Source organism: Blennius ocellaris (genome assembly GCF_963422515.1).
Source record: "Blennius ocellaris genome assembly, chromosome: 17".
NCBI lineage: Eukaryota > Metazoa > Chordata > Actinopteri > Blenniiformes > Blenniidae > Blennius > Blennius ocellaris.
In genome coordinates, this window is record NC_137666.1 from 20,465,693 (window position 1) to 20,592,518 (window position 126,826).

The 126,826-nt window shown below is 44.3% G+C and overlaps 1 protein-coding gene across 5 annotated transcripts; it reads right to left on the bottom strand.

Annotated features, from left to right (window-relative positions):
- Window positions 1-34,989: 34,989 nt before the first annotated feature.
- fgfr3 (fibroblast growth factor receptor 3) lies at window positions 34,990-112,669 on the bottom strand. Of its 5 annotated transcripts, none has more exons than XM_080512525.1 (18): window positions 112,257-112,669; window positions 106,353-106,574; window positions 87,107-87,370; window positions 81,587-81,640; window positions 70,029-70,198; window positions 55,930-56,053; window positions 55,538-55,728; window positions 48,362-48,506; window positions 47,508-47,680; window positions 44,112-44,260; window positions 43,800-43,921; window positions 43,575-43,685; window positions 43,279-43,469; window positions 41,964-42,086; window positions 41,078-41,148; window positions 37,507-37,644; window positions 37,281-37,386; window positions 34,990-36,988 (listed from the first exon to the last, which is right to left on the bottom strand). In XM_080512525.1, the coding sequence occupies exons 2-18, from the start codon at window positions 106,501-106,503 to the stop codon at window positions 36,824-36,826; spliced, it is 2,448 nt and encodes an 815-aa protein (XP_080368651.1). In that variant the 5' UTR covers window positions 106,504-106,574; window positions 112,257-112,669; the 3' UTR covers window positions 34,990-36,823. The 5 variants fall into 5 exon arrangements, with proteins under 5 accessions (XP_080368651.1, XP_080368650.1, XP_080368649.1 ...); XM_080512524.1 differs by having other exon boundaries at window positions 47,508-47,683; XM_080512523.1 differs by having other exon boundaries at window positions 81,575-81,640.
- Window positions 112,670-126,826: the final 14,157 nt, after the last annotated feature.

Consider the following 126,826-nt stretch of genomic DNA (forward strand, 5'->3'; position numbering starts at 1 on the left):
TATAAGCACATATATACAATGTTACATTCGCAGAAATCAATGAAGCCAAGTTGCCTTACTGCTAGCAAGTTAGCATTAGCAGAAAACCCCGACATTCACCCGGCAAACCTTTCAAGTGAAAAAGCCGATTTTTTTTCATTTTGTTGCTCCAGAAAATATTTGCGTCCACAGAAAGCTACCATTCCACCTCCCAGGAGTCTCCCACCTGACCCCCCCCCCCCGCTATGTGCGCTGCTCCCCCATGAGGGATCTTCACTAACTCTGGGCCTGTTTCACCCCATGACCCCGGCAAACACCACAAAGAGCGACTTGGAATCCTAACATGACGTCATGGTTAAACCAGTGGTTAGAATAGTCCTTCCCATCTCCTGCGCTCTGATATGAGTTTCTTTCTGATTGGAGGAGCTTGGCCTTGGAGAGCTCAAAGAACAAAGTCCTGACGAGCTACAGAGGCTCCTGTCAGCTCAAAGTGAAGCCAGCAGGTTTTTTTCCTTTAGGCTGATGAGGATCAGCTGAGCTGATCACTGATGAGGCAGTGCAGCTGGTTTCCTGCTAGTACGTCCACTTTACATGGTTTTGCATCATATCCAACTCGCAGCTTTATTTATCGAGAAACAGCAAAGCCAGACTCCTTAAATTATTTATAAGGAGGATTTATATCAAAATGGCTCGTGCACAGACGTGAAGTAGTTCCTTTACTAGCGATCTTTCTAGTGGGTGGGGTGAGAGGACGGGGAGGACATGACAAGCACAATGCATTGTGGGTAGTAAACAACCAGTCGCGGAAAGACAAATTTGGAAAATATCTTGCCGGTAGACGTTTATTAGTGAGGAAGACGTCAAGAGGAAGAAGTAGTGAAAAAGGCGCTTATTGATATCTGAAGACGATGGGTACGTCTGAAATGTCCCTCCTTTCTCCTTATCTATCCACTTCTCTGTAAATCTGGAAGTGTTTTGTGTGGCGGCCATGATAAGGACTGTCTGGATTATCAACAAGCAAAGAACAGCTTGCTTCCTTTAGAGCCTCCTTTAGCCTAGGAAACACTGATGCTTCCTTTAGAGCCTCCTTTAGCATAGGAAACACTGATGCTTCCTTTAGAGCCTCCTTTAGCCTAGGAAACACTGATGCTTCCTTTAGAGCCTCCTTTAGCATAGGAAACACTGATGCTTCCTTTAGAGCCTCCTTTAGCATAGGAAACACTGATGCTTCCTTTAGAGCCTCCTTTAGCATAGGAAACACTGATGCTTCCTTTAGAGCCTCCTTTAGCCTAGGAAACACTGATGCTTCCTTTAGAGCAGGGGTGTCAAACGTACGGCCCGCGGGCCGGATTCGGCCCGCAAGCGGGTTTGATCCGGCCCGCGAGATGTTTATGTGAAGTATAAAAATGAGCTGCAATTTTTCAATAAACTGCTGTTCTAATTGCGTCCACTGGGTGGCGCACTAGCAATTGTGTTAAGGAAACACCCCCGGTTTATTCCGGGGCAGAGCAAGCAAGCAAGGTAAAGCAAGCGCAGCCAATCAGGATGAGCTACTTTGTGTTTGGCCCGCCCTAATTATTACGGCTTCTACTTTTTAGCATTATATGCTTCGTCACCCTCCTTGTCCCAATATGTCACTGTCAAAAAAGAGAAAAGTGGACGCAGAGTGCAGAGCGTTCCAAGAAAAATGGTCATCCTCCTATTTTTTCACAGAAGTGAATGGGAAAGCAGAATGTTTGGTGTGTTCACATGTTGCAGTGCTGAAAGAACACAACCTTCGTCGCCACTACGTGAGTCTTCATGCCGACAAATATGACAACTTCCAAGGACAGCGGAGAAAAGAGATGGTGGATGAACTGTTGTCAGATCTGAAGAAACAGCAGTGTGTTTTTACTCACAGCCGAGACGTCAGTGACGCTGCGGTGGAAGCTAGCTACATCATTGCTAACGAAATCGCAGTTGCTTCAAAACCATTTAGTGAGGGTGAATTCATTAAAACGTGCATGGTGAAGGCAGCGGAGATCGTGTGCCCTGAAAAGCGACAGACTTTTGCAAATATCAGCCTGACAAGAAACACCATTGCAGACAGGATTTCCGATCTTTCCGTGGATTTGGACAGCCAGTTAAAGAACAAAGTAAACGCCTTTATTGCCTTTTCAGTTGCAATCGATGAAAGCACGAACATTACAGATGTTGCGCAACTGGCCATTTTCATCCGCGGAGTAGATGATACATTGATCGTCACCGAAGAGTCTGTGGAGATGGTGCCAATGTCACAACGACAGCCGCTCATATCTTCGGCACCCTGGACAGGGTCGGAGTGGACTCTTGCCAGGTTACCCCAACTTGACAGCCCACTCAAAGTGCTGCATGAGACACCTTCATATAGTGCTGTGATCTATGACACAGTTCTGTGAATCACTGTGTTTGTGTTCTTTGTCGTCAGAATTTTCAAAAAACTTGAAGGGATTTATGATCAATAGTATTGTTGTTTGCACTATTTTGGATACACTGTCCTCAGGCTCCAGCTTTGTCTTTATATGTATTTCTGTTGATGTGCTATTGTTTTTAATTTAATTTATTTTGTTTTATTTGTATATTTAACCTATTCTTGATTTGTGACTGGTTCTTTCACTTGTTGGATGCAACAGGATTTTATTATTTTTATCTACATTGCTGCCTGAGAAATGACACCCTGATGTAGTTCTGTGGTCTGTGATACTGTTCTGGTTCTATGAAATACCGAGGCATTGTGTGATCTTTGTCCTCAGAATTTTGTTAACAGTGTTTTATGATTTATAGTGATGATGTGTTTGTACTATTTTGGACAGTATTAAAACAAAGAAAGCCATATGAACATGTTGTTTTTAAGTTATATACCATGAATTTACTGGTCCGGCCCGCTTGGGAATAGATTTTCCTCCATGTGGCCCCTGAGCTCAAATGAGTTTGACACCCCTGCTTTAGAGCCTCCTTTAGCCTAGGAAACACTGATGCTTCCTTTAGAGCCTCCTTTAGCCTAGGAAACACTGATGCTTCCTTTAGAGCCTCCTTTAGCATAGGAAGCACTGATGCTTCCTTTAGAGCCTCCTTTAGCCTAGGAAACACTGATGCTTCCTTTAGAGCCTCCTTTATCCTAGGAAACACTGATGCTTCCTTTAGAGCCTCCTTTAGCCTAGGAAACACTGATGCTTCCTTTAGAGCCTCCTTTAGCATAGGAAGCACTGATGCTTCCTTTAGAGCCTCCTTTAGCATAGGAAACACTGATGCTTCCTTTAGAGCCTCCTTTAGCATAGGAAACACTGATGCTTCCTTTTGAGCCTCCTTTAACATAGGAAACACTGATGCTTCCTTTAGAGCCTCCTTTAGCATAGGAAACACTGATGCTTCCTTTAGAGCCTCCTTTAACATAGGAAACACTGATGCATCCTTTACTAAAGGAGACCAGCTCATGCTGCCCCACAATTCAGTGTGGCAACAACATTTAAAGGGACCTGCTCATATGAGCGTTTATGGAAAATCATGATGTCAGAAAAAGGAGCAGATCATGTAAGTTACCAAAGAAATAATCTGCATTGAGCAACGTTAAATCATCTAGCCTAGGAACCACTGATGCATCCTTTACTAAAGGAGACCAGCTCATGCTGCCTCACAATTCCTTGCGGCGACAACATTTAAAGGGACCTGCTCATCAGAGCTTCACTGAAACTCACGATGTCAGTAAAAGGAGCAGATCATGTAAGTTACCAAAGAAATAATCTGCATTGAACAACTTTAAATCATCTAAAACCCAAATGTGTTTTTTATTGTCCCTTTTCAGAAACTTGTTGTTCTTTTCCCGCCACAGCAGACGCCACTAACTGGCGCCGCCGTCGCATTATTATGACATCACAAAGGGAAAGTGCGGTCCGACTGACACACTAACATGATCGCCTTTCACTATCTCCTAACACCTTTCCTTAACCCTGTGACGTCATCAAGGGGTTAAGGTAAAGTCCATAGATAAGGAGAAAGGAGGAGAACTCTGACGTACCCCATATTTTGTGATTGTTTGTGCTAACATGGGATATATATATATATATATATAAGGTTGCTAAACTTTGTAAAATATGTCTGACCTGCTGTTTACACTATTTCTGAGACAGTCCAGAGGATGCAAATCATATATAATCTCCCATCAGCTGCTGAGAAAAGAGCTCCTTCCACCAGTCCACTATAACTATATATCCTTCCTAAAAGCTTAAATAAGAATGTTATACAATCTTTTGCCAGCCAAAAGTCTCCTATTATTAATGTTTATAGTGTATTGTCCTCTGCCGCATGTGTGTGGTTTCATTACTAAAAAGAATTATAGCACCCACTCGTGGCCCAACATGCTCACTACATCGTTTCCAACATTTCTGCTCTTTCCGTGGAAATGGACATTGTAGTCCAATCGTTTTCAGAACATCAAACGTGAAAATTTTGTGAAGTGAAAATGCAGTGGTTAGAATAGTCCTTCCCATCTCCTGCGCTCTGATATGAGTTTCTTTCTGATTGGAGGAGCTTGGCCTTGGAGAGCTCAAAGAACAAAGTCCTGACGAGCTACAGAGGCTCCTGTCAGCTCAAAGTGAAGCCAGCAGGTTTTTTCCTTTAGGCTGACGACACCAAAAACAAGAAAACAATAGAAAACGGAAATATAAAGCAAACAATACACGGACACCTATGATGAATAACAAATAGCAAAACAACGAGCGAACAAATGAACAAACAAAAAAAAAACAGGGAACCAAACCAAAAGATAAATGTAAAATAAATCATACAGATAAAAATGAAACATTGATAAACAGGACATACTGTATAATGCCGTTCTGTTGGCTGGAGGAGAAATTCAAACTCTTTAGCTGCACTCCTTGACGAAAGCCCGTCTTGAAATGTGTAAACGAGGCCCGATGTCATATCACCTAATCAGAATAATCAGAATGATCAGCCTTGTGTTCAAACGTTTCCAACAGTCCATCGACTGAAAACGTTGGGTGGTCCAATGATAAATGAGTCTGGAGAAAGTCTGAGTTTGGAAATGGATTTTCCTCCCCTGGGCGTGTTTGTGAGTCACGGATCCATTTTATGGAGAAGCTGCAGTTTGTGTCACTGTAACTTCATCCCTCGTCCCTCCTGCCGCCCGGCGACGTCTCCGACCGCCAGCGCTCTGTGATCCCGCCACATGTTCTCAAGCATGTTTGTGGAAAAAGAACGAAAGAATAACAATCCACGAACGTGAAATGCATTCGTTTTTTTTTCTTTCCCCCCAGACGTAAATTTCAAAACAAACACAAATTGCAAAGAGAAACAGGCTTTGTAAGGGGAAAACAAACGACGCTGCAGTGCAGGATTTCTCGTTCTGCTTTCACCCAGCGACGACAAACAAACGACTCGCTGGTCCAACGAGTTCCAGTTCCAGATGCAGACTTAATGACGGCGACCCGGCGGAGGGAAGCGGGGTCGACAAGGTGCTGCGTGTTTGTTGATACAGGAGGAGAGAACGTCCAGGAACCGTCCAGATGTGATAATTGTTCACAGTTGAAAGGATCGGAGGAGGAAAGAGGAGACGAACAAGTGAAGGGAGAAGAAAGAGAATAAGGTGATGAGACCCGGGAAGAGGAAGAGGAACCCCTGGGTTCTCAGCGGGGGTCATGACAGTAAATTACACCCAGAAACCGGAGTGTGTGTGTGTGTGTGTGTATTCTCATTGCTTCCTTTGCTTCTGTCTGCTTTCATCTCCTGCTGCTGTCTCTCCCCTCCCCCTCCTTTCCACCCAGTCCGTCATCTCAGACCTTCTTTCTTCTCGTCCTCTGATCAGTGAAGTTAAAGTGTTAAAAACTTCGGTCAGTCTGTTTGACTCTGCCTAACACACTTTGGGCACAAAGAAGCAGCATCTTTAAATGTTTAGAGGAATAAATCTGCAGATTTCTATTAGCTTTATAAAGGTCTGTTGTGGACAGTTTAGTTCAAATCAAACAGGAGGATTAACCGCAATGTAGCTTGTGGCTACATGTTTAGCATTGAGATGAAACCAAAGACTTTTTTCAGGTCCATCACTGACGGGGCTTTTCCACCAGAAAGAACCAGGCTCTAGTTCTGGTCCAGGAACCAGATTTAGCACCAGTTCTTTGTCTTTCCACTGCCAAAGCTCTGGCCTATCAGGGGCTAAACAGGTGCTAAGCTGGCCCTACTTCTTAGCGGGGTCTGACGTGTCATCAGCTGGGGGCGGAGTCATCGCTGGAGTTCACATTTTCCTACAAGGTGGAAGAGACGCTGAACCGGCTCTCTGAAATCTACAGTGAACACAAAGCTCTGGAGTGGTTATAGAGAAAATAATTAAAATAACGCGTGGGAATGATAAAATAAGTCGTTCCTTCAAGTTGATAATAGGAGGCAATGAGATAATTGAATCCACCATCGCGGAGCCGTGGCTCTGGAGACGCTGCACAGCTCCTCCGCTGGCCTGTCGGTTGTGTCGGATATATAAACTAGAAGCAGTTTTCCATGGTTGTTTTTTTCACGCTTTTCATGGAAACATGATTGTAACTAATTTCACTTTCTTGTCTTGTATGGAGTGATGACCGCAGGCTGAGGTCTGCATGGGGCAGCAGGGGGCGCTCTGCTATGAGACGCCCCATTATTATTTTCTAGCCCACAGAACTTCTTTATAATGAAGCCAGACTTTTTGGTTCATCAGCAACTAAAAACCAAACTACATACTACTGTAAATGAAAGCTGGATTTTTTAACCATAAAAGAGCCTTTTAAGGGCTTCATGTGAAAGAAAGCTTTAATCGGCATGTGTTTATGTAGGTTCCCATGGAAATGGCTGTAGAGCTGCATTCTATCATTCTACACATCCATTCCTCTCGATGTTGAAGCATTTGATTCAGACACGTCCAGAAATAAAGGGAAAAGAGCAGAAATTCACAATGTAATGTTGAAAACTAAATCCAAAGCTCATTCACCTTATTATTATTATTATTATTATTACTATTACTATTTTTCTCCCCCTCTCTCTGGCCACTCCTGGGCTCTGGACCAGAACAATACAGATGTGAAAAAACCCCTATAGCGTTATGAGGAGACTCAATGTTTTCTGGCTCTTTGGTCTTTGTCTGAGGTTCCGGCCAGACGAGACGGAGCGACCGGGACCAAACCTCTGGTACAGTCCATCTCCTGGTTCCTGTATGAGTGCGATATTGGTGATCTTTGTTCATTTAATAACTGGCCCTGAACCTGGTTCTTTCTGGTGGAAAAGCCCTATTTGTGAATATCTTTGGTGAATTTGTAATTAATATTTTTTTTTTCATATTTCGCAAACAGCCGTATAAGCCTGACCAAACCACACTGCAAAAGCTATCAATGTATAGGTATATCGCTTCATTTGAATTTGAATTTTTTTTTTTTTTTTTACAAATACAAGACAATAAAACAAGGATGTCAGTACTGATAATAATATGAGACATTTTTTATTGTAGCAACAATAACATTATCATCATTTTCTTACTCTTACTACAACTACTACCACTGCTACTACTACTACTACTAATAATAACAACAATAATACTATATTCACTGTCCTTAATCTATCTATCTATCTATCTATCTATCTATCTATCTATCTATCTATCTATCTATCTATCTATCTATCTATCTATCTATCTATCTATCTATCTATCTATCTATCTATCTATCTATCTATCTATCCATCCATCCATCCATCCATCCATCCATCCATCCATCCATCCATCCATCCATCCATCCATCTATCTGTCTGGCTGTACTTCTTCCTCTTCTCCATGGAGCAGCAGGAAGTGTCCAGTCAATGGATTCTATTGATGGAGCTTCTCTCCGGCCGTCGTCCTGGAGAGCGACAGCAGCCGCCAGAGCTGGCCGTCCTCCCAGCAGGCTGCTTTGACCCGGCCTGGAGCGGTGCACATCCAGAGGTGGAGTGTGTGTGTGTGTGTGTGTGTGTGTGTGTGTGTGTGTGTGTGTGTGTGTCTTTTCTGGCTCAGCTCAGGAAACCCTCAGGCTTGGATGAAAACACCAGCAGTCGAGAGGAAATATTCTCTATCTATTGTTTTTATCATCAACTACAAAATCACAATAAGAACATCCAATTTTTGTTTTTGGTGACGCACAACAAACAAACTAAAAAAACAGCATTAGCATTTTGCAATAATTACTGGATTTTACTCGGATTCATTTTGTTGGAGTTGAAGAGTTACACAACTGCTGTCTCTCTTTGTCCTCTATTGATTCTGCTCACTGAACACTACTGTTCACAACACTTTTTTTACTATACTTTTTACTATAACTTAGTACAATGATTCCTTGAATATAGGATTTACTCATGATACAAAGGTGTTTATTAATACTGTCTTTAAAAAGTCACAAAAATGTAAAAATATCTCAGATTTCCTGCTGTTTCAACGAGCGTCTTTTAAAAGAACTTTATACAGAATTTCCTCTGAAGAGCGAGAAAAAGAACTTGACATCACTGAATTAAATAAAGACGGGATTATCTGTTCCTTACTGGTTCTTCCCTCAGTGACCCTGAACAGAACATAAAGACTTTTATATACACGGATCCACTATATAATTATTCTAAAATGAGTTGCAGGCTCTGTCTCCAACATTGAAAAGCCAGAAATATGAGATTTATGTGACTTTATTTTGCTGTGTGTGTTTGTGTGAGTCCTGCAGTGACGGCACGTAGAAAATATGCTCGGGGCCACATTTGTGGCTCCGCTGCTGCACGACGAAGGACATTTCTCTGATCTGCTTCTGCAACGGCGGAGAAAAACACGCCGCCGCAGCATGAGCACATGTGATACTATAATTACAAAACGTACATGCTACAGTATGTAATTATACCATAAACCACAGGCGGTGGTTTCTTTCAACAAAAGACAGCGCTAAGAAGAAAAGAAAAAAGAGGAAAAGTTAGAACGTGTCGTGAAGGTTGAAGCTACGAGAGGAAAAATCGACATCACTGGTCGGTTGTACTTTCTCTGGTTTCACATTGTGTTTGTTCACAGAGGTCAGAAACAGGCTGCAGAGACTGACTTTAAGATTTATGTCACAATTCATGACGTTGTGTGTTTTTCCAGAATTCTGATTGGCTATCGTGGCTTCATGCTTCTCATTACACTGCCCCCTACAGGTTTGGCTGCTCTGAACCAGGTGGATATGCAAGTCAGTGTCAGTAAAGATTTTATTGGAAACATAGATAGGAAATATCACTTTTGGTAAAAAACCCTGGTACGTGTATATGTGGCTTGAAAGGAACCATAAAAATGAAAAAAATAAGAGATGAACAAAAGTAACTCAATGAACAATAACGAAAACGAACCTGAACAGACCCCAAAAACAGGAAAACAATAGAAAACTGAAAAATAAAGCAAACAATACACGTAAACCTATGATGAATAATAAACAGCAAAACAACGAGCGAACAAATGAATGAACTGACTAACTATCTAACTCCATTTCACTGAGTTAGCATAGCTAGCATGATAGCTGTTAGCAAATGAATAATGCTATCTGACCTACTTAGCATATATATGAGCTAATGGCTATCATGCTAGCAATGCTAACCCAGTCCTACAAACAAATGTGGCGTTGGCGAAGGTGTGCGCTCTACCGAGTGCAGCTCTCGTTAAGAATTTGTATTAAATAAACTTATTTGCACCCTGGTGCAGCAGACTGAACATGTCAGAGATCAACTGAATAACCTAATTCGGTTACAATTGCACATTCGATTTACACGTCATGTGTACATGTGTTATTACACAAGCATGCTATATTACACTATATGTTGCATTATTGAAGTCGGACATACAAGATGCTCAGTAAATGTTATTTCTGGGATTATGTGGAGATTCACAGCTCTGTTTGTGAAAAAGAAACAACAGAAACACAAAGTAAACAACTTTATATCCCAGGCCAGGAACCACACTGTAAACATACGCATGACGGCGAACTCATGGCGACATATGAAGTGTATAATTAGTCGGGCTGTGTTGAGTGTTGTCTTCACTCTAAAGAAAAGTCTGAGCCAATATGTCTGCATGAATAAGAGTGTTTACATGAAATGAAAGAGGAGCCAATAAACCGCAGCTGCTCCTTTCTGTCTCAGTTGTTTTGGGATGATGTTGGCAGAACAACAGTCACAGCAAATATATCAAACGCTCCCCAAATACAGACACACAAAACACCATATCCACTCTATAGATGAGCCGCGATGACAGCCACATTTGAAGTAAAACTAAACTGAAAAACCTGCTTTGAAAGGACAGGAGCAGCCGAGAAAAACCATTATGTTCTATGTAATCAGTAAAACGGGGAGTTTAGCTCCGAGGAGGAGGAAGTCTTTGAAGACATGAAACAGAACATCGTCACTTATTGTTGTTCACACCTGCAGCCTCTGAGCGCCACTTTGTGTGTGCGCGTGCGCGTGTGTGTGCGTGTGTGTGTGTGTGTGTGTGTGTGTGTGTGTGTGTGAGAGAGGAGGTACTGGGGGACTATTTTCCCTCTGTTCCATGTGCAAACAAACAAAGTGAATGAAAGGCAGAGGAAGCGGTGACAAAGTGCCACATCATCACAACGACATTTCAACTTGTTTCAATATACGGAAAGTCTGCGTGCAGGAAACGTCTCTGTGCCGTCTCAAGACGTGAAAAGAATAATGTCCATCGTAATCTTTTGTCAGTGTGACTCACTGGATCAACCCGGAACAGTTTCTCTCACGTTTTACGACACCTGCTGGAGTGTATTTACCTCCCACGCCACCCTACGTGTCAGGAAATGCTTTTACACAACGTACCACATCACATTATGCGCTTAACACACAGGACGCCGCATCGTTGCTATATAGCGTGAGAGCGGTGGGACTTCGGCATCATTTTGATCGAACAGCGCTGACGGTGCTTTCCAGCACTGTACCTCCGTATCGATCGCAGAGAACAATGGGCCTTTGTAGTGCAGAGAGGAGGGTCAGGATGGAACGGGGAGACGGCGCGGCGGCGTGCAGCTCGGAGCTGCCGGACTCGGCCGTCACGGCACGCCGGGGAGCGTTTAATCTCCGGCGCAGCTCATCCATCACACGCTGACAGCGTGGGAGACAGCGGCCGTGTCGACGTGCATGCGGAATCGCCGGCCAAGTCACCCCGTTACTCCTCCGTGATCCGTTATCAGCTCCTGGGTCGAACACAGAACTCATTCATAATAAGTAGAGCTACACTCGGTAGAACACAACCGTTCACCAACGCCACATTTGTTTGCGGAGCCGAGTTAGCATCGCGAGCATGATAGCCGTTAGGTCATATCATTGCTAACTCTGCCAGCAAGTCGCTGACACTGCGTTAAACACGGAGCAGGGAGTGTCTCCATGGCAACAGATGCTGATATTCTTTAATCTCCTCCATGGGGTGCCTCCCTCATCCGCTTTGTATGAGGCGTTTTTTTGCATATTTTGGGGGGGATTTATTTGAAAACGAATAGATACTTGTATACAAACTCGATACAAACTAATAGATAAATACATGCAGCAGAAAACATAACCTTCTTGGCCTATCCTTCATTGGTGAAGGTAACAAAAAGAATTAAGAATAAGTTTAATTTACAGCCCATTGATCTCAATGAAAAAATAGACATTTACCTTTTGAGAAATGTTTTCTGTGAAGTACTTTGTTTACTGTCATATTTGCTGTTGATGTTCTTACCTCAAAGCATATTTACATGTTTTTCCCCTGTGTAACAACCAAACTTATGATAGTTGAGAATTATGTGCTAGTTTTAGTTTTCATTTGATTTTAACTTTGTATGAAGTTGTTTTAGTGGAGGTCAGGTTCGAGAAGCGAGTTTGGAGGTTTACAGGTTTGAATCTTGCCTTTTACTTTTTTTTTAATTGAAAGAAAGACATTTTTAAAAGACATTACAGTCATTCCAATTTGCCTTTATAGAAAAAATAGAAAAGCCCAACATATCCACATGAGCAAGCAGGTGTGTTTGCGACTGTGGAAAGGAAAAACTCCCCCCAACAGGGAGAAACTTTTGCAGAAACCAGACTCAGAGGTGGCGGCATTCTGCGGACCAGTTGGGGTGAAAGGATAGAGGAGAGGAGAGGAGAGGAGAGGAAAGATCTCGTCAATGAGGAGTGGAAGTGTGTGTGTGTGTGTTTGTGTGTGTGTGTGTGTGTGTGTGTGTGTGTGTGTGTGTGTGTGTGTGTGTGTGTGTGTGTGTGTGTGTGTGTGTGGTTTGTCCTCTGGATGTGAATGGAACTGTTGTGGGGGGGCCCGCAGCACCACCCCGGGGGCCGAGGCCACCAGGGCCGGACGTCGCCACTCCGGCACCCAGCGACCCACCGGATCCAGGGAGGCCCCGACAAAACCCCCCGGAGAGCCACGCCCCAACCCGGAAGGCACCAGACGGAGCGCGCAGAGAGGACCCCCCCCCAGGCCAGAGGGGCCCACAAGAGAAGGATAAAGGGCGCAGAGCCCCGGGCCCCGACCCGAGCCGCCAAGCCGGGACCGGCCAGTGCAGTGCTCCCAGGCCACGTGGGCAGGGAGCTCCCCCGGCCCCGATAGCGGAGCCCGCTGCACCCCTGGGGGCCATCCCCCCACCACCCCCCCAACCCCGGCGGGACAGAGAAGGCCCCAGCCGCCGAGCCCCAGATCAGCCCCCCCCCAGACCAGGAAGAGCGAAGGCCCAGCCAGGCCCGGCCGGAGGACAGCCACCCTCCAACCCCCAGGAGCCCCAATGCCCTGGGGGTTAAAATTGAGGGGTAGCGGGGGCCCAGGCGTTCTCCCGCTGCCCAGCGGCAGAACCCCGAAAGCCAGCTTATCCCCTCAAGACCCTGCGTGACTAAGTGTAGTTAAAATTGTGGGCGGTGCAAAGTCGGGGGAGGGGCAGACCACAGTTAAGTGGCCTGGACCCCCCACCCTAGGCCCCGCCCACTGGCCCCTATTGTTGAATGAGGTAAGGTGAGGTAAGGTAGGGGGGGCTGAGAGGGAGAAGGTCCCCCCGTCGCTAGGACTTGGCCCAGCTGGACCCCCCGCACCGTCCCACCCCGAAGTGGCCGGCCTGGAACACAGGGACCAACACCCACTCCGACAAGGCACCACAAGAGGACCCGGACAGGAAGCCCCCACCCCCACCCCACCAGACGGCCGAAGAGCAGAGTCTAAGACCCGCATGGCCCAGCACGAGCCCGTGCCTTTTACTGCTGTAGGTCCAGGAGCACAGCTTCACAGTCACCATAATAACAATCCAACTTGGTACTTTTATTTTGACAGTCACCTTAAAAATAACTTGGTGGTTTGCCCACTCGAATGTCCGTGTTCTGATATTGTTGATGTTTCGAGCTCATTGTTCAACAATGAGCACCAACTAGTGGCCCAACATGAAAAAAGTTTTCAGCGTTTCTGTGTAAACTGACATTGCGTTCAAAACGTTTGTGTAAACGTGAAACGTTTTTGAAATGAAAACGCAAAAACGATGCATTTCCACTTTTTTTACACAACGTTGTCGTGTAAATGAAAATATGCCAACGGTACACACAGCTAATGCTAAAGTTAAAGTAATTATACCGAAATACAACTTCAACATGTGTGTGTATGTGACGGCCTGAGGACCTGGGAGAGAGCAGCTTTGTACCCGTCTAACTGTAGGTTTGCATGTTCTCCCTATGTGTGTTTGTGAATGTGTGTGTGTGTGTGTGTGTGTGTGTGTGTGTGTGTGTGTGTGTGTGTGTGTGTGTGTGTGTGTGTGTGTGTGTGTGTGTGTGTGTGTGTGTGTGTGTGTGTGTGTGTGTGTGTGTGTTAGCTTTCTCCAGGTATTCAGATTCTCTCCTTCGGTCCAGAAACATGTGATTAATGTGACTCGTCGTCTCCAGAGTGAATGTGGTTGTTGAAGATGAAGATGAAGATGAAGATGAAGATGAAGATGAAGATGAAGATGAAGATGGATGGATGGGCTTCATTTCCAGACACAGAGGCAGTCTGGTTTTGATCAATGCATATAAATGGCACCACTCTGAATAACCTTGCTATAGTTTAATTGTGGGTCACAGGCAGATCTGGACGTCAATAAACGGGCGGCGGTGGGCGAGCGGTGTCTCTGCCCACCGCCGCTGCAGGAAGCCTCATTTATTCCCTCTGTCGGCTATTAGAATCTGTCACTGATGGAGCTGGCAGCTTTCATATATTTTATGGAGCAGCAGACTCGGAGCAGACAGGAATATTCTATTAAGCTTTTTATTTTATTTTATTTTTTATGACCAGAGGGAAACTCAATCTCTCAGTATCAAAGGATCATGGAAAGTTCTGCCAGCTTAACCCCAATAATACTTTAAGTAAGACCAATGGCTGTGAGGATCTGTACCTTTATATTTGCCTGCTGTGCAGGACTGCTTTGTGCCAAAACGTCACGCTGAAAACAAACTCTTCTCTCTCGCTGTGTTTGTGGCTTCTGCTAGTTCGGGTTTTCTCTCTTTCATATCTCCGTGCTGTTTGCCCAAGATTGGAAGTGGAGTTGTCCAGATTAGCGGAATAATTCTAATCATACCTATTTGTGCCCGTTCAGCTGGAGTTAGTGGAGGAAGATGCTCTCGCTTCCACAAAAACTCAGGAAACACTCGTTGAATTAACTTTTTTTTTTTTTGCATTTCAAGGTATTTTTACAGAGAAAAGCCAACAATTCCACATAAACTCTGCAGAACTCCGACTCAGAGAAGGAGACTTTCAGATGCTCCAGTTCAGTTTCAGGGCTCAAAAGAGAGAAAAGAGAGATTTACGAATGCTAATGCTGTTAACATCTACTTGCAATCAGGAGGAAAAAGTCCATTTATTAACAATGATGCGCTCCTTCTCAGGTAAACAGGAGTTTAGTGAAATAGTCAGAGCTGCTCTCCAGTGTAGAAACACATGTAAATGATTCAAATGTTAACGCTCACATTGAGCAGGATGGAGAGCGACAGCGGCTCTGCAGATCCAAAACAGTTTAAAAGCTGAAGATGTAGTTTGTTTTGTTGTTTTTAATCTATTTTGCTGCTACAGTAAAAACAACCTTATAAAATAAAATGTACAAAGCCAATACGATACAAAATTGTGTTGTGCAAAGAAAATCAAATCGAAATGGACACGATGCACAAAGTGTTGGATACAAACCACAAAATCAATGACAAAAACATTTATTATCTTGTGAAAAAAAAACCCAACGACATTTATTCTTAAGAAAATTACAGTTTTTTTTTTTTAAATTTAAAAACATGTCAGCCTCTGATAATATACCCCTCGTTGTGACCTGACATTGTATAAAACTTTTCCATTTTTGGTAGCTTTTTCAACAGTCGAAAAGAAAAATTGGTCCAATCTTCTTTTTTCTATTTAAATTCACTAACCTGTTGTGCAACATGAAAGAGAATCCCTGCGTGCAACACCACTCACTTCTCTTTGCTTCCGCCTGAAAAAAATCAGCCTGTTTTTGTGATGCAAATAAGTCACGTCTGTGACGTGAGCGTTGTTTTCCCTCCATTCATTCTCCCACTCATTAGCTGTGGATAAAAGCATCTCTTGAATCTCTTGAATGTGCACATTCAAATGCAGGCCTGATCAATAAAAGCTTCGGCAACACGGAACTGCACACAAGAGCAAAGTTTCTGAAAGTCTCCATCTGAAGGAGATAAAAAGAGATGACTTGCAAAGTTGCACGAGGCTGAACGACTTGGCTGAACTGTTGAAAAATACATGAGCTGTGCTTTTATTTTGCAGCATAAATAAGTGCATTTCATCATCTTTGCTAGATTTTGGCTGACGGCTGCATTGTGGTAGCGATGATTTCATTCGTCTGCACGCTGATCTGCAGGCGGGAGGGTGTCTGCCTCTGATTTGGTTGAATAATCAGTCAGGTTTAATTGACTGTGATGGACAAAACTCCCTCATGGAAGCTCATTTACACTCCAAGAAAGAAGAAAAATCAAGCGTGAAAGTGAAGCAAAGTTAAAATGAAAAAGACTGAAAGGAAGTTGGAATATGACTCAGGAAGTAGAAACTTTTGGGGAGAATTTTTTTGGAGAAAAAAGATGAGAGAACTACGTTTTCAGCTGATGTGTTAGTGTTTTTTGGGGTTTTTTTTCTGGATGATATCCTGGATTTGTTTTAAGTAACAAACGATCCCATTTTATGTGAATGTGCACAGAAAACTGAGTTTCCAGGTTGATAAGCAGCTGTGCAGTCGCTCTTATCCAGACTGCACATGTCTTATCACAGAGGAGATGCCCAGAGTGTACGTCACGGTTCAGGTCTGAAAAATACATCCAGACAAAGCATCAGTGTTCCTCTCCTGCTGAACTCAGAGGTAAAGCCAGATGAGATCACAGTTTCTGTTGATACAACCGATTTAGTCACGAAGCAAAATCCTCCAATGTGAAACTTTGATGTCTGTTTTTCCCATTTTCGCCCGTCAGTGTCAGAAATGTTTCCCACATGACGATCAACAACCTCGGGGTGCGGCCATTTAACATGATGATATCGTCCTGCGTCAGGCGGCAGATGTATCTGCCAGCGTCGTTTGAAGCAGCTCCGAGCTTCCTCTTCGCACCTTCCGCCCGCCAGTCTCCACCCCGGCCTGCGGACACGGATCCGACAGCTCCGTCTGGGTGGGAGCAGCGAAGTTTCACAGCTCTGTTTTAGATTCCACATCGGTAGCACCACAGAGCCCCGTGTCATCAGTCATGTTCATTTCTTTCTGACAAACAGGGAGGAGGAGGAGGAGGAGGAGGAAGGTGTTGGAGTGTGTGTGTCGCTGCAAACCAGCCTGGAAGGTCAAATCAAAATGTGGAAATCGCAGGTGAGAGAAAGAGACGTATGATTGGTGCCGTGTGTTGTTAACTTTGTCATTGATGCTGCTTTCTAGGTCAGACCTGTATTGCTGGGGGGAGGGGGGTCTGTGTGGTCATACCTGCAATGAGCTGGAGGTCGTCACAGCATGAGTGAGGCCCCATTAATCACAGTGACTGTCAAAATAAGGGGTGCGGTCCGTGATGTCATCAAATAACCACAACAATCAGGGACTACAAGCTCTGGTGATCTGCAGACGATCATCTGTGGAAAAAAGATGATGATGATAGCAGAAGCTACTGACGCTAGCAGCAGGAGGAGCAGGACCATAGACCTATAGAACTAGAGTTATATACAGATTTATGAGCAGGAATCTACTTCTAAAGTTCTATGTGCTCTGTCTTCTTCTGTGTTTTTGGTGTGTTTGGTGAGTCACAGCGCCCCTAAAGGCCTGACATGTGTACTACATGTCCTGAAGCCTCGTGTTGAGCCGAGTTCATAGTGACGTGTTCATAGTGACGTGTGCAGTGGCGTTTCTCAATGTAAACACTTGGTGGGGCAAGATTTTATTTCAGGTCTAGTGACATCACTGAATTCCAAAGTAAAGAGGGTGTGCCACCTTTTAGACACATTATAACAACCACACAGGTGCTGATCCCGTAAAAATGTTGAGGCTTGGAGATAGCCCATCAAAACAAAAAATCCGATAAAAACAAAACAAAACAAAACAGTCAATGATAGAATCAAAGCCAGATCATTCTTTTTCAAAGACAGCAGCTCAACCACTCAATCACCAGTTAGGCTACAGTTTGGCTCTTCACCGCGTCACACAGTTTATCACTACTCACCTTAAGTTTCTCCGCTGAAGTAACAGTTCGAAACCGGAAATAATCGATAATTTTGATTCTTAACAGTTTGTTAGCTTTAGCTGCTAACAAGCTGGTATTTGTGATGACTCGCTCAGGTTCTGTGAAGCAGTGCCTCAATTAGCACCAGCCAATCAGCTCTGAGCTTCTAATGATGTTGTTAGTGGGCGGGGCTTCAGGCTTCAAGCCCCACCAGGCATCAAAATCACATGAACTGAATGAACGGAGCCACAGCCTGAGTATAAACACTGACACAGCCTGAAGCAGCAAGAGGAGACCAATAACTAAGGAGTACAGTCCTCACACAGTAATTATGTGCTATATAAGAGGAAGTTTTATTCACAAACAACAAAATATTATAGATAATCTTAAAGAACGTATAGCAGACTTTGCATGCAGTTCTTTCTAATGACCCGTCCCTAATGATCAGTTGCCCCCAGATGTGTGGACAGAATTTTTTGGGAGAACACCAGGGAGAAAAAAGATAATTGTGGCTCATGTGGATGTGACCTAAATCTACCAAATCCCAGGAGAATATGGACTGGGAGTCATGACACCACGGAGGAAATGTCGTTCTGATGGTCCAACTATGATCACATGGCCAGGAGCAGCGATTCCACCATGGAGACTGAGTGTTTTCAGAAAGTCTTATTTTTTACTCGTTTACATGTAAACAGACACCCACAGTGCAACAAGAGTTTTGCGTTTCACTTGAAATCAGCGTTGTGTCAACGGGCCTGAAAAGAGAGAGCAGTCTGTGTCGTTCACCTTCAGACCTGGAGAGGAAAACACTTTTTCTGCACGTGGAAACGTTTTCACTTAATGACTCCTAATTTCACGGTGAATAAACTAAACATTGAGCTGCCTTTGAATCGCGCTTCGTCTGGTTCCACTACGAGAACAAATCGCATTCTTTTCCACTCAAAGTGCAGCTCAATGTTCTTTTCTTATCACCCAGATGACCTGCGAGCGCACTCCGGTCCGACTCATTTAAGGCTTTTAAGTTTTGCAACATGTTCCAGGTCTGGGTGAACTGAACCAGTGGACCATCGGACCGAAGCTGGGATACAAGGAATAAAAGGAACACGCAGGTCACATGTGATATTCCTTCTACTTCCTGTTTGTTGGACTTTCTTGGCCGTCTGCTGGCTTCACTTCTTCAAACCTCCGTGAGCATCTGTAGATCTGAACTCGGGTCCAGCCGGCGCGGCTCTTCACTCCTCTTGGCTTTGGGAGGTGAAACTCTGTGTTCAGGTCAACAGTGTTTATCGGAGGTGCAGATTCATTAGCCGCAGCTTCATGGAGCTTCACGTGGAGATCTGCTGGCATGGAGAGCTCCCACTCTGTGCAGCTAAAGTGTTTTTACTCCTCAGTCAGTGGCAGAGCTATGAGCGCATAAGATCAACCAGTTTAACGTCTCTCTCTCTGTCTTCTGTCCTCTGGAGTGACTTTTACTTTTGATTAATGGAATTAGCTTCCAATAACAGACTAATCCTCACATTGGGGGGCTGGAATAACGCCCCACTGGTTTTCTGCTCTTGAATCTTTTGCATCATGGCCCTCAGATACACCGAATACTAGTTAGCATTAGCGTAGCTCCAGGCAGGCTTATGTCGGTGAAACAAAAAAAATGGTTTCAAATAATGAATGTTAAAAGGATTAAAGTTACTCTTCCAGAAACAAATCTTTAAAACATACTTCCTATCAAAGGTATCACTTCTGCACAGACAGTAAACCAACACATGAAAACAAGACAATCTCCACAAAAATGTCAACATTTGACCGATTCAGCCTGAAAAGAACAATCCAGACTTTCTCAAAGAGAGAGTCTTCAAGCCACGACGACCGTCTGAAATGTTGTGAAAACTGACCGTTAATCATTTTTCCAATGTGAATTGAGGTCTGGCGAGATCGAGGGGACAAACGGGATCTTGCCTCGGGAATCTTCTGGAGTTTCTGTTGCCACAAATACGTCAACAAACCAAATTTAAACACTAGAAATACGTTTGTATGTGTGTAACGAGGAATTTCCTTCAGAAAGGTTTTGACAACATATTGGAGACGGACGTCACCAGTGAGGATTCTGGAGGAGGAACTTGACAGCAGCGCGTAGCCTTCACATGTAGTTTTCATATGAAGTATAACTCAGGCTTTATGGTATTCATAACCACTCGTATTGGCAAGTATCTGAAGTACTCATACTTCCACTTGTCCTTCAAAAAAGTGGCATCAGTGTATCCCTGTGTCAAACACTTTATTTTGTTTAAATTATTTTCATGTTTCAAATCGAGACTTTAAGATATTATTTAAGTTATTATAATAAATGAAAAACATATTTACATCTGGGTTGTCCAATCTTTGCTTGGAAACAGTAGAAATCAAATGAGTTTTCTTCTTTAAATGACATTTTGCGGTGCGATATTAAAACCTGAAGTTGTGGACGTGAAATGTCATGCAACAATGAAAGAAACGCTCCAGCGTGCACTGCACACCCGGTATGATTTGTTTGGAAAACCTTTCTGCCTGAGCATCACAAAGGTTTCAGAAAATACCCGGCGGAGGAATCGTAAACCCGTCGTACACTCTTCCTCCTCCTCCTTTTCCTCCTCTTCCTCAACCTTGAGTCACTGCGAGAAATGCAATTGAACATCGCGACACTGTGACCCACACACACATTTTTTTCCCCATGACCGCACGTCATGTCAAAACTCCAGACACCCGGGGCTTCCCGTCACCCTCTAAGCCAGCAATTAAAGAAAAGGCCGGGGCCGATGGAACAGATGATCCATAAATGGGAATGGCACGGCGAACGCTGCATGGCCATCCATGGTCTTCCTCAGGACTCAGTCATAATTCATGGGCTTGTTTTAGGCAGCGGGGGGATGCCAGGGGGGGGGGGGGGGGGGGGGGGTGGGCTCTGGGGAGGTGAGTGCTTCTTGAAGTGCTTGTTGGATTGCCAAACAGGGTGTTAAAGCTCCTCGGTCACACCTTGATGTGTGTGCCCAGTCATTCCTGCAGCTTGTGGCCGGAGCAGCAGTGAGCGGACAGCTGTGTGTTGATGACGAAAAAGAATGCACAGTTTGGTGCGCTGCTTTATAAAAACAGTTACGTAATCTAATATTTACCCATCCGTCCATCTAGCAGCTGCCCCAAAGCCACAACGTATCAAGAATACTGCTGTCTTGTGAAAGTGGCTCTGTGATTTTGTTCGTCCGAGAAAAAAGACGAATGATTTTTTTTTTTTTTAGTCTTTGATCGCAGCTTAAACTCTTAGGTCATACAGTGAGAGGGGTTCACAGGTGGACGTTTGAGATTGGAGACAGTTCAAGATAATTTTCCAATAGTAATTCATTGAACAACTGTTGCTCACGACAGCGTGCAGTGGAATGGAAGCTACAAGCGACTAACAACCAGTAGAAATGTGGCAGAAAAAGTTGGACCTCAGCCGGATTGGACTTTTTCCTGAACAACTTTTTCTCCGGCACCAAAATGCCATGAGAACGATGACCCGATGTTTCCTGTTTAATTGTACCCGAGCTGATGAAAGCCTGCTAATAAATAAACTAAAATCTTACATTCTATTGTCGCTTTTATTACAATAATGCATTTGAATTCAATGAGTCTAGTTGATATTTGCAGTTCATATTGAAAACTAGAGCTACACTCAGTAGAGCACAAACTTTCACCAACGCCACATTTGTTTGCAGAACTGAGTTAGCATCACTGGCATGATAGCCGTTAGCTCATATGTATGCTAACTTGCCTGTCTCAGTGTTTCACAGTGTGAAACACTGAGCAGGGAGCGTCTCCATGGCAACCGACGGTGATCTCCTCCATGAGGTGCCCCTCCCCTGTGCTTTGTATGAGAAATGTTTTCCCAGTTCGATTAGTCCTTGGAAGATGACAAATCATCCCTGAACATTTCAAGCAATTCGGGTGAGTAGTTTCTGCAAAAAGTTTGTAAAGTTGGTGAAATACGTTGGCGAATAATAATAATAATGTTTGCGAAGGCAAACATTACTGGATACTTGGAAACGGCACCACGGAGCAGGAAACCGAGGCAGAGAGTGTGAAACATCTTGCATAACGTGGAGCAAACTACGGAGCAGAGTCCTCTGGGGACGTTTTCCCTACAGGAAGTGGTAGAAGGCTGAGTGTGAAGCAGGTTCACTTCTGCTGTCAAATATTCATGAGTCAAAATGTCTGTGGACTAATATCTTAGGTGGTTTCCATTAATGTGGAAAAACAACAGTTGAAAAGGAGCTAGAATCAGTATTGTTCTCCTCACAGGATTCACGTTTACAGGTTGTTCAGACTAAACCTTGATATTACTTTCTCTCCAAGCGGTCTCCGGTTGCTCCTGCTCCTCCTGTAGCGACTCATCCTCACTGCATGCAATCACAGGGAGCTGCTGCATTCTTGAAGCCTTTTACACGGCTTAATGACCGGTAGCTGTTTGTCTGAGCTGAACTCTGACGATTAAACATGCACATGAGACAAACAAACAACCTGAGGTTTGCACGTGTTGTGCAGCTGATCGGAAAAAAGAAACACTGAGAGGCATCGTGTGCCAGCAGGAGTCTGCAAATGAAGGTTTATGAGTAAAATAGCATTTAAAATAAACACAATCATAAACAACGGGAACATTCCCATGTATGAATAGCATTAAAATAGTATTAAAGATATGAGATCTAAATCTATTGACAGCTTATGTGAAGGTGTTTTTTGTTTCGGTTCCAGTTCATTGAGCTTTTATTGTGTGTGTATATAAAGGAAGGGTGTGTGTGGATGGGTGGAATCACTTTTTATTTAGTTTTTACCCTGTAAAGCACTTTATATCACACTTTTTGTATCAGAAAATACAGTCCAAATTTTGATTTGTGTTAGTAGATTAGTCTACAATATCAAGTCTCCACATCTTTACAGTTTTGCGACGATGATATTTTAACACAAAAATGTGTTTATGTATAATAAAACAACTCAAATCTATTCATATATGTTTTTTTGTGTGTGGTGCAAATAGAAAGTTTAGAAAATACACTGATAGCTTCTCTCCTTCAATAGATTCCTGATGCCTTTAGAAGATCTTCAAGCGCAGTTTATTTCATTCACATACACACAAGCTACATTTAGAGAAGCAATCGTGAGTTAGAAATACGATTGTTGCTGCTGTTTCCGACATGTGAGAGGATCCTGATCCGAGGAGGACGAAGCGACAAACAAACCGCACTCCCTCGGTCCCAGCAGCACCATCATCAGGTCTATTCCTGCGGCTCGCTGGGACCAAAGAGCTGAAAACCAGATTGTTTTACACACACCTGTTACCCGACGTCACTCCGCTCCACGCCTGTCTTACCCAGAGCGCAGTTAATCGCTGATTTGGCACACTTACGGTGACAACATACCAAGGTCCAGTTTCAGGAACACACACACACACACACACACACACACACACACACACACACACACACACACACACACACACACACACACACACACACACACACACACACACACACACACACACACACACACACTGATCAACGTAATGCATTCTTCCCTTGAGTTTTTACTATTTATCTGTTGGTAAAATTTCCACAACGAGAGTTGCAGTAAACATAAACAAACAAATGAAATCAACTGTCCTGTTTTTCATCACAGTAGAAACGTGGGACCTTAAAGTAAGTAAGACAAGACAAGACAAGACAAGACAAGACAAGACAAGATTATCCTTTAAGAATCTCACAAACAGAGAAATGTACAGTGTCACAGCAGCAGCAAAATCGGATAGGAGCATAAAATCACACATTGTACAGGATTGGAGAATAAAAAAAAAAAAAATCACACAATGCACAATAAAGTTTGGTAAAAATATGGTAGCAGAAAGTGAATCCAAAAACAGATAGAAAAGAGCCAGAAACTTAAATATGTATGAGTACTATCATAAAACAGTAAAACAGGCGCACACACGCACGGTGGTGGTATAAAAGACAAACATCCCCTTGAAGCCGGGCAGCCATCTTTGATTTTCACTCACTGTTGACTCACTAAAATAACTTCAAACTGTGTGAGACAGACATAAAGCTGCGTTTTCAAAACTGGCCTGAAACTTGCAATTATTTTCAGTTGTATGCTAAAAAAAAAAAAAGAGAGGGGGGGTGGGGGGACAGTTTGTGTATACTGGAAAGCCTCAAGCTTTGTGGCTTTGACTGAATGGGAAACAATTAAAGTGCTTCTTGGCAGCACATGAAGCCAGACGGCGATAAAAATGGCTGAGCTTTTCAGCTCGGGTGAGGTCTGAGCTCGGCCTGGTTACAGTCATGAGAATCTTCCAGAAAACTTTCCTCTGGGACTCTTGAGCCTCGTAGTCTTCTGTTCTCTTTACCTCGAGGGCACTGTATACTCGCCATTAATATCACAGGAAAGATTGAAGAGCAAACATCTTTGTCAGCTGTAGGTCTTTCATTTAAAAAATGTTCTTCAAAAAAAAACCCAACATCAATATTGGTACATTTCTCTGAGGTTGTAATCCAGATGTTTAGTGAGACTCTATCATCTTTTCCAGAGTTTATTGAATTACTCCTGTTTCGTTAATGAAACTTCCTGCCCAGATTGGTCAGCGCTCCCTAACCCTAACCCTCATAGATAGAAGATTCCCAGTTTGATTCCAGATTTTCTGTGCAGTTTGAGTTACCATGTTGGGCCACTAGTTGGTGCTGTTGTTTGTTTTTGTAATGAAACCACACACACACACACACAGCAGAGAACAATGGGTTCTAAACAATAACAATGGGAGAACACGGACAATCTTGAGGACAGACCGCCAGCTTGGATTGTTATTACGGTGACTGTCAAAATAAAAGTACCAACTCCCAGGAGAAAAAGACACCAGTCATGACACCGTGGAGGAGGCATTGTTCTGATTGGCTCTACTGAGCATGTGCAGAAAAACTGGTTACTACGTCCCTGGTGAGCAGGACCAGGAGCAGTGTTTAAGAAAAGTTCAACCCCCCCGTTTCCATGGAGACGGAGCTGTAGCTTTTTCAAAAAGTTGTGATATCAGTGGCTCTGAGCACATTTGTAATTTGAACAGTCCCTACAATGCAACGGTTCTGTCTGGATTCAGCAGTTGTAAAATATGGACTAATGGATCAAAAAAAAACATCCCACTCATTTTGAATTCGCTTCTTTCTGAAGCAGTGAAAAGACATACAGCAACTCTGAAAAGTTTGAACGACTCCTTCAAAGTCACATTCTTCAACAATGTCAAGCGTCGTCTGCAGCGTTCACTGAATCCACTCCGCTGTGAAGAGGACGACGCTCCACACTCTGCAAAGTCAGAGGAATCCAGGGGGGACATGAACGTGTTGCAGATACAGGCGGAGACGATTCGACCTTGACGCGCATCGTGGGCAGAATGTTTACAGCACCGAGCGGTCAGACATGGCCGCCGCGTGGCGGGAGTTAACAAGCACAAACTCACACACTATAAAGAAATTATTGAAAAATAAACTTGACGGGAGTCCTGATCTCTTTTGAATCTTGAAGACTTAACTTTTTTTTTTTTTTCCAACTATTTGTCTACTTGGGTCTACTCTGCATTTGCTTAATATTTGCTTTTTGAGAGCCAGTTTTGAAAGAGGTTTCAACATTTTTTTCACTCTTACCTTTGCTGTGGCTGAATGGTGGGATGTAAATACATTAAAGCAAAACCTTCCTTTTGGACTTCAGGTTGCTGGAAACATTCAGGATTACTAGAAGTCGTTTCCTTAAAGTTAATTCACTGCTGCAAACAGGAAGAAACCACTTAACTCTTCCTCTTATAAAGGGAAGCTCATGTTTGATTAATGCTGCTCAAGCCTCACAGATCAGTGGAAACAGGCTCATGCTAATTAGACATATTTGATGTTGAAAAGCAGCAGGACAACATCAGTCCTCACCACTAGAGGAGCTATAGAGCGAGTGCGAATCAGCAGCATCTCTCTGTGGAGGAGAGCAGCACTGCCTCCGACCGGAAAGCATTGAAGGAAGGAGTGGGGGCTGCTGAGAAGATCATTGGGGCGTCCAAAACCTTGCCTGTCAAAGACACTGAGGACCACAAAGGACCCGCCCAGCCCACCGTGGACTGGACTGAGATGTAAAACTGCTGGGTTCAGAAACAGTTTCTGGACTATGGACATGGAATATGTGCAATAACTTCCACTCATTCTCAGTTTCAACTTATTTATTCTCTGTTTTTACTTATTCCCACTCATTTATTCTTGCACTGCATTTTCCACACCTTATTTTATCTCAGGTACTTTTTTTTAGTATTTTACTGCCTGTACTTTTTAATTGTGTCTTTTTTTTTAATCTCTGATCCTGCCTGGAAAGTTCGTTGTGCAGTAAATCTTTGATGTAAATTGTCAGAATGATAATAAAGTACATCTATAATAAAAACCGAAGGTTGATCTGCCTCAGTGGTGGAAAAGGTTTTCTCTGATCAGATGAGTTAGCACAGTGGTGTGAGGAAATCCTCACAATGGACCAGCGTTTACAAACAAATGTGATGAAGGAAAACATCTCACACATGGACGGTAGTCGGTACTGGACCACGCTGGGCTTCAGATGGCAGAGACACAAAGCGTCACACTGGAGAGGAAGGCAACTGAAGGGGCAGTTGTGAAATCTTGGTTCAGGAGTCGGATTGTTGTGTGGTTATAAAATAATGAGGCTGTGTTGAAAGCACATGACCGCCACTGGTTGTGTGCACCGAGTTGAGCAAGCGGGTATGGAAACGTTATCTCTCAGACCAAACACCAAGGAGTTTCAGGAGGATAAATTCAGAGCAGTGGCTTAAACCTGATGCACCAAATGTTTGTTTCATGCAAAACCATCCAATGAGAAAACAAAAGAAAGTGGTTGGAAAAAGAGCTGGATCAAAACTGTGCATTTGTTCAGGGTGGTGGAATGACTCTTCCTCATTCAGCCTGGTTTTCTACAAAATAACCCAAACAAAGGAACCATTTCTGGCCGAACAAGCTGGTCGCTGGTTGGTCAGTCGACACGTCACAGAAGACAACACACAATGAAGAGATGTGGAAAGTCAATGTTAATGACAGACCTCATTTCTACACATTAGGTTAGTGGGAAGTTCCCAGTCTGACAGACACAATGGAACCATTCCTGGTGGCGCATTTCCACCGGCTCCTACTCGACTCAGCCTCCATTAAAATGTAGTAAGACCACGGCGTGGGCGGATTCATCGGGCTTTCCACCTCATCATGTGCAAGTAACATACATTGGAAATCAGCTGAACTAATAAAATAAATAGTAAATATTTTTATATAATTATGAAAAAAATGACAAAATGTGGTTTGTTCTGATGGTGCTTCACTGTCCGGTGATTCGGTTTCACTGGTGCCCCTGTTAACTGGTGACTTCTCCCGCCGTTAGCAGTAGCTGATGTTAAAACAAGATAAATTAATTGTATGATGCTTTAAACTTTAATGGAAATGCGGTTAAAGTCAGAGTCAAGTCGAGTGAGGCCGAGTAGGAGCTACTGGAAAAGTGCCACAAGTTACCGTCTGGATAAGTCCCATTTCCCAGTTCGGGTTTGTCACAACTGTGGAAGTCTCTTTAACTGTGACTATGTTTTGTTTTGTTTGTTCCAAAATGCACCACTGTTTTTTCTCAAGAAAAAAAAAAAAATCTGCCATGTCGAGTGACGTATGGAAAGTTCCCATTTTGACTTCACTGTGTTCATGCAGTTGGGAACTGGGAGAATTACCAGCTGGCAATTTGGAGTCACATGTCAACAAAAAAACCCAACTGCAAAACCCAGCACACAATAATGTGTCAAATTAACATTAAGAAAAGTCTTCACTTGTATATATGGAGAATAAAGTTATTACTTTATTCTGGCTGGGTGAATGAAGTCGGGTGGTAGCGTCGCTGTGATACAGTTTGTTTAATGCAGAGAACGTTATTAACTTCTGCTTTAGAAACATCATTGCCTTAATGCAGACTTTAACTGCACTCTGATGTAGTTTCACCTCTTGACACTGGAGACTCTGCATTCATACATGTGAGAACTCGTGAAATTACCAGCTGGGTAAAGTCCGATTTCCCAGTTGGCGTCTTTAAATATCAACAACCAACTTGGCTCAGCAGAAATCTGCACAAACATGACAAACTATTTTCACAAGTCAAATAAAACAATACATAATGGATCACAGTGTGTAAGGCCAGTATTTATCATCAATAAGCTGGAGTTCCAGTTTGGAGTTCTTTTTGGAAAATTTCCCACTTCCCGAGTTAGAAGGCCTATTTTTCCCCACTTGTGTAAGTGTTCGTTTCTTCCACTCCCGGCCTCCTCATGAATGCTTCAGTATGTCTATGCACTCCCCCCCCCCCCCCCCCCCCTGCTGTGAGGTGGTTTTAAGGTCAAACAGGAGCCTAAAAAAAGGCGAGCAGTCTTGATGAAGTGCAGCTGAGAGGGCAGTTAGCAGACCGCGGGGTGGGTAGGAGGAGGAGGGGGGGGGGGGGTGAGGGGGGGTTGTGAAGGAGGGATTGGGAAGGCAGGAGGAGGAGCAGGAGGAGAAAGGACGGCGGTGGTGGGGGCGCCCATGGAAAACGTCCACTGGCGCAAACACCTCTGAAACAGAAACATCCATTTAGCAGCGAAAACAAGCCCCCCTCACAAGACCTCCCTGAATGGGCCACTTCAGGCGCCCGAGGAAGTTCCAACGAGCGGCAGGATGTTCCCCTCAGGACACACTTGAGACGGGCGGAGGGCCAGAAGCATGAATACATAGAGCCCCCTCTCTCTCTCGCTCTCTCTCTCTCCCTCTCCCTCTCTCTCTCCTCTGTCACTGTCCAGCTCGGCCCTCCCACCCTGGCCCGGTGGCTTCAGCACCCCCCACGTGAAGAAAGCCCCTCCGACCCGCTGCTTTCTGAGCGGCGGCCAGCGGGGCGGCGAGGGAGGGCGTGGAGCTGCACTCGGCACACAAAGGCGGAGGGGCAAAGACTTTCCCTGATTAAAGAGCAGTTAAGATGCTATGAGAGGCTAATTTGTTCAGGGTGTGAGAGAATCAACAGGAAGTGGGGGCCACAAATCGGTGTGAGTTGCATTTCCTGCTGCAGCTTAAAGGTGAATACTGCCGCCATTCAAAGCTTGTTTTCTTTCCCTTTCTGCATCCTGGACCACAAGCTCCTGACACAAGTGCTTTTTTTTTTCTCTCACTCTTTTACTGACTCAAATGCAGTTTTTGAAGCGATTTCTGAACAAACACTCACACACCCTAGACTAATGTCTTCAACCACAGTTTATAAGCAGCTGTCTTCAACCAAAGTAAAGAACTCTAAACCACTTTCACTGCAGGCTTCATGCCGTCCTACTTTTCTTGGCCTCAGGTGGACGCAGCGCGGCAGAACTCTGCAGCACCCGGCTGATCTTCACCAATTCCGAGTTAGATTTCAGGAAATACGACCAGCTCAGGTGTTATTGAAGGTCCTTTGGTTGAAATGCACGGTGGGAGAAAGTTGAACGCCGCATGAACTGTGACGAGGAGGAAAATCTCCCAAACGTGAGAAAAAAGAAAAATGGAACAATAAATCACATTCACGTTGCAGACACGAGGCAGTGGTTTATTTTAACAATACTTACCTGCATGGCTTCAAACACTGAGACTATTCATCACCTTCTGGACACGTTGAAACGAAACAAACCCTCGGTCAGTGGAAACACTCTGAAATCTCCAGGACGACCGACTGATACTCACTAACCTTGAAAATCAAAGCAGTTATAGATTCTGCACAAAGTTTGCTGAATGGAAAAAAAACACTCATGAACATTGAGTTTACTCTTTTTTATTTTTTTATTTTTTTTATATGCGATCAACTAGAAATAATGACAAATTAAAGCTGGCAGCAGCCGGGGACGGGTCCTCTCCTGAGAATGTGAGTCAGCATATGACATCGAATCAAATGTGTGAAATCAGGTGCCACTCGGAGCATGGACAGGTTATGCAGACCCAACTTTTGCCAAACAATCCCTTTTCTATCCACTGGTTAGTTTTCATGTAATTAAAAATTCTCCCATGGGACAAGTTCACACTTGAAAATGTGTACATTTGGGACAAAATTGGCCAAAATCCAGGATATTTTTCCAAATGACTGATTCTCTGTCGGGCTTTCGAAGGTGTAGCCTGGACATTGTCGTGCGTTTGTGGTGTTACATATGTGTACCGAATTTCCAAGGTCTAGAAGAAACATGATGCGGGAGCTTAATTTTCAGATTTTCACAGGTAGCGCTGTTAAAGCGAGTTGTCAGTGCATTTTTGTATTTCTAGATGTGGAATGTTTGCAAAGCTTTGTCTGTTATCGTGTGTTTTATGATTTTAAAAACTTATTTGTTTGTGATGAAGAATTTTTTAAATCCTCTGAGGAATCTTAAGAGGGACCTGTACACCCTGGGAGCTCCGAAGACAATAAATATTTTTGTGTTCACGGAAAAATCTGCTAAAAATGCTGCAGTGGTGCAGTGGAACGCAGGATCATCGTTTGCTTTCTGCTCACACCAAAGTGGAGGTCAGTTTATGTTGAAGGAAAACAAGTTTAGATATCTGACCGATACAGACAAAAACAAACTGAGACTGGAAACAAACAAACGAGGGCTGCAACAACGAATCGGGAGAACATGATGCTGCACATATAAATGTCATATAAATGAAAATATCAGCTTCACATCCTCCCAGAATGATGCTCACGCTCAACATTTCCTGGATTGTGTGTGTTTCTCTGTGGAACACCAGAAGCTGAACATCAGATCCAAACATACAACCGCTCTGCTTTTTCAGACGTATTTCCAGGAACATTGACTCTCAAATGTCTGAACCAAAACCGAAGTACTGCCAAAGTTTTGATTTGTTCTCTGTGAGTCACGAAATGTGCTTTTGTTTGGAAGATCTCTGCTGTCGGTGACAGATGCTGCTGACAGCAAACACCAGAAGAACATGTTTATTGAAAAGCCTGTCTGACAGCACAGTTTGTCAGAGAGAGAGAGAGAGAGAGAGAGAGAGAGAGAGAGAGAGAGAGAGAGAGACAGACAGAGAGAACTGTTTGCTGTTTGTTTCCCGGTGGGAGATGTTTGCCCCGAGGGGCTGTTATCGTGCTGGAATGTAACCGAGGATTCATCCTGATCAAAACAGCAAACGAGCGCTGCAATAAAAAAACAAACTGCACCTTTCTGTGTAGAAACATGGAGAACGGCGGAGGGGAATGAGGGAAGACTAGAATGAGACACGATGAAGGGGAATAAACTGTGAACATTGTTTCTTTTATGAATCTAATGACAGGATCAGAAAATAACAGTCCGGGTGAGAAAAGTGGAACGAGGAAAACAACGGCATGCTGGTTGTTCCCGTTAATCCAGAGGCCGGTACAACAACACTGGATTTTCTCTTATTGAGGTAACTTCAAGGATTAACTCTGGTTTTCTATGACACTCGTTCACTTCTGTATGTCCAACCTGCTCTGGAGTTAAATTCTGCATTAGTTCACAGGAAGTATAAAGCTCCGCCTCCTGACCAATAAGATCTCTTGGAAAATGCCCCGCCCATTCTTAAATGATGGTGGTTGGTGTGCGGGTTTAAGCGCTGCCCTTTTTCATATAAAATAAATCCTGGTCTCTGATCATGATCATGTTTGAAAGGAATATTTGATATTTACATTTCTGGAAGGTAATTGTTGCTCCTGAGGCGACGCTGAACTTCAATGAAACGAGAAGGAACGTGTGGTCATAATGTAATGGTCCATTGCCGCGAGGCTCCACAATTAGAAAACATGTTCAATCTTAAATATCAGCTTTCTGAAGGAAAAAAAAGGACATTTTGCAAACAAAGGAGTGTTTTCTCAATAATTTTTATTTCTAAAATGGTGAAAAAGTCTTTAAACAGTGTACACCTGCAATAAGATTTCATAGAAATTAGAAATTCTCATGAAAAGTCACAATTTCTATCAGAGAAAGACGAATCGTTGCCGTCACGACATTGACCTTTAGTTTTGGCGATCAGCGCTAACGTTAGCGAGCTGCTTCCATTAGCCTGAACTGTAAAAATAACAAAATGAAATCAGAGTGGAGTGATTACAGCGGTGCCGGTACAATTTGCTGCCGAACAGAAGACGCATGTTAGAAACAAGGCGACGGAACAGAGACAGACGGCCGGCGAGGAACATGAAGCCTGATGGAGCGGCCGCCGCCTCTTTCTCTTCTGGCTCTTTAAGGAAAAGCAACACTGAAACGCAGCGACGGATAAAAATACTCTCGCCATAGGGAAAGCTTTTACCCAGCATGGAAGAATAAATAAGACAAACCAAGCCTCTGTTTCATTCCGTCCATCCAGCTTTACACAAGTGCCTTTTTGTCTGCTTATTAAAAAAAAAACAAAAAACAAAAACTGGCTAATTGTTATTTTGTCTGCTTCTACGTAATACTACATTTCAAAATGCCTTTTCCTTGATTTTTCTTGCACCTATACATTCAAAATGAACCCATCTCTTTTATATTTGATCAATTTTTCAGGCACTTTTACAGTTTGGGAGAAAAATTTGGGCCTGTTTCCATGGCAACGATTTGAAGTGAAAATGCTCAAGTTTAGCAGCGTTTTGGGCGTCTGTTTACACGAGTCACTGAAAACACTGAGGGTACATCCACATGACGAAATAATCTTTTTTCTCCCCAGTGTTCTCCAAAACAGTTCCGTCCACACGTCACTATGAACACGTCACTATGAACTCGGCTCAACACGAGGCTTCAGGGCATGTAGTACACATGCCAGGCCTTTAGGGGCGCTGTGACTCACCATACACCCCAAAAACCTAGAAGACAGAGCACATAGAAATTTAGAAGTAGATTCCTACTCATAAACCTGTATATAACTCTAGTTCTATAGGTCTAGTACAGGGCTCCTCCTGCTGCTAGCGTCAGTAGATTCTGCTATCATCATCATCTTTTTTCCACAGATGGTCGTCTTTGCGTCCTCACCCCGGGGGGTTGGACGGCACGAGCCGGGGTTTTAGAATTTCCCCACTCTGGGACCTGTGTTCAAAAAACTCTTTCTTCACGCTCCTAAAACCACCCCATGTGGACGACAGGCCAGAAACTGCTGGTTTAGATGAACTGGGTTCCTGGTGTGGACGGACCCTGAGTTATCCGAACGAGGCGAGGCTGAGTTATCCGACGGGCGAAAAACAAGCCTTTGTGAAAATGCCGGGGCTCCGACGTGAGCAGACGGTGGAAACGCTGCTACTCTGAATGGGCAGCAAGTAATAGTAGTTTTGCACATGCTCAGTAGGTGTACAGTAAGAACAATGTTTGTGTCCAGAGTAGCATGATGTGGTTGCCATGGAAACAGATGTCATTTTCAAAATGTTGCCATGTAAACATCAAACTTTCCATGAAACAAGAAACATTTTTTTTTCTTGAAACGTGGTGTAAACGGGGCTTAGAGTTTTGTGGAGGCATGGTTTTTTTTTGTTTGTTTGTTGATAGAACTGATCAAATCTACCAGTGTTGGAACAATTAAATACAAGACTTCCACTTTTTTAAGTACTTTGAGTAGTGAGGTGATTTCAGATTGACTGGATTAAATCAGGATTTATTCTCTCTGGAAACTAAACTGGTTCAAGCCTTTTGGGGGTCAGCTGGAGACGTGACTGCATATATAAAGAGGAGGGTCAATCCCACGATCCTCCTCTGCACAGGTAACATTCCTCAGTGTAGCATTTGGTTCAGAGACGTGGAGAAATCGGTGAAATAGACTTTTAAGACTGATTTGGCACTTTTCTCAACAACAACAAAAAAAGAAACACTCCAAGAAGGACCACCTCAGACTTCAGAGCCTTCTCAAACAAACCCATATATCTATACTGTATATATATATTTGTCTTTTTTTTTTGCTGTACGGTGTGGAAGTCGCACAGCATGCCTTCATTTCAGTATTAATACTAATAGAGCAGCAGGAGCATGTCGGGCGTCTGGACAGGTTTTCCAGTAAAACCCAACGGGAAAAAGGACGAACAGCAGCAGGAAAAGGTTTCTGCCTCGGAGCTGCAGTTTAAAGTCCACGTGAGTGTGAACGCCTCGTCACCATCGACCATGTGACCTTTAAGAGTTAAGAGAACGAAGCCTTCAGAAGCACCTTGAGGAGGAAATAGAAATCCACCTGGGAAATTGTTCAGACGCCACAAATGAGATGCTTTTCTTTTGGTCATTTTCAGTGTTGAAATACTGGATGATTGTGTCGTGGTTCATGATCACCAAGAAGCAATTCCTCTAAAAACTGAATAAAAAATCCGTTCGACAGAAGGAAAACAAAGAACCACTCTCAGCTGGAAAAATTCCAGCTTGGGCTCGGAAATACACATTATATTTCTTTATGCTATAAACGCTTGCTGTTTGTCATGTTTTCACTTTTCTTTGAGTGATAAACGCTTTTCCCAAAACCCTTCTTTTGTTGACTCAATGTTTTCGTCCAAATAATCAATTTGACTCAAATTCCCAACATGCACTGCAGCAAAGATATGATCAGTTCTTTGTTATTTTAAGTGCAGAGCATGCTGGGAACAAGAACTCACCAATTCAGTTCCTCCTAAAATCCTCATTTGAATCGTGAACCTTGACAATTGTAAATGTTTGCATCTCTAAAAATAACTAGACTCTAATTCCCAGCATGCACTGCAGCAGTGAAGCACTAATATGAGTTTGGAGACACAGAATACATGTTTTTTTTTTGTTTTTTTTAAAATATGGCCACATTACAAATGCTAAGAAAGCTTTTTCGATCTTATTCTGCATGCTGAGAATTATGGAATCCCAGGAGTGCCAAAATGAAAAGGAAATAAATGTGGAAATATAAAGAGAATCAATAAAACCTGATCACATGACTCCTGTTTGAAGGACGTCATGTGGAGCAGTTTTTGTTCCTGCCAATAGGTGGCACTGTTGCATTAAGAACAAGTTTGAAGTATTTAATTTATTTTTCCTTTTGCACAGTATCTCTTATTTCTTGTACAATATTGTAAATATCATTTCTTTGTTTTGGTAACAAAAAGTATTTAGTCTGATTAAGAATCCGCTGGTTATGTTGGATTTTGGTGTAATGTGGGCGTGTCCACATTACACTTTTACTTCAAATAAACCTGCATCTGCGTCTATTTCCTGCTGCTACACAGCCACTATGCAACTAGTCACCCTGAACAGAAAGCCCCGCCCACAGCCCTTGCTGATTAGCCCCGCCCACAGCCCTTGCTGATTAGCATTGTATTGCTTTTGTCTTTTCCAGACGGCTTGACTCATCCAGTAAAAGCAATGACAAAAAGCAAATAGAAAAGACAAATCAGGAGAAGCATTGACAACATAGAATAAACAACGACAAGATAGAAAAATATGACTACCTTTGTATATTTTTTGTATTATTGATTGTCTTTATATATCCACATTTGTTTCCTTTTAATTTTGGCCCTCCTGTGATTTCATAGTGAACAACCCACTTTTATATTTGTCAATGCATCATAGGAATTGTAGTTCGTCACTTTAGTTGTTCCTAAAATCCTCATTTAGTAAGTCATCAGCGTTTCACCAGTAATTTTAAAAGGTCAATTTAGCTGGACTCAAATTCCCACCGTGCCAAAGTGTCGCTTGTTGTGATTTGCTGCTGGGAAACATGGTTTATTATGGCAGTTCTTCCTAAAAATCCACATTTAATAGTGAATTTCTGAGCCAGCATGTCCAGACGCCATCGTCCTGCAGCGGACCGAGCAGAAAGGGTTAACGACAGTTCAAACAGGAGGATTTCCCTTTAACAAAGTTTTGTTCTGAAGGCTTCCCGTTATTCACAGCTAGTTGTTTGTTGATGTTTTGTTATGTACTTCAGTCGTACTAAAAAGGTCTCGAAGCGCCGCTGCTATTTCTTGCTCAGCAAGAGTTAATCTTTGCTTTGATATTGCAAACTGTTCGCGCCGCTTCGGACTCAGCGGAACGTCGAACGTCTCCGAAAAAAAAAAAAAAAAAAAGATTCATCTTCCTGTCTGTCGTACATTCTTATTTCTCATAAGTATAAACAAACCAATAAAAAAAAAAAAGATGGATCAAAAACCAAGAGTCTGAAAATAACGTTCTGATGTAAAATAAGTTACAAAAAAAAAAAGAAAATTGAAATAGAAATCTTTGCGTACAGTACTAAAATCCTAAACTAGAGCTTTCGAACTTAAGAACCACATGTTAAGTCTATAAATATCTTTACAAATATACACGTTAATTATTCAAATAAACCTTTTCTGATTAATGTTTTACACGTTCGTGACAGTGTCTTCTAGACTGTTCCATCCTAAAACAATATCTTAAAAAAAGTAACCTTTTGTCTTATACGTACACGACTGGAGGAATATCATACATATTTGCATTTATGTATTTACAATAAATCACTTTTCTAGATACATTAAAAAAAGAAAAAAAACCCTCATAGACGAAGTGTTGTCATTACTGAAGGACCCTGAAGCGTCTGGTGAGGAGTTTTACTCCGTGATTCTCACTTAAGCCGGCGGTTCGGGGGCAAAGAAAACCAAAACAGTAAATGCTTGTGTCGTCCACTTTGCTGTCCCGAGGAAGGAAGAGCGAGTCTCTGGACCCCGGTCCGCTCTGCCTTGGCTGGTTATGGTGCTCTCCACGCAGATGACAGGAAATAAAAAAAAGAAAAAAAAAAAAAAGAAACAATCATGGGAGGTCCCCGCTAACTGGATCTCCATCAATGCCCTTCATCGTCTCCTCATCACTTCAGTCCGGAGGGGTTTAATCCCAGTAGGCACGGAATGGTTTCACCCCACAGATTGTCCCTAACAAAAGACTGGCCCGAGTACAAAAATAGATTTCATTTCTGAAAAGCAGAACAAAAACAAAAAAACAAAACATGGTTCAACAAAAATAATCCTTCAACGTTCCCGGAGTCTGTGGCAGCGGGGAGGATGGAGGTGGCTTTTCTTTTTTAAGATGAGCGGCGGAGCAGCGGGAGTATTGCATGCCGAGGTCTGAAGAGCTGGAGAGGTTCCAACGTCCGACTCCGCCCCGGCTCGCCTCTTACGTCCTGATGGCGCCGTTGCTGGGCGGCGCCTTGGGAAGACAGGGCTCGTCCGGCAGCGGGTCGTGGGCGAAGACGGAGTCGTCTCCGGAGGAGCAGGTGCTGTTGGAGTCCTGACAGGTGGGGGAGTACTGCTCGAAGGGAACCGACAGGTCCAGGTACTCCTGCCAGGGGAGAGAGGGGCACGTCGTCACGGTTACACACTAACACACACACGTCAAAACTTTGGTCGTGTTCTGGAGTTCGTTTATACGACGGCGGTGCTGAAAATGCTACCTTCGTTGTTTTTTTTTTTTTGGTTTTACACATTTTTTACATTTGCCAGTAGAAACACTAGCGACAATTTCTCTTGCTTTCAGATCTACATACTTTCTGAAGTGAAGGTGAGCCTGAGTGATTCTGACGGTGTTCCTGGTGTTTGCATGTCGTTGGCCTGCAGTGGACAGGGACACTTACATCTGTGGAGGTCATGGATAAAACCCGGTCATGATCTTCTACCAGCTGTCTGAAGGTCGGCCGCTGCGACGGCACGGCGTGCCAGCACTCCCTCATGATCATGTACCTGCAAGTCCGGCATCAGGGTTTAGCTGCCGCGCATCTCTTCCAGTCACACTTTTAATTCTATCATTGGACACAAGCGACGTCCTGAGGACTCGGCTACGATAAAGACAGCGACACCTACAGTTCAAGGGTGCAGTTGGCAGGTTTGTCCATCCGATGCCCCTCCTTCAGCAGTTTAAAGAGCTCCTCCACTGGGATTCCCGGGTACGGCGAGCCTCCGAGGGTGAAGATCTCCCACAGCAACACCCCATAAGACCACCTGAACCACACACACATTGAATACAGATCAGAGAGAGAAAAAAAACCCAGCAGACGTAGCCTGAAGCAGCCAAAGTTCAGAAAGAGGCAGAATCTCATCGACCTGTTTGGGCCAAACATTGATTTTAAATAACTGAAGTTAATCAGAAATCCAAGGGAGACTCTTATTGTCTCAGACAGACAGTCGATATTTGTATAAATCGACATCTTTCACTTGAAGCGAGAGAGAAGGAAAACCGATCAGAAAGTAACGAGACAGTTTTTTTTCTCCTTGTTATGAGGCGGGAGAAGTGATCGGAATGATAAACCCAGTCGGTGTGTCAGTGATTGATGAGATGCGGCAGGAGGAATTGATTAACCTGTCAGGAAGAGGCTTGGTATTAAGTGGGATATTGGTGTTATTCTGGCAAGAACGGAACAGAAATCTCTCGTGACGATGTTCTTGGATTTAAGCTCCGAGTAGCAAATAGGAAACTATGAAAAGTACATTGTGGTAGTACATACTAATTGTGAATTATTTAAGTCGACAGTGAGAGCACATTTCAGGCTTTTCATCGACTAAACACCAGTTGTAATCGAAATGTTGCCAACTTCGGCTAATTCATCTTGGAGGAGAGGGTTGGAGATTCACAGCTCTAGAGAAAAAAAGGTTCTGTCTTTGCTGTTTCGGTCAGAAACTCTCGGGGCTCGCCTTCTGGGTGTAACGTCGGTGGGTCGATTCTCCATTTCCCTCAAACCAAGTGTGAACGAGCTCCTGGCAAGCGGCCGTCACTATCTGTGTTTGCATTAGTACGTTAAACTGTCTTTGTCTACACAATCACAATAAGGCCTGTTTACACGACAATGGCGCTCCGCTGTTTGCGTGGAAACCGGCATCGTTTTCAGAACGTTGTCATGTAAACAGGGAACTTTTCTGAAACGAAAACCCCAAAACGACGTGTTTTCACTTGAAAAGTTCTCGTGTAAACGACTACATACGGCTTCAAATAGCACCACGCCCTCGTCTTTGGCTCCCACAGTGATGAATGGAAACTGCAGTAAACTACAGTATGTAGTTCAGAGCTCAGCTCAACTCCCATTTCTCCAAACCAAGCCACCGTCTCTTTTCTCCAGCTCCAGCTCTCGCTGCATTATTTCTAAATGGCTAAAAAACGAGGGGAGGTAATCAGATAATGGGCCGTCTATGAACCCGGTGGGCTATTGTTGGGCCGCCCTCCTCTTTCTGCAGCGCTCAGCTCAGAGGGCCTAATGGAATTATCCTCGCTCCGGTCCAGAGGCCGAGCCGGGAGCAGGGGGTGGAGGTGGGGGGGGGGATAGGATAGACATCAACATTCAGAGAGAAATCAGGTGAAACTGAGAGGAACTCAGCCAATATCATCGCTATGCACAAGACGTGAGCGAATCAGGTGTTTGGGGTCAGAACAGGTTCAGTGCGTCTCAAGGAGAAAGAGGACGGAGGAGGAAGAGCCGCAGACTGTTTATCAGGGATGATTATTCACAGGTAAACACCTCCTAATGGCTCCTTCAGACACAAGAGCTGCCGCTCTGGTTCCCTGGTTGGTAGAAGTTTGCCAATTTGAGATTTGCTCAAGACCAAACGAGTGGATAGTTGGATACAAGCACCACATAAAGTCAATAAATGATGATTTGAGTGGTCGTGGAGGCTCCTTTAATTACAGACTCAAGCACTTTATGAGCTTGGAATACAAAAAGAAGCCATGTTGATTAAAATATTTAATTAAAAGACAAACTTTTGCTTCCTTTCATTCACTCAATCATTTTATTTGTTGCCTGCTGGGAGGATGTATGGCTAGTCACTGCAGAACTGTCAGTATACATCTAACAGGTGGATTATCTTTAGTGTATCTGATCATTTTATATATGTATACAAGTATTTTAGCAGGTGAAGCTGGGCTGGATTGCGAAGCTTCATTAAAATTGGCTTTATGTCATTTTGTGTAGCAATTATTTGATTTTGTCAAAATATAGACATTTTCATTACGCAAAAAAAAAAAAAAAAGCTTAATATAAAGGTTGCTATGACACAATTTTACCGGTCCGGTGAACTCAAGATGAAGTTGTTCTGTATGTAATTAAACATCCTGTTACTTCCTTAGTTTGTCGGAAATGAAGCTCATCATCAACATTAATGAAAACTCAAATATACAAAACTACAAACTAGAAATAAACCAGTTTGTCTCAAACTGAGGAACAAATAAGTCAAACTCTAATCCACTCCTCTGGAGCTCTACCTGCTTTCTCAGCTTTTACTTGAAAAAAAAAATGAACTAAGTTAAAGCTGGTTTGAAGCCGCTCGTCGTCATCGGCTCTTCATTCTCACTTTTTTCATTCTCTCACCCCTCTTCTCACGGTCTCGTTCGTCTCCCGGACGCAGCGGGAAGGTTTGTTTGCTGGAACCTCAAAACCTCTGCTTCACTACAATACAGGTCGAAACGTTCATATCTGCACTGAAACACACTGGTTTAATTCTACAATTCACATGATAGGAATCACCACTTCTGTTATTTATGCTGAAATAACGTGTGAAACAATGAAATCTGTAAAAGTGGCTCCCAGATCTGGCATTTTAATTGTTTCCCCATTGTGATCTCACGAGGAGAAACCGTCGGGGTGAACAACCGCCGAGCGTGTTTGTGAGTGAACTACTGTATGGAGGGAGGTGGAGGCGGAGGCAGAGGAGGAGGAGGAGGAGGAGGAGGAGGAGGAGGAGGAGGAGGTCAACGTTTGGCGGGAGGACTGTCTCTGTAATCCAGACCTGCTGAAAAAACAGAGCAGACCGATTCGCCCGTCGGTTTGTTCCCAGTCTGCAGTAATCACACGGCGAGCCGGTGATGACAGGAGCTGCGTTTGTCTCGGCTGGCTGTGCTCTGGACACGGCGTCTGGCCGGGGGGGCGGTTGGTGGGTGGGGGGGGGGGGGGCATTGCTGCTACAGCAAGATAATCAACTTTATGACCTTTTGGCCTAAACTGGTTTGGAGAGAAGACGGAGGCCATCGCAGGCTGCAGAAGGTGTTTGTCTGATTCTTTTGGAATCGTCATGGAGGAAAACGCCTCTGGGGGGGGGGGGGGGGGGGGGACTTGTGATGAATCCACAACCCTCTGGCGTCCCCCGGCCCGCGGCGGGACGGATTTGCGCTGATGAAACGGCGGTGCGATGGCCGGGCTCCGTGGCGCTTCTGTCTCTCTGATGTCGTTTTGGGAGATTAAAGAACAAACGGAGGCAGGAATGTGGAGCTCGGGATTATCCAGCTCGCGGGAGACCTTCGGAAAGGGAACGCCGCGATTCCATATTCACACACGCTTGACGCTAACACGCTCGGTCAGTATATTTCAACACCCGGATTCCTCGGCCGCTACAGTGGCTCCACATGAGCGGACGGTCGGCATGCGACGGCTGGTTTGTGTAAACTCACACGTCGCTCTGGTGCGTGTAGACCCGGTCGAACAGAGCCTCCGGAGCCATCCACTTCACGGGCAGACGACCCTGAAACACAAGAACCGACTGGGTCAGCAGAACCGTCCCGAACACGTCAAGACAGCAGAGACCTGGACCCAGAAACGCAGAGACGAGAGTCTGCACCGATATTTACATGTGACGCTACGACAGAAACACTCTGCAGACTGTCGGTCACCTCCAGGGACTCAAACCAATAGGAAATGAATACAAACCTTGAGAAAATGTTTATATTATATATCATTTGAATATTTGAAAAACACGAATTCCGAGACTGTTAATGCTTTATGGGGCAAGTGGCCATTTAATCAACCAGTTGTCAGTAACACAAGTAAAGGGACAAATCAGTAAAATAAGGGTACAACCACACGACGGAATAAAACGATCTTTGTCCCACGTGACGATTAGAATAAAACAATAGGACATTTAGTGATTTCCAGCTGATTTTGATGAGTAATTTTACCATTTAATCTACTTTTTTATCTTAAAGGTCACAAACAAGTTCTTTTGAAAATCCAACATTTGAAACGACTTGGATGAGAATCCTATAAAGAGTTAAATAAACAAACTTCTCCATCACTGAGCAAAAAAAGTCAATGATGTGTCGATGTGTCTCGAACTGTAAATAACAGATCAAATACATGAACAGTATTTCAGTGAGGAAGAGGAGGAGCCAGAGAACAGTTTTATTAAGACTAAGAAAGGTTCTTGAGGGACGTGTTGAGTATTTTTCTTTCTCCTCTCGCTAACCTGCCGGTGACTTTGACCCATAGACCTCACTGGTGGACAGAAAACAACCAGTTTCTCTCCTGAAAAGAACGGGGGAAAAAAACCAAGGGACTCACGTTGGTGGTCTTTTTGTAGTAGTCTATGTTGTGCACGTCCCTGGCCAGACCGAAGTCTGCGATCTTCATCACGTTGTCCTCCGTCACCAGGACGTTTCTGGCTGCCAGGTCCCGGTGGATGCACTGAGAGGAGGACGAGGACAATGGCGTCAAACACACACACACACATCACATCACACACACGTACACACACACAACAAGACTATTCACACACAAATAACTACGCCTCCATATCTCTTCTTAAAATCCTTAAATCCCAAACTCACAGAAGACTTCGTTTGTTAATGGAGGAACTGTATATTAAAAAAAACTGTTCACAAAAATTGAAAATAAAATAGAAATAAATGGATATTAGTTCTAAACAGGCCATTTTACCACAGCTTCACTGTAAAAAAAAAAAAAGAAAAAAGATGTAAATAAAGAAACTCCATATAAAACTATATTTAAAATCATTCTAATAATAGTTTTTTTGGTCTTGATTCATTAAAACACTGAAAACAATGTAACAAATTAATTAGTTCTTAAAAGTTAAGATCAGTGCATGCATTAATCAAATCAAATCAATTAAAATCAGATTTAATAACAACTCTACATCGATTCACTTTAAACATTCCTGCCACTGCAGATAAGGTTTATAATTTTTCTTTTAGATAAAAAACGTTTTTAATGTTATTTGGAACTTTTATCAAAAAAAAAAGAAAAAAAATCTACCTTGGTGACTTATTGACAATAAATAAATAAATAAAATAATCGTGTAATATATAAATAATAATAATAATAATATAATTATTTATGATATAATAATAAAATGAAACTTGAACAAATCAATTCATATATCATTTGGTTAACCTTAAACAACCTTTCAATGCATTTGAAATTACTCGCCATTGTAATAAAATGTATTACTGTGATTTGAACTGAATAATAAAAAAACATGTAGACTCATCAATGATCAAATAAAAAAAATGAATGAATGAATGATTCATATTTCATTCAACGAACATTTGATTTAATACCAATATACGGCATGCTGTGATGAATGAATTGGACTTGAATTAAATACATATTAAGACAATCAACAAGAAATAATTTAAATCATTGGAGGAAAACTTTGTATTTCTCTCATTGAAACATTAAAAAAAAAAAATTTTCAAATAAGAAATGAGAAAATCTTTTGGAAGTCTTTTAAAAAAAAATCCTTTTGGATGCTGATTGTCACGTCAAACAAAAACCTTTTATGTCTCCGTATCGTGACTAACATGCAGTGAAAACTCTGTTGCTGTTTGTGTCTGGTGACGAGGCGCTGCAGCCAAACCTTCTGCGAGGCGAGGTACTCCATGCCTCGGGCCACCTGGTAGGCGCAGGACACCAGGTCTTTGAAGGTGAGCTGCTCGTCGGGGATTTTGCAGGTGTCGAACGAGTAGTCCATCCCCGGCGGCCGCCGAGCCCGAAGGTACTCCCTCAGGTTGCCTTTGGAGGCGTACTCCACCAGGACGTAGAGCGGACCTGTGAAGAGCCACGGACAAGAGTGAGTCCAGGACTGGGACCGGGTCCAGGACCGGTGGGCGGCTCCGCCTGGGGCTCAGCCTGAAGCCGGCCTTCAGGACTCACCGTCCTGCGTGCACGCTCCCAGCAGGTTGATGATATTTTTGTGTTTCCCGATCATCTTCATCATCTCCATCTCCGACACCAGATCTGACAAATCCTTATCGGTGGCGTCGTCTGGAACAGAGGTGAAAAACGACAAGTGAGAGAGGAAGACTTCCCTCTGCCGTCATCGTCAAGGACATGATGTCAAGGTCATCATCAAGGTCAAAAGGACCAACGACGACCAACCTTTCAGCATCTTGACAGCCACAGTGAGCGGCTTGTTGGGCTTCTCCTTGTCGATGCCGACGGCCTCGGCCATGACCACCTGACCGAAGCAGCCTTCTCCCAGAGGTTTGCCCAGGGTCAGTCTACAGACACACAAAACACACCGAGCGACAGTCAACGGACAGAACCAGAAGGAAACTCTGTGATGAAGGACGTGGTCGCAGGTTAGCGAGTCAAGAAAACGAGTGGGCGAAGACGTTTCCACAGCCCAACAGTGCTGCACGGTATCTCTGAGATCTCAGTGGACACGTTTTTTTTCATTTCTATTCCCACCTTGTTCGTTGGAACTCCCACTTGGGGTCGGAGGGCAGCTCCAGCTCGGAGACGTTGGCCAGCATGGGTCCGTCGCTGGACGAGAGGCGGGCGATCCGGACCAGCGGCGTGTTGGAGTTCATGGAGGAGTTGGAATCCAAGGACACCTGCTTGGGTGCAAAAAAAACAAAAAACAAACTGTTATCGTCTCTGAAAGCAGTCGGACGACGAGCGTCAGAAGAAAAACACAGACTGAAAGGAAAGTTCTCCAAAGTACTGTATTCTCTGGACTATAATTTATAACTAAATTGAAAAAAGTGATGTGTAAGAACAGATATCGGTCCATGTCTAGATGTAACTGTTGATACTCTTCATCCACCTGCTGCTCCAGAACCTTCTGTCATACTGTTCCTCAGCTTTTAGCCTACGATTCTACATCCTGGTAACAATTTCTTTTCTTCTTCACAAATTTTTACTTTAGATTCTGTTTGCCATTTTTCTCTTTGGAGATAATTTTCTTGCTCCGTCAGTCAAATCCAGCATCCAGATTTGATGTGGTACCGTAGCGGCTTTCTGTTGTCATACAGTGACATCTAGTGGTCACAGATGGTATGTGGCATATTTTTTGATATATATGTCACAATAGTACCGCCCCCCCCCCCAAAAAAAAAAGTGGGGCATGGAACAATTAAAATTAGAATTTGAATAAAGTCCCCTTTGAAAGGTATCTGTCAAAACTATGTAAATTTCCACTACAGGGAACTACTAATCTTTTCTACGAAAATGAAAATGTAAACATGCATGTACACATAATTCTATACAACTGGAAATAACTATGATTAAAAAAAAAATCCTCCTGTATTGTTGTTTTTCTGTGTCATACAAAAAATAAATTGAACCATTTGAGAGAAACGACAAGACTAAAAAATTTGATTTGAGGGGGGGGGGGGGGATTGGCGGACTTCTGCCACCAGCGGTGACTTTTCCGTTTGGTGGAAGAAAACGCGAGCTAACAAAGACGAATGCAGGAGGACACCGAGCCGAGACGGACGTCTGCATCCATCAACAGGCTCCGTTTCCAGAGCCCATGGGCTCCACTTCCTCCCACCATCCATCCCACTGCTGCTGGGGGGGGGGGGGGGGGGTGATAGAACTGTCTGTGTCTGCCAGCTCAGACCCTTCAGGTTCGGGTCCCGAAACAAACATGTTCACTTACCAGACGTCTCCACTGCGGGAAAATGAGAAAAATGCTGTGAAGCTAAAGAAGAAAAAAAAAAGACCTGAGCACAATTTCAGAGGCATGAAAAGTAATATCTGATAGAACATGCCAGGAGGTTTACAGGAGATTTACTCTGAGTTATGAAAAAGAAAGGAGCGAACCGGGAGATTAACTTTACAAAAACGAAGCAAAGATTACAGAAGAATGCAATAAGACGTCTCCCCGCGCTGCCTTATAAGAGCAGTTATATGAAGGCAGCAGAAATAGAAGAGATTTGGAGGCTACAATTAGAGGAAAAGACCAGCTTTCTACTTAATATAACCTCACACCGCTTCTTTATATAACAAGGAAAAATACATAGTTTCACTGCTTTCACGGCTTTTTAAAGAACCGTGTGTTCGTGTTCCAGGAACTAAAGTACGGACTTTAAAAAAAAAAAAAAAAAAAAAAATTTTGCTTTTGCATTTGGACCCTTCAGTTCTGAGGCCGGAGCAGAAAACAACCCCAGCGGGAGTCCGGTAGGGCGGAGACCGGGGTGTCCAACATGTGGCCCAAAGCACCCTATTCAACCCCCTCCGGGGTTTAGAGAAACTTCTGGTTTGGGGACGAGTTCATAAAGTGTAAAAAAACAAACCCAAATCAAATAAAAAAAACTTGCATTGACATCAGAGCCAAATGAGAACAATCCTGTTTTTAGAGTCTTTTTACTGAGATTTCTGTAAATAATGTAAATAATATATGGCGGAGAGTTTTCAAAAAGTTTTGTTCCACCCCGTTTCCATGGAGACAGAGTCGGAGTGTTTTAGTAAAGTGGCTCAGAAGTTCTCTTTGGAGTCCTGCGATCAAAGTGAGCCGAGCAGGAGTGACGGAGGACGAACTCATTAGTGATTGAAAAGAAAAGAAAAGCCTGCAAAGCAAAGACACTCCAGATCAACACTTCCACGCGTCCGTGATCTGTACATCTATCCGAAACATATTCAAAAGCAGTGTTTTCCTGCTGGAGATCCGTGGAGATCATCCTGGGCTCCACTTATTTACTGGATGTAAACGGCACTGAGGGAGAGCCCGAGCTTGCCGCTGCACAGCAGGGTGCCAACGCTTCTCAACCTGCAGGAGATGACGGGAGAAACGTCCGGACGGTCGGAGAGCAGAGACGAGGACGCGAAGGAAGGCCGAGACCTTTTCAGGCTGCAGCTGCTCCGACCCCGTCCTTCTCCCCAAACAGTTGAGGAGAGAGTTTCTGTTACGCCGAGAGTGAAATCTAAAACTAACACTGACAGTCGCAGGAGGGCATAAATATCCCCGAGCTGAATCTGCTCCAAGATAAATGTGAACACATGTCAGTAGTGTGATGCCCTCCAGCCGCCGCACCGGGACGGCCAGGGATCCGCTGCAGAAAGACCCATCAGGGTTTTTCACTATTTATTTATTTATTTATACTCGGGCAACTCTTCTTTCAGGGTTATGTAAGCCGAAGAGGCAGGATCACTAATAAAAGAGGGAAGGACTGAAGAGACGAGACGAGACGAGGACGAGGACGAGGACGTTCTCCTCAAATCGCATTCAAACCTTCATTCCTTTATAAAAATAGAAATACTCGAGTCAGAAGTACTTGTACAAGTACTGGTTCAACTCACTGGCACGAGGTTCAGCATTAGTAGAAGCTGTGGTCAGAGTGAAAAGTAGGTTTTGATTTGGTTTTAGCATTCGCTTCAGCATTAACGTTAATAGCTGAAAAGCGGTTGAAAAGAACATTTTCACCGGCTTTAACTTTGGCGTTAGCACGGGCATTGACTTTGTCGTGAGCTGCTGCAACCAGGAAGAGAGACTTTTGTTTGGTATTTGCATTCGTTTTCACTGCTTTTAGCTTCAGCGTCTGGATTCAGCAGGAGTTTAGTGAAATATAAATGACTGGCGGTAACCTAATGCTAATTTACATTTTTTTTTTCTTCTCGACTGTGAGTAAAGCTGCCAAATGAAATGTCAGAGTATTTTTATACAACGACAATAAAGGCGAGAGGCAGCAGCTCTTTAACTGGCTGCAGGACAAATCTCCGTAAAAACAAGCAATCAGTAACTTCAGCAGAAGTTTTTTCCAGAGTCTGAACGAAATCCGCTCTGATATGAGCTGTGCAGAAAGTGAGAGAGGAAAGGGGGGGGGGAAGTCTTGTACGAATCTTGTATCTACTTTCTGTTACCTGTCTCTTGAGGGGGAACTTGGACAGTTTCTGGACGGGCGGCGTGGGGAGAGTTTTCTGCGTGGTCATCCTCATGCGGCAGAGCACGACGATGACCACGGCGAGGATGAAGAGCACGCAGCCGGTCACGTAGATGAGGATGTCGGCGTAGTAGTCCTCCTTCTCTGGGCTCACTGCTTCGGAGAAGAACGACAAAGTCGTGTCAAAATACTTCAAATTCACACGTTTGTTGTCGTCGTTGTATTTATTAGCTGTTATTTTGCTCAGCAGCAGGTGTTCAGAGGTGATTTCTATGAATTAACTTCCACATACCAAAGCAGAAAAGACAAAAAAAAAAACAAGTTGCTGCTACACCCTGAAATCATGTACGTTCTCCTTCTGGGTCGAGGCAGCAAAAGTAATCAGCGTGTAGTTTTTTTTTTTATCCTGCAGCAGGTAATTGCACCTGTGATGCGCTTCTCCCCGGGGAGGTAATTATTGTCTTGCAAAGCGAACACAGAAAAAAAAACTGTCTTCAAATTGCCTTGCGGCCTTGGAGACATTTAAACAGATGATCTGCTTTGATTAAAAAAAAAAAAAACAACGAGTGATTTGGTGAAGGATGGATTGCATGTTCAATTAAAGAGACGGCGACGCGCTCTCTGCGTACTTACAGTGTGTTAACAAGTTACAATCTCACCCAATTAAGTTGCGGAATGAACGCTGAAGATTGTGCTGCTGAGCAAAATGAACTCGTGCATGAATGCATGAACTCGTCCAGTGAATTAAAGCCGAGGTGATTGTAGATGAATGGAAATAACAACAATTGACGGAAGGGACAAACGGTGAGGCCCGCTGAGGAAAGACGGATGTACCTGGAAGCACCGTGAGCCAAGCAGAGTGGTAAGTATAGCCGATAGAGTTCCCTGCCAGACAAGTGTACTCGCCCGCGTCCTCGAAAGACACGTTGGTCAACAAGAGAACCTCAAGCTCCTTATCTGTGGTGTTAATGCCAGCAGTCTGTGGAGAGGGAGGAGAAGGAGGAGAGGATGGAGAGAGGAGAGATATCATGAGCCCAGAGCATCTGAGAGGAAACACCAAGCATCCCCTGGAAGGGTAAAAAAAACAAAACAACAGGACAAGATTCAAGATGTGAAGAATTCGTGTTTGTCTTGTAATGACAGCTCCACCACCAACACCCAAAACACCCAGCGGCACCGTCACCAAGCTGCCAAAGAGAAGAGGCGCCTTGCTTCCACCTGAGGCCACAGACACACTCTGAACGGAGAAAAGCTCACCTTTTGTTTTTTTTTAACTAATATGTGGTCAATAAAACAAACAAACAATGACGTTAAATCTGCAATATTGTTGAGCCCTTTAAATAGGCTCTTGTTTGACGAGGGTGTACCTCAGGGATCTATTTTGGGACCCTGCATTTCTTTCTTTCTTTTTTTTTTTTTTTAACATAAAATTCAAACGAAGCAACAAATAAGGTTGATAAACTGCCACTCTGCTGTGAAAGAAGCGTTTTGGTTTAACCTGAGGCTAAGGGAACATTTGTGCAGGTGATTTGAAGGTCTGATGTGATCTGCTATAGGAGGAGGAGGGGATGGAGTGGTGGAGGAGGTGGAGGAGGAGGAGTTCTTGTTCTCGGTTCCTCAGGAATGAACAGTGACATCAGACCCAGTTAGGAACCAGAGTCCTGCTGCACACTTTCATATGAGGGAACATTAATAACACAGACGGATGCACCCCAGGTAAATCAATAGGGGTGTGTGTGTGTGTGTGTGTGTGTGTGTGAGACAGACTTTTCTAATTAATTTTGCAGTGTCGTGTTTGTTATTGATCGGAGGGGAAGACAAAGTGGCACTCTGAGTTAGAATGGATGACTGCTACGAGAACAGTTCACATATCAGCAGTGTGTGTGTGTGTGTGTGTGTGTGTGTCTTTGTCCTGTTAGCAAGCCACCAAGCACATGGACCCCAGAACCCTGAGGCAGGAGGAGGAGGAGATGAAGGTGGGGGGGTAGCAGGGCTCAGGGTTTACCTGCTCTGTGCACCTGAAGCCAGAACGACCTTTCTGACTTCCCTAGAAAGTTCGTTGCTCGACACGAGAACTTCCCGCCATCGTTCTCTGTCACGTTGGACAGTTTCAACTTACTGTGGGTTTCAGTTTGTTTACTGACCAAACTCTGTGGAGGGAAGATGGAGAGCGATTGTCACACATCGGAGAGCAAAGTCTGAGTAAAGCTCCTCGCCTGGTCACACTTTTTCACCGATGAAGGCGACATTTATTTCTTCTTTTTTAACCGAGTTCTTCAGAGAAGTGACACAACGCTGCCATAGAAGCTCCCCAGTGGCTCTCAGACTAGCGTCAGAGCCGTGATGTTCAGAGGAGTCTGTAAAAACTCCCAGAATGCAACAGCGACAGGAGAAGTTCCTGGTCATTTCACTGGATTTCAAACCAGAAGGTTTCATTAAAATTGGTTTCATGTTCATGTTCATGTTTTGCATAGTACTTGTTTGGTTTTGTGAAAATATAGACAAACAACAGCACCGACTAGTGGCCAAACATGGTAACTACATATTTTTCAGTGTTTCTGCCATTGTCGTGGAAATGCACTTTTTTTTTTTCTGAAACAAAAACTCATTCAAACATTGCATAAACAGGGCCTCTATCAATTATTAGAGATGAAGCAAATTAAATAAAATAAAACATTAATTCATTGTAAACCTGAGCGAACAATTTAACAATAATATTTCATCATTTTCTTTGATAATTTGGCATTTTGAGCATGTGTACGTAACATCGTGGCTCAAATTAATAATGATAAAAAAAAAAGAAATCCCCTCAGAGCTTCAAGCTGATCATGTTGAGCAGCAGAAGCATCAGAAGCCACACAGACCCTCGTCTCACTGCCGTCGTCACGTCTGGATCAACGGTCAGACGTTCGGCTGCTGAGGACAAAATGACTTGATGGTTGTGATTATCGTGTTTGGAGAACGTTTGTGCAATCACACAGTGAAATGATGCAAACTTCAAGGAAAGGAGGTTTGTTTCTTCTTCTTCTTCTTCTTTTTTTTTTTAAAGCTTCTGACAGCAGATGTATTGTTTTCTGTTTGGTCAAACTGAACTGTGAGTAGCAATCCTGTGTTTCAGTTGATAAAATACTGACGTGTTGCTGCAATTCATTACCGCCAATCGAACCATCAACGTTCAGCATGTTCTGCATTTGACTTTACCTTTATGACTTATTGTTCCAGCCTGAGAAGACGTTCCAGAGGAAAACATACCATTTTAAAAGTACTCCCTGAATGCAGGGCATGATGAAGGTTCTGCGCCTCGCTGCACCACAACGCTTCCAGTGAAGGTCATTTTTTGCGTTTTAGTTAAACGATGTCTGTTTACACAGAAACACTGAAAGGAGTGATGGCATGTTGGGCCACTAGTTGGCACTGTTGGCTGTCTTTCTATTGAAACTGGACATCCACCGACTCGCAGAAGAACTATTTAATGTGCAGGAACGGCGTTTCAGGAAAGTTTCCGTGGAGACAGAGTCGGGGTGTTTTCAAAAACCTCAGTGTCTCCGAGCACACGGCGGCGTAAGAGCTCCAACCTGAGCCTTCATCACCAACACTGGCTGTGCTTCACACACTCCTGCAACCACACACACTCCTGGAACCACACACACTCCTGTAACGACACACACTCCTGCAACCACACACACTCCTGTAACGACACACACTCCTGCAACCACACACACTCCTGTAACCACACACACTCCTTTAACGACACACTCCCACCGTGGGGGCGGGTTAAAGTGTGTATGAATACACACACGTGCTAAGAGACATGCTGCCTCTGAATAATGAAACATATCATGTTTTTAATACTTGGTTAATACCCCCCCCTCCCCCCCCAACTCTTTTTCCAGGCATCAAAAGAGTGATTCTGGCATTTCTCACAAAAAAAAAGAAAACCTGCACAATTCTGCCACACTCCTCCTCCCCCATCCCTCCATCATCAGCTGTATTTAACTCTACAGTAGAGACTGTGTGTGTGTGTGTGTGTGTGTGTGTGTGTGTGTGTGTGTGTGTGTGTGTGTGTGTGTGTGTGTGTGTGTGTGTGTGTGTGTGTGTGCGCGCGCGTGTGTGCGTTGGGGGTAAATACTGTTTCAATTATGCGGTAGTTGAAAATAGAGCATGGAGTCGCGGTCTGGCTGACAGACTTGCTTTTACCTCTCCCTCTCTCTCCCTCCCTCCCTCTCTCTCCCTCCCTCTCTTTCCCTCCCTCTCTCTCCCTCCCTCCCTCTCTCTCCCTCCCTCTCTCTCCCTCCCTCTCATTCCCTCTCTCTCTCTCTCTCCCTCCCTCTCTCTCCCTCTCTCTCTCTCCTTCTAAATTCTCTTTGTTTCCATCTCCTCTATTGTGAATCTTTCTCTCCTGGCTGAATTAGCTCGTGGCTAATGCTTCATCTGTTGCTGTCTGGATTATTTACAACACGATTAAAGTCTAATACGCGAGTTTCTTTCCCAAATTCCCGATGGCACTTTTTCTAATTCAGGCTGAAGTGTGGATATAATCCCACCTCTCGGATGTAAACTCTGCGGTTCTCAGCCTTTGTAAAGTTCCGTTTAAATCCATTCAATCATCGCCTTCATGCACTGCGGACACAATGTTTGTTTCAACCTGTTTATCAACAAAGTAAAGATTTGATATTGTTTCTGCTTAATGAAGCTCGTCTGCTGAAGCTTTGAGAAAATCTCTTTGTCTAAATTCAGCTGGAAACCAAATCAGAAAAGATAGAAAAAAAAAAAACCTATTTGATATTTACTGACTTGGTATTTTAAGGTACGAACTGAATTCACTTCTCTCATTGGCTTTATGTTGAGATTGGAGTCATGTCTGGTAGTAATTAGTTAGTTTTTTGGAGAAAATATAGACATTTTCATATCGTATCCTCTGTGCCACAACAAAGAAAAAGAAAAAAGGCAGAGTTTTGCCGGTCTGGCCCACTCAGGAGGAAATTGGGCTGAATGTGGAACCTGATCTACGACGTGTTTGACGCCACTGGTTTTTGGACCTTGTATCGTCTGTGTTTTCATGTGTTAATGAAGGAGAGAGTGAGTGGAGCCATCAGCCTCCAAATGAAATGTGATAATATTATAGTTTACAGCAAAAAATTTAATAAATCAGAATTTGGAAGAAAAAAAAACAACAACCCTGAAAGACAAAATATAATAAGAAAGTTTCTTTGTGTGTGACTTGAATCTTCTCAGATGTTTTTACACATTTAGAGACGTGAAAGAATGAAATAAAGTTAGATGATTGAGTGTATTCCTCATATTGAGATGAAAAAAACATCACATTGTGCCGTTTGCTTGAATAATCTGAAAACTCCAGAAGTTGAATAATGAGATTTTTTTTTTTACTGTGGAATTGGATTCAGAGTAAATCTGTTAAATTCTATTAAATATATAATAAAAGATGATTTAAATTGAGTTTGAAGGGTCTTTTAGTTGGAGGCTGCAGCTCAAATCCTCCATTGAAGGTTATTATTTTAGGCTTTGGCTCCAGAACGATCAGCAGCGACGTGCAGCCTGTATTTTCGACTTATTGCTGCGTTTAAAGTCAAACGTCCGTCCCCCTGGAGAGACGCGGGACGAGCAGAGGTGATTCCACGTCTGAAAAGCGACTCGTCTTCGCCCTCGTCCTTCCACTCGGCGGTGGATTGCGATCTCCTGCCGTCTTCATTCGGCTCAATTTCACTCCTCATTCCGTCTTTCTCTTTCTGTCTGCTCCTCCTCATCCTCCACTTCAGATTCAATCTGAGTCTCTCCCCCTCCATCTCGACCCGCTGCTCGCTCTCTCCCTCTCTCTCTCTCTCTGCTGACTTTGCCCTTCCTGCTGCTCCACTCAGTTTTTCCATGGCTTTTTTAGGCGGCTCGTCCCTCTAGCCTCTCCGACGCAGCACATCTGAGGCGGCGGCGGCGGTGAACGTCTCTGCTCGCCTGCCGCCACCACAGCAGTTAACTTAGTCCAAACCAGATGTTTGCTTTATTCCCTCTCGCTTTCTCGCCTTCCACAGGCAGAAAAAAAAAGAGATCAGCCGAGGCCAAATGAGAAAGAAAAAGCCCTTTTGGTATTTAAAATTTTTTTTTTCTTCCTTCAATGGGAGTCTTCCTCTCCATGTTGGTTTTGGGTGTTGTCTTCTCTTTGTGAGAAATGTTCTCTGCTCTGTTCTTTAGCAGCCTGGAGACGTGACAAGACCACCGAACAATATCTGATGGCCTCCTGGCTCTGCTTATTCACCTTTTTAACCACCGGAGACCGTGAGTCTGAGAATCCTCCTCAGAACAACGTTTACACAACGTTTACACAATGTTTACACAACGTTTACAAGTGAAAATAGAAAACATTTCTTGACGGAGGAAATGCTGCTACTGTGCATAACTAGTAGTTCTGCACATGCTCAGTAGAGCCAATCAGAACATGTGTGTCCCAGTCCACATTCTCCTGGAATTGGTACTTTTATTTTGACAGTCATCGGAATACAAATCCAACTTCTGTGTAAAAAAAGAGCTGTTTTTGTCACTTTTCACTAAATCAAACTTAACTGGAGCCGTGAAACTCGTTTTAACTTTAAAATGAAGCAAACGCAGCTTCTAAAGTTTCATACATGGTTTTGATATATGAACATAAACTTGTGTCTTATGTTGCATTTATCACAAATTTAGGATGGTTAACATTTCATGACATTTTCAGCTCTTTCTATCTGATTTTAGAGGTTTCAAACTTGTTTTTCAGCATTTTTGAGACAATGTTGACTTATCAGAAATCTCTGATTGCCCCCGTTTTCAGTTGTTTCTGCTGTTGCCGTGGAAACGAACATCGTTTTCAAAACGTTGTGTTGTAAATGCAAAACTTTTCTCGAATGCAAAACTGACGAGTTTTCACTTGGAACGTTGTGATATAGACGGTTTCTTACGAGGAGCTGCACTGGCTGCAGACGAAACGTGACGACCCTGAAACGACGGCGAGGATGTCAGAGATTCTCATCAGGTCGATTCACAGGAGAGACGGACGAGACGGTAAATTCAAACTGTGGCAGCTTCACCTTCAACCTTTAAAAAAAACTGACCTTTAAAGTGGATTTGTGCCTTTTCCCTGCACATTATTTGTTCCTTTGTTTCTCAGGTATTTTGTTTTGTCCTGACATTTTCGTTTTGAGGTGAACTCATGCTCGATACGTCATTTTGTTCTGTATTGTTTTGGGAGAAAATTCAATAAGCAAAGTTCAGAGACAATTAAGCAGCAGGGGAGTGGACGTATGGAACAAAAACAAAGGCCTGCCTGTGTTTTCTCAATATGTCAGACTTAAGACAACAGCAAGTGTTCAAGTAAACACCTTATTTCAGAGTGGGGAAACCAAAAACACAGATTGTAGGATTCAATAATGAGACTGTGGTAGAAACTGTCAGGGGCCGTCCACACCAGGAACCTGGTTCACCTAAACCAGCTGTTTTCATCCACATGAGGTGGTTTTAGAAGCATAAAACAGTTTTTTTTTTTTTTTAACACGGGTCCCAGAGTGGGGAAATTGTAAAACCCCGGCTTGTGGTGGTGGAGCCGGCAAAGACGATCATCTGCTGAAAAAAGATGAGGTTTTCGTCGTGTGGATGTACCCTCAGTCTGCCACATATTGATGGTAAATCAACTCCATTACCTTTAGTCAGGATTACACAGACGTGTGTGTGGAACTGTGGGGGTGGGGAAATGTATCCTAAGGTTTATAGTTAAAGACCCAGTTCACCTCTGTAAATACAGAAAACAATGCAAACTGCTTTACACTGAAACAGGAAGTGCACTGATTTAAAGTGACAGCATGAAGCTAATCCTCGTTTTTCATTTGGTACATTAGGCTTCAGGTGTCGATGCAGTGAAATGAGCTGGTGACCCCCCCCCACCCCCCCACCCCCTGTAAGACCTCATTAAAAGGGACATTTAGGAGGACTGATTCCCAGCAGAAGGTTCTGCCGCCTCGTCTCGCTCACCTTCAGGATGTTGACGTAGGGACCGCCGTCAGTGCCGTAGCGGCTGCCGTTCACCTCGATGTGTTTGAGCCACTGGATGTGCGGCTGGGCGTCGCTGTAGACCTTACAGTGGAACTCCACGTCGCTGCCCACCACCACTGTCTGATTGGCCGGCAGCCCGGCCTGGAGGATGGGCCTGTGAGGCGAGCGCTCTGGTGAAGAGAGAACAAGAGGCCTATTAGAACAAACCATTCACGGAAACGATGCGCTGAAGGAAAGGAAGCTTTAAATTAGTGCACAAATTCTAGTCCTTCCCAATTAAAAAGCCCCCGTGGGTCTTTGAGCTGCTGCCGGATGTTAAATCATCCAGACGCAGGAGTGAAAGAGAGCGAGTCTCCGGTGTTTTTTTTTACCCAAGACGTCCAGCTGGTAGGTGTGGCTGATGGTGCCGTGCTTGTTCTCCACCACGCAGGTGTAGTTTCCCCGGTCGGACGGCACGGCGCTCTCCATCACCAGGCTCCACTGCTGGTGTCGCAGCTGCAGACGGGACACAAAGCACAGGTTTAGTTTTCCCCAAATCAGAGGATTTCATTTTCAGCGGTTCCTCATGAAGGGAAACTCAAACAAAACGGAACCTATAGTGGCAACAAATGAGCTTCCAGGAGATAATTTTCTTCTTTTGTTTGTTCAAATGTGTTGAGTTTAATGGTTTAATGCTTTCATATGAGACAACACAGAACACCGATGGAGCCTTTGGACTGTTAAGGTCTGGAATTGATAGAAAATAAAGTCATATGTTGAATTGAAATACACTGAATTAATATGCACGAAGAAGGTATCTTTCCTCCTTGTAATGTACATAACCACATGTGAAGGAGGAAACATGGTCCCTGCAGTTTGTTCATAACAACATGTTTATCAATGACACAGTTATTTTTCTTCCCTGGACACTGTTTGACTTCCACGGACCATCGCAGACTGGAAATGCTCTGAACGTGCTGCAGGTTTCAGACGTGCTGGTCATCTCAAATGTTTAAATCTTCTGCTCCAAACACATCAGGAAAATTGCAACTTTTCTCCAGAGATTAAAAATGCTTTTTGTTGACAAAATACAACACGGACATCAAGAACTGAGCTGCTATTTGCATGTGAAGGCATCGATCCTCGCCGTCTCCATAAAGCCATGAAAATAGAGCATGCAGAGTCTGAAGAGACAAGCTTATCACATGTCTTGTTGAAAGTCTAACTTCTCGCAAATGGAAGCACTCAGAAACGCTTCTTGAAAGTGTTTTCTTCTCTCCAGACGAGGTTTTAGAAAGATTCATCCCCGGAGAGTCGAGGGCGAAACTCTGGCGTAATTCAAACCAGGTGTGGCTGAACGGCAGCGGCAGACAGATAATAACCTGACAGGCGATTCAGAAGCCACATGAGGAGGAGGAAGAGGAGGAGGAAGAGAAAGAGAAGGAGGAAGTGGAAGAGGAGGAGGAGAAGGAGGAAGTGGAAGAGGAGGAGGAAGAGGAGGAGGAGGAGGAGGAGGACAAGGAGGAGAAGGAGGAGGAAGTGGAAGAGGAGGAGGAGGAGGAGGAGGAGGAGGAGGGGGAGGAAGAGAAGGAGTAGGAAGAGGAGGAGGAGGGGGAGGAAGAGAAGGAGGAGTAGGAGGAGGAGGACGGGGAGGAGAAGGAGGAGGAGGAGGAGGAAGAGGAGGAGAAGGAGGAGGAGGAGAAGGAGGAGGAAGAGAAGGAGGAGGGGGGGAGGAGGAGGAGGAGGAAGAGAAGGAGAAGGAGGAGGAAGAGAAGGAGGAGGAGGAGGAGGGGAGGAGGAAGAGGAGGGGGGGAGGAGGAGGAGGAAGAGAAGGAGAAGGAGGAGGAGGAGGAGGAGGAAGAGGAGGGGGGGAGGAGGAGGAGGAAGAGAAGGAGAAGGAGGAGGAGGAGAAGGAGGAGGAAGAGAAGGAGGAGGGGGGGAGGAGGAGGAGGAGGAGGAAGAGAAGGAGGAGGAGGAGGAGGCCGGCCGAGCGAGACGAGATCAGAGAAGCTGCTACGCGTCACTGAGCAGGAGCGTCAGTCGGAGGGCCGAGGGGGAAAACCTCCACCATATAAGTGGAAACGTGTGCAGCAGACGCTGCGGCGTGAACTCCTCTGGAGGAGGTCAGGATTACTAACGACGGGCGAGAGTGATGTCAACAAAGAGGCTTTTTTTTTTTTTTTTTTTCACGGTGGAACACTTCACATCACCTGCGTAGGAAAAATGTGCCAAACCAGAGCAGGCTGTGTGTTTTCACAAACATTTAACCCCTCACATCTGGGTGAGCAGCCAACCGTACACACACACACACACACACACACACACACACACACACACACACACACACACACACACACACACACACACACACACACACACACACACACACACACACACACACACACACACACACACACACACGCGTAGGTTAAGAATCCCCCCTCTCCTCCTGTGTCTTACACAGTATACACTTCTTGACTCTCTCTCTCTTGGAGACGCTGGCGGAAAATAATGTAAGAGTGTAAATATTATGCCTGAGTGTGCTCTCTGCAGTTGCGTGGTAACACAGACCAGGCCGCCCGCTCGACGTTGGCAGGACGGTTGTTCAGGGCGGCCGGCTCCACCCCGTCTACCCCTCTCGGAGCCGGCGACTCAAACCCCAGTCAATGGCTGCTCTCATGAGCGGATGAGTGACGCCTTGTGCTGCGGTGGCGCTGCCCGAGCTGAACCGGGGCTCCAGGAGGGGGAGTGCGGGGGGGGAGGGGGTAGAAGGTGGTAAAATATGAGCTGGGGATGATGATTTGTCGAGGCCAAGACCACCAACAGAAAAAGAACCAGACTGTAATCAGAGTTATGGCTTGATTTTGGTTTTCATTTCGTGAAAAGGCTTTCATACACGATATCCTGGGAATGTACACTCACACTCCTGCTCCGGACTGGAAGAAACTTTCTACTCTTCTGATCATTCTTCGTACTTTGCAGAGTTTTTTGAACAGGAGACTTTTCTATTTCTTCTCAGCGAAAGCGGAAATCTTTTAGTTGGGTTTCAAGGCCCGTTTTCACGAGAGCGTTGGTCAGAGACACAGAAAACAAGACTTTTTGAAGATGCTCCGTTTCCAGGGAAACATGGGGAAATGCTTCTTTTCTGAAACGCGGTTACTGCACATGCTCAGTAGAGACAATCAGAACAAAGTTTCCTCCGTGCTGTCATGACTCCCAGTTCATATTCTCCATGGATTTGGTACTTTTATTTTGACAGTCACCGTAATAACAATCCAACCAGTGTTGATGTTTAGAGCAGATTGTTCTCTGCTGAATGTGTCTGTGGTTTCAGTACAAATGGCACCAACTCCTGGCTAAAGATGAAAACTACACCGTTTTCAGTGTTTCTGCTGTTTCCGTGGAAACGGACATCGTTTTCAAAACGTTACTGTGTAAAACGCAAAACATTTCTGAAGTGAAACCCCCCTGATGCGTTTCCACTTGAAACGATGTGTAAACGAGGTCTAAATGTCACCTGAACAGTGGTCAGTGGTTCCTGTCAGTCATTACGTTTCCAACGTTGCTCAGAGACGAGGATCAGAAGACTTTGTTGCCCCTCGTCGGCTCCGATTGGCCTCCGTGGAAGAATCGTGTGCAGCAGATGAACGTATGTTTCCACCAGTTATTACGAGGGTTGCACTTGTGTTATCCACCTCGGTTTTCTTCTGTGCTTGTCTTTAATTAATTGCAGCGTACGCGCCGCCGTGTTACTCTGGCTCACCTCTGCTGAAGCGCCAGCTTTTAGTCCCCAAACGTGATAATCCCATCCATTCCAATCATGCCAGATTCCAACCAGAATTAAATTATTAAGCAGCTTACGTGAGAGTCATACGAGGGTTTAAAGGTTTTAAGGCTTTGGATGCACAGACCTTTGCAGGCCATGGGAATGGGCCAGCGCCTCTACACTGTAAAAAGTGTGTTAAAGAGGCGAGAGACCACCGAACGAGGACCGGCGAGAACGTACTCTGCTGGTGGGGGGAATACCTCAGGACAATGTATTTGGGTTTATTTTACACAGCTTGCCACGGAAAACAGTGACGTTAGCTCATTTCATTGGCAGATTCTTGCAAGCTGTTTAATCTAAACTGTCACGAATCACGGACAGGACCCAAGTGCAGGACTCTGGAGGCAGGCTGGATTCAAACAAGTCTTTTATTTTATGTTGACAGTACTGGACAGGACAGACGAGACATGGTAGACTAACAAACCAACAATGACTAAACACAGACAGGACATATATATAGGGCAGGGTGATGATATGAAAGTGGCCACAGGTGCGGTGCTGGAGCGCCCAGACCTATGGCCCGCCCACTCTTAAAGGGGACCTCAGTCCAAGTTCCTGACAGTACCCCCCCCTCCATGACCGGCTCCAGACGGCCCAGGCATCTCAGGATGCTGCCTGTGGAAGTCCCGGATCATGTCTGGGTCCAAGATGTCCCTAGCAGGTACCCAGGCACGTTCCTCAGGGCCATACCCCTCCCAGTCAACCAGGTATTGAAACCCCCGTCCACGCCGGCGAGCTGCCAGGAGCCGCCTGACTGAAAAGACCTCCTCACCCTCTACAATACGGGGGGGAGGAGGGGCTCTTGAGGAGGGAACCAGGGGGCTTTCCCGGGCAGGCTTAACCTTCGACACATGAAAGGTGGGGTGGACGCGAAGCGAGCGGGGCAAACGAAGGCGGACTGCAGAGGGGCCAACCAGCTTCACTATGGGATAAGGTCCAATAAACCTTGACGCCAGCTTCTTCGCGTCTGAACGGATAGGCAGGTCCCGGGTGGAGAGCCACACACGCTGACCAACATCATACGCTGGTGCGGGAACCCGGCGCCGGTCTGCAAGCCGCTTGCGCTCAGCAGAACACTGCAAGAGCTTCTCTCTGGCCTTGAGCCAAGCGCGCTTGCATCGCCGCACCATTGCCAGAGCTGACGGGACACTAACCTCCGACTCCAGGGCAGGGAACAGGGGAGGTTGGTAACCATACACACACTCAAAGGGAGACAGCCCAGTGGACGAACAGGGAAGGGAATTGTGGGCGTATTCCACCCAGACTAACTGCCTGTACCAAGCAGCTGGGCTGTCAGAGACCAGGCAACGAAGGATGGACTCCAGCTCCTGGTTCACCCTCTCTGTCTGGCCGTTCGACTCTGGGTGGTACCCGGACGAAAGGCTCACCGCACTACCCAACAGCCTGCAAAACTCCCTCCAAAATCGAGACACGAACTGGGGTACTGTCAGGAACTTGGACTGAGGTCCCCTTTAAGAGTGGGCGGGCCATAGGTCTGGGCGCTCCAGCACCGCACCTGTGGCCACTTTCATATCATCACCCTGCCCTATATATATGTCCTGTCTGTGTTTAGTCATTGTTGGTTTGTTAGTCTACCATGTCTCGTCTGTCCTGTCCAGTACTGTCAACATAAAATAAAAGACTTGTTTGAATCCAGCCTGCCTCCAGAGTCCTGCACTTGGGTCCTGTCCGTGATTCGTGACAGAAGGTTGGTTTGTTCTGTCACGAATCACGGACAGGACCCAAGTGCAGGACTCTGGAGGCAGGCTGGATTCAAACAAGTCTTTTATTTTATGTTGACAGTACTGGACAGGACAGACGAGACATGGTAGACTAACAAACCAACAATGACTAAACACAGACAGGACATATATATAGGGCAGGGTGATGATATGAAAGTGGCCACAGGTGCGGTGCTGGAGCGCCCAGACCTATGGCCCGCCCACTCTTAAAGGGGACCTCAGTCCAAGTTCCTGACACTAAACTCACAGCGCCGGCTCAAATGACTCGGACAGACTCGGGCGTTTCTTGCAGCGGAGCAGTTGTCTGAGAAAACACAGGAAGCGACATTCCCTTTAATAGTCCAAGGCCTCTGTCGTCACCTCGCAAAATAGCCCTGTCAGAACCGGCGGGGCCAGTTAGCAGAATTTATGAGTGTGTCAGAGCGGTGCAGTGGCCCGGATCTGTGCTACCGTCTGATTCCACCCTCAGAGGAGGCGGAAACACGACGATGCAGCTTGAAGTCTGCCCGGGAGAAAACCAATAAAGTGGATGTGTGAGAGCTCAAACCAGGAAGAAAGCTAATATATCAGATAATCTGTCTTTTGGTAGCCATTATATGTTTGGGTAAGAGGACAGAGGAGAGAAAGTGAATCGATGTGGTCGGTCTAAAATTAAAAAACAGCCCAAAAACAATCTTGCAAAGTGTAGAAATTCCTTGGCGGCCCCCAAGGACTCACAGTCCGGACGGGGAAAACCAGGACTTAAACTGCTTAAAGTCTTAAAAAGTAACAGCCAGTTGGAAACGTGTCAAAACAGGGATTGAAAAATCAGTTAAACGCCAAGTGAAACACAATAATTACATTGTCGACTTTAGTCCTGCTCGTGTCGGAGCAGTTTAGCATGAACACAATGAAGCCCTCCGGCCACATGTGTCTGAAAAGGGGCCGGGCCACGCCCACCTCCAGCTGACGGCTCAATACAGCCTGAACTTTAACCCCGAGGCCCCGCCCCTCCGGAGCGCCGCGGTCGTCTGGGGGGGCCCAACAAAGCCTCGACACGGCGCTCTGCTGGAATTTGATTTTCTATTGTGCCTCCGAGCCACAAAGCCTGTTTATCGAGCCGTTTAGCTTCAACAAACGCGGCGTTTAGTCCTCCGTGTGCGTTTCAATTGGCAAATAAAGCGCTGGCGACGTTGAGCCGCAGAGCAGCCGGTTCCTCCCATTTCTCGAACGTCAAACAATGACACTGAGGTCCTGAAACTAGAAACATCTCCAGTTCTCTCTTTCAAATTAACAAACTAAAATGAGAAAATAAGAAATCAATTCAATCTGCTGCAGCTTCGTCTTCAGTCCCTGTAAAGATACATGCTAAAGAGTTCAGCTAACAGCTAATTCCATAAAAACGCTAAATCTATAAATAAGTGTCATATAACTGCGATCAGAAGACTCTAATGATAGTGCAAATACTCTCAAGGTTGTATCGTCTTCAGTTTTACGTGATAAACACTGTGCAAGTAAAAAAAAAAAAAAAGGATAAAACCTTTAAAACCTAAAGTGGCTATTTACTATAAATAGGTGGTGCCTCCACAGCTGCATTATTGTAATATTGATTAAGTAATAAGTTATATAAATCAGTGGGGAGAAGAAGAAGCTCTATTATCTGGATGTTAGTGCCAATTTCTTCGTTTCTCCTCATCATGATTCAGTGTTATTGTATTTTTGAACCGTTTTCCTAAAACCTAAACACGTTTTGTTCTTTTTTTTTTTTTTTTTTCCCCTGAAACTTTCCAGATCAGTGAGTCGACGACCTCGCTTGTCACACAAATAAAAGTCTGAAGAACAATCGGGACTCAGTTGAGAAAAAAAAAAGAAAGTCTTTAAATCAGTGAAATCCTCTGCAGTATTTCTGGAAACTTCTTAAAGCTGCTGATGAGAGCAATGAGCGAGATGACGAAACCGCTCGTTAAAAAGCACGACTTGGAGGAAGAGGAGGAAGAGGAGGAAGAGGAGGAAGAGGCCACTCTCCACTCCTTTACTACTTCGCTCTGCGGCTGTGCAGGACTGCAGGTGATGGATCTGGACGGCTGGAGGTATGAAAGCGCTCACGCTAAAGCCCCGTTTACGCCACAACGAATACGAGTGTATCCGCAAAACTTTCTCCACTCTTGGGGGGTCTGTTTACACGACGCCAGTGTTCTGATCCACTGTATCGTGAAGTTTTTGATCCCGGCTCCCAAAGTAGAAAGATTCTTTCACGATCACTGTTCCATCCTGCAGAGACTGAAGGAGGCGGAGCCTGTTACTGAGCATCTCTCCTCCTCCCTCTCCTTCCTTCTGCTCATCCACTTGTAAACAAACATGGCCGACCACAGTGGTATGACTCGCTGTCGAATTCTAGTTTTATCATCCAGTAGTTTTATAGTTGAGACTCCCCCTGATAGCATCTGATGTGTCATCAGTCCGTACGGATGTCAGATTCTCTCCATTTTCTTCACCTTTATAGCGTTTTCTTCTCTGCACACATGTCTGTGTAGTTTCATTACAAAATCAAGCAAGAATGCCCTCCTGTGGCCCGGCATACTAACTACATCGTTGTCCGTGTGTCTGCTGCTGCAGTGTAAACACACTCCTTTTTCATTAATGGATTAGGTGTTGTCACGTGAAACGTGGTCATGGAAACGGGGCCTAAGTGACAAACCGGAGTCTCCGCTGTGCCGGACCGGACTCTGCTGCGCCGCCGCGGATCAGAAAGCCACTTCGATCAGTGAGTGACAAATGGCGGGTTCAGGAAGCATTCAGAGCAGATTAACACGGCCGTCACTTCACCAGCCGTCATGTCGTCTCAATATGGACGCAGGAGGAAGACGGCTTCACCTTCAGGACACGGCTGGGGGGGATGAAGTCCTCCGGACGCCATTGTCAGGCTGTCACCCCCCACCCCCCCCAGATCAAGTCATCACAGAGGCAATAAAGGCCTCGACACAGCCGGCTAGATGAAACAAACGCCATTGTGGTGACACCCAGTCTGTCAACACGACAACCAATCAATCTCCATTTCTTACTTTTTCATTCCCGATGGGGTTTTTTCTTTTTGGATCGAATTGGACAGATTAACATAAAACTTTCAAAGAAAGAAGCTATTTCATTTTGGGAAAGATAATCTTCTCAATGAAGGATCCAGGAGAAATAGTTGGCTTTTTAATAGAATACGAACATTATGACTTTCTAAAAGGCTTTTGAGAAATATCTGAGAAACTGAAGCAGATTAGCCGACTGAACTGGTAAAACATCTTCAGTTTATTTAGAGACAATCTGTTCTCACACTGTTGGATGGACCAACACATACGATGAAAATTATGCTTTCATTTGTCAATGAAATAGACTGACATGCTTAATCTACATGATGACAGATTCACCAATAACTGGTTGAAATGGTCAAATATCTGAAAATTTAAATACGTGACTTTGTTGAAATAATATAACCTCACAATCGACTTGAAACCCCAAAGCCAACTACAAACAACAAACTACGTATCTCTCAATCTTCCAATCTGTTTAAAGTTGGCTTGCTCTGTTCTCACTTTATTTTATTCATTTATTATTTATTTTTATCATTATTACCGTTTTATCTGATTGTTTTTGTTTGTCTTTGTTTGTTTGTTTTTATTTTAATTTGTTAAAAAATTTTTGTTATTTATTTTCATTTTTTCTCGAAGTTGTCTTGTTCACCCTACATGTATCCATGTCTGTATATAAGGATGCACATAGTATGTATATTGGAAATATATTTAATTAAAAAATACAGAAAAGAGAATGATACTTTCCAACTGATTTAATTAATTGATTTGTGTTCAGGAAGACGTGAACTTCAAAATAAAGTTTTGTCTAACTTGTGAAAAGTGACTGACAGCCATTGCGGCCTCCACCTCTTCCCTTCACTCCACCTGCAGGATTTGTACTTCCTTATCGTGTGACGTTTGCACAAAGTGCCTGGATTCACTCCGTGTTAGATTCCCGCTCCCTTCTGCCTCGAACTGAAAATCCACTCCTGCGTTTGCGTCGTTTCCCGAAGCGACTGACTCTAAACGGAACAAGACGGTGGCGAGTGCGAGGAGACGAGGAGACGAGGAGACACGGGGACATCCAGGAACTGAGACGAGGAACAAAGACGCTTCCCGCTGCGTGTGACTGACGGGCAGAAACAACCTGCCGGGGAAAAGGAAGTCACGTCGACGACGACGTCGGGCACATCAGTCAAGATAATTGAAGATAATGGGACCGGATTTTCAGCGCAAATATCTTTCAGGGCGGAGTGAGGAAATATTGAAAGGATTCCTCGCAGCTGTTCTTCACAAAGTCCACGTCGTCATTTAAATATTCTAATTTATTCAATTCACTTCCACTTAACTCGCCGTCGAAGCACGAACGACGAGCCTCGGCGGTGGACGTCTCAACTGGAGGCAGACTCGCGCGTCTCTGTGCTCTTCAACACACCTTCTGTGTTTCTTAATGAAGCATCGCAGATTTTGAGTGTTTGTTTTCACATTCTCACTTTTCATTTGTGGGATTTTTTTCAGTTAAAATTCTCACGTTTTTCAACACTTGCCGTGAATTTTTCTGTTTCAAAGTGAAAATTGACTGAAAATCTCCACTCAGAAGAAGGTTTTTTTTTCTGAAGATTTGGGTTTAATTCATGTGAGTTTTTGCAGATTTCCATCCGTCACTTTGAAAAGAAGCAGTTTTCTGCCTAAAGGTGTTGTTTTCTTTTCAATTCACTGCCTAATTAATGATGCTTTTCATCCGTGCTGTGCGATCCCCACACTGGGTGTATTTCTTGCTTTTGTCTTGCAGTGGCAGAGGTTTTGACCTCTGACCCCTCCGAAGCCCGGCCGGGTCACAGACGTGTCCGTCAGGCTTCTGTGGATGATGACCTCCGCGTCCACCTCCGTCCCGGGGAGGGGGGGGGGAGGGGGGCGGCGTGTGATGAAGACGTTTGGACGAACGACTCAATAATCAGCAAATCACACGCGTGCTTACGTTTCGACAAGGTTGTTTTTGCAGGATGATTCCACGGTGAGGAAACAGACACGTCTATTACAGGTAATTCAATCATGCAGTCATTAAGTAACTGACATGAATTCAGGCAACTGCAGAGCTTTTGGTTCAAAATGAATCTTCCTCCTGAACAAAAACGCATTTCGATAAACTGAGACGTGAAACAACAATTAGAAACCGAAATAAAGCCTGATTAGGCATGAAAAGCAGATACCGAGCTATTAAGAGATGTTCTTCATGCAACATTTTCAGTTTTCAATCATTTTATTTTTACAGCTTTTTGCCAAAGACTGCAAAAACATTTCAAATGACTGAAAGAAATGAAATGTATGGGATGTAAATCTGAAAAAAATAAAACAATTATACAAACTTTCTCTTCTCTTCTAAGAGAGTAGAAAAATGTCCACTACATTCATACTTTTCCCAATCAATTTTTGTAGAAATAATTAAATGAATTATCAATTTGAATAAAGAAACCCTCCAAAATTAAATAAAAGAGCAATTTCCAACTAAAAACCGGTTTAACTCTTCCTGTCACAGCTGACAGTTTGAATTATGGAACGTTTATGATACAGTATTTAAAAACCAGTAGAAAGCAGATTACTCACATATCAGTCTTTACATTGTTTTTGAGTGTTTGACTGTTTCATTGTAAATCACGTCACACCTCAGAGACTCACTGTACATCTTTTCACAATTCAACATACATATAATCTGAAAACATTATTTTTGTAAAATAAATAAATAAATAAATAAAACAAAGGATTCTGATGTAGATGGAACTTAAAGGGGTTATATAATCCAACGTTTGAACATTTTCTAAATGTCCTTGTTGGTCCAGAAACCTTGTAATGCCTGATTGTGGGAGGAGTCAAAGGGGAGGAGTCAAACCTTGATTGTGATTGGCTAAACCCCCGATGACACTATAGAGGGTTTGATTTCTGATTGGCTGGTTGGAGCAACACACTTTTTAAAACCTGGAACAAGCCAGGGAGAGAGAGGACACACTTCCTTCACTTCTGGGGCGTCGCTCCAGGTGTGGAGACGATTAGTACTGCTGGATTTTGCATAATATGAGCCCTTTAATGGATTAAATCAACATTTATTCAAACACCTCCAACAGAATCACTTCAATCTAAACCTGAACACCCTGAACATGAACTGTCCAGGCCGCTTTCTATCCTTGTACTCGAGGGACCACAGAGGGAGTGAGGCGCTCGGCGGCGCCCGGTTCGATGCCACGAGTTACAACGAGCAGAAAATCGACCGCAGGAATTTGTGTGGGAGGATTCTGACGACTTCCACCATCACCATAAGACAACAATGTCGCTATACATGTTGGCCCGTAATTATACGTTTAACATTCAGCGTCCCGCCGGAGCGCGGCGAGCTGCAGAGGAAAGTGCCCCGATTAGGACAACATTAACGTCTTAATCCCGCTGGCAGTGGTTAAGTGGCCGCCGGTGAGTCACGGCCAGCCGAGCGGGAACTCAGGAGGATTTCAGGGGAGAGAGTGGCCGGCTTGGAAAGCAGGTGGAGGAAAAGACGAGGGGATTCATTCACCCATAAAACCCTTCATGTGACTGAGTGTTCTGGTGGGGGGGGGGGGGGGGGGGCACTTCAGTGCATGCTGCAGCGTCCTGAGGCCTGGTGACAGGTGTGTGTGTGTGTGTGTGTGTGGACGGAGGGAGGGAGACAACTGCTGTTGGTCTGATGGGAGCAGATGTTGTAGATCTCTGTAAACTGTTAATAGCTGCAGGATCTCATTACATTTAACCCTTTAAAGGCCAAACCCCACTCACTCACTCATGTTTACTCTCCTCAGAATGTGTGTGTGTGTTGTAATTTCAGCACCACAAAAAGCTCCTCCCTTGCAAAATGTTCTCATGTGTTCGTCAAGGAAAATGTATTTATTGAGAGATTACTGCCCGGTCGTTCCCATTATTCACCCTCAGATTTCATTTTACTATTTTTATACACTGAGGTAAAAAAATAAGTGAAAACTCGAGCTGCACAATATCAAATAATGTTGCTGTTTAAAAAAAATAAAAAAAATAATAATGAATCAGTACAATTTGTTGCTTGTGTAGGATTTCTCCAATTAGAGAAATCTGTGGCAATAAAGAGCAAGTCTGAAAACGTTTCTAAAAATGAAAATCGTCAGGATGAAAATTCTTGTGTCAAACTTGTCATGTCAGTTTGGGAAAACCGTTGGAGATCTGATGACGCGCTGGTTTATATGAGGGGTGTCAAACATGAGGCGTGTGGGACCAAACTGGACCGCCAGAGGCCCCAATCTGGACAAAACACCAACATGTGAACATTTCAAAGAAAACGTTCCTTTTTCTTTATTCAACAGATTTCTTAGGAGAAGCGACACTGAGACCGAGCTGAGATATTAGTGATGCTGCCAAAGCTCCCTGGTTTCTATCAAACTAGCCTCAGAGCCATGCTGGAGACGTTTTCTGTACATTTCACCGTATTTTAAACCAGAAGTTTCATTAAAATTGGTTTGATGTTGAGATTAGAGTCATTTTCTGTAGTAATTGGTTTTTTTTGTGTGTGTGAAAATACAGACATTTCATCACGTAGCATCTGCAACGAAACAAAGAAAACCTTGAAATGACCTAAAAACAGGTAATTAAATATAACTAAAGCTGCACAAAAACTACCAGACAAATTCTAACAATTCAGCTTCCATTGTCTTTTCTGCCTTTCTGGCTCAAAGTGGCTCAAAAAAACATCAGTTTAATGTCAACAGAAAGGAAATTTTAATTCTAATATAGGATAGAATGTAGAATATACAGATGTGGTGATGAAACTCCATCCCATGCAGGTATAACACAGGAAATTTGTCTCATTTAGGAAGTTTTTGTTCACAATTGCAAAAAATAAACCTGCAGCATTATTCTCTCACTAAATGAAAGCCTCCAAAAAGGAACACGTGAGAGCTGATGAGAAGCTAAAACACAGAAGTGAGTGAAGGATTGTGGATCTCTGGGTTTTTAGGGTTGATATTAAATGTTTGTTTTGAATTCAAACAACCGTTTGGATGTTTGGATTCCAAACCTTCTCGCTGCGTCTCCGCATCCTGCAGCTCGCTGAAGACATGCCGGAGGGAAGCGAGTTCTGTTTCTTTAAGCCAATCTGATGACAAAACGGAGCGCAGCAGCTGTTTGCGGCGCCGCGGCACTGTCAACGGGCCGGACCGTCACGCAGAGCGCCGCTCTCGTTTCAGCGCAGACGCTAAATTTAACCCGAGACCGTGAGCCGGGTTCGGCCTTTATTTATCGTGAGAAGATTCACAGATCACGGGTTCCTTTCAACACTTTTTCCACTTATAGGAATTCACAGCGGGGAGCCTCCGGCGGGCTCTGCATGAAAACGCCTTGCTGAAAGGCACTTCACCAGGAGCTTGAGGGGGTGGGGTGGAAGGTGACCTCCTCCAGGCCCAGTTCTTGTCTAAGGGTCCGTCCACACCAGGAACCTGGTTCACCTAAACCTGATGTGTCTGGCCTGTCGTCCACATGAGGAGGTTTTAGACGCGTGAAAACAGTTTTTTTTTAACACGAGTCCCAGAGTGAGGAAATTCTAAAAACCCGGCTCGTGCCATCCAACCCCCCGGGGTGAGGATGGCAAAGACGATCCTCTGTGAAAAAAGCTCTGTCTTCTTCTGTGTTTTTGGTGAGGCATGGCATGTGTACTACATGTCCTGAAGCCTCGTGTTGAGCCGTGTTCATAGTGACGTGTGGACAGAATTGTTTTGGAGACTTCTGGGGAGAACAAAGATCGTTTTTTTCGTCGTTTGGAGGTACCCTGAATCCCCGTAAACGGAGCCTCAGATAAGAAGTTTTGAATCTAAATCTCTGCATGGTTCCTCTCTCCTCACCTTGATGCCGCCCATCCTCTGCTCGCCCTTGAACTCTTTGCCGTTCTTCAGCCAGTGGATGCTCGGCGCCGGGTTTCCGGCCGCGGCGCAGCGGAACTTCACCGTGTTGGCGGCGGGAACGGCCAGAAGCTTCTTGTCCATCCGGTCGGGCCGGGTCCAGTACGGTGGTTCTGTTGGTGAGACACAAACAGGAAACAGAGTCAGTCGAACTGCTTTCATGAGTTTTCCCCAGTCAGTTTTTTTCTATTTCTGGCCAATTTTTTTTATAAGCGAGTATAAAATGATATGTGATGTGGAGAGACTGAAGCTTCAGGTCTGTGATGGTGTGACGGATCAGAGTACCTGAGCCGTTCATAGACAAACAGGAGGTTTCTCAGTACTCCCGAAATAATTGAGACTTTAAGTCACATTTTAAAGATTTTAATCATGGAACAGGTGCTGCGGATCTTCTGAATGATGAATATGATGAGTGACGTTATGAACTGCTGACATCAGTATTGCACCTTTTTTGTTTCAGAAAACTTTTATGTTTCCACGGCAACGGCGGAAACGCTGAAAACGGTGTAGTTGGTCAAACATTTTTTTTTTTTTTTAAATTGCGTTTTCAGTGGCTCAGAGCACTGTGGTATAGTCACAATAGTTTTCAGGACCGACACTCCAAAAATAATCAAATAAGCAGTTTTTCCGTTTAGATATCAGAAATATGTTTGATTAACATGAGCGTATTGAGTTTCTTGTTGTTAAATGGTTCATTCTAATACATGTCGCTCTGATAATATGAATAAATGGGATTCAATCTACTTAATATGAATAGATGCAAATGTGTGACATAATTAAATTACATTAACTCAACTAATTATTTCTGCGTTTGTGGAAATGACAGAATTATTTTTAATGACTATAATATAACTCATTTATTCTAACATATTTAAATCATAATATATGTACTGTATTTTGGTCATTACTTTTAAGTTAGTTATAATTAATCATTATAATAGAATTGAGCTTTTTTCAATTCTGGTGTAAAAACAAATTAAGTAAATAATCATTTTCTCAGCCAACTTTTCTCTTGTATTGAATTGTCTTGTCTTGTGCAGGATTGTTCAAACTAAAAACCGCTCCTGGAGGATGTTTACTTGCTCCCAAGGATCCAGTCATTTGCATTTCGGTTTTAAACGTCCAGCCCACCCTGCTGTCCGCAGGCGGCCCGCCGCTGTAAAACACAGTTTGACGGACGCTGAAAGAACTTAAAACGTCACAAAGGAACCAAACAAAACTTATCATCTTCTTCACCTCCGAGAACAAAACGAGAGTTCATCTGAATCGTCCGAGGCCGCGGGTTTGGAAACCTGTCAGGGCGATTTATTGAGTCGTTTTGAGAACGAGGAGGGACAAAGAGAGCGCGGCGAGTCAGACGGGAGGAGTGTCCCTGCTGAGTGTGTGTGTGTGTGTGTGTGTGTGTGTGTGTGTGTGTCCCAGGACAAAAGCTGGGGAGGTGGCTGACCGGTCATCAGATGTCTCTTTTACTTTAGAAACGCAGGAGGAGAAAGAGGAGCTAATTACCATCTCAATGCCTGCAGTGTGTGTGTGTGTGTGTGTGTGTGTGTGTGTGTGTGTGTGTGTGTGTGTGTGTGTGTGTGTGTGTGTGTGTGTGTGTGTGTCTAAATCTGTTTACACACTCACATTAAAAGGGACTTGTATCTGTGGGGACTCAAAGGGCTTCATGATGTACAATAATACGGCCGCCATAACGATATCAGTGATAAAATGTGTTCCTTCTCCTCTTTCTTTCTTTTTTCTCTAATTTCCACCAGCTCTGATTTTATTTTCAGTTTGGTGTTTTCAGTTTCCACCAGCATAATTTTTAGAAGCTCATCAGTTTTGGTCATTCCTCCTCGATTTTGTGAATTCATTTGAATAAACAACACATGTTGTTTGTCATTTGGATTTCTAAGTGAAAACATGGCTTGATGTCAGAATGAAGCAAAAGTTAGCCTTAATTGAAAAATTGAAGTAAACTGATCATGGAGCTGATTTAAGACCGATCATGGAGCTGATTGCACCTGACTGATGATGCCACATCATGGAGGGAACTACATTTAAAGAAAATTAATTCATGAAGGAGGAAAAAGGCTGTACAAATGTTGGACCAGCTGGTTTAGCACTGTAGGACAACTCATCCACGGATGAGATTTCAGAATTCTTGGGAGAAAATAAATCCTGTAAAATGTAGTTTTACATATTATCTCTAATTGATATTTTATATACTTTCATATATCTAGTATATGACCATATATATTTAGTATGATATCGTATGGCTTTGTTTCTCATGAAGAATGGTCTTCTTTGGGTGCATGACCCCCCCGAACCTTCATCACTGCCATGTGCTGCATGTTCTGTATCAATCATATTTTAATCATGTTTATCAAGTACCGTTGCTACTGCAGGAGCCCCGCAGCTCGTTTATGTCGGAAGGTGTTCTTACGTGATGCACCTGAACGCATCACTCAAAGCGTTCAGCTGCGAAGCAACATTATCCCGTTCCGACATCGAGACACTACAATGCCTTTACACCGTTATAAAGACACTTCAAATGAATAAGGCTGAAAAAAATAGTCGTGGACAGAGTCAGTCTGCTGGAAATATGAGCCAATGTAATGTCAGTGAAAGGTATGAAATCAAAGTGTGTGTGTGTGTGTGTGTGTGAACATGCTGCACTCAGACAATATGACAAAGAAATGATCATCTTCAGACGCCACATGGTTTCATCTCATCAGGTGAGCCGTCACTCAGTCCTCAATATTACTCCTCTGAGTGTCTGTCTTTGATCTACTCCGTTTGTGTGTGAGTGTGTGTGTGGGTGTGTGTGTGTGTGTGTGCGCGTTGTGATATTTTTCTGACACATTTTTCTTGGCTGCTGCTTTCAAACGTTGGCTTTTCACTCGCAGTGTAATTACAACCAGACTGAGAGAGACACTCAGTGATGAAAGCAAACAAGCACAGCGTTACTGAACTCTGTTCAACAGACTGTAAACTCTGTGTGTGTGTGTGTGTGTGTGTGTGTGTGTGTGTGTGTGTGTGTGTGTGTGTGTGTGTGTGTGTGTGTGTGTGTGTGTGTGTGTGTGTGTGTGTGTGTGTGTGTGTGTGTGTGTGTGTGTGTGTGTGTGTGTTAAAGTCTAATGGAGCACGCTGCTTGCTGCTTGAGTGAGAGACTCCCCAGCTCGCAAAGACAAACACTGTCCTCGTGAAAATCTCACTCACACACACCGTCCTCCTCCTCCTCCTCCTCCTCCTCTTCCTCATCCTCCTCCTCCTCCTCTCAATCCTTCAGCCACAATGACGTTTCTCTCCTCCCAGAATAGACCCGGACGTGGACTCCGGGAGTCTCCATGGTTTTTTGTCCCCATAACACACAGTTCGTTTATCCGCTGACCTTTAGCTGCTAACCGCTAACTGTGTTGTGTTTCTGCACGGGACCAGCCGTCAATCAAACTGAGCCCGAGGAGTCGGACGCCTTCAGAGTTTGTGGAAATGTATTCACATACATTTCCTTTTGGCCATATTCCACCTGAGAAACATTTCTCATCCTGCTGCAGGGAACTTTTTCCTTCTTTACTGACCTTCATAAGTGACAAAACTCAAATTTGTGTCCGTGGAGAACCCTTGGATTGTCTTTACGACCGTTTTAAACTGCTTTCTTCCTCATGCTAAAACGTGACAGTGAAGCCAAACGATGGCAGGAAGGTCAATTCTCACCAACATACATAACATGAACCCAAAAGTCACTGACGCTGATGACGCGCCAACGTTTTCCAGGGAAAACGGAACATTTTCGTTGCCTCTTCAGGTCCGTTTACTTGACGACGACATATTTTCCAAAAACTGTTGTGTAAACGTGTGACTTTTCTGAAACAAAAGCACAAACTCGATGCTTTTTCCCCTGGAAAAGTTGTGCAAACTGCTTGAAACAGCCTCGTTTTGTTTAAATCTACCTTATTAAAAACAGTGTTTACACGCAGAAGTAGATGTTTCATATGTGGGCCAGTTTGGACCAAAATGCAAAACAAAAACATAAAAAACAATCTGTAAAAGATTTCACACTCCCTCAATAAGGAACATAGAACTATTGTAGTGTTCTTCTGATTGTGATGTTAACATTTATGAGGCTAAGTGACCAACATATGGCCATTCACAGCTTTTTCTTATTTATTTAAAATCAAACCATCATGAGTTAATACGATTACAGGACAAACCACTTTCCTGATAGAAAACACGCTCAGCAGGACATTAGCACCATGTGGTGATCAGGATGATACATCAAAGTGAGAATTTCAAGCTGTTTGGAGATTGTTTTATTATAAAGTGTGAATATAATCTCATTTTGATCAGTTTGACACTTTGAAACATAACATTTGTGGGTTTTTTTTAAGACTTGGAGTGCCCTACAGAGGGAACATCGTTTATGCTGCAGCTTATGCAACAAATATTTATTGAATGTGGCATTGGGTTGTCATTACCTTACAAAAGAGCACATGTTTAACTAGAAATCTGTGTCTGGGTGGATATGTCTGCTTTTTCAGAGTCCAGGCAGCTGACACAGGCACTTTCCACTGTCAGGAAAAAAAAAAAAAAAAAAAGCATCTTTTTCCAGTTTAGCAAACAGCCGAGAATTCTTTGATTTCAGCATGTATTTGATTTACTGTGGCGTGCTGCTCCGTATGCTCAGCACCACGCAGGAATCCCATCCCGTGTCTAATTGGCTGGATGGTATTTCCTCAGCGGAGGACGGGAGGGGCTCCCCCTCCACCTCCACAGAGGGGGGGACCACCGCACCGCACCGCCCTGCGCTGCACCCACACACACTGGAAAGTGGTTTGCTGTAACGTGTCAGTTCTGCAGTTACACCGTCGTGTCCACCTGTCAGCTCAGAGGTTCACCCAGGAGGGGGAAATCTCTCCGGGAGCCTAAAAATACTCCTCTGTGCTCCAGGCTCCCGCTCTGCTGTTTGTTTGGGGGGGGGGTTGGATGAGAAATTCCACAGTGTGACACACACACACACACACACACATACACACACACACACACACACACACACACGGTTCCGTATTAAAACCCACAAGAAACAGAAATTTTGTGGAAAAACTCCAGCTTTTGGCCACATCACAGTCAAACTTTGGTTTTCAAACGTACTTCATTCCTCAAAATTTGTTCTACAACCAATTTATTTGAGAATCCAAACAGAATTTTGCAGAATAAATCATACAAAATAGACTGACATGTTCCAGAGACACAAAATAAAGTAAAAAAAAACAACCCTTTCAGCTGCATCAAAATGGCTACAACTGTAATGCATTATTATAATATCATAACAGTAACTAAATATAGGCCAAAGTAATCAATAAATATTTGGTTGAAAGAAGAGAAGCTATTGATATTTGGTGAGGATCCAGAAAAATAACACGAGCTACTCAGCAGGATAACAGATATCTGGAAAACACAGACCAGGACTGATGTTTTGATCCAGCTGCTGAATAAAACTTCACAAATTCTTTCCCTTACTTAAAGGGGTCATATTATCCTACTTTTCAACACTTTCACATGGATCTCGTTGGCCCAAAAACGTTTTATTCAAAGTTCATTGCTCAAATCCAGCCTTGATTTTCCTCCATTAGAATATTGGATCACAGGAGCTGCATTCAGAATCTGCTGTGTCTGTGTGAGCTGGACTGGCTCCACCCACACATAACCCATCTATGGGAAGAGGAGGAAGTACTTCCTCTGGTGGTGCCATGTGCCAGAGCAGAGCTGCTTGATGGTGGGAGGAGTCAAAGGGGAGGAGCCTACCTTGATAGTGATTGGCTAAACCCCCGATGACACTATAGAGGGTTTGATTTCTGATTGGCTGGTTGGAGCAACACACTTTTTAAAACCTGGAACAAGCCAGGGAGAGAGAGGACACACTTTCTTCACTTCTGGGGCGTCGCTCCGGGTATGGAGACGATTACTACTGCTGGGAAACCAATCAAGCGTCCAGGAGAATCTGGACTGGGAGTCATGACATCGCAGAGGAAACTTTGTTCTGATTGTTTCTACTGAGCATGTGCAGAACTACTAGTTACTACGGCTGTGGGGACCAGGACCAGGACCAGGACCAGGACCAGGACCAGGACCAGGACCAGGACCAGGACCAAGATGTCCGAAAAGTTGTGTTGGCTATAAGCACCATTGTCCTGTAAACAAACCCCAAAACGCAGGAAAAGGTTTGCATTTTCACATGAAAACATCATAAAAACATGGCTGAAGAGGCTCCATCCTAACGCATTCACCTACACAGCCGATTCTCATTTTTCTCCTGATGTCTGGTCTCCTGCTGCAGGAGTTAAAACTGACTGTGGCCAACTCCAGAGCAACAGCAATTAGCTGCAGCAGGACGCGGCCGCGGCCTCCAGCTCTGACACCGATCCGGGGAAAAGTGGCGGGGGCGGGGTGGTGGGGGTTACAGGGGGAGGGAAGCCTAATTGTGTAATTGTATAATTTGCCCTCTCTGACGCCTGCGAGCACACAGGCAGATTTCATTACAGATTACACTGGTGCTCTTTGAAGGCGCGCTGCCCCGGAGGGCCTGCCGGGACTCAGGGCAAACAGAGCCGGAGGAATGGCGGCGGAGCGGCGTAGCGTGGCCCGGCGTCCAGCGCTCTGCTCTGCTGCCAGGGTAAACAAGGACCCGCATAGCTCAGCAGAGCTCAGGAGCACTGCACAGATTAGGCTCTGTTAACATTCCTCCTCCCACACACACACACACACACACACACACACACACACACACACACACACACACACACACACACACACACACACACACACACACACACACACACACACACACACACACACACACACACACACACACACACACACACAGAACAAATGAATCTCTGCTAAATGCCAATCGTCTCAGGCCTTACAGTCTTTGGAGAAAGTTGTATCCTATTACTTCTGCAACTTTCACACACATTCTCCAGAGATGACAGACGACGAGATGCAATCATGAGCTTGAAAAGTATTACTAAGAACTCCAGATAAGGATCATTGTGGCACAACTTAAAATGACTTTTGCTCTCATATTAAGACGTGTTCTAGCTTTTACGTCACCCAGACGTTAAAATCACAACATTAATTGGTATGATTTGCATTTTGTGAAATGTGTTGTGGTTTATCTTAATATGACCTTTCTGAAACTTTCTGGAATAACTGCAAACGGTTCGTTCAGTTACCAGGTTCAACGTCAATGTCTGCAGAGTGTGTGTGTGTGTGTGTGTGTGTGTGTGTGTGTGTGTGTGTGTGTGTGTGTGTGTGTGTGTGTGTGTGTGCGGCCTTTTCAGAGCTGAAATGTCAAATGTTGACCTCACAGGTTGGTCAATAACGTTGCTCCACTGCTGAAAGGTTTGTGTCTGTTCACTCTGAACCTTTACCTGCTTGACACTCCAGGTCCAAACGCTCTAGCCTCTCTCCACAAGGTGCGTATAGTGTGATAGTTTCATACATAAATACACTATTACTGTCCGATTCTGCAAATCTGCCACAAAGTGGATTAAAATGGAGCAAAATCCCACATGATTCAACAAATCAAGTTAACAAAAGTCTTTAAATGGGCTGTAAATCCTCCTGAGCAACCCCCGATACATCATCAAGAATTACTGCCCTATAAAATACAATTTGCTCTTTATGAAGAAAGTAAACTACATTTATTTGATTTACTTGGTGCATGTTTGGATTTTAGGATGAAGGCATTAATCAGGTGATCTGTATGGGAACAGACTGGAGCAAACACATAATATGATAATAAAAACAACACTTGCTTATCAAGTTTGACGCAAAGAGCTGCACAAGTTGTCACACTTGATGATAAAATGACTTATTTCTCTCTCTCTCTCCCTTTCTCTCTCTCTCTCCTTCCTGCTACTCTGGGCTAATTAGTGGAGGCTCAGCGGACATTAAGCGGCGATCGGGGTTTAATGTTTCTGGGTTAATCCGTCTCCTTTTGGCCGGGAAATCGGAGCCTCGTATGTCATGAGGTAGACTTACATCCAGAGATTAAGTCTGGCGGTCTGAGGCTATTTACTGGCATTCAGGATGTGTGCAGTAAGCTGCTGCCACTTCGGAAACACTCCGGGCTTTCACCGCGACACGCCGCACATTCAAACATTCAAGGTTTCACACTGGAGGCGTTAAGCTTTTCCACAGCGACAAAGACGGAGAGAGGAAGCTTTTTACAGCTTATTCTCCAATAATCTCTCCGTGTAAGAGGGTCAGCGCTTTAAAGGAACCAGGGGAGTATGAATATGAAGAGGTCGCATTTAAAATCATTTCTTTTCACAATGAAATTGTAAAGACTGTTGGGAGTTTTTGTTTTCCAAAGATTCACGGTTAAAATACAGATTTCTTCACTTTTAAGAGAGAAACAAAAATGTTTTTGGGGTATTGAAACATGAAATGTAAGTCATTTGTACACAAAAGTCTATTTAACTTATCTGCTTGTGAAATGTCCTATTTAATCCACAACTTTGGTTGAAATGCAGTAAATTGTCCGCCGTTCATCGGCTGCTTCCCGGTTCATTTATGTCGTCTTCACAACCTCATTTGATTGAATATTCAAGAACTCAACTGAAATAAATTCACTTTAAATTCACTGCTGAAGCTCTTTGAAGGGGAGCAACGTTTCCACACGGCTTCTTTCTCACATTACGAACACGACTGAACATGTCAAGCAAAAGTATAAAACTGTTGTAAACCCAGTGCAGAACACTGAAGATGGCGAGCTGAATGGTAAATGGTGTGTAGCGTATTGTTCTCTGCCTGCATGAAAACTATAGCGCTTTCAGCATTTCTGTGTTTTCCGTGAAAACGGACATCGTTTTCAGAATGTTACCATGTCAACCTGAAACACAAAACCCTTTTCTAAACCTAAATCATTGAGGCACGATGTCTTTAGAAACATCTTTTGGTGAAATGTATCCCTGAATTTAGATAATAAATGTGTCAGGATGAAAACTCTTGTGTGCAGTGTTGGAGAAGTCCAAACGTTGAAGGCCAGTGTTCATTTAAAAGACCAGAATTTGATCTCTTGGTTCAATAATAGGCAGGATTTTTCCAGTAAAACTAATTTTGTGTGTCGTTTCTGGAGTTGGTGCATTTCTCTGAAGGCGATCCCTGTACAATGCATCTCATTATTTTAGGAATAAAAATCTTTTTTTGCCCACAAGTCTCTGTTTCTACACGACTTTCTCTTGATTTGTACAAGAGTGTAGATTGTGTGAGGAAAGAAATGGTGCAACATTAATGATGACCCGGAGGCATCGGGGCAGCAGCCTCTCCAAATGTTAGCGTCTCAGTTCTTTCACCCCGGGACGAGTGAGGCAACAAGGCAACAAGGCAACGAGGCTTTGACTTCCTGTCACTGCTCCACATAAACAGTTGCACATTCAGCCGGTGGCACCAACTTTCAGGTGGACTGGGAATTGTTCTGAATCACCAAATTCACAAAAACTCTGCATCGATTTTCTTTGTGCCAATAATCCTGAGTTTAACAATTTTATTCCAGGCATGTCACTGACTTTACTTCTTGTTTCCATAACTCTGAGAATATTAATGATGTCTAAAAAATACAAAAACTGGTAAAAAGTACAGATAATTAGCTTTGGGCTCATACTGGATTGTAGGACACCTCGTCCACGGATGAGATGTCTTACTTTTACATATTATTTCTAATTGATATTTGATCTGTTTCATATATCTAGTATATGTCCATATATATTTTGTATGGTATCATATGGCTTTGTTTCTCGCAAAGCATGGTCTTCTTTGCGCACACGACGTCTTGTGATACATGTTCAAGCTCGCTAATGACTGTATCAGTTATATTTTAATCATGTTTACCAAGTAATGTTGCTACTGTAGGGGCCCCGCAGCGCGTTCACATGACGGAAGGCGTCCTTACATGATGCACCTGAAAGCATCACTCGAAGCGTTCAGCTACGAAGCAACGTTATCCCGTCCCGACATCGGGACACTACAATGGCTTTGCACCGTTATAAAGATACTTTGAAATCCTATCCTTCAAATCAATAACGCTGAAAAAGCATGTAACACCGCTACTGTATGATCCCCGCAGCTTCCGACACGTTAACGCCTCACTCAAAGCCGTCATCTATGAAGCAGCATTTTAACTTTACAGCTTATTATTTTCAGAACTACATTTCTGAAGACCGTATCTGAGCCGGCGCCCCGGTCGAGTTTGTGCCCTGGGCAGCTGCCAATGTTTATGTTTTTATGTCAAATATACTTAATAATCCTTCCAAATGTGTCAAATATACTTTGAAATCCTGTGGACAAGTTGCCCGAGACCCTGATACTGCAGCTCCCTGAACTTTAGCATGAAGACCCTCCATGTACAAACAAGATTCACCAGCATGTCACACATAAACCTTATTTTTAACACGTAAAATAAGCTTCTTTGGCCCCGTCAACGGCTGCGTTGTTCCGTCGTGAGGCATCATCCAAATCATCTAGCGGCTCTTGACGTACTGCAAACCGCGGCGTGGCGAGCGAGCCCCCAGCCTCCCGACACTCTCCAAACTTTCTGGTAAGGCCAAAGAGCACAGACCAAACCACCGGCTCCCGATCGGCTCAGAGCTTCAGGGAGGAAGTTTAACGGTCTGCCTCAGCCAGACAGCGAGCGCTTAGAACAGCCATCAAATCCCAATTACAGGAACGAAGGTAATCGCCTCCATAAATCGGCTGATGGTCACAGAGCGCCTCTTCAGAACAGCTTCCTGCGGAGGCGTTACAGCGTCTGCAGACCATTGGAGATGAGTCGGAGCCGATTCAGAGATTCACTCCAGCAGCTTGATGTAAATAAGCAATTTCTGTCTCCACAGGAGCAGCAAACAGTTCCAGCTGTTCATTAAGCTGTAAGAGTTCTCCTCTAATTCATCGTAGGTAACATCCATGTTCATGAAAACACTGGAAGGTGGAGAAACCTGCAATCAAACAATGAACCAAACTATTTCCCATGTTCACCGTTTTGAATCCGTCGACTGGAAGGTCACAGCTGTGAGTCCCTGACAATGACCTCCGTGTGTTTGTGTGTAACATATATGATAAAAATATAATCATATATCTGATAATGTTGTTTGTGGTATGATTGATATTAAAACATGCATGTACGCTGATGATGTCAATGTCTTTGTGCTTTAGGATTTCTTGTTCAAACAGCAGTGCTTTTTCTCTTGTCCTGAATTTCCTCCAGTTTTTCCATCTTATGGGAATATGCAGTTTCTCGCAACAGTCTGTTGCTTTTTGTTGTCGCAAATATGATCCGTTTTCACCTTGAGGTGTTTTGAAAACGACTGGATTAACAAGGAGTTACATCGCAGTTCGGTCATTCATTCAACAATGATTTCACAATGTTATCTGAGCAAAGTGCAGTAAAAACATTCAAAACAAACAATATAATATAAATGAAAAAAATATAAATGAGGATTCACCATTTTCATTACCTGCATCTTCTGGGTCTTCATCATAATCCTCATCATCACCAGATGACAGAGAATCTGAAACCAAGAGGGACAAAAGGCAGAGTTAACAATTGATGAATGGACTGAATTCAACCTACGAATAATATGCTATTTTAAAAAAATGCAAATGTCTTTTGCCTGTGGACTCTCTGAACTGTTCACCATCAGATAACAAGGTAACGACGTCTGGAAGGTTTGAACCTGCAGACGAGGCGAGACGGAAACTAAGAAAGAGCTGTTCTGTGTATGTTAAACGCTTAGAGATTAAATGGCGTGTATTCACGCACGCACACACGCACGCACACACACACACACACACACACACACACACACACACACACACACACACACACACACACACACACACACACACACACACACACACACACACACACACACACACACACACACACACACACACACACACACACACACACACACACACACACACACACACACACACACACACACACACAGATGAATGGATATTAGGACCGGCTGTTCATTGAGGAACCCATGAATGAGTCCACAGTTCTCAGATATTACAAGCCAAACATTTCCACGGACAAACGAGCGGGTCATTAGTGCCGCTGCGACGCGTTCGTGTGCGCGGCGTCTGCACATGTGCAGCGCTCACGCGCACGGCGACTGCTAACGGTTAGCGTGTCAGCTGACTCGTAATTATCCTCCAGCCACTGTTTAGATTTGCTGCATCACACGTTTTCACTGCGCCGGCGTAATTATTTTCCAATCTGACCCCGAAGTTTTCTGGTTCAGCTCTGCAGGTCGGCTTAATGAGACCCAGCTGCTACCTCCACAACCTCAGCGAGCTACAAACGCTCCCCAGTCTCCTGGCGGCCGGCGTTTTCTTTACTTTGTTTGAATGAGTCAAATCTGCTGCTGAGCTGCTGTGGAGAAAAAAAGGTACCGTATTGTCTGGAACACAGGTCGCCTCTGTTAGAAAATTTAAAAGGAAGAAATAGGGCTGCTCGATTGTGGAAAAAAAATCATAATCAGGATTATTTTGGGCAATATTGAAATCATGATTATTTACACGGTTATGTCTTTGAATTTGGAAAAGCATTTGTTGAACATGTTTGAAAAAAAAGAGTCTCCTGTTGAATATTTAAAAATATCTTGTAATGTAGTAGTAACAAATAAACTGTTGTACTGCACTCAATCTTTTGAAAACAAGAAATAAATAAAATACAATAAGTGGTAGATATACTTCAACATAAAGACTTTGAAAAATTGTTCCAAAATAAAATGTTGGCGGTGTCGAGCTGATGAGCAGGAGTCGGACTTTATCCTCCATTCCAACACACTTCTCACAAACGCTTTTCTTTTCTCTCTTTCTTTCTCTCATCTCTCCAATAGAGCTTCACACACGCTGGAACAACAAAACTACTTCCTCTCTACAAAATAAAGTTCCCCACCGCCCCATAGTAACTGGGTGAATCTTGGTGAATGACCTTAACCTTGACATTTGACCTTCTCTGTCACTTAAATCCAGCAGTAATGAAGATGTTTCTGTAGCGGCTTTCTGTCGTCGTACAGTGACATCTTGTGGTCCGACATAGTACATCCCAGTGTATTTTGACATGTAACTTGCTTTGTAATATGAGTGGCATGAACAGACAAACAACTGACAAAATTGTGACTCAGAGTCTGGGGAATACAATATTTGAAGTACTTGGTTTTCATGCCTTGTTTAAATGAGAACGATTGAGACAAAGCAGCATAATTTTTGCTTTTTCATTCAAACGACATGTTGTGAAACAATCATCATCCCCACGGAAACTCTGTGGTTTATAGTCCAGACAAATAATTCACATTATGGAGACACATTTCTTGCTCTGTCAGTCAAATCCAGTAGTAATCGAGGTTTTTCTGTGGAACCATAGCAGCTTTCTGTCGTCATACAGTGATATCTAGTGGTCACAGATGGTATTTAACAGTGTATTTTAAAAGAGGAACTGTTTCTTAATCCAAGCCGCATTACTCAGTCAAACAATTAAAAATCGTTGTCCAGATAGTATGGTACTTGTTTGCACATTACACTTTAGATGAGAGCCGTCTATTGTTTTGTTTTTGTTAAAGATGAAAACACTGTGACTAAGTCCGTCCATCTTCAAAACCACTTTCTCCATCTCGTGGTCGGGGTGAGCGTGATGAGTATGGACGGGCCGTCGCAGGATCGCAGCTGGAAGCAGAGCCGTCGTGAGACATCTCATGTAATTCCAGCGCTCGCCATGTGCGTTTAAATCACTTAAGAGGTACGACTTTTTACAGTATGTGGCGGCAATATCCTGTCCTGCCCCCGCCAGCTCTCCTTCCTCCACTTTGCACACACAGCTCGCTCTATCTTCGGCACACACGGACGATTGTGTTTTCACTCAAATATTTGAGCAAGGTGTCAGATATTTAGGAGCGCTATCAGATTTAGCACCTGGATGGCGTCCAGATGGCGGAAGTACACGCACGCGCGCACACACACACACACACACACACACACACACACGGTTATATGCTTGCTGATGTGAGATAAACTGTTAATATATTTGTAAAGAAATTAAATTAAAATGTTTTAGTTTTTTTTTATGTTTTTTGGGAAATGTGAAATAAATCACTAAACTGCTGTTTATAAGGATGAACTCTTTTGAAGCAGAAGATGGTGAATATGAGGAATTTTTCAAATGGCACAGAGACTCCATTTGCATGTGTCCTCCTGCAGTGTGGAGCTGAACTGTTGGGCCAGAGGAGAAGCTGTCCACCTCTGATCTGTCCTGGTGTGTGTGTGTGTGTGTGTGTGTGTGTGTGTGTGTGTGTGTGTTAGCTGGAGAGGGAAGTGAGCTGAAAGGGTGCAAACACTCACTTCTTGCTGAACCATCTGCTTCCAATGATGAAATGTTTGCAGCTAATTGCTTTCTAATTGCTTGTCAATAACAGGCTCAGCTGGTGTCCGCTGGCTTTACGGGAAAATGCTGCCTGGCTTTTAAAGCTACCGCTCACTGGCTGGCTGTTGACCTCCCACACACACACACACGCACACACACACACACACTGGAGCTCTCCTTGCATCACACACACTTGTTTAAAATGTAACTCACCACCTCACATGGTAATGAATTTCACCTTTGACTGTGCATCAGCAGAGGGAATCTCCAGGTGTTCACTGGTGAACGTGTGTGTGTGTGTGTGTGTGTGTGTGTGTGTGTGTGTGTGTGTGTGTGTGTGTGTGTGTGTATGTGTGTGTGTGTGTGTGCGTGCGTGCGTGTGTCTTGGCAGTCCCGAGCAGCAGGAGAAAGTATCGGCGCTCCTCCCGGCTTGAGTTTCCACTGTTTTCTTATGAAGTGTTTGCAGAAGCTGCCATGTCAGGACGCCGCTACCGTACCTGCTGCTGCGTGTTTATCGATCAGAAACACCGAGTCTCAGTTTGTCCGTCAGAAAACCTGAGACGGCTTGGATTTCACGGAGCTCCGAAGAGAGCGACTCCTGTGCCCAGATAGTCACACGTCAACTGAGTTTTCCTCCCGTTTAAAGAGCAACAACAGCAGAAGGCATGAACTACATGTCTTCATGGTCTCACTTTTTCACACTATGGGGAAAAAAAGCTATTTATCCCTCTGGGGCCTGAAGCATTTTGTGCCGTTTTTCACTACAATGGATTTTTCCTTTATATCTCAGATATAAAATCCTTATTATAATCCTTATTAATCCTTAATGACACCAAAAAATGCCTTTTTTGGTGTCATTTTGTTCAGGACAACCTCATAAATGCATTTCTGAAGTATTTTCATCACTTTGGCATACTGTATTAAAACAGTGGATTTAAAAACACCATTAAATTACAAATTCGGGTGGTAAAAACATAGATTTATTGACTATAAAAGTCACAGACATGGTTAACGAATCATTTTGTTTACTTGTAAAGTAAGTCTAAACTACAATTAACTAAAATGTATCAAAACAGGACTGAAAAAACAGTTATATACAGATATTTACAGTGAAATAGAAGCACTGCCACAGGCGTTTTTGTAAAACCATTTATAAAAGGTCACACATATTTTTCCTCATATCTCCATATCTTTTATTTGGGCTATCAACGTCATTTAAAAACGAGCTTGTAGTTTTATATCTCCACTTTCGACACGGATTGAAACACTGGACCAGATGATGCTGTGCTGTGACGCTACTGCCTTTTCAAACGGTCATGTGACGAGGACTCACTGGTGAGTCCATAGGCCCAAGAGGGTTATGTATCTTTTTCTGCAAATATGAGTATTTTATATGGAATTGTTTAGTGTAAGTGATTTAAATAGTAACCTGTTCCTCTACAAATACATCTATGTTTCTCAGTGTACACACATATGAAGTTCTCCTCGGTTTTCTCACTGGTGAGGTATTTTTGCACTTGTTTGCACACTTTAAGAGAAAGTTATTGAATATTTCTATTGCAGTAATTTGGTGCTGCTTCTTAGTTTGAGAACACAGAAAGGGAAAACGTGCAAACTGCACTTATTAAAAGTTCTAAAAAGTGCAACGAAGCAGGATTGCATCTTTGGCTTGATATAAAAAAAAAGCATTGAAACAATTTTTATATGAATGGTTTGGCTGGATTATGTTGTGCATGGTGTTGTGTCATCCTGATGGATACGTTGAGGTTGAACAAACGTCAAGCTACGACCCTGTTTATACGACCGCTCGAGTGAAAATGCATCGTTTTGAGATTTCGTTTCACAAAATGTTTCAAGACGATGTCCATTTCCATTCAAAGAGCAGAAGTCGGTTTTACGCCAGTAGTTAGTGCTGTTGTTTGTTTTTTGTAATGAAACCACACACACACACACACACACACACACACACACACACACACACACACACACACACACACACACACACACACACACACACACACGCAGCAGAGATCGTCTCTAAACGTTAACAGGGAACATTGTTCTGATTGTCTCTACTGAGCATGTGCAGAACAACTAGATACTACCAACGTGGGTGATCAGGAGCAGGAGCAGAGTTTCTACATCAAAATGGAGTCTGAGGGTTTTCAAAAAGTTGTGTTTGTGCTCAGTTACAGCATTTCCAAAAAGTTCCACCTCGTGAGCCGTTTTCAGAAAGTCGTGTTTTCAGTGACTCTGAGCGCGGTGTCGTGAAAAACACAAAGGTTTCCTGTTTCCAATTGAAAACGTCTTGTGAACGAGGTTTCAGTCACCGATTACAAAGTGAAAAACATATTAAATTTTAATAATTTTAATATTTTATTTAAAGCTATCAAGTATTTGGAGTTACAAGGTTTGATTACCCTTCAAAGTAAAAAAAAAAAAGAGAACAAAGTCAGTGTCCATTATATCATCACCTCCATTCTATAACAGAAAAAAAACGTATTTTACCTGACTTAAAGTGTTGCTCCAGCTCCCTGGCCTTTTACCTTGTGATGACCCTAAACCCCGCCCCCGCCCCGCCCACCAGGCCCCGCCCCCTCCTCACCTGTCACTCTGATGGTGTGGTTGCTGAGCAGCGTGTTGCTGTGGGCGAGGCGGCAGGTGTACACTCCGGAGTCTTCGTACGACACGTTGATGATGCGCAACATCCTCTGGCCCAGCCGAGTGCGGTTGGTGTGCGCGAGCCCGGCGCCGTCTTTGTACCAGACGACCGATTCCGAGTTGTCTTCCAGGTCACATGACACCTCCAGGGTGTCGCCCACGCTCACCACCGATTCCTCCAGGAAGGACGTCTCGCTGGACATCGAGTCTACAACCACAAGAGAGGAAACGATGGTTCAATAAAAGGCTGCAAACGTCTTTACTTTTCTCTTCCTGATTCTGCATCCAGTCACACAGTGATTGACTTTATAAGCCCCGCCCCCAATACTGCAATACATATACAGCTCAACGGCCATGGTGCACATGAGCAGTAGCAGCGTTTACCAAAAGTTGACGAACCACAGCGAGGGATTCAGTGCGCTTTGACAAAGTTTAGTTTCCAGTGGCTCCCGGCACCGTTGCTGTGAAAACGGAACCCACAACGACGCAAACGTTTTGCATTTTCACTTGAAAACAAGGCCTCAAGCTGCAGCTACACCCTACGATCCAATTGTCACCACACCTCGTCTACTTTAACAAGTTTTTACCAGAAATACTTAAAAGTACACATTAAAACCACTCACACATTGTTTCTCTCATTATAGAACAGTTTGCATTCATTCCTTTTTTTTTTCTTCCACTTTCCAGTGTAATTAATCTCAGCCACACATTTTTCGGGGAAATAAAAAGGCGCGGCCCGAGAGGCAGCGGTGTGGAGGTGCGGCGGTGCGGCGCTAACCAACCAGCCGCCGGCTCACAAGCCTCTGGAAATCAACTCAAGCTCAACTTCGGATTTCTTAGCCGGAGGAAGACAGAAAAAAAAAAAACGATCCAGCGCTCTCCGTCAAACAGCAGCTCGCTTTCTCCGGCGCCAGCTCGGCGAGAGGCCGGAAAAGAAAAAAAATGAACATGTTTACTGAGGACGGAGGAACAAACAAACACTGTGTTTCCCCGTCGGAGCTCTTCAGACCTCAATGACACACCGTCGTCACGAAGGACACGGACCAGAAAGGAGACTCTGTTCAACTGGACGTCCCAATGCGCTCAGCGAAGTGCCTGAATGAGCCGACGTGCACGCACCCCCCCTTCTCGGGCGGGAGGGGGGGGGGGTTCCACAGCCTGATTTGTGACGGCAGGTACTCTCTCTATTGACCCGACGAAAGTCCGGCAGCGTGACTGAGGCTCGCTGATGAGTGGTGAACTCTCGTACTGGCAGCCAGCTCCCGTCAGGAAATTGAAGTTGAGAGGCAAGGTTGAAATCAGGAGAGGCCCAGACCAGACGCTCCTCACGGGGAATACGCAATCGGGCTTTAAATCATAGATGAGCTCGCCTTGGACGTGAGGCGGGCTGCTGGCGTGGACCGACGTGTCCTCACATGGCGGCCTGCCGGTTGCAAAACTCACCGACGACACGGCGTGATGAGAGCTCTCTGGAGGACAGAAGCCTAAAGCCGATAGCTTCCATCACGAGCCGCAGAAACTAAAATAAAACTACCAAGTTGGATTGTTATTCCCGATGACTGTCAAAATAAAAGTACCAAGTCCAGGAGAATAAGGACTGGGAGTCATGACACCACGGAGGAAACTTTGTTCTGATCGTCTCTACTGCGCATGTGCAGGACTACCAGTTACTACGACAGTGAAATGCGGGTGCAATGACATCGTTTCAGTCGTCCACCAGGAGGCGCGTCCCAAACGCTTCCAGAAAGTGACATTTTCCTCCGTTTATACGGTAACGGATTTGGAACAATCTGTAAAAAAATTGTGTTTTCAGTGACTCTGAGCACCACTGTCGTGTAAAAACACCCCAGAACTATGAACGTTTTGTGTTTTCACTTCCTAAAACTAATATTTTGACATGTTAGCGGGAGCTCTTCATTTGGACATGAGGAGACGTCCTCCGTGCTGCCTTTCCATCTCCTGGCGCTCTGCGCTGAGCAGCAGCAGCTCGCTACACGCGGCAACTTTAACTGAACAACACACTGATTTATCCCGTCGGTGTGAAGCAGCTCCTAAATAAAGCCAAAGCAGCGGATGAATTGTGAATTGTTGCCTCTGTCCCGTTACGTCCATTAAAAACACAGGACATGTTAAGTCAATAAAGTGCTTTAACGTGGCGGCGCAGCTCTCCGCGTGGGCCCCCCGGCTGACAGCCATATTTACAGCGGGTTTGCGTTGAAACAAAAAGGCCCATTGAGGAGCAGAGAAAGAGCGACGGCGGCGGTAAATCAAGACGCCGGCGTGAAGGGATCGCTACCTTTGTGTACGACTCGCAGAGAAACACGGACCGCAGAATATCTTCGGCTCTTAAATATGAGAAGACGGTGCTTTACGGGGGGGGATATAATAATAATAATAATAATCTCCGGAGGCTCGTAGCTCACTTTGGCTTTATGGAGCCGCAGCTAAACCTCGTCTGGCAGCGTGAATGAGAAGAAGCATTGAGGAGAGGAAATATCTTTGTACTGGACATTTAGTTCACTTTTAAAGAGGAATTTCACCTAAAAAAACAGGAGAAAGAATCATTTCTGATGTTTAACTTATCATGTGTAATCATGGAAAGTAGTTTTTTAAATGATATTCTTTATAAAAGAAATGTGTTAAAATGAACCTTTCTGATTCTTTACCACTGCTGTTTAAACATTCTGAATTTGAAGATAATATTCAGGTTATTGTTTCAGGTGTGCAACCAGTGTTTTCTATTGAAGAAATACGTGATGGTTTATAAAACTGTAAAATCTTTATATCTGATTAATTATCCAAAGATTTCTAATCACACATGAAGCTTCTTTCAAATGCTGAAATTGATAAACTCACTTTTAGTATTTTTCCGACAGTATTTTTCTCATCATGTTTGTTTTACAAGCACAAATTGTGAGATGCTATTTCTTTTTAAACACATCTGCACTTGTCTTGAAAAATAAAGGAAATGAGATATTTACACTAACAATCAAGGATTTTGAATCATTTGACAGGTTTTTTTATAACGGGATCTTTAGTCATATCAAGACTTTATCTTATGTGTCTATATCGTTTGTATTTACAAGTCGTTTCTCTCGGTTGCGCCGCCGCGTGTGAAACAAAAAACTAAAAAAATTGAATAAATGAAGGCGCTGCTCTGATTTTCTGATGGCGTCCAGTCTGATGTCATCATCAAGACATTCCTGCCGGGTTCTCGTCCTGTGCAGTGTGTGTGTGTGTGTGTGTGTGTGTGTGTGTGTGTGTGTGTGTGTGTGTGTGTGTGTGTGTCTGTGTGTGTGTGTGTGTGTGTGTTGTGGCACTCTTGCGGGAACTCCAGGCCAGCTGGAAGCAATGTGTGATATGTGCTTTTTGCGTGCGTGTGTGTGTAAGTGTATGTGTGTATGTGTGTATGTGTGTGTGTGTGTGTGTGTGTGTGTGTGTGTGTGTGTGTGTGTGGCTGGACAGTCACTCCATAAATCAAGAGGCCCCTGCCCTCACGGCCCTTCTTACCCTCTCGGCTCGATATCATAACAAATAGCCCTTGAGAATAATCTGAAGTCTGCTTTGAGACGCTGCGGAGCGCCGTCCATCGGAGCGCCGTCCGTCGGAGCGCCGTCCGTCGGAGCGCCACTCGCAGCCTCCATCTTTTCTCTGTGCCTGAAGAGGTTTATTTATCCTCTACAAACTTCTCCAGGGGCCAGCGGGCAGGCTGCGGCCCCGGGGATGAAAAGGCCTCTTTATGTAGGGGAGCCTGTCCACGCCTGCTACACACACACACACACACACACACACACACACACACACACACACACACACACACACACACACACACACACACACACACACACACACACACACACACACACAGGCTGCTGTCCTATCAGGAGGGACTGCGTTCAGCTCAGTTAGCTCACTTTTACCTCATTTACTCGACTTATTTTAGGTTTATCGCGTCGGGAGCGACGATGAGACGCGGCCGTAACGCTTTACGACACGTCAGGGACCGTGTGGTTTGTTCTATTAACACCCAGCCTGGTGTTTTTCTGCTGTAAAACTTCTTGAAATGGCAGAAACTGGGTGATATTTCAGGGTTCAGACAATGATCCTTTGTGTTTGTGAAATTTAGGGCTGGTGGTGGAAAAAAATTGGACTTCTGGTTTAGCTTTTGAGCTAAATGAGAAGTGGTTTTGAACACAGAGTTCTGCATCAAAGGTGGGATTGTTTTTCCTGCAGGGAAGACTGATTTCCAGACAGAGAAAACATTAAACTGTATCATCGCACACAAAGACGCGTATCAAGGAAGATGCTCTACAGGACAATGAGAAACATTTGTCAGGAGCTCTAATTACTCAATGCTCGACAAACATGAAGCCGCTGTTTCTCACTGCGCTGTTAGCTGGTAGCTATTTCACTGAACTCCTGTTAACGGGTGACGGAGAACTTCATTGACACTCAATGCAACGTCAAAGACATCCCAACGTCAGGGACATTAGCATTAACAGCCACGGCACAAAAACGTTAACTGAGTTCTGTCCAGATTATAGAGCATCTTCCTCCACTATCATCCAGATTACAGAGCATTGTCCTTCATTCATTGATGGAACTTCATTTGAGCCTAACAAATGATTTGATCATTAGAATATAAAAAAGAGATTAAAAGCAGATTTCTCTCATGACTCAAATGTAAATGTGCTATGGATTAGAATATCCACACGTTGTTGTGTCATGTGTCGTCTTCATGTCTCCTTTGTTTTTTCTCTCCAGAGATCACTGAAGGTGAGGAAGGTCACAGATCGGGGTTTTATGCATCACATGCTTTATCAATCATCTTTGGCAGACGTGAATCGTCAGCAGTTATGGATTAATTCCCTTTTCAGTTTTAGTGACTGCACTGAAGTGCCAGACGAAATCCTCTTATCTTATCTTCAAAAATGATCATCTTTCAGAAGACAAACATGACTTCTGAGGGTGTTTTTCTCTCGGGTGTTTGGACTTTAACAGGAAACCTGCAGCAGCGCCTTCTGATGTCCGCCACCTCATTTTCAGCTTTGCTCTCGACGTCGCCAACGCTTTTCTCACCGACGTGGCTTTTAAGGTTTTAAACGCGCCACTTTTTAGAGAGGTGAAAATGGAAAAACTGACTTCAGATTATTGTCAAAGTGGGATGTTTCCGTGTCAGGCTGGATCTCTGGATGTTGCTCAAAAACATAAATGAATTTTCTGCTCCGGAGGAGACAAACAGGCAGCTTGATCTCTGCTGTGCTGGAAAACTGAAAGAGTGAGTCCTTTGTCAATTAGGTGTCCGTTAAACTTCCTGCTGGTCCTCCCGGTTGATTTATGAAGCGCCGCGTCGGGCTGCTGCTTTGCATAACGCAGCGTCCGCAGGCTCAAACAAGCCGGAGGATCGTAAAGAGGTACAGATTACAGGACTGGTAGTCTGCTGCAGTACATACCTTTTTTAAACCATATCTGGCATTTACACTGAATTTCAAAGTGATGGATTCCAGATGGACCAGATCTTTATCAAGCCCCCCCCCCCCCCCCCCCCCCCCCCTCGTTTTTTTTTTTTAAACCTCCTCCACCTTCTCTGTGTTTCCAGCCTGAGCAGAGCGGCTGCTCCCCAACCAGAGGCCAACAGCCCAACGACTAATGGCCTCTTTTATTGCAGGTAATTAGCTGTTTCGGCAGGAGAAGGAGAAACCTTCCACCGTTTGGGGATTTCCCAGTCAATTATCGTGCAGGTATGACAGATGCTTTGTTTGTCTCCTCGTTAACTTGGATCTATCTTTATGATTTCAACCGGTAATTACAATAATGATGCACTGCAGAAACGGTATATCGACAAAATAATTAATTTTTACGCCGAGATAAGGGATCAAACCGTGCAACAGGAAGACGACTTTGGAAAGTTTTGTTTTCAGAGACTCGTGGAGACAGACCCAAAGCAAAACGGAACTTTTTCCTTTCCACTTGAAGACGTGGTGGTGTAAACAGGGCTGCGCTCCGTCTCCCTTCCGTTGACGTTGCAACGCTTCTCGGCATTTAAGTCACTGGTGAAAAAAAGAGATTTGATGTGACGATATATGACTGCGTCCCAAAAGGACACTGCAGAGACAGACGGCCGGGTTCAGACGTGACGTCGTCCGCGGACGCCCGTCTGCTCGCCGAGTTGCGCCAACAGATTCTATACTTCTGGTTTCCTCTGCTGGAATGAAATATTAAAAAAAAAAAAATTAAAAATCTGCACCGGCTGCCAACCGCTTGGCAAACCCAACACCCATCAGACAGGCCAGCATCACATGACCTTCAAACAGAAATTGTGGAGAACTCCCCTCCACCCACCATCAACAACAACCTCCACCACCGTTACCTCCTCCTCCCTCCATGCCCCCCCCCCCACCCTCCACCCACCACCGTTACCTCCTCCCCCCTCCATAAAGAGCACATTTCTCTTCCCCCATTTCACAGCTTTGCCAATAGTAAATCCTGCTCGTCCTGGAAAAGCTCCCTCTTCTTTTTACCCCCTTCTTATTTTCTTTTTTATTTCTTCTTCTCCCCTTTTTCTTCTGCACTGTGCAGTGAAAACCTCCTAATCTCTGTTTAATATGGTTTGGCCGGATGTAAATACCTTTGGACAATGGCCTTAATCTGGGCCAGCCTGACAACCTCACACCGCTGAGGAGCAGCCTGCCAGGAGGGGACGGAGAGAAAGGAGGGATGGCTCAGTGGAGATCAAGGAGGTATAAAACAGGAGGGGTGGGGGGGTTGGGGGGGGTGGGGGTGTCCCCCAGCTTGTTGCCTCTATTCTCCTCACTGAGTTGTGCTTTATCAAAAGAGCCTCCAAAATCAAGTTAAAGATAGACGTTGCCTCTAAACATCCCGCCCCAGCCTGTGCCAGCCACTGACCCCCCCCCCACACCAGTGCCGGACCCCCGCCCCCTCCACCCCCTCCATCCCCCCCTCTCCACTCACCCTCTCCACCTGGCTAACGAGCATCGGAAGCTGCTGTACACACTGAGCATCTTGGCACCGTCCAATCGTCTGAGCTTCTTTCATGCCCTCATCATCAGCCCCCCACCCCCTCCACCCACCTCCACCCTGCAGCCTCCGAACGAAGCCGGGGGCTTCTGGTCTGTGGTAATTGTCATTCCAAAGACGAACTGGCCTAGTTTCAATTCAACAGACAAGTGTAAGAAGCTCGGCCCCACAAAAGCCAGGATGTCTGCAGTGTGTGTGCGTGTGTGTGCGTGTGTGTGTGTGTGTGTGTGTGTGTGTGTGTGTGTGTGTGTGTGTGTGTGTGTGTGTGTGGTGCTCTGATACAACATAATCACCCTCCCTGAAACAAAACAACACCAAGGAACCAATCTGATTACAAGGTGTCTTTCAACGAGAAGGTCTGACTCGGAGCAGAGCTGGACAGGAAGCCAGCAGAGGTGAAATCACAACTTACAACTTCACACAGACTGTGGAGGGAAAGCGCTCCTTGGTCAGCACTCCTGGCTCCACCGAGGTTTGCTGAATCAGGAAAACGATCGAGAGAGAGAGAAGAAAAGAGGGAAAACTGGGGCACAAGTGGAAAAAATGAAAGGTTTTGTCTGAGGTGAAAAATTTGTCACGAAATGTTCTCTCTTTCTCAAAATTGTCTTGATTTGGCATTTTTTTCCAGCAAATGTTGAAAACGCAGAACGGAATATTGTCAAGGAAAGAAAAGGATGAGATGCTGTTGATAAAATGAAAACAAGGTTGACTTCACTAACAGAGAAAAACTAAAGAAGTTTGCAATGTTGCACAATTTAGGTGCAATCTCGATTTGGGCCGAATTAATAAAACTCAATCAAATAAGACATTCATAATTCATCATAATGTGCAATTTACTTTAGATGAAGATGGATCGCTCCAAATGCCACAAGAAATAATCACATATCAGATTATCCACTTTTTGCTTTAAATTTAAACTTTAAACCTTTTGTTGTGGTGCAGAGTATACATGAATGAAAATGTCCTTGTTTTGCAAAAACCAAACAATTACTATCGAAAATGTCTCCAATCTCCACATGAAGCCAATTTTTATGAAACTTCTGGTGCAAAACACTTCTTTTTAAATTCACAGTTAAACATCTGGCGCTGGGTTCAATTCGGGGAGGACGCACAAAGTTTAAACCCAAATGATGTGGACTGATAAGAAAGAACAAAGAGTTTCCAGAAAGTTCACAGTGAAGTACGAAGGCGTCGCACCGACAACCGCACAGAGGCGAGGAACAGCTGATGGAAACCGTCTCCCGACACTGACGCAGCACCAGGAGACGCCTGATTGAAACGTTAAACTCCGACCTCTCCCGACCCCGGCCAGGACCCCGAACTGACCTCCCTGCATGGCGAGTGATCCCCCCCCCCCCCCCCCCCCCCACACACACACACACACACACACACACACACTGCATTTGAGGGTCTCCTGCAGAGAGAACCTCCCCCTCCCTAATGCCTTGCTGATAGCGACGTGTGTGTGTGAGCTGACAGAGACGTTAGTGTCACGGAGTGTGATCAACGCAACGGCGCACGTGTGTTTGGAACACACACTCCTACAGCCACCCGTCCACATCACTCACACGCACACGCACGCACACACACACACACACACACACACACACACCCAGCAGGAAGATAAAAGTTGTGGCGCTTCGTAAAATACCACAAAAAGACTCCTGCAGTTTTCACGTTTACCCTCTGCTACATTGACACATGATCAAGAGATTAAAGATTAAAATAAAATAAAAAGAGACCAAAACAAACGATATCGAGCTCATCGAAAATGAAGAACAGTCAGATTATTGAGATTATGAGAGCGCCGTCCACATCCACTGCTTCCAGTAGCAAACATCTTCTGCATCACGCTCACAATAAGCTCGTAGCGGAGGTGTAGCTGGAGGCCACGTGTTTCCACTCTCAGGTCGGGATCAGCGGGACGTGAAAGCGTTTACTACTCCGTTTACGATGCTGTTTATTAGTGCGGTGGGACCGCTCGGTTCTGTCTCCGCCCCTTTCAGCCTGAAACCTGCTGCTGGTCTGGGCCGCCATGTGCTTCTGATCAGACCGACAAACGGGTCGGACTCTTCGGGTCGCCCCGCTCTCCTCCGAGAGGAACCCCGCGGGTTCACGGTGGAACTCCTCAATGAGAGACTGTTAAAGAGCGTTTGCTCGTGAGAGCCGGGCCGGAGCAGGAAAGCTGTTTAATCCCATCATTCCTCCCTCCCGCCTCACTCCAGGAGCGGCCTCCACTCCGTGAAAATGGCCCGAAAGAGGAGGGACAAAGAACAACTGTTACTACAGTTGTCCCCAGACATCTGTAGGAACAGTCTCAACATTGCAACACGCCTCTATTATCACAGTCTACACAAACCAAGTGAAATTAATTTGAATAAGCCGAAAACAAAATCCCCAAACTCGCAATTTCTCCTTTACATTTCACAGTAAATGTCATCTTAGCATTGCTAACCACTTAGCTTTGCCCTGCAGGTACTCGGGCAGGCCCACGTCGCTATGGTTTCCTCTATAGTAACCACAGTGACGAAGTTGTTGCGTTCAGACTGCGACAACTGAGACGACGCAGATAAACCGGCGCACGGCGGACGAGCGATGACGGGAAAAGGTGTCACATGAGGAAAAAATGCAGTCAATTACCAGAAGCACCGCACTCAGAAATAACATTTTATGGGGTTTTAAAAAAAAAAAAGGAAGAAGAAAAATTCTGACACAAGTTATATTAAAAACCCCAAAGTGGAGTCAGCGCTACTGCCACTGCCCCACCGTCAGCCAGAACAACACCACGTCTCACCGTCTCCTTCTTCCATTACGCCCCGCAGACGGCACAAAGCTTTATTATTTTAGCTCTCTTAGCAAAATGACATGCGGAGCGAGCGTGTGTGTGTGTGTGTGTGTGTGTGTGTGGGGGGGGGGGGGGGGGGGGGCACACACACAATATTAGATGTGTCAGCTGCCCTGAATGTGGGTGAGCTTTAAACAGAAACGCATGTAGGAGCCTGAGGAGAGACTCCAGATAGTTCTGAGACACGGGCAGATGGAGGGATGAACGAGCTGAAGAAAGAAAGAGAGAGAGAGAGAGAGACAGAGAAAGAAAGAAAGAAAGAAAGAAAGAAAGAAAGAAAGAAAGAAAGAAAGAAAGAAAGAAAGAAAGAAGGAAAGAAAGACTCCATTACGGAAGATGTCCTTAAAAGTTCATGGCCTTGTGACCTTGTAATGTAGGAGAACAAGTTGACACACACACACACACACGCACACGCACGCACACGCACACGCACACACACACACACACACACACACACACACACACACACACACACACACACACACACACGGTATTGAACAGCGTCTGCTGGCTCTCGGTTTCCATTCACAGAAATGTAAATGGAGCGCAGCCGAGCCAGACGGCTCTGCTTCTGGTTAGTGGTCAGTGAGACGGAAGGAGAGAGAGAGAGCGATGGAGGGAGGAAGAGAACAGGAGGAAGATGTGGTTTGAAAAATGGATCATCTCGAGGAAAGGCAGAAAAACCGTATCAACGGTAAAATGATTATGAAAGCATATTGGGATTAAGCTGTTTTCATTAATTTTGCCTCGTTAGTGGAGGACGGCTTCCCCAGCATGTGCAACACCTTTCTTTCATTCATTCATCAATTTTACTGCTATTTTTACGGCCCCATTTACGAAACGTTTTCCAGTGAAAATACAAAACTTTCGTTGTGACGACGGAGCCCAGAGCCCCTGAAAACACAACTTTTTGAAAGGTCGAACTTTTTAAAAACACCCCTTTGCCATGTTAACGGTAAAAAGCACAACTTTCTGAAAACACGAAGCAGCTGATTCACATAAAGCTGGCAAAGTGAACTAACAAACAAAAGAGAACGAGGACGCAACTATGTGGCTCAAGAGCCATTTGGGGTCCAGAGGGGGAGTCAGAGGCTTGAGTGATGGAAGGGACCAATCGTGTGTGTGTGTGTGTGTGTGTGTGTGTGTGTGTGTGTGTGTGTGTGTGTGTGTGTGTGTGTGTGTGTGTGTGTGTGTGTGTACTGGACTCAGTACAGCTCAGTGCACAACCTGCCATCTGTTTGCTTCAAGCCAACACCATTGAAAGTGTATTTTGTTGCTGGCAGAGGCGAAGACACGCACACACACGCGCACACACACATGTACACAGACGCACATACACGTACACACACGTACACACACACGAACAGTCCCTCGCAAACTAACACGTTTAAACATGCGCCACGTATATTGGCTACATTTTGCAACATCACCATCCATCATAACAATTCTGTAAATAGTCAAACCAATAAATCCACAAGTCAGCGCGACTGCAGGGAAGAAAGGAACAAATAAGAGGGAAGACAGCTGAAAGAAGACATGTTACTTTCTATAAAGTACGAAAACCGCTCTCTTCACAGCACCGCCAGATTGAGCTGTTGCTGCAGCTGAGTAATCCCCGCCCGCGTACGAAAGCCGTCTTCCTGATACGACACAACGGGCCTTTTTGTTCTCCTCCATGTCTGCCTTATCTGTTAAGTATCTCAACAATTTCCTTAAGGGGAGCTTTGTAATTAAAAACCTGCTGTATGTCAACACCACCGTCAGCTGGCGGGATAAAGAAGCGCTCTGGACCGCAGCCAGAGGTAGAGCAGAGGACTTGTACAGGTGTGTATGCACACACACACACACGCACACACACACACACACACACACTTGGACAGGCGTGTGTATGTGTGTTTGTGTACGGTTATTTATAGCTGCTTGCCGATACCGAGAAACGATACATATACGTATTAAATGCCAATAAGCCAAATTCATACTTCATTTGCAAACGACAAGCGAAGGCATAGACTCTTTTACGACACTGAAATGTTCTGGAACAATGCGGATCAGCGTTGGAAGCTCTGTGAGTGATCCAAGCACGTTTACTGAAGTTACAGGTAAAACCAGGATTGTGTTAAGAGCTCAAATTCCTATCAACATGCAGATATCGGAGCCTTACCTGGCGCATGAGCACCGACTCATCAAACCTACGTAACCTGATGCTTTATTAAGATATAAGGAGCAGAAATAGCTCTGCCACCCCCTGACAGCCCTGGTTCCTCATGTGAAGTCCTGTGGAAACCTAATTGCCCGTCTCTGGCTTTGAAAATGATTAGAAAATCTGTCAAAGAAAGGAAGAATGAGAGAGAATATCGGGGAGGATTTCAGACTTGAAATGTGTTCATCTGGGTGTCGTGTGATGTAACGAGTGTGTGTATGCGCTGCGAAATGAAGTGAAATTGAAAATAATAAAAAAAAACGCCCACTGAGGAAAAGGTGGCGGGAGTCGGACGTGAGCAGAACACACAGACAGGTCCGTGCTTTCATCCATAATTCATTGGGCGGCATGCTGAGAGGGTTTCAAAGGGCATTAATGAGGTGCATTAATGCACACATGGCCGCGGCCTGCAGACGAGGCCTGAACGAAGGCTGCCGGCTGGCACTGACCTTCTGATCTACAGCTGTCTGATCATTCTGCTGCACAGCCAGGTGAACGCTTCTGACAAGATTTCAATGAAGATAAAGGGATGTGTTGTGGTTCGCAGGCGGCTTCGCCGGCGCAGGGAGCACCGGTTCAAGTTTGGACTTGGGGGTCTCAGAGTATATCCACACAACAACAACAAAAAAACCCATCTTTTTTTCTCCCCAGCCTTGAAATATTTTCACTTGAAACACTGTGGTACAAACGGAGTGCCAATGTAAACTTATTAGGGTACATCCACATGACATAAAAAACAAACTTTTTTCTCCCCAGCCTTCTCCATAAAAACCTTCGTCCACACGTCACTATGAACGCGTCAATATGAACACGTCACTATGAACACGTCACTATGAACACGTCACTATGAACACGTCACTATAAACACGTCCCTATGAACACGTCACTATGAACACGTCACTATGAACACGTCACCATGAACACGTCACCATGAACACGTCACTATGAACACGTCACTATGAACACGTCCCTATGAACACGTCACTATAAACACGTCACTATGAACACGTCACCATGAACACGTCACCATGAACACGTCCCTATGAACACGTCACTATGAACACGTCACTATGAACACGTCACTATGAACACGTCAATATGAACACGTCACTATGAACACGTCACTATGAACACGTCACTATAAACACGTCAATATGAACACGTCACTATGAACACGTCACGATGAACACGTCACGATGAACACGTCACTATGAACTCGTTACTATGAATTCAGCTCAACACGAGGCTTCAGGACATGTAGTACACATGTCAGGCCTTTAGAGGCGCTGTGACTCACCAAACATACCAAAAACACAGAAGAAGACGGAGCACATAGAAAATTAGAAGTAGAGTCCTGCTCATAAACCTGTATATAACTCTAGTTCTATAGGTCTATGGCCCTGCTCCTCCTGCTGCTAGCGTCAGTAGCTTCTGCAGCTCCACCGGAGCTTGTAGTCCCTGATTGTTGTGCTTATTTGATGACATCACGGACCGCCATTGGGGGGGGGGGGGGGTGATGACATCTTTTTTCTACAGATGATCGTCTTTGCGGTTCTCACCCCGGGCGGTTGGACGGAACGAGCCGGGGTTTTAGACAGACCAGAAACATCTGGTTTAGGTGTACCAGGTTCCTGGTGCGGACGGACCCTCAGTTTGCACTGAAGGTTAATCAATGACTTGAATCAATGACCATTGTGGGAGTTTTCACAGACTCCCCCTGACACCGTGGCTGTGAGGCTAGTTTGATAGCGACCAGGGAGCTTTCATGGCAGCATCACAAGGACTCAGCTCAGCTCTCAGCGTTGTGTTGCTTATCTTAAGAAATGTATTATTCTTTTTTTAATCTTTTTTCTTTGTTATTATTACAACTTGACGGTGGTTTTGGCCCAACTGGAGTAACTTGCGGGCCGGTTTTGGCCCAAGAACTTTATGTGTGACACTACTGGTCTCGAAGATGAAGAAATAGATTGAAAACTAATCAACCTGTCTCGGTTGTTGTTTTTTTTTACATTTTATTTTTACGGATATTTCCATCATTCCATCTTCTAACCCTATTTTACCCCGTTTAATGTCCCAGCCCTGCCCAAAAAAGAAACATTAAACCATTAAAAGACAGAAATTCCCATCAAAGTATATATACACATTAGAAGGAAAGCCATCCACCAATGAACTCTGCTTCATCATCCTCTCGTCTCTGGAATAATCCAGACTATTTTCACTTCAGACTGCATCTGATATAAAAAAACAAACAAAAAACCCTTGAATAAGATTTGGCACTTCTGCTTAATCACTGTAAAAACAGAGTCTGGACAACTAAACTATGGAAACAGTTTAAAATAAAATCCTCTCTGGTTCAAACATTAAGAGAGGAAATTTGGTTTCAAAAGCCCGATCACCTACTCACGATTCTTTCAAAACAATTGTGATTTTTCACACTTCGACATGACACAGATTAACAAAATGTGTTGAAGCAGATGTTCTGACGACCTGAAGGTTTCACATGAGGTTTTTTAACGGCTTGTGTTGTTTAGCATCTCAAGGTTAACAACCAAAAATCAATAAAGGCGCAATGTCTTGTTGTAAATCCTGTAGAGATGGCTCGCCGAAGCCCAGGAGTCCCCCACTCTATAATCCCTCGTAAAAACGCTGCTCTAAGCTGTGTTTAATGTCTAATTCCCATCCAGAAAACTGCCTCAAGTGTCTGCTGGATTAAGTGCTTGATGGACTGAGGATAGAACGGCCATTGTTCAACGAGTCGTCGCCGCGCTGCAGAGCTTGTTTGGCCCGTCCGCTTCCCCCGCTTGCCAAAAGATTTCCCGATAATGTTGCCAGGGAAATGAACATTTCGCAGAGAGACTCGTCGTGCAGAAAGAGAGGAGTTCAAATTCATGCCTAAGTTGCGAGAGCCATGTTAAGCCCACACATGGAGCGGCGCTCATTTCCATAATTGGATGATTAAAGGGTGGCGATGTAGAGAGCTCTGCAGTAAATAACACCGCCATGATACTCCAGGAAAATCAGCCTATAAATGCTCAGTAAGGAGGCAGAAGTGTCTCTTAAGGGCTCAAAGAACACATGCAGCCTCTTTTCAGAAAACGTCCATCAGCAGTTACAACCACCGGAGCTGTTAATCACCTGAAATAGATGCTTACGATGAGGAGGCTCCTTTAACTCGTCTGGATGAGAGGAATTAGGTGAAAACTTTCCGGAAAAAGACCAGAGAATCAAAGAGAAACAGGCCGTGAAGGGAAGTGCCTGGTTTCATGAAGTGGGAACGTCTGCCTGTCCATTTGTGGAAGTTAGGAATATTACAAAGACACAATCGACCATTGTTTTTACTCCAGCTATGTTGTCTTCGTCTCGTTGACCTTGACACACGACAGACTTCTTGCTGATCGCAGGACAGACGTTATGTTATTTTAGGTTTCCTTCAAGCAGGTGGAGAACAACCTGCTGGGGGTACACAGATATTCATCTGAACAACATCTGTTGTATTAAAGGAGAATTGCTCCTTCAGTAAATAGGAGATTAATGAACTTGTAACTGTAAATTAAAGCTAACGGGACACGGAGAGCTCTGCAGCTCGACAACTGGTTTCAAGCTCAGAGACTTCAGAGATTAGAATTGCATTACTAATCGAGTCGAGGTAATCTGTTACAATCTCAGTAATTAGAGCAGATTTACCCGGTACGCGTCGGAGTGTCACATTGAATCTCAAGTTCCACTGTGTGTGTGTGTGTGTGTGTGGTGTGCAGACTTCCAGAGGCCAGCAGGAGGCTGCACGGTGCAGTAGTGGTTTAATAAGGTTTGATCTTTTCTGTGTGCAGTTTGCATGTTCTCCTTGTGCATGTGTGACGACGAGGAGGAGTTTGAAAAGAAAGAACAGCGTGGTGTGGAAGAGAAAACGTCGTCCCCCGTTTACACAACACTTCGAGTGGAAACGCATCAGTTTTGCATTTTGCATTTTTCATTTAAGAAAAGTTCCCTAAAAAAAAAAAAGTACTTTTATTAATTTGCTGCAGCCGTGGTGCACAGAGACAGGCCCCAAGTGTTTCTAGTTGGTTTTTGTGTAAACAAACATTCAAAACGTTTTGTGTTTTTTGCATGAAAACTTTTCCGTGTAAACGGACCCTTCAATTTATCGAGGGAAAATTAGAGGACGACACACAGACGAGTGACTCTGTGTGTGTGTGTGTGTGTGTGTGTGTGTGTGTTTATGTGTGCGTGTTGAGCCTGACAGTAAATCTGCAAATGCTGCAGTTTTAACGAATCTCTTAACGAGCCCTGCTGACATTTACAGTCCTTGCTTGAGGGGGAGACAGGGTGTGTGACGGGGGTGAGGGGGGGTCACTGACCCCCTCATACACACACACACACACACACACACACACACACACACACACACACACACACACACACACACACACACACACACACACACACACACACACACACACACACACACTCATTTTTATCCTTGTTGCTTGGGATTTTGCATAAAAGGCAGCACTGTAATTTGATTTTTATAGGCTGTAAAATGAACACTGCAGTCTGGGTAAAAAAACAAACAAACAAGCATTTATTTGAATTATGTCACTGAATACGTGAAGTTTAACAAAGCAGATTTCCAGGCACATGGATCTGTTTTGATATGTTTGGTTAATAAAATGCTTTTCATTACTTTGCGTTTTCAGAGGCTGTGAACACGGCCAGTGTGTAAACGGACCCAAAACACAACAAAGGTTTCCCGTTTCACTTGAAATCCTTTTCGTGTAAACGCACCTAGAAGGTTGTGTTGTTTTCCCCCCGTGTGGAACTGAAGCTTCTTTTTTAAATCTCTTTTGCAGTAATGAAGAATGATCAAGAGAGGGGGGATAAACGGACGAGAAGAAGACAGCAGAGTATCATTCTTCCTATGATTCCCCCCTAGAAGTACTCTGTCATGTAATCGATTACTTTAAATCATCGTTGTGAGATTATGGCCAACTTTCAAGGGCATTTCCATCATTGGCACCTGATCATTACACACACACACACACACACACACACACACACACACACACACACACACACACACACACACACACACACACACACACACACACACACACACACACACACACACACACACACACACACACACACACACACACACACACACACACACACACACACAGAGAGGGTAAACTCTGCCATCTGCCAGTAAGCGACAGTCATTTTGCCCCGACTGCTCATCCATCTGTGGACGAGGGGAAGTCCACTGGAGGCGGACGGGGGAGACGGGGGAGACGGGGGAGACGGGGCGTGGGCCGGACCTGCTGCCGAGGCACAAACCACGGTGAAGGAGAGGGGGCGTGAAATAGTTCCACAACTCGTGAAACAAATCAACGACTTTAACCTAAAAAGAACATCCAAACTCCACACAGAAGCTCTGCAGCAGGGGAGTCAAACAGAAGGACCGTGGGCCACAAGAGGCTTCAAACCCACGAAACCACCAAGAGAACAAGAAAAACTTCTCAGAAAACATACATTTTTTGGAGTCGTTGACACGACACAACACTGGGACCTCAGCTGAGACATTGAAAGATTGGTGTTTTCACTTGTTAATGTCATATTCAGATTTTGATCAGCTTTACACTTCTTAATAAAAGTTTCTGTACAAATATAAATTAAAATTAAAACAAGCTCTGTAAGAGGCGTCACGTTACATCAACATCCTGCTTCCATTCCTAAAAACACAAGTATTTCCAATATTAAAAACTTCATATTGACACATTGTATCCCTTGTTACATGTAAAATTAAGAGAAATAAAAGACATTATTAGTCTCATCATTACTTTAAATAGAATTCATTGTGCTTTGTACAAAGTTCAGTGAAGTTATTTCTTGATTTAAATAAAAGATTAAGCTTGTGATACATATCTCAACCTGTGTCACTGCGGGTAAATAAAGTGTTATAACATTGTAATAAGATGCTATAATATGTTTGTAAAAAGTTCAAGATGGTTTAGAAATGTCACTTTTATCAATGAAGAAAATAATTTATTTTGGCCTTCAGTAAATTCAATAATGAATCCAGGCGGCTGTGAAAGGGTTAATGAAGCTGTAATTCCCTCCACGCACGCACGCACGCACGCACACACACACACACACACACACACACACACACACACACACACACACACACACACACACACACACACACACACACACACACACACACACACACACACACACACACACACACACGGTCTTTTTAAATAAGTCATAAAAAAGGGAGAGGCAGAAAAAACAACTCTCGACTAACGCCTCCGAAAAGAAACAGATTACTTTGCCGTGTTAGTTTTTTTTTAACGCAGTATGGAGAGATTAAAGCAAACAGAGTCGACGTTTACTTTGGATTGATCTCTGGGTTTTTCTCCGCCTCCAGAACAAAGAGGAAGAGCGGCGCGGCGCTCAGCGGACCGAGAGGAGGCCAATTAAATCCTCCTTGTAAAAAAAAAATAGAAATAAAATAAAGAGAGAAGGACCATAAACAATAAATGTGCCTTTTAAAATGCCCTCGTGTGAAGTGATGAACACAGAGCGAAGGGAGCGGATTGGGAGAGCAGATGGAAAATGAAACGTTGAACAGACGAGGGGAAGAGGAAGAAGAACTCCATTCAATTAAAAAGTGTTTTTCATGGCTGCTCTTCACTTCCACTGATGTTTTGTGTGTGAAGATGCTCATCGTGTCCCCAAAAAACCCTCGGATGCATCAAACCAGCGCATATTCTTCAATCTAGCAACGCACCGATATCGGTACCGATAACCACACCAGTATTGGGAATCGTTCCGATACTGAACGGAGTACTCGCACTCTCCCTGGTACAACTCGGGAGTATTAGGTGACGTCATGCGTTGAGTTCAAGAGAGACATTGTTCGCAAATAGAGTTTAAATTAGGCGCTATGGCATTTAATAAGTACTGCGATCAGTACTTGGTATTGGCAAGTAGTTAAAGGTTAGTTAGTTATTTAGTTACTTCTCGTACTCGTCCTTTAAAAAGTGTTTTTTTTTCTCCACTGTGTTGCCCAGCCGGAGCTGACGGCAGGTGGAGGGTTCCTACCTGAGGGCGGAGCGGCGGGGAGCCTGGCCGGCGTGACGCACAGCGGCAGGAGGAGCGAGAGCCACACCGAGCACCACAGGGCCGCCATTCCTCCGGACCGCGACGGGACTCGCAGCAGAGCAGCGGCGCCCGACTCCGACTCAGACAACATCCTGAGCGTGCATGGCGTCCTGCAGAACGGCGGCCACGACCGCGCCGCGGGAAACGTCCCAAAAGTCCCACCTGGAACACAAAAAGCAGGAGTCTGAGTGCTGCAGGGGGAGGAGGAGGAGGAGGAGGAGGAGGAGGAGGAGGAGGAGGAGGAGGAGGAAGCCTCAGAAAACTTGGGATGCTCGAGATACAAACTGAGCTAAATGTCTCTTCTCTTACTTGCACACAAACTTTCAGTGTTCACTGTCATTATGGCATTAATTACACACAATTAAGTGTACACACCTATTTTTATTGTCCTGCACAGCAGCTCTTACCTGAGACATAAATCAATCTGAATCAAGAAAAGTAGAAAATATGAACATTCACTCAACAAGAGAAACATGCTGCTGGTTCGTTTCATATGTGGAGAAAAATAATTTGTAAAAATGTGGGTGGCGCGTGTGTGTTTGTGCACGTGCTTCTATTTTATTTAAATTTTATATTTTATGCGATCCACTTTGTGTTGCAATTTTTTTGTATGTAAAGTGCTCTACAAATAAAGATTGATTAATTTGATTGTTAAAAAAAAGTCTTATGCTGAAAGGGCAAAAACTAAAAATATCTCAAACTGCAAAAAAAAAAAAATGATAAAAATTATTAAAACAGAAAAAAAAAAGTTGTAATAGCGCTAAACAACTAAAATATCTGAGAATGAAAAAAAAACAAACTCAAAATAGCTCAAGGTTTAGGACCTCTGGATTAGCTGAGCTGTATTTATAAAAAGGCTAAAACTGATCAAAAACAGAAAAAACTGATGAGCAAAACAACCAAAACTTTCTGAAAATGATTCAAAGAAAATATTCGCAACGTGGCCAAAAATGCTAAAACAGTCAAAACGGTCAAACATCGAAAAGCTGTAACCCCACTCCTCACCCCCCAACCCCCAAAACTTCTGCACTGCGGTTCCAGCTCACTAAAGACTGTATTAATCACATTTTAATCATGTTCATCATGTTACGTCGCTGCTGAAGGAGCCCTGCAGCTCGTTAATGTCGGAAGGCGTTCTTACGTGATGCACCTGAACGCATCACAAAGCGTTCAGCTACGAAGCGACGTTTTCCCGTCCCGACATCGAGACACTACAATGTCTTTACACCGTTATAAAGACACTTTGAAATCCTATCCTTCAAAAAATAACACACACACACGGGGCAGGAGAAAGGTCGTGTTGTCTTAACAGTGCTGTTTTTCTTCCCCCTCAGAGGATGACCTCTGACCTGCTCCCTGCTCGCCACAAACTGTGAGGCTGTTCTTGCACATTATCGGACTCCAACACAGAAAACTGCAGCCGACGAGCTGTCATGAGACACAAAGCGACCGACTCACTCACCCACAGACTCACATCGACAGACCCACAGACTCACACACTCACAGACTCACATCGACAGACCCACAGACTCACACACCCACAGACTCACATCGACAGACCCACAGACTCACACACTCACAGACTCACATCGACAGACCCACAGACTCACACTCACAGACTCACATCGACACTCACAGACTCACACCGACAGACTCACATACTCACACACCAACAGACTCACACCGACAGACTCTAACCGACAGTCACAGAGTCAGAGTCACACACCGACAGAGTCAGAGTCACAGACTCACACACCACCAGACTCACACACACACAGACTCACACACACACAGACTCACACACCGACAGACTCACACCCCGACAGACTCACACACCGACAGACTCACACACCCAGACTCACACACCGACAGACTCACACACCGACAGAGTCACACACCTACTGACTTACACACCGAAAGACTCACAGACTCACACACGGACAGACTCACAGACTCACACACCTACTGACTTACACACCGACAGACTCACAGACTCACACACCGACAGACTCAGAGACTCACACACTGACAGAGTCACAGTCACAGACTCACACACCACCAGACTCACACCGACAGACTCACACACCTACAGACTCACAGAGTCACAGACTCACACACCGACAGACTCACCGTCCTTCTCTAAACACTGCCAGCGCACCTTTCATGCCTCAGCACACAGCAGCTCTTTGCGCGGCTCTCAGGCGTCCTCGCCCTCTAACAACAGCGCCCGCCTACACGCCGCTGCGCTCTGTTTAGACAGCAGCACCGCGAGGCCTCCGCTCTCACGGCGCGGACGCAGGCCCGTCCAAATCAAACTGCTGTTTTCTCTGGCAGCCGCAGGAACATTTGGAGTGAAAGCCTGCTCCGAGCCGCAGCTGACGAGGCGTCACGCTCAGCCATCGTTCGGATCTGTTGGGACTCGACCGCCCGCAGCCTCCACGCAGCAAAGCGGGGAACAATCGAATCTGTGTCAGGTACTTCAGACGATCCCGTTGTGCAAAGTGGTTTTGAGGAGCGGCCGAGTGTTGCGACGCGACCGACAGCATCACACTCTCTCCTGTGTAAACACGACTTCTCACTGGGTTCCACTGAACACATTTAACCCTTCGAAACAGACGTCTTTTTATTTTATAGACTCACAAGTCCTCCGCTGACTGATGATGACCTTCTGCTTCCAGATGGGTGGCGTCAAACATAAGGTTGGTGGGCTGAAGCCGGCCCACAAGAGGCTCCAAACGGCCAAACCACCAAGAAAATGTAAAGAGTTCAAAGAAAACATTTTTTTTTTTTTTTTTAAACAAATTCCTTCAGACTTTTGGACTCCACACGAGACTCGAGCTGAGAAGTCATCATGCTGCCATGAAAGCTCCCTGGTTGCTCTCAAACCAGCCTGAAAGCCTCGCTGTCAGGGGGAGTTTGTAAAAACTGAGAATGCAACAGCTACAGGAGAAGCTTCTGGACATTTCACTGTAGGATGCAGGAGGTTTCATTCAAATGTCGCTTCATGTTGCATTTGGAGCCATTTTCGGTGGTTTGTTGGGAAAAAGGTCTTCATCACGCATCGTCTGCGCCACGACAAAGAAAAGCTTATCATGGCTCTATTTCACCGGTCAAGATGAAATGAACTCAAATGAATTTGGTTTTAGAGCGCTACAATCTGAGATGTGGAAAGTGGGTTGATAAAACGATGTGACATCGGTTTAAGTCACGTTTAAAAACAGTTATATCTGCTTCTGATTATATTGTGACACGATCCGTTAATGCCGTTTGCAGCAGCGCTTTCCCTGTTGAAGGATTCGTTTCTCTTAAAGGGTTAAAATGAAAAGAACAACAGGCGGTCGTTTGGAGACCCAGCGAGAAGTTCAAAGCCTCGGCGCTGTTTTTATGCTAATATTTCCTTAAAGCATGAAAGAGAAACACGACCACGGCGGTGAATAATACATGAACATTAATCATGCAGAAGTATTTTCACATTGTAATAGCTCGGAGGCAGGAAAGTGCATCAGACAGGGTTCAAATCTCTGTCACCCCCCTACCCCCTCCCCCCTCCCCGGAGAGGATCAATGCGAGGCCGTCACATGCTCGTCACACCTCTGCAGAGTGTCAGTAATCTTTAATAATTAAGCTGGTGAATCAACAGCTGGGTAGGAATTGTTGGGGAAAAGGGGATTAGAGGTATTTGGGCGAGCACAAGTGCAAACAGCAGCTGTGTGGAGAAGAGAAACACACACACACACACACACACACACACACACACACACACACACACACACACACACACACACACACACACACACACACACACACACACACACCGAGAGAGAAGACAGCCTCCATTCTTCTGCTAACTATTTCAAAGCCACTTCTTGTCCTCTGACCAGATGTGGATCAGCTCAGAGAGCGGCAGGAACTGGGCTCACCTCAGGCCGTCAAAGTGTCTCCTCAAAAAGAAATATCACAACACAAACATCATTTCTCCACTCCAGGACCAGGAGATGTAGATTCAGGAGTAGCAGCGGGTCGATAGAAGGACTTTGAGCATGAATAAAAGTGTCTGTTTGGTGGAAAATGCAGCAGAAAAAAAGACACTTCGCTCCAACAACTGAGCCACAGCCCCTACTTTACTTGACACACTGAACAAGCATCCATCATAAACCTCATAGAAATACAGTGAAATCTTAAGAAAAGACTAGAAACCCCAGTTTAAACACTATAAACCTTCATTAAAAAAACAAGCAGCAGAACACTTCTTTAAATGCCATAACAGGTGCAAACGAGGGTGAAATAAATGAAGTGAACTTGCTGTAACACATAAAGGCTTTATTATTGGGGGAAATGAGTGTAAATTAGTGTTTGTGCATGAAAGAGATCAACTTTTCTTTCAGATTAGTCAAGGGGAAGCCAGTGAATGGACTGTTCTCTCTTTTAGAAAAAGGAGGGGAAAAGAAAAAAAGAGAGAAAAAGACCGCAGCAAACGACACGCAGAGTGACGGTCTCAGGCCAATTTCGGTAATGAAAAGAGGCAATCAAAGTCTCATTTGGAGCCAAAATGCGTCTGAGGCTCGTCTCTGATTGAAAACGCAGCAAACTGGCGTGCGTTATTCCTCGGGTCAATAGATGCAATTAATTTGCTGCATTAGACCAACTATTATCACCCGCACGCTTGTTTTTATGGCTGCGAAAATTAATAGACTGATGCATAACGACTCCCAAACCTCATTCCTGGATCCCCCCCCCCCCCCCCCCCCCCCCCTCCTCATCCTCCTCCTCCTCCTCTTCCTCACCCCCGAATCGGCTAGGATGCTGTAATCCGGTAATTTTCCCCGGTCGTGAGTTTACATGGTGGGAGTCAAAGCTGAGTGGCCAGATTCATGTGTTTGAAGAGGAGGATGAAGAGGAGGATGAAGAGGAGCACGAGAGGGGAGAAAACCGCACAGCTTCTTCACTGGAAGGCTGGGGGGAAAAAACACAAAAAACAAAACAACAACCGTGCAGCTTTCTGGAGAAACTTCAGAGATGATCAGAGGGATGACGGGAGCGCAGCTCTGCGACGTCTAATCCAGAATCCAGAATCCAGCTCCCGGCCTGAGAAGACGTCACTGTTGCAGTGAGGAGGAGGAGGAAAGGCGTGTTCGCCCTCACGAGTTCCATCAAATGTGTTTGGATGGATTTGATTCATTATAGAGAAGAATCAAACTCACCTCACCAATTTCAAAATTCTGTTGGAAGGATAACTGTGCGTAATTTTATCCATTAAAAAAACAACAACCAAAAACTGCCAACACGCACCATGAGCGTTTTTTGCGTCTGTGGAAACGTCCAGCGCCAGTATTTGAAAAACTGGACTGATCCAGTTAATTACCCCCCTCCCGCCGCGTGCATAATTTAAAATATAGGACACGCACTCCGAAAACCGTCTTTAGGAGATAGAATTGAAGCCGCCTTGCTCCTTCAGCAAATCAAAGTCACAGCAAATACGCACAGATTGCGTTCTTTGTTGGCCAGCGGTGACCAGGACTCGCAGTGTGCGCGCAGCCCGAAGGACGGACAAGCCGCTGCCTCTGCGCCACCTGTGCGACGGCACGGCGACGCGAGGCTGCGTCTGCGGCTCCAGGCGGCACTGTGCGGCTCCGGGCTCCAGTGTGCGGCTCCGGGCTGCCTCTGTACGGCGCACTGTGCGCACAGATCTCCTAAACACAACGCGGCCACTTAATGCGGAGACGCTGAAAGCTCAACCTGTCAGACCCGCATCTACAAGGAAGTGGAGCTGCGTGGGATGAATTCCCTCACACTAATACTAATAACAATCAACCCGATACGACTGCTACTAATAACAATGCTTACCTGTAATGTCCCGTTGAGACAGAAAATCTGTTTCCAGATGATTCCTGTCACCACGCGTTGATTGGAAGAAAACCAGCGGTAATTATTCTCCACTAAACTTCACAGAAACCCACAAAACTACTTTAAAATCCTCTCGTCTCCAGCACTCCGTGGGGCAATTTGGGCGACAGCGTGACAAAAACAAACAAGAAGAAGAAGAAAAGATGTCAGAAATCCTCTTCGCGACTTGACGTCCTCCACTCGGGCACCGCTGATGAGAAAACCAACTTGTGCACTAAATCCCGTCCTCGGCTGCGCGCCGCTGTCCACAGTGTCCACAGTGTCCACAGTGTCCGCGGTGTCCAAACCGCCCAGACGCGCTCATCCTGACACTTCGCGAGCCGGGGAAAGATGCGCAGCGCGAGGGGGAGAAGGGACGCAGTGGCCGCGGGATCCACGCGCCTCTCTCCGGGGAAGAGGAGCGCAGCGCTTCGTCGCCTCGGATCAACTGACTCGAACTGGTGGCTCCGCTCCTCCGGCTGCTCGTGAAGTACGAGTCGCAAGGTGCCGCCGTCAAGACTCCAGAACTGAGAGAGCGCGAACACGTCCGCCAGGTGTCTTTCACAATAAGAGTCTAAGCGCTGTGACGCAATGCTTTTCTCCAGAGCGCGCGTTCTATTAAAACCTGTTTATCTCACTTCTAGAAAGAACACGCGACAACTACTGACGTTGTATATTATAATTATTTGCAACAGTTGTATACCAACATATAAATTGAGTTCAGCGAATTTGTTTTTAAAGCTAAATGAAAAACAGTTATTCATCTATTACACATTGTAACTGTTTATCAATTTAGGGATATATCAATCTATCTTCAATATAGAATCAAACTACAGGCCTTTCGTTTATGCATAATTACCGTGTAATTCTAATCATTGTTTCTTTTATTTGTTATTCAAAAGTCATTAATTCATTCGTAATTTGAAGACGGGGAATATTTCACGATTGTTTTAAAACTCTCTTCAACACATTTAATCAAATATGGAACGAGGCAGTGAATTATATATATTTGAGGGATTACCTTTAAAATAATCTAATATTCAAGACACTGTTCAGCAGATTGATCCTTGAGAATCACCCTGACCTGGAGTTCACTGGGTCTCCTGGTCACTTCACCTCTCATTAAATCATTTTTTTTAGAAATTGTCCGGTTCTGCGTATTTTCCTGCTAGAACATGCGTGTCTTCTCTAGTCTACACAGGTCTGATACTGATCCGCTCACTTGTGCGTAAAATGCGCAGGCTAAGATCCCCGTTGAATCAACTCTACTGAGTTTTATTCTGAAGCGTGTGTGTGTGTGTGTGTGTGTGTGTGTGTGTGTGTGTGTGTGTGTGTGTGTGTGTGTGTGTGTGTGTGTGTGTGTGTGTGTGTGTGTGTGTGTGTGTGCCTCGGTCCCTCCGCCGGGCTGCGCTGCGCGGCGCGCCGCCGGGACAAACAGCAGCGGCGGCGGCGGAGGGAAGGCGATCCGATTACGGCGCGCCTCCCCTTCAGGCCCCGCTGGAGGTAGAAAGTGACGAACGGTCCAAGCGCCTCCTATTCTCTCCGTCAACCCCCCCCCCCCCCCCCCCCCCCCCCCCCCCCCCCCCCCAAAAAAAAAAGAAAGAAACCCTCAATCAGGCCTGGCGCTTTTCCTCTCTGAGCAGAAAACAGAGCTGCTGTGTGAAGTTGAAGTGATCTGAACGCTTAGAGCCAATCCCCCCAGGATGGATCTGGTTTGCTCCAGGAGCGTGATCTGGGTGGTCTTTTTGGATCAGGGGAAATATGATGACTTTTCATGTCAATGTGCCGGCTTTCAGTCTGGAGAGTCATTTAGTGTGTGAGGGAGCCCGAAGGGATACAATCCGAGAGGCTCCTGGAGGCACAGGCGCTCTGAAGCTGGTCAAGGAGGGATATTTATGGAGTCAGATCGACTGCAGCGAGATCGTCTTAGTGGCGCTCTTGTCTGAAGCAAGGAGCTCTTAAATATTTGACCAGTGTCTCTAAAGAAGTTGTGTTGCAGCCCAGTTGAACCAGGATTTCTGTGTCGAAGTCAGATAACTTCTAACTTTTTACCTATTTATTATTTTCTAATTCTGCTTTCTCTCCATCATCATCATCATCATCATTATTATTATTATTATTATTATTATTATTATTATTATTATTATTATTATTGTTATTATTATTGTTATCATTATTATTATTTTTATTGTTGTTGTTGTTGTTGTTGTTGTTGTTATTACTACTACAACTACTATTACTACTACCAACATTATAGTTATTTCATTATTATACCACATTGTCCGTTCAACGCCACAACGGCACACAGAGCGAGTGAAAACGGAACTTTTTGAAAAGTTCTGTTGTAACTGAAAGTTGAATAGACTTCCTGTGGTGACTGTCGTGCAAAAAAAAACGGCGCTTGTCCACGATCGATGATCATCGTTTGAGGAAAAACCTACTGGTTTATTCTATATTTATTTTCAACTTTTCGTGTTTTATGTCTCTTCTCCTTCCTTTTTTTAAAACCTTAGAGTTCCGATTGAAGCACATTGACAGTGAAAAGATCAAACCAATCAAGTTGCTTTCACTTAAAGATGCTTGTTTGGAAAACAAAATGTGAAGAAATGAGGAAGTTACCACACACACACACACACACACACACACACACACACACACACACACACACACACACACACACACACACACACACACACACACACACACACACACACACACACACACACACACACACACACACACAGCTCTCCATTAACCGGCCATTCAACGTCCAGTTCGGTGCGACCTCTGAGCTCATTACTGTGTCCCGATCGAGGCAATGACTTTAAACAACGCGCCGAGTCCCGTCGTCTCTCAAACGCTGTTTTGAGAAGGCGACTTTACGAGGCCGTAAAGATCGGCAGGATGGTGCTAAGTGACTGAGGGCAGGTCTGAGGAAGCGTGCCACTGGCGTCCAGCTGTGTTTGTCCTGCAGACGACCACTCGTCACCAAGATTTGTGACATTTGGCATCAGGACGTCAGGACAGGTAAAATTAATACTCTTTTTGAAGGTCGGTTGGTTTAAATGGACCTGAAGAAAGAAAGAGGTCATTTTCATGTTGTTGAATCTGATGGAATCTCCTGGTCCTGCTAACCTAGTAACTAGTTGTGCACATGCTCAGTAGAGCCAATCAGAACCAAGTTTCGTCCATGGGGTCATGACTGTGAGTACATATTCTCCTGGAACTTGGTAGTTTTATTTTGACAGTCACCATAATAACAATTCAACTTGGTAGTTTTGTTTTGACAGTCGCCATAATAACGATCCAACTTGGTACTTTTATTTTGACAGTTACCATAAAAACAATCGAACTTGGTACTTTTATTTTGATGGTCACCGTAATAACAATCCAACTTGGTGGTCTGTCCACTAGAATGTCTGTGTTCTCATATTGTTAATGTTTAGAGCAGCTTGTTCTTTCCTACATGTGTGTGTGGTTTCATTACAAAAACAACCAACAGCAGCAACTAGTGGCCCGACATGGTTAACTACATTGCTTTTAACGTTTCTGCCTGCTATTGAAATGGACATCATTGTCAAAACGCTCCAGTGTGAATGTGAAACTTTTTGGAATGAAAAACCCAAAAGCGATGTGTTTACATTTGTTGCCATGGAAACAGGCCCTAAACCTGAATTGAACATCTTTTATCCCAGAAATTCACATTTATATTCTGAGTATTTTACATTTTGCAGTCAGGCTCATGGGAACGTCAAACACTGAAACAGTGATTGAAGAAGACGAGGGGCAGGCTGGTGATGAAGGCTGGGCAGTGCGACCCTCAGACCATCCGATCAAGCTGCTCTGAGAGACGAAGGAGGGAGGAAGACGAGCTCGGGAACAAAAGCTGGCCGGCCGGGAGGAGAGGTCATACAGATGGTGAGAAAACTCAGTCAGACAGCTTCAGTACTGATGGGCAAAGTGACCAGATGACCTCTGTACACACACACACACACACACACACACACACACACACACACACACACACACACACACACACACACACACACACACACACACACACACACACACACACACACACACACACACACACACACACACACACACACACATACACACACACACTCCCCTGCTCTCCACAATTGCTTGTGTTCGTTGAAAAAACAAAACTCCTCCGAGGACCCCCCTCCACTACCACCACACACACACACACACACACACACACACACTGAAGCTCCCTGGGTAACAGATCACCAGGAGTTGAAAGGTGAAGCTTTTTCATTTAAAAGTTAGTTAAAAATTAAACAAAAGTGTCCCGAGTTTATTTTGACCCAAAGACTGAGGCCTCATTTAGACACAATCATTTTGAGTGAAAACACTAAACCGTTGTAGCATTTTGGGGTTTGTTTACATGATGACGGTGCTCAGAGCCTCTAAGAACGCAACTTTTTGAAAATGCTCCGTCTCCATGGAAACATCGTCACATAAATGGGACCTGAGTTACCTTAAAGAAGCTTTAATAAATATGTTTGTCTTTTTATTTATTTTTTATTTCATTGCCTAAATGAATATTTGGCTGGTTTTCATCGTCATGTATGGTTTTAAGTTTTCACTGAAATTGTTTTCAAGATTTCTAAGAATAAATTAAACTGAGAGGAACAAAAACTGGAGAAATAATCATTAGTACGTACGCATGCCCACACAGTCAAAATTTGGTTATCTTGTGAAATAAAACAAGATTACAGCACTTTAAGGATCCAGAACAAATCTGATTTAATATTTTAAAAGCTCCTGCTTTGAGTCTCCCATTGATTGCAATTACTACCCCCTAAATTGTGTGATTATTTAATTTAGAAAAGGCTAACTAATTGTCAGTCCACATTATTTCTTAACTGGTGGACACATGGCAGAAGTCAGAAGCACCAAAACAAAACCAAAAAAAAAAAAAAAAAAAAAAATAGCAAACTACTCCACTCATCGTTTTTGCATTTTGAAAAAAGTTTCGTGTTCACCCTGTAATGTTTTGTAAATGATGTCTGTTTCCACGGAAACCATGAAATTATGTAATTAGCCTGTTGGCGATGTTTGTTTTTGGAATGAACAAACACACACACACACACACACACACACACACACACACACACACACACACACACACACACACACACACACACACACACACACACACACACACACACACACACAGCAGAGAACTATGAGCTCTAAACATTAACAATAGGAGAACATGGACGTTCTAGTGGACAAACCACCAAGTTCGATTGCTATTATGGTGACTGTCAAAATAAAACTACCAGGTTAGATTGCTATTATGGTGATTGTTAAAATAAAAGTACCAAGTTGGATTGTTATTAAGGTGACTGCCAAAATAAAAGTACTAAATTGGATTGTTATTATGGTGACTGTCAAAATAAAAGTACCAAGTTGGATTGTTATTATGGTAACTCTCAAAATAAAAGTACCAAGTTAGATTGTTATTGTAGTGACTGTCAAAATAAATGTACCAAGTTGGATTGTTATTATGGTGACTGTCAAAATAAGGAGGAGGAAGATGCTCTATACTCTGGATGTTAGAGGAGGAAGGTGCTTTATAATCTAATGTTAGAGGAGGAAGATGCTCTATAATCTGATGATAGAGGAGGAAGATGCTCTATAATCTGATGTTAGAGGAGGGAGATGCTCTATAATCTGATGTTAGAGGGGGAAGATGCTCTATAATCTGATGTTAGAGGAGGAAGATGCTTTATAAGCTAATGTTAGAGGAGGAAGATGCTCTATAATCTGATGTTAGAGGAGGAAGATGCTCTATAATCTGATGTTAGAGGAGGAAGATGCTCTATGATCTGATGTTAAGGGAGGAAGATGCTTTATAATCTAATGTTAGAGGAGGAAGATGCTCTATAATCTGATGTTAGAGGAGGAAGATGCTTTATAATCTAATGTTAGAGGAGGAAGATGCTCTACAATCTGATGTTAGAGGAGGAAGATGCTCTATAATCTGATGTTAGAGGGGGAAGATGCTTTATAATCTGAATGTTAGAGGAGAAATATACTCTATAATCTGATGTCAGAGGAGGAAAATGCTCTATAATCTGATGTTAGAGGAGGAAGATGCTCTATAATCTGATGTTAGAGGGGGAAGATGCTTTATAATCTGAATGTTAGAGGAGAAATATACTCTATAATCTGATGTCAGAGGAGGAAAATGCTCTATAATCTGATGTTTGAGGAGGAAGATGCTCTATAATCTGATGTTAGAGGGGGAAGATGCTTTATAATCTGAATGTTAGAGGAGAAATATACTCTATAATCTGATGTCAGAGGAGGAAAATGCTCTATAATCGGATGTTAGAGGAGGAAGATACATTTGTCCTTTCTGAACAATATTGACCACAGGTTGCTGGATTCCTGTCAAAGTTGACACAGCAGATCAGTTGCTCTACATTCTTCTCTTATCAGAGGAAATTGCTTGAAGACGATTTGCCGCATTTGGAAGTTGGTTTGACAGAGAGGCAGCGGTGCTCAATCCCCCATCATCGCTGCTTCTTGGTGCTGGAGCCTTGGCAGCCTGGGCCCCGTCTCCCTTTCCAGCTTGGGCTTTGCCTCCCTTCTGCTCTGATTATGAGCTGAGGTGTGAAACAGAAAGTCAACAGAACAAACAAAACAAGCCCTCAGCTGTGTTTGCATTTGCACTCAACCAAAACCCCCGAACAACAACCCCCACCCCACTCCGAACAACCCCTCCAAGAGTCAAAAACCAACCGGCTTCAGTTCTCCTTCTCTTCCCTGAGAAGATCTGCTGTTTACAAGAGAAAAACAAAAGAGTGCCGGTGCACACAGATTCATTTCTATTTAAAATCCACTGTGAGACAAGAGGCGGTGCTCCGTGTGAGGCCAGAGTCTCGCTTCTCACTGTGTTTTACATCGCTGCTGCAAATATAGTCGGATTTGTAGGAAAGAAAACAGGCTGAATGAGATAAAAGAGGCGGTACTCTCAGCCAGACTTCTCATGTATGTGTGCTTTTTTTTCCCTTCTTCACATGCTTAAACACTCCAGTCTGATCAAACAAAGCGGCGTTATCTGGTTGTTAGACCTCGACGTGAAGTGATATCTCGGTTAAGTAGGCAGCTGTAAGTGCTTGGCGAGAAGTGCGAGGTAGAAGAAACAAAGAGACCTCCGCCTGCTGTGCATCAGCTGTGAGTCGCTCTCGTCTGCCGACTGCGTCGCTGCCAGCCAGACGGCGGGGAGAAAACTTTCGCCGAGCTTTATTGAATCAAGGTGGAGACGGTGTCGATGCTTATCTGTGCGCCGGTTTCAGGGAAATGCAGTTTTGTCTAATAAGCTCTGTCTGCACTTCTTACACAAATACAGCCAGAAGTGGAGCGTTGAGTTAAACTGAAGTGAAACACTTCCAAAATGGAGTTTTATGAACACGGAGGCTCTGAATATGAAGTAAGAAGTGCCCCCCCCCCCCCCCCCCCCCCTCCCCAACCCAAAAAACATTTGAGAAGAGAAAGCATCCACACTACTTTCTTTTTGGAAAAAGGAAATTAAAATGTCACAGCAGCCAGGTACAGAGCACATATACAAACACAATAGAATAAAAGCACAGTAGAAACTACAGTTAGTCAGAAATAAAAAAGTATAAAAAGTAGTAATAAATCGTTCCTCTGTCTTGTCCTCTTTTGAACCTCCCCCTATTTGATTGGGTTGTCGTTCTGCAATATTTTCCCTGTGTGTGACCTTCACTGAAGTTCTAACCCAGTACTTTATGAAGGTAGAAACACAGGCCTCGAGTCCAAAACACACAAACATGCAGTGGACACAGTGAACACAGTGAATAAACACAGTGAGTGAACGGCGAGCGGGCGTTCAGCCAGCACGGCGTACAGACGTTTCAATGGAGGTTACATAAACTCCGCAGTCTCAGATCACCACGGCGTCTCGGTTTCATCTTGACGGCGCTCTGATCCCACCACAGTTGTGCAACATCGGTAATGACACAGAGGCATGTGGGTAGAGTGTTGACCTGAGGCTCGTGCAGATACAGTGACAGAGAGGCGGAGGAAGAGGAAGAAAAACGGCAGGAAGGTGGAGTGGAAGAGACAGACGAACGCAAACGGTACAACGCCGGAGAAATCTGAGCCATGTGAGAATAAATGGAAAATACAACCGTTACTGCTGTCATTCAGTGACGTGTTACTGTCATAACACCACTCTTAGGACTGGCACTTCAATGATCGTCAATGACTACAATTATTTCATTCCCAGTTTACACGACAGCACTTTCAAGTGAAAACATGAAACCTTTGCATGTCTGTTTACATGATGACGGTGGTCAGAGCCACTGGAAATGTCTCCATGGAAACACTGAAACACTGCGACTGGTCCTGCGCATCAATGTCTGAATTATTCATTGTGCTTTATGTTGTCTATTGTCTTATATATGCCGAAGTCCATTGTTAATATTTAGAGTATTGTTCTCTGCTGCACGTGTGTGTGTGTGTGGCTCCATTACAAAAACGACCAAGAGCGCAACATGCTAACTCCATAATTTTTTGTATTCCCGACGTTTCCATGGAAATGGACATTGTTTTCAAACAGAGTTGATGCAAATGCAAGATTTCTGAAAACGAAAAAAACAATTTGAAATGCGTTTTTATTTTAAATGTTGCCGTTTCAACGGAGCCTTCGTCCTCACAAGTATAGGAGAACACACACACACACACACACACACACACTCCGTCAATCGTTTCTCTTTCAAGCTGCTGGTTGTATCAGAGCTTTTTGATGTCAGTAAGAAATATGTATGTATATATTTTACGCTCTATATATTTTATTACTATATATTTTATTACTGGCTCACCGGGACCTGAGTCCAAATTTCGTATCATTCTTTGATATGACAATAAAGAATCCTTGAATCCTTGAATCCTTGAATCCTTGAAACTGAGCGAGAGCTGATGAAAAAAATAAGAGTCTAAAAATAGCCGTTGGATGAGAAAATAGCCTTTCATCCGCCTTCGCTGCTTGTGCTTTCATTCCCGCTCTCCTCTCTCGGAGAAGGAAATCCCGCATCACTAAAGACGAGTGACACGGCTCAAAGCCAGAGGTCAGAGGTCACAGCCGGACAACATGTCCGACCTCCGACACGTTCTCCCTCGGGTAAAGATGTCATGCAAGATGTCGTCCTGCCGCGAGAACACTAAAGAGTTAAAATGTTGGAACCTTTCATCTCCCAAAAGACATTTATATTTAATACAACCGACACGACACCTGCCAAGCCGCATTCTGGAGAAATAAAGATTTGGGAAAGAACTTTGGGTCCAAAAAAAAAAAAAAAAAATAGCTCCTCACAATCTCAGACTCATAAAAAAAACAATCCACCAGTCACATTTAAAAAACAAACCGATTACTTTTATTAGAATACATTTACATTTCTTTAAAAATGATTCAAGGTTCATTTTTAACTTTTCTGCTTTTCTAATGTGACTTGTCTTCGTTGTTTGGATGTTATTTTACCAAAACATATTTATACTTTTAATGGTTAAAATGAAACTTCCATTGTTAATTTGTCAAATTATAATCATAATCTGATTAATGTGAAAAGTTTCTTCAGTTTTTCTTTAAATGCAACAGAAAGGTCATCTTTGGTAATCCAGGCTATGATGGGTTTGTGTACATTTGACGTAAATTGGAGAGAAAACGTTATCGTCAGTGGATAAAATTAAGCTTTAATTGGAAATATTTGAAGATTTAACTGGATTGATTTCAAGTTAAGTAACTACTTTAGCTCTTTATGTCTTTAAATACAGAGGAAATGTCCACTTTGGTAACATTTCATCACTGCTGTGATAGAAAAGTACATTTTAGTGGGTAAAATGAAGGATTAATTTTAAATGTATAAAACTTTAAGCATAATCTGACCCTTTAAATGACGGATGACTATTTGAGGCTCTCTTGTCTTTAAGTGCAGAAACCAGACCGGTCCAGTTTTTGTGTTATATAATGCTTGCCAATATGAATAAATGTGATTTCCTCGCTGAGCGGTGGAGACTCCAGAACTATAATCCCACAGCGTCAAGCTGTTTCTTGCTCTGGATTCTGCTCTATTTTATCTGCAATTTCCACACCGTTAGCTCCGAAACAGTTTCCTCTACTGCAGATTTCTCTTCCCATTATTGTCCAATGTCGGCGTGAAATTGCAGCTTGTGAGAAACACTCAGAGTGTGTGAGTCATAGGGAGCGGCTGCAAGATCCTACTACAACCATTTAGATGTTTAATCGCCGTGCTCTTTTCTTTTCTGCCCAATTAGAGCTGCACCTGAGACGTCTCACCTGCGGAGCCCCTCGAGAAACAAACCGCCGGAACAATACAGACGTTTATCAAATGATGTGCAATTAGCTGGGAATGAGTAAGAGAGGAGTGTTGATGTAGATCAGTTAATTCAAATCGACTTAACGTTTGGAAAAGTAACTTAACTGTCTGCTCACGATAATCTGCAAAACGGCACGTTGTTGTATCGTCTTCAGAGCTCGTGAGGTTCTCAGTTAGTGGGAGGAAGATGCTCCATCTGGGTGAAAGAGAATAATTAATAAACGAAGCAGAGCAAAACACCTGGGGTGAAGCTTCGAAGGGAAGTTAATCAAGCGAACAAAGATTATCAGATAATCCTGAGATAGTTCCAGATTCCGGAGACACAACAGGTGTGTGTTAAATAGTAACTGCCCTCTCGTTTACAGTAGAACGTTTCCGTGTAAATGCAAAAACCTTCTGACACGAAAATGCAAAAACATTTTGACTTGAAATTGAAAAATGTTCAGGTAAACGGGGCAGGAGTCAGGGTGGAGTTTGGAATTAGTCTTCAGGAAATCAATACTCAAAGTACATTTCATATTACTGGATGACTTTGTGTGTGTGTGTGTGTGTGTGTGTGTGTGTGGGGGGGGGGGGGGGGGGGGGGGGATGATAGCAGCTTTACAGCAGTGCTGCTTTTTTCACATGATTCAGTCCCGCTGCCCTTTCAACTCCTGCCTGCTCTTATCACGTCAACACATCATAGAAATCTCTCTCTCTCTCTCTCTCTCTCTCTCTCTCTCTCTCTCTCTCTCTCTCTCTCTCAGCTGCATGTGGCTGTTTTAATGACTGTGTGGGAGGTGTGTAGAGCAGAACTCTGCCCCGGGTTTCTCATTTCTCTGCACAGAACCACTCGGCCCGTCCACCGGATTTCAGTACTGTGAGCACGGCAGCGTGGGAGGAGGAGAGGTGGAGGCTGTGGAGGAGAGATATAGGGTGGCAGCTGTGGAGGAGAGGTGGAGAGTTGGAGCTGTGGAGGAGAGGTAGAGGGTGGTGGCTGTGGAGGAGAGGTAGAGGGTGGAGTCTGTGAAGGAGAGACGTGGAGAGTGGTGGCTGTGGAGAAGAGGGAGAGGGTGGAGGCTGTGGAGGAGAGGTAGAGGGTGGAGTCTGTGAAGGAGAGGTGGAGGGTGGAGGCTGTGGAGAAGAGGGAGAGGGTGGAGGCTGTGGAGGAGAGGTAGAGGGTGGAGTCTGTGAAGGAGAGACGTGGAGAGTGGTGGCTGTGGAGAAGAGGGAGAGGGTGGAGCTGTGGAGAAGAGGGAGAGGGTGGAGGCTGTGGAGGAGAGGTAGAGGGTGGAGTCTGTGGAGGAGAGATGTGGAGGGTGGTGGCTGTGAAGGAGAGGTAGAGGGTGGAGGCTGTGGAGGAGAGGTAGAGGGTGGAGTCTGTGGAGGAGAGGGGGAGGGTGATGGCTGTGGAGGAGAGGTGGAGGGTGGAGGGCTGTGGAGGAGAGATAGAGGGTGGAGGCTGTGGAGGAGATATAGAGGGTGGAGGCTGTGGAGGAGAGGTAGAGGGTGGAGTCTGTGGAGGAGAGGTGGAGGGTGGAGGCTGTGGAGGAGAGATAGAGGGTGGAGGCTGTGGAGGAGATATAGAGGGTGGAGGCTGTGGAGGAGAGGTAGAGGGTGGAGTCTGTGGAGGAGAGGTGGAGGGTGGAGGCTGTAGAGGAGAGATAGCGGGTGGAGGCTGTGGAGGAGAGGTAGAGGGTGGAGGGTGTGGAGGAGAGATAGAGGGTGGAGGCTGTGGAGGAGAGGTAGAGGGTGGAGGGTGTGGAGGAGAGGTAGTGGGTGGAGTCTGTGGAGGAGAGGTGGAGGGTGTGGATGAGAGGTGGAGAGAGACTCACACTGCCAGTCAGACAAGCTGTTAAAGAAACGACTTCATCCTTCATGTTGCTGCTCAAGACGATATCGAGTGTGAAGTGAGTTGTTTCCTCACCAGTGTCTGAACAAGGAATCATGTCTGACGTCTTTAACTGGATGAACACATGAATTCTATTTTAAAATCCATCAGCTGTTCAAACATTTCAGTCAAAAGCAGATTCATTTCTTTCGATTTTAACCTTCAATGTTGTTGGTTTGGAGGATTCATCTGTGATTCACAAGACGATTCTGGTTTTGTCTGAAACGTGAACTTCTTTTCTTTTTCTGTGCTGCTCTACAGTTGGAGGAACAGATCCGAGAGCAGAGCTGGGGTTTGTGTTTTGTGTTACTTTTTTGTGTTTATTTTTGTTAATAAGTTTTATTTCTAAGTTCTTCTAATAACCAAATGTTCAGTGATCTTTGTGTTTTAGATTTGTCTGCTCTCAAGTCAGAACAGTTTAACTGGGAATGGATTCCCTGAAACTCGTGCTTGAGATTCATCCCAGCACCGCTTCAGTTAAAGATTTAACGTTTGCGTAAAAGAGGACTCAAAATGATGAGAATTGTCGGCGATTTCGTCACACTGAATGCTGAATCGTAATATCAGAGCGCTGAGGCCGAGTCATCTCCACATGAACTGGTGTCAGGTGTCACGCTTTGAAATCAGCTTTCAGTTTTAAAGGTCTGAGACGTTCGCAGCCTGATGAGACTTTGTTCAAACAGATGTTGGCAGATGTGATCCCGCGTCACTGACGTGTAAACGAGGCAGCCTGAAAACAAAGCCGAGTAGCAACGCAGGAAGATTGCTGCTGGTTTACACTGTGTTCCCTCAGTGGAGTACGAACCTGGCGGGGGGGTCTGGCACACGGCAGGTATGTCACAACATTCATCGCTCATCGGTTCTCTTCAGAAATACCTGCAGCGTGCAGCCGGAGGAATGGCGTCGCACTGAGAAACGTGTTATTGTTCAGTTTATTTGGAAAGTTTGATGAATGAAGCTTTGGTGTTTCTCTCGTCGAGTCTCCACACAAACCTTCATTCTGCTGAAGAAGTTACATTTTCACTCATTCAGCACTAGATTACTCTGATGTCACTACTCTTAGCAACTTAGTAACTGAATACATAACCCCCCCCCCTTTGTTACAGTTTCAGTCAACTACTGTTTACTGAAGGATGAGTGTACTTATCCCACGTTACCAAGACAACGTTCAAGGTAAAACACATAGTTTTTACATTTCAGAAAACTTTTGCATTTACACAGCAAAGATCTGAAAACAATGTCTGTTTAAACGGAAATGGCTGAAACACTGAAACGATGTAATTCGCCTGTTGGGCCACTAGTTGATGCTGTTTGTTTTTGTGGTGAAACCACATACACACAAACATAACAGAGAACAATACGCTCTAAATATTTACAAAGGGAGAAGAAAGACATTCTGGGGGACAGACCACCCAGTTGGATTATTATGATGACTGTCAAAATAAAAGTAGCATGTCCCAGGAGAATATGGACTGGGAGTCATGACACCACGGAGGAAACATTGTTCTCGTTGTCTCTACTGAGCATGTGCAGGACTATTAGTCACCCCCCCCCCCACCATTTCCATGGAGATGGAGTCAGAGTATTGATAAAAAGTTGTGTGTTCAGTGGCTCCCAGCGCCAGTCTCATGTGAACAGACCCCACAATGTAAACGGCGCCTCCGTCCTCGCAGCAACAGCGTGGAACTTTTCTTCAGAGAACTAAAAAGGTTCCTCCAGTTCCATCTTGACCTGACGTCCCAGGAGCTTTATGCAAATGAGGCAGAAGATAACAACATCAAAGTCGTACAATAACCATAAAAGTGAGAGAGTGGCTGTATTCTAGTTTAATAGACTGTAAACACTGAGAAGCTTTTTGAAAATGTACTTCATATCATTGGATTCCATTGGATCCCATTGGAACAAGACAAATTCAAAACTACAGAAACACTCAAGTCCTGTTCAAGTTTGGTAAAACAAGTTCCAGTGAAGCGTCGTCCAGTCTCAGATCTTCAGCCATACACAACAATCTTTCAGAGGAACGAGAATAGAATGTCTCAACATCACAACAATCACAACAATCACAACACATACGTTACTGAGGGAGAAAAGAAAAAGTGACTTTCAGGCATCGTCCTCACAAGGAACCCGGTTCACCTAAACCGGATGTTTCTGGTCTGTTGTCCATATGAGGAGATTTTAGAAGCGTTTTTTGAACACGGGTCCCAGAGTGAGGAAATTATAAAACCCTGGCTCGATCAAAGACGATCATCTGTGGAAAAAAG

Bases quoted from the DNA above. Each gene is read 5' to 3' on its own strand.
- fgfr3 (XM_080512521.1), bottom strand. From the start codon at position 106,503: ATGTTGTCTGAGTCGGAGTCGGGCGCCGCTGCTCTGCTGCGAGTCCCG. The intron at 56,054-70,028 runs GTGAGGAGAGAG...TCCCGTCTGCAG, and splicing joins AGAGGATGGGCGGCATCAAG to CTGCGACACCAGCAGTGGAG. The intron at 37,387-37,506 runs GTAGGTGTCGCT...CCGGACTTGCAG, and splicing joins GCCAACTGCACCCTTGAACT to GTACATGATCATGAGGGAGT.